General features: G+C 34.0%; 14 protein-coding genes across 20 annotated transcripts; 4 read left to right on the top strand and 10 right to left on the bottom strand.

Annotated features, from left to right (window-relative positions):
* Positions 1–2,663: 2,663 nt before the first annotated feature.
* Positions 2,664–3,107, bottom strand: LOC133302075 (14 kDa proline-rich protein DC2.15-like). The gene has a single exon (XM_061501798.1). The coding sequence runs from the start codon at positions 3,105–3,107 to the stop codon at positions 2,664–2,666; it is 444 nt and encodes a 147-aa protein (XP_061357782.1).
* A 4,053-nt stretch (positions 3,108–7,160) lies between these two features.
* LOC133302074 (14 kDa proline-rich protein DC2.15-like) lies at positions 7,161–7,628 on the top strand. Its single transcript, XM_061501797.1, has one exon. It carries the CDS (start codon positions 7,161–7,163, stop codon positions 7,626–7,628), a length of 468 nt encoding a protein of 155 aa, XP_061357781.1.
* Positions 7,629–11,157: 3,529 nt separating this feature from the next.
* LOC133302157 (L-lactate dehydrogenase A-like) lies at positions 11,158–13,192 on the bottom strand. The gene is made up of 2 exons (XM_061501907.1): positions 12,584–13,192; positions 11,158–11,601 (listed from the first exon to the last, which is right to left on the bottom strand). The coding sequence occupies exons 1-2, from the start codon at positions 13,190–13,192 to the stop codon at positions 11,158–11,160; spliced, it is 1,053 nt and encodes a 350-aa protein (XP_061357891.1).
* A 19,319-nt stretch (positions 13,193–32,511) lies between these two features.
* LOC133302106 (autophagy-related protein 8f-like) lies at positions 32,512–36,165 on the bottom strand. 3 transcript variants are annotated; one of them, XM_061501844.1, is made up of 6 exons: positions 36,051–36,165; positions 35,533–35,574; positions 35,377–35,432; positions 34,161–34,213; positions 32,879–32,997; positions 32,512–32,768 (listed from the first exon to the last, which is right to left on the bottom strand). In XM_061501844.1, exons 2-6 carry the CDS (start codon positions 35,567–35,569, stop codon positions 32,650–32,652), a joined length of 384 nt encoding a protein of 127 aa, XP_061357828.1. In that variant the 5' UTR covers positions 35,570–35,574; positions 36,051–36,165; the 3' UTR covers positions 32,512–32,649. The 3 variants fall into 3 exon arrangements, with proteins under 3 accessions (XP_061357828.1, XP_061357829.1, XP_061357830.1); XM_061501845.1 differs by having other exon boundaries at positions 35,533–35,571; positions 36,051–36,152; XM_061501846.1 differs by lacking the exon at positions 36,051–36,165 and adding an exon at positions 35,901–35,995.
* Positions 36,166–43,990: 7,825 nt separating this feature from the next.
* Positions 43,991–49,917, bottom strand: LOC133302096 (vesicle-associated protein 1-2-like). 4 transcript variants are annotated; one of them, XM_061501825.1, is made up of 9 exons: positions 49,647–49,917; positions 49,447–49,517; positions 49,167–49,248; positions 48,909–49,024; positions 48,636–48,800; positions 48,484–48,534; positions 47,380–47,457; positions 44,759–44,869; positions 43,991–44,210 (listed from the first exon to the last, which is right to left on the bottom strand). In XM_061501825.1, exons 1-8 carry the CDS (start codon positions 49,696–49,698, stop codon positions 44,759–44,761), a joined length of 726 nt encoding a protein of 241 aa, XP_061357809.1. In that variant the 5' UTR covers positions 49,699–49,917; the 3' UTR covers positions 43,991–44,210. The 4 variants fall into 4 exon arrangements, with proteins under 4 accessions (XP_061357809.1, XP_061357808.1, XP_061357810.1 ...); XM_061501824.1 differs by having other exon boundaries at positions 44,781–44,869; XM_061501826.1 differs by lacking the exons at positions 43,991–44,210; positions 48,484–48,534 and having other exon boundaries at positions 44,218–44,869; positions 47,380–47,450; positions 48,608–48,800.
* Positions 49,918–53,295: 3,378 nt separating this feature from the next.
* LOC133302073 (phosphatidylinositol/phosphatidylcholine transfer protein SFH11) lies at positions 53,296–58,710 on the bottom strand. Its single transcript, XM_061501795.1, has 10 exons — positions 58,343–58,710; positions 58,166–58,265; positions 55,732–55,998; positions 55,406–55,483; positions 54,697–54,798; positions 54,525–54,574; positions 54,250–54,374; positions 53,574–53,719; positions 53,438–53,479; positions 53,296–53,352 (listed from the first exon to the last, which is right to left on the bottom strand). Exons 1-10 carry the CDS (start codon positions 58,708–58,710, stop codon positions 53,296–53,298), a joined length of 1,335 nt encoding a protein of 444 aa, XP_061357779.1.
* A 17,957-nt stretch (positions 58,711–76,667) lies between these two features.
* On the bottom strand, positions 76,668–78,336 carry LOC133302114 (probable aspartyl protease At4g16563). The gene has a single exon (XM_061501854.1). The coding sequence runs from the start codon at positions 78,216–78,218 to the stop codon at positions 76,797–76,799; it is 1,422 nt and encodes a 473-aa protein (XP_061357838.1). The 5' UTR covers positions 78,219–78,336; the 3' UTR covers positions 76,668–76,796.
* An 8,615-nt stretch (positions 78,337–86,951) lies between these two features.
* Positions 86,952–95,244, bottom strand: LOC133302147 (bifunctional adenosine 5'-phosphosulfate phosphorylase/adenylylsulfatase HINT4). Its single transcript, XM_061501897.1, has 6 exons — positions 95,014–95,244; positions 94,873–94,919; positions 94,461–94,537; positions 94,294–94,360; positions 87,975–88,052; positions 86,952–87,883 (listed from the first exon to the last, which is right to left on the bottom strand). The coding sequence occupies exons 1-6, from the start codon at positions 95,095–95,097 to the stop codon at positions 87,802–87,804; spliced, it is 435 nt and encodes a 144-aa protein (XP_061357881.1). The 5' UTR covers positions 95,098–95,244; the 3' UTR covers positions 86,952–87,801.
* A 1,939-nt stretch (positions 95,245–97,183) lies between these two features.
* LOC133302112 (chaperone protein dnaJ 13) lies at positions 97,184–108,299 on the bottom strand. The gene is made up of 13 exons (XM_061501852.1): positions 107,960–108,299; positions 107,598–107,884; positions 107,033–107,230; positions 106,826–106,940; positions 105,977–106,063; positions 105,617–105,705; positions 104,181–104,265; positions 101,747–101,800; positions 101,217–101,297; positions 100,193–100,270; positions 99,002–99,241; positions 97,697–97,804; positions 97,184–97,603 (listed from the first exon to the last, which is right to left on the bottom strand). The coding sequence occupies exons 1-13, from the start codon at positions 108,101–108,103 to the stop codon at positions 97,547–97,549; spliced, it is 1,623 nt and encodes a 540-aa protein (XP_061357836.1). The 5' UTR covers positions 108,104–108,299; the 3' UTR covers positions 97,184–97,546.
* Positions 108,300–112,098: 3,799 nt separating this feature from the next.
* LOC133302072 (uncharacterized) lies at positions 112,099–115,105 on the bottom strand. Its single transcript, XM_061501794.1, has 2 exons — positions 113,272–115,105; positions 112,099–113,189 (listed from the first exon to the last, which is right to left on the bottom strand). The coding sequence occupies exons 1-2, from the start codon at positions 115,103–115,105 to the stop codon at positions 112,099–112,101; spliced, it is 2,925 nt and encodes a 974-aa protein (XP_061357778.1).
* Positions 115,106–118,218: 3,113 nt separating this feature from the next.
* Positions 118,219–121,675, top strand: LOC133302122 (14-3-3-like protein D). Of its 2 annotated transcripts, none has more exons than XM_061501866.1 (7): positions 118,219–118,387; positions 118,882–119,188; positions 119,286–119,373; positions 120,338–120,447; positions 120,533–120,681; positions 121,185–121,237; positions 121,324–121,675. In XM_061501866.1, exons 1-7 carry the CDS (start codon positions 118,315–118,317, stop codon positions 121,324–121,326), a joined length of 783 nt encoding a protein of 260 aa, XP_061357850.1. In that variant the 5' UTR covers positions 118,219–118,314; the 3' UTR covers positions 121,327–121,675. The 2 variants fall into 2 exon arrangements, with proteins under 2 accessions (XP_061357850.1, XP_061357849.1); XM_061501865.1 differs by having other exon boundaries at positions 118,221–118,387; positions 121,182–121,237.
* A 1,014-nt stretch (positions 121,676–122,689) lies between these two features.
* Positions 122,690–127,139, top strand: LOC133302121 (bifunctional riboflavin kinase/FMN phosphatase-like). Its single transcript, XM_061501864.1, has 10 exons — positions 122,690–123,071; positions 123,184–123,373; positions 123,732–123,862; positions 124,238–124,307; positions 124,647–124,712; positions 125,560–125,711; positions 125,804–125,881; positions 126,157–126,296; positions 126,567–126,659; positions 126,886–127,139. Exons 1-10 carry the CDS (start codon positions 122,981–122,983, stop codon positions 126,976–126,978), a joined length of 1,104 nt encoding a protein of 367 aa, XP_061357848.1. The 5' UTR covers positions 122,690–122,980; the 3' UTR covers positions 126,979–127,139.
* A 4,178-nt stretch (positions 127,140–131,317) lies between these two features.
* LOC133302070 (uncharacterized) lies at positions 131,318–131,728 on the top strand. The gene has a single exon (XM_061501793.1). It carries the CDS (start codon positions 131,318–131,320, stop codon positions 131,726–131,728), a length of 411 nt encoding a protein of 136 aa, XP_061357777.1.
* Positions 131,729–132,688: 960 nt separating this feature from the next.
* On the bottom strand, positions 132,689–135,885 carry LOC133302069 (inactive TPR repeat-containing thioredoxin TTL3-like). The gene is made up of 8 exons (XM_061501792.1): positions 135,532–135,885; positions 135,188–135,450; positions 134,303–134,498; positions 134,028–134,212; positions 133,617–133,950; positions 133,315–133,516; positions 132,926–133,032; positions 132,689–132,844 (listed from the first exon to the last, which is right to left on the bottom strand). Exons 1-8 carry the CDS (start codon positions 135,883–135,885, stop codon positions 132,689–132,691), a joined length of 1,797 nt encoding a protein of 598 aa, XP_061357776.1.
* Positions 135,886–144,179: the final 8,294 nt, after the last annotated feature.

Here is a 144,179-nt window from a genome sequence, read left to right as displayed (position 1 = left end):
TTCCCCCATATCCCATCACTTGGTAAAATCCTAAGCTTCAAGCATGCACTAACAAAACAATTGATCAAACCCAATAACTTATATGTGATTAAATGATTCTTTCTCTTCTCAAATTACCTGCATGCACATATTAATGGCAAAACAGTCTGTTTTCTAATATATCTTTGGTTGAAATATTTTGTAATTGAGCTGGATCGAACGATAATCTACTTTAGGTGGGTAACAATATTTTTCATTAATTGGTACCCACCTAATGAAAAACCCACAAATCAATTAAACTGATTAAATCGTTTTAAACTTTCATCAAGACATCAGAGTTCTTTCCGAACAAACACCATGAGCTGCAGCATTGATGGAGAGAAAACCATTGTCATGATCACTGGCGGACCCACGTTGGGTCACATGTCCGCAAGAGCGGACATGTGATTTTGGATTTTAATTTTTTTTTTAGTTATGTAAGTTATTATTTGTCTCTTGGTTCAATATTTATAGTAGGAATCAATATCATTTTAAGTCCCTAACAAAAAATATGATCTCCATTTTAGTCCCTTATCAAAAATTAGTCTCGAGGAGGTCCCTAAAAAATTAAAAGTGGATCAATTTAATTAAAATTGTGGTCCCTCATAAATTCAAAAAAGACCTACATTAGTCTCAAAAAGACTAAAATATGTCCACTTTAAATTTCATAGGGACCAGGTGACTCTTTTTTTTTATAATGGACTAAAGTGGGGACCGAATTTTTTGTTAGCGACCAAAAATGATATTTATTCTTATATTAGTTAGCAACGTAGCAACGTAGCAACGTACAGAGATGATTAAAACAACGTAGCAACACAAATTGATTAGAGAGAAAACTTATTCTTCCTCCCCCGTCACTTACCCATTCTCATGATTTCTTCATCCTTTGTTATGGAAACAACTAGATTATGAGCGGGTTCAAGCGTTAATTTAAACTTTTTTTACAAAAAAAAATTCGGGGGAACCCCGCCACTAAATGTGCAGACATAGAAAAAATTTCCTGGGTCCGCCACTGGCCATGATTAGAAACATTCCTAGTAAACATCCCAATAATTATGGTACTATAGTTGCAAATTCAAACTATATTTATGAGAGACGAAACTTCAACTTAAGTAACATTATTCACACTCACATATATAAAAGGGAAAATTGTTTATCCCTTTAAATGACACAACTTATATCCTTTCACTCTCACAAAGAGGTGGGACCCACACCTTTATTTTTTTTGTCAACACTCTCTCCTCCTTATCTATCTCTTTCTTTCTCTTAAAATAACACAACTTTATATCCTTTAAAATGATACACATTTTTTCCTATATAAAATATACCAAACGCGTTTATCTTAAAAAGTTTTGCGTAATAAAAAAAAACTGATTCGGGCACTTGAGACCAAAGTTATAGCCTTCCGAAGTTTTATGATAAAATATCTCAAATTTTGAAAAAATTGTCACCAAAATTCCTTTCGATGAGATGTTATTGCGTAGATCTACAAAAATTATGTGAAATCAATTTTTTTTACCTAATTTGGATACTCAAGTCAAAAGTTATGGTCCTCTGAAATTCTACGATCGGTTAAGTTGTTAAATTTTTTATACCACGTGTCAGCATAAATAGTTTCCAAATTTTTTTTTTCGGGTGGGTTGGTTTCCAAAAAAAAAATTATAGTGAAAGAAATAATATTTGATAAATTAATTTGATTTATTTATCTATTCCATAGAATGAACCATTAGATCAGGAATACAAATTGATAAAAAAAGAAATTATTTTTTTAATTGACACTATTTATTTATTAAATAAATACCACGTAAGTTTACCGAAAAAAAATATCACATAACATGTGTTTTTAAAATTATATATACATTATTTATTGAGGAAGATTATATTTATAACATTTTACAACCAAATTTTAACTATTGATTTTCACTAATATGATGGTTATAATTTATTGGAAATTAATAATTAATTAATAAGTATGACATAATAAATTATAATCGTCAGATTGACAGAAATCAATCATTAAAATTTGGTCGTAAGAGGTTGTAAGTGAAAAGAGGTTGTAAGTATAATACCTCTCTTTTTTTATTTTATTTTTTATTTTTTCCGATAAGAACCCCTCTTATTTATTAAATATATATGTTTTCTCCGTAGAAATAAAATAAATTGTTATAATCATATTTTTTCTCAAAATCTCTTCTTCATCTCAATTTTTTTTTAATATTTTAAGAAATTGGGCTTAACGTCATTATAACCCTAAACGTCTTGATAACCATAATGCATAAGGGAAGATCAAAATAAACTATGTTGTTGATAGAAGTAGAACAAACTAAAACTGTGTTGCATTATTGAACACCTGAATCTCTAGCAAATTAAAAGAAACATAAAATGAGATTCGAAAGTTTTGTATTTGATTCATTTCTCAAGTTACAAAAAAATAAAAATAAAAATAAAAGAACACTCAATAGTTCATCAACCTTTGGTTTCCTTACAGTTTATTACGTAAATAAACATGTAAAGAAGATGATGAACACTTAATCATCCATGCATGTATGCAAGAATGACATACACTCACTTGAATGAAAAAAGAAGCCGAAAGACAGTGCAAGAGCAAGGGCGAATAATTAAGCAAATTAAAAGATACGAAATCCTTAATTGTCAGGCAGACATAGAAAATCGCTTGGGGCTTTCTTTGAACAAAAATTGAAAAGGAAGGTAAATGAGATTGGAATGTTAATATTAATGCCACAAACATTTGCTTTAAGGGCAGTGCAGAGACAAACTGCAGCATCAAAAGAAGCTAGTCCTTCGAAGAAAGAGCAGCAAGGTGTCTTTTGCGCTCCCGTTGAGAAGTTAAACTTCCCATCTAGCACACTCGAACATACTCCTAGTTTAAGTGAGTCACGAGGGCACGATGAAACTGAAGGATCGGGTTTTGGTGGTTTTGGGGGATTTGGTTTATGCGGGCTCGGGGGCTTGGGCTTATGCAGGCTTGGGGGTTTCGGGGGACACTTCACGCATGCAGAGACATGTGCGAAGAAGAGAATATTGAGTAAGAGGAAAATGGCAAGCGAAGAACTAGTTTTCGGAGCCATCTCAAATCAATCCTATGTATGTTAGTATGTATGTTTCCTTCTTTGTTTAATTAATTTGAATCGCAAGTAGCACTGCTATTAAACTTTTTGGTGTAAAGTACTACTAGTTAACTAGCAGGGCATAAAAGAAACGAGTGTCGGTGAAGATGAGAATTGTTTGTGTGAATGGTGGCTTTTATAGTGCTCGTGATGTTGTGGGGTTGATGAATTGTAAGAATTTACGTGAAGAGTTAGCCTAAAAAGTAGAAAGGGTCTTAGACTCTTAGCTATATTAAGGCAAAGAATTAACCATGTTTTTTTAATTTGAAAATTTTAGTGGGCATTAGGGCATAGCAAACGATGATCCTGCGACTCAATCCCTTCTCCGATTTCACGGTAAGATAAATTGAATCCACATGCAGAGAATTATTCAAAGTGTTACTAATTGCGGTAAGAAACTAGCCAGATCCTATAAGTGGAAATTAAAATTATGCAAGATACGTGTTACCTAATAATTTGTCCCAAAGTCCAACCCAAACCCAAGTCCAGCAATACGTAATTAGAAATCTTTGGTAATTCTTTAGAAAATCGCAATGATATTAAGAAGTTGCCCACTTATTTTACCATCTACGCACTAATATATTAATGTTGATAAAATTTAATTTATTCTTATGTACCATGCATTCATTATTGGGATAGGTTATTGTGCCTACTCTTATTTTACCTACTTTTGCCTACCCCTTTCGTTACCGTTCGATTACCATCTCATCCAATGATCCATATTTGTGATATAAAATAAACCTTTTTTTTTCCTTTCTTTCTTCTCACTTTCTCCCATACCCTTTCTCTCTCCTCCCCTTTCTCTCTTCCTCTGCCATATACCTATTTTTTTCCTTTATCGTTAATCTCTGCTCAGGTGAACGGCGCAGAAGCATTTGAAATCAATTACCACAGCATTTGAAATCATCGTCAATATACATTAGTCTCTGTTTTTATTATTGTAATATAAATTTTCTCCTTCTGAATCAGTTTCTATCAAATTACCAGTGTCAATGGATTGAAAAATCACAACAAGTTTTTAGATCTGAAGAACAACATAAATTTTATAAATTAATAAGATTGAATCGATGACTAACAAAGAAGTTTTAATGTGATTCAAAAGATCTGTGCAGAGTTGGAAAAGATTCAAAATAAATAAAAAAATTAAAGAATAAAAAAATTGATATTGGAAAAATCTGGAAAGAGGGTTAATTGGTGCCATTCCAGCAATTATGTTGATACGGATAGCCAATTAATTATTAGAAATTAAGAGTATCTATCATGTGGAAGAACAGATCGACATATTGAAGCAGAGACAAGGAGGATTCTGTGAACAGATCGACCTAGTGGCACCACCGCTTTGAATCACATCAAAACTTCTTTGTTAGTCATCGATTCAATCGTATTAATTTATAAGGATTAAAAATATCATTAGAATCGAACAGTTTGTCAGGAGATTGAGGTCCACGACGGCAGAAGGGAAAAAAATTAGGTATATGGCAGAGGAAGAGAGAAAGGGGAGGAGAGAGAAAAGGTATGGAAGAAAGTGAGAAGAAGAAAAAAGGGAAAAAAAAGGTTTATTTTATATCACAAATATGGATCGTTGGATGAGATGGTAATCGAACGGTAATGAAAGAGGTAGGCAAAAGTAGGTAAAATAGGAGTAGGCACAATAACCTATCCCTTCATTATTTGTATAGTTGAGTAATTTTTTTAACTATTGTATTGATTGTCACTACAAAAAAATGTATGATTAGTGGAAGTTTTTTTACTGTAGGTCAAGAAAATCTCCATTAAATAATTTAAGGTTTTAAACCTCCACAATTTGACATTACGTTTTGTTATTTTAAATTGCTTGAAAATATATAATATATCACCCCTTCCTAAAATAATAATAATAATAATAATAATAAGACATTGTAGACTTTCTGTACCAGCATTGCAAGTTGTGGAGCAGTGGCGGATCCAGAAAAATTTCTTTATGTCCGCACATTTAGTGGCAGGGGTTCGGGAAAATTTAAAAAAAAAAAAATTAAAAAATGTTGGCTTCTACAATATTCACTTTTTTTTACAGGACGTTAGTTTATAGGCTAATTACGATAGATGTAATTTTTTATTTAAAATTTAAATTTAAATTCTTTGGTATTAATTAAACACATTTTTTAAAAAACAAATTTTTTCTCTATTAATTTATAATTTTTATTATTTTTTTAAATTGGATATACATATATATTTAAATATTTTATGTTGTTTACCAAAAAAGCTTTTATGTTAAATATATTTTCAAAAAAAATTTGTACGCTTTTTTTTCTTCTATTTTTGTATTTCTTTTAAGTTACAATTTAAATTTATTTTCTCTTAAAGTATAAATATGTCATTTCTTTTAAATATGTCAAAAAAATAATTTTTATTGTCTGCAGTATAAGCCCAATACGACGTCGTTTTGGACGGAAATCATGGTGTTTTTATAATTTTAATTTATTTCAGGGTTATAATAGTCTTTCTATTTATAATTTTTTAGAATTCAATACCAAAACGACGTCATTTTGGGAATAAATGCAAATAATTTATCTGTTGTAACTGCAGAAATATTTTTTCCTAAATTTAAATTTAATATAAAATTGTAGATTAAACGATAAAATATCTAAATTTATAAAAATATATGTATAGTTAATAAAAATTAATTTAATATTTAAAAGAAATGACATATTTATACTTTAAAAGAAAATAAATTTAAATTGTAACTTAAAAGAAATACAAAAAAAGCGTACAAGTATTTTTTTGAAAATATATTTAACACAAAAGCTTTTTTGGTAAACAACATAAAATTTTTAAATATATATGTATAACCATTTTAAAAAAAATAATAAAAATTATAAATTAATAGAGAAAAAATTTGTTTTTTAAAAAATGTGTTTAATTAATACCAAAGAATTTAAATTTAAATTTTAAATAAAAAATTACATCTATCATAATTAGCCTGGAACTAACGTCCTGTAAAAAAAATGAATATTGCAGAAGCCAACGTTTTTTTTTAAAAAAATTTTCAAAATTTTTTCGAATCCCTGCCACTAAATGTGCGGACATAAAAAAAAATTTTTGGATCCGCCACTGCCCCACAACCTGCAATGCTGGTACAGAAAGTCTACAATGTCTTATTATTATTATTATTATTTTAGGAAGGGGTGATATATTATATATTTTCAAGCAATTTAAAATAACAAAACGTAATGTCAAATTGTGGAGGTTTAAAACCTTAAATTATTTAATGGAGATTTTCTTGACCTACACTAAAAAAATTCCACTAATCATCCATTTTTTTGTAGTGACAATCAATACAATAGTTAAAAAAATTACTCAACTATACAAATAATGAATGCATGGTACATAAGAATAAATTAAATTTTATCAACATTAATATATTAGTGCGTAGATGGTAAAATAAGTGGGCAACTTCTTAATATCATTGCGATTTTCTAAAGAATTACCAAAGATTTTTAATTACGTATTGCTGGACTTGGGTTTGGGTTGGGCTTTGGGACAAATTATTAGGTAACACGTATCTTGCATAATTTTAATTTCCACTTATAGGATCTGGCTAGTTTCTTACCGCAATTAGTAACACTTTGAATAATTCTCTGCATGTGGATTCAATCTTACCGTGAAATCGGAGAAGGGATTGAGTCGCAGGATCATCGTTTGCTATGCCCTAATGCCCACTAAAATTTTCAAATTAAAAAAACATGGTTAATTCTTTGCCTTAATATAGCTAAGAGTCTAAGACCCTTTCTACTTTTTAGGCTAACTCTTCACGTAAATTCTTACAATTCATCAACCCCACAACATCACGAGCACTATAAAAGCCACCATTCACACAAACAATTCTCATCTTCACCGACACTCGTTTCTTTTATGCCCTGCTAGTTAACTAGTAGTACTTTACACCAAAAAGTTTAATAGCAGTGCTACTTGCGATTCAAATTAATTAAACGAAGAAGGAAACATACATATTAACATATATAGGATTGATTTGAGATGGCTCCGAAAACTAGTTCTTCGCTTGCCATTTTCCTCTTACTCAATATTCTCTTCTTTGCACATGTCTCTGCACGCGTGAAGTGTCCCCCGAAACCACCAAGCCCGCATAAGCCCAAGCCCCCGAGTCCACATAAACCAAAGCCCCCGAGCCCGCATAAACCAAATCCCCCAAAACCACCAAAACCCGATCCTTCAGTTTCATCGTGCCCTCGTGACTCACTTAAACTAGGAGTATGTTCGAGTGTGCTAGATGGAAAGTTTAACTTCTCAACGGGAGCGCAAAAGACACCTTGCTGCTCTTTCTTCGAAGGACTAGCTTCTTTTGACGCTGCAGTCTGCCTCTGCACTGCCCTTAAAGCAAACGTTTGTGGCATTAATATCAACATTCCAGTCTCATTTACCTTCCTTTTCAATTTTTGCTCAAAGAAAGCCCCAAGCGATTTCCTATGTCTGCCTGACAATTAAGGATTTCGTATCTTTTAATTTGCTTAATTATTCGCTCTTGCTCTTGCACGGTCTTTCGGCTTCTTTTATCATTCAAGTGAGTGTATGTCATTCTTGCGTACATGCATGGATGATTAAGTGTTCGTCATCCCTTCCCTTCTTTACATGTTTATTTACGTAATAAACTGTAAGGAAACCAATGGTTGATGAACTATTGAGTGTTCTTTTATTTTTATTTTTATTTTTTTGTAACTTGAGAAATGAATCAAATAAAAAACTTTCCAATCTCAATCTATGTTTCCTTTAATTTGCTAGAGATTCAGGTGTTCACTAATGTAAGGCAGTTTTAGATTGTTCTACTTCTATCGACAGCATAGTTTATTTTGACCTTCCCTCGGGCATATGAAATGGATCAAGTCTTAGGAATTGAAAGAGTAATCTTTGTACACAATATTATATCCTTATGCTTGCAAATGTGCAAAGAGATTATTTCCTGGATTTAAACATGTGTCCTTCCACTTCTCCAAGCTCGCCCTTTTTATATTACTTCTATTTAAATAAATTTAATTGAAGTTGTTCAATCCCCATTAACCAGTACCGTTAATGACTAGTTGATCAGATGTATTAACATTGATTCAAAGGTTTGGTAATTTTCGAGGTTCAAGCTATCTGAGTACTTCAACACATGCATTATGGTTATCAGGACGTTTAGGGCTATAATGACGTTAAGCTCAATTTTTCAAAATATTTTAAAAAAAAATTGTGATGAAAAAGAGTTTTTGAGAAAAAAATATGGTTGATAATATAATTTATTTTATTTCCACTGAGAGAACATATATATTTAATAAATAAGAGGGGTGTTTACTGGAAAAAAATAAGAAATAAAATAAAAAGAGGGACATTATATTTACAATCTCTTTTCGCTTACAACATCTTATAACCAAATCTTAATCATTGATTTTTTTCAATCAAACGGTTATAATTTATTAAGTCATACTTATTAATTAATTATTAATTCTCAATAAATTATAATTATCGTATTGGTGAAAATCAACAGTTAAAAATTGATTGTAAAATGTTGTAAATATAATCTTTCTCAATAAATAATGTATACATAATTTTAATAACACATTTTATGTGGTTTTTTTTTCCGGTAAACTTATGTGGTATTTATTTAATAAATAAATAGTGACAATTTTAAAAATATTTCTTATTTTTATAAATTTCTATTCCTGATCTAATGGTTCATTCTATGGAACAGATAAATAAATCGATTTAATTTATCAAATATTATTTCTTGGACAATAAAACTATTTTTGGAAACCAACCCACCCGAAAAAAATTTGTTGGAACGCTTGATCTCCATGATCCTGTTTACACTATATATAATATGGGATTTGCATCTATTATGTCACATGACACACAAAAATTTTCTACACGTATAACATTTTGTGGCGCCCGCACTTTAAAAACAAAAAAAAAATTAAAAAAATTAACGCACGAAAAACAAATTTCTATAACATTACACAATCACTTTTCCTACAACGTAACTCTTATAAAACCCATATAATATTTACCCATTTGTTGAAAATTTGAATACACTTATTCAAACATGAAGCACGTGCTGATATGATGATCATGCTGCAGCTGCAACTAAGTGATTCAGTTTCCTGTTTTATGTCACGTGTTCTTTGTGTATCAGCTTATATAAGTTAGTTAGCAGTTCCGGATATCTAGGGACTTAGTTATTTTCTGTTATGTAACTACTTAGCCTTGAAGCTTCACATAGCTTCATGGGCCCAGTTTTATGGGCTTTCTTTTCTCCTTAGCTGAGCTGTATAAATTGGTGCTAGTTGCATCAGTGTATTTTTCAAGAATCATTTTTACCGAAATTAAGAAAGTTAAGAACACTTTCTAAAGCTTTATGCGTGATTACCGCAGGATCTCGTTGATCAGCTATATATCAGACATCCAATACAAATGTAATCACCGTTTGATCGATAAGATTAATTGATGCCAACAAAATGAATAATACTTAATGCTTAAAGATACAGTGTCACACATATACATTCTATTTGATTTGTTACAAATATATGGCTTGTAATGTTGCTGAATCTGGCCATACGGAAAAAGGTCAGGCCTTGACAAAAGACAAGTATACAAACATAATTAAAAAAATAGTAAAGGAAATCAATAATTGAGCTTGCACACACAAATTAATAAGATTCAAACATCTTCAGATCACAAGTGCTACAGTAGCACCAAAAATTTATTCTCTATTTTGGTGGCGTCACTGGCGTGTCTGAATATATACCATCTTCCGAAACTCAACAAGACAGTTTTTCTGACCTTCTATCACCCAATTTAAGTTTTGTATTTTTTGTGTTTTTATTTATGGTCAATGTGTAATTTTAGTTTTTCAATATTTTTTTACGCGAACTTAATATTTATCTATTTTATTTATATAATCAAGTTCTTCCGTTAATTTCTCTCTACCTAATATATATCCCTAATTTACTCAAATAATTAGGGATTCAGCTAGGATGGATGTAGGATGATAAATGATTTGAACTGTTCCAACTCTCGAAATTTGATGAAACTAGAAAAATTAATTATATGTAAGAAGCAAGGTTAAAATTTCGAAAAGGGAAAATTTTTGGATTTATTTTATTTTGAGTGAATTCTGATGTCTTGATGAAAGTTTAAAACGGTTTAATCAGTTAAATTGATTTGTGGGTTTTTCATTAGGTGGGTACCAATTAATGAAAAATACTGTTACCGGATCTAGATCCTCTAATGTAAAAATTCACATGACCATGTAATGTGGGGAATCATAACCATACAAAGGTGGATCAATGGTAAAAAAGAAGGAGAGAGAAAAAATAATAAAATAGGTAGTTACGAAATTATAACCGTTGATTTACCTTTGTATGGCTGTGATCTTTCTACATGACCATATCATGTTTTTTTGGCACATTAGAGAATCCATTCACCTAAAGTAGATTACCGATCGATCCAGCTCAATTGCAAAATATTTCAACCAAAGATATATTAGAAAACACATTGTTTTCCCATTAACATGTGCATATGCAAGTAATTAGAGAAGAGAAAGAATCATTTAATCACGTATTAAGTTATTGGGTTTGAATTGTTTTGTTAGTGCCATGCTTGAAGCTTATAATTAGGACTTTGCCAAGTGATGGGATCTGGGGAAAAATAACAGTTTAAATATATTCCTTATCTATGAAGTAATTGGAGGGAATTCAGTCCACTAATGTTTCAACGGATGGCGCTAATCAATTAGTTATTGGCAACTCAAGCTTGACCTAAAAATAAAATAAATTTGACATATTTTTTATTCAAAAAAATTCACATAACATTTAACCAATAACAAATAATATGTTAAATAAAAATGCAATTATGATCATAAATAAACTTGGCCAAACAGTATCTTGAAAAAATAAAATAAAAAATAAAAAGCAGACAATAACCGGCCATTGATATAGAATAGTATCTACGTGACTTCATGATAAGGTGGTTGAAAGAAAATTCAAATAGCCAACTGATTCTGGACCTCAAGGATGGTGGTGGCGGAGTCCCTGAGCCTTTGCGTCTCCTCTTCTGTCAAGTGCACATTGGTTACACCCAAAACCCCTCCTCTTCCAAGCTGTGCTGGCAAGCTAAGGAACACTTCTCCACCATCGATCTCATAAAGACCCTTTGCGAGTACCGAGACTGGGTGGATCTTCCTTTGGTCCCTTAGAATGGTTCGTGCCAAGTTTGCCACCGAGTATCCTATCGCCCAAGAAGTGTACCCTTTCAAATTTATCACTTCATAAGCACTCTCTATAACCTCTTTGTGTATGTTCTCCAGCATTTCTTTCTCATACGCAATTTGCTGTTTCTCCAGAAAACTTAGCACCGGTACACCCCCAACACTTATGCTAGACCACAGCGCCACCGAGCTGTCACCGTGCTCCCCCACTATAAAAGCCTGCAATTACAAAATCACCCTCATTCATTACAAAACAAACACGCCCGCGGGCGCGCACACATATATATATACGGGGAGGGATCATTTGACTCAAGAGTAAGACTTAAAAATCTTACTCTTCATCGCAGCCGTTGATTTCCGTTCATCTAGCGCTTATAATTAATTGTTATAATTTATTAAATGATAACCATTAGATAAACGAAAATCAACGGTTGCAATGAAGAGTAAGACTTTTAAATCTTACTCTGGAGTCAAAAGAACCCTCCCCTATATATATATATACATATATAATATATATGTGTGTGTGGACCAGTGTTTTTCATATAAAAAGGGATAATTTTATTTTTTACATATGTATAGAAATATATGGGGCTCATACTTTTTTTTTTTTGTTCTCTTCACATGCTCCCACATGTGACCTACATATTTATACTTTTATGTGTATATAGGAGATAAATTATCTTCTATAATATGAAAATATTAATCTCTATGCATATAGGATTAAAGATTTTTCATGAGTGAAAGATATTATTTTCATACGACATGATATATCTTTAACCCATATATATGGGTAAATATTTCTACAGCCACTTTAGATAAGGTTATCTACAACTACCCAAAAACTACATCGTTTTGATTAATGAATGGTGTTTCTATAATTTTAGATGAATCAATGAAAGGTGTTTATGTAATTATTTTTATTTTTTTTATCATATACATTTTACTGAAACACTCTTATTATTTCACTTAAAAATTACAGAAACATCATTCGTTAAACAATAAATATATATATATATATATATATATATATATATATATATATATATAATATGAGAAAAATATTTTTTTCCTAAGAAAAAATTTCTTCACCTAACTCATATTTTCATGTGAATGTGATAAATTTTGTGCACAATAAAAGTACAAAAATTAAACCTACTATAAAAATGAGTTAAGGTATGGTATGAATGAAGGGAAAAAGGACCTGCACATCCTGAGCGTTGACGTCAAGATGATCAGCAATGAGGAAACGGAAACGTGAGGAATCCAAGTTAGTGCCGGAGCCAATGACGCGATTGGAGGGAAACCCTGAGAGCTTCCAAGCAACGTAAGTGAGCACGTCAACGGGATTCGAAACGATAAGAAGAACACAACGTGGGGAGTAACGAACCAAAGGTGGTATGATTTTCTGAAACAGAGTCACGTTCCTCTGCAGCAGGTTCAGCCTGGACTCGCCGCTGCTCTGGCGGACCCCAGCAGTGACAATGCAGAGGTCTGACCCCTCCGTGACTGAATAGTCGGTCGAGGCGTTGATCTTCGTGCGAGGGAGGAAGGCGGCGGCGTGCTGCAGGTCCAGCATCTCGCCGCGTAGTTTGTCGGGAATGGCGTCGACAAGGACAAGCTCGTCGGTGACGTCTTGAGTGAGAATGGTTTGGGCAATGGCCATTCCAACGTTGCCTGCCCCAACAACTGAGATCTTGTTGTGGCGCTTTGTGGGAGAAGGAGGGGCAGCGTGGAGGATGGACTTGAAGAAAGCTTGGGTTAGGTCTAAGCCATCTGGCCCCAGTGACGAACCTGAAGTGCTCTTGTGCATTTTTTTTTTTACTTCTTTGAGAACAAAGATGAATGGAATGGATTATTTGTTGCCCTTATGAGGTTCAGGGAAGCGTATTTATAATAACGTGGAGGATCGAGGAGATCAATAAACAACGGTGAAACTTGGGTAAAGGTAAATGGTTTGGGACTTTCTGTGGGAAGAAAGGTAGGGCTTTTCAACAGTCAATCCTCTGGTTTCTTGATTCAAGAGGTGGGTGAGATTTTGCGTCATTTTTCCCGCCCATTCCACTTTTTTTTGTTTTTTGTTTTGTCGCCGGTGACTGCCAAATTTTCTTGCTAGAATAAGTTGCACCCTTCCGTGGGGGAAAAGTTACGGCGGCTTATTAAGTTTCAATAGTTTCTTGAAGGAAATTGGCTAACTTGATGGGTTGCAAAAGGAAAATAACGTGTCGGCGAGGTGTCATTTCGCGACCATTCAATAACGTGCACTTATACTTTTTATAAGCTTATTACTTCTAAACTTTCTTGCCATAATAAGTTGTACCAATTTTTTATGTGTAATGATAATGTAATTATAATCATAAGGGACGTTGAATGAGATAATTATAATTTTTTAATAATTACGAAAAATTAAATATTAATAAAACATTGTTTAGATTTTAATTATAATTCCTTTTTGTCTCATTTCAACTATAGGAAATTAGGAATAGTTTATGGTCAAAAATGACTTCCGGAGACTAAATGGTCGTCGTATCAGACGAGACGAGCACCCAATGGAAACTTCTACGACGCGAAACGGAGACAGTGTACATGACGGATGATTTACGATGCTTACTTTTTGCCTTCTTTCTCTTCTTTTTCTTTTGTTCCTACGTCCTGTTAGAGAAACAACAAACATATAGACAATAGACAGAGGTAAAATTAACTCAGATTAGCAATTTCTGGGAGGATCTAAAAGCACAAATTCAAAACTGGATTATTCATGCACTTATTAATATTTGTTAATTTAAAAATAATAATAATAAACAAAATTAACTATCAGTTCAGAGTAGGGGTGACACTGGGCTGGGCCGGGCCGGCCTACAGGGGTCTACGGCTCGGCCAGGTCAAACCTAGTATATTTCGTAAAATAGGTCGGGTTTGGGCCTTGAAAAAGCTTGTTTAATAAAAAATGTCGTAGGCTCATTTTTACAAGGCATGGCCTATAAGTCTACAGGGCGGCCTATATTGTACTATTTATTTTAAATAAAATAAAATAGAATAAGTATGACTTGAAGAAAAAACAAAAGATATAAATTTAATTAATTGTAATTATTTATAACTTAATTATATTCGATTATATTTTAATAGAAATCTGACGTTATTTCTTATGTAGGAGGAATCAACATCTCAGTACGTTAGATTGTGTATATGAATATATTAAAAGGTTTTTGGGAGATATTATACTTACTACAAACATCATGATGTGTTTGTTAGATTCATGTAGTTATTTTAATTTACATAGTATGGATTAGTTTGTTGGATCTGATGAAATATATGTTATTTAGTTTAAGCATTTTGCTTTTGAAATTGACTTAAATGCATATTGTATGAGTTTTATTGTGATTCATGATTCTGTTTGGACGTTGAAATTATGATTTTTGGTATAGCAACATAATTTGAATATTTTATAAAGTTGATTCATGATTCTGCTGCTTGAAAGTTAAAAATTAACAAGTTAACGGGCTAGGCCGGGCCATTTATTTTTTTATAAACGGGTCAAGCCAGGCTAACAGTTAGACTCGTACTAGACTTGGTCCAGACCAAATTAAATTTTTTTGAAGTAGGCTTGAACTTTTCGGGTTTAGACTTTTCACCCCTAGTTCAGAGTGATGGCATATAAATCAAGTTTGCAGTTTGCCAGTAGGTATATATTTGGGCCTATCCTATTTAACTGGAATTTCTTTCAAGAGCTGAACCCAATATTTTGTGAAGCTAGTACGGTTCAATTTATCGAGTGCAAATGGTCTTATTTGGCCCAATATGATTTTTGGGATATACCAAAATTTAAAATCAAAATTAGTTCATCTAGTAGAATACACTGGGTTTAAGAAAACATTCTCTTTTTACATAAAGGTGAAAAACAATCGGTTTGAAATTTGAACTGTGACTTAAAACAATTGAATTGGAGCGTGATCCTATACTCTATAATGGGAGCCCAGACGAAGCTTGACAGAGTTCAACTACAAGTGTCTCATATATATCTATTTCGCCTTTCTTTGTAAAAGGGTCCCTTCCTATAACTACACTACAACTATATTCAATTTCACTCTGCAAACTGCCATTAAAATGTACACAATTCTAAATATACTTTAGTTGAGAAAATTATAAGAGTAAATGTACATTTTCGTCCTCCAAAAGATATTTATGAGATCACATTGTTCATTGTTCTGTGGATATACCGAATTGGTCCTTCATAAATAAACTTTACATTGAATTGGTCATTTAATGTCCGTTTTTGTTATCACATAGATCTTCAAAATGATATTAAATTGTCATTAAAGAACTTATGATATTGATTATCAGTGAAGTACCAATTTGGTCATGTTGATAGCCCATGTAACGCGTGTATATATTTGGAGGACATTACTCAAATAATAATCATCGATGAAGGTGATATTGAATAAGAATTGCCCAACAGTCGGGGGTGAAGTTTTTTAGTTCTTTTGTACTTGTGCTGATTTTTCTTAATTCTTTTCAGATTAACAAAACACTCGAGCCCACTAGTCCAGTGTCGACATTGACTTCAGTGATTGCAAAAACTCTTAAGTAATATGTTGTTATTGTTAAGATGAAGCAAGGATCCGTTTGCAGCAGAAGATTAAAAAAAGTGTTTTTTTTTTTTGTTTTTTTTTTTTTTTGAAATTGCTCAGTCTTTACTCTTCATATTCTTTCTGTTTTACATGTCACATTAACAGGGATTTTTGCTACATATCTTCGGGTTGTTCTTTCTTGTTTGATGTTGGACAAGCACATAAGCCGTCTGGTCATAGTTGTCCACACTTGGCCACAGCCACTGTTGTTAAGCTGTACAGGGTCTATTTTTCATTAAGACTGTGTCCTGTGTACGTAGGATATAGGGTCCCATGGAACATCTGTGTGTGTTCATGGAACATTCAGCTGTTTGGCTGGTCCACGACTCTAATTTATGTCTGCTAGAAATCTAGGCCTGAAGTGATCCGAGAAGGTTGTTGATTTATGGCTGTCTCTTGTTGTATTTAAAGAGGATTAGTAATTTCTTCCACTTAGTAAAAAAATATCTACTCTTGGCTGTGATTTTTCCTTTATCATTTGAGGATATACTAGTGTGGACTTCATTGGTATTCCTAAAACAGGGGTTATTGGGTAGTTTTTAATCCATTTGCGTTTTGCTTTTTTTCATGTCGTTTTACGTTTGTTAATTAAACGCTGCAGTTTTGCTTATTCATATATACAAAACTGATATCCTTTATTTTTACACAACTCGCATTCTACCTAATTTGTTTTCTCTCTCTCCGTTTTCTCTCTCGTTCAAAAGCGCTCTGAAACCCTATCATAGGGCTTGCTGATTTCATCAAGAAATCATCCCCTCTGTTGGTTAATCTTGTGATTACCTGTGTGCTTCTCTTTCTCCTTGTGTGCACCTCTGTTTTCTTGGTCTCTTTTGCAGGATCGATTGAAGCTCAAGATAGTGCTGAGGTGTTGGCACTGTCATGTGTCTCTCATGAGGAGGAATGGGTGATGGATTCTGGCTGCACCTTCCACATGACACCTAGGAAAGATTACCTTTGCGGCTATAAACCCCTAGAAGGTGGTAAGGTCCTCATGGGTAATGACCATACCTGTGAAGTGCCTGGTGTAGGGGCTGTAAAACTTAAATTGGGTGATGGTTCTCTCAAAATCCTAAAGAATGTTAGGCATGTTCCGAACCTTAGGAGAAGTCTAATATCTCTTGGGATGTTAGATACTGTTGGTTTCTCCTTCAATAGTCAAGGAGGGTACCTTAAGGTACTTAAGGGTTCCCTTGTGTCCTTAAAGGGAAAGCTAGTAGATGGTTTGTACATTTTGGAGGGTGAGGCAGTTACACAAGCCTCATGTGTGGCTTCAAAGAGCCATGATGAGTCCTTCCTTTGGCATAAAAGGTTAGGACATATCAGCAACCAAGGGTTGCAAAAGTTATGTAATCAAGGATTACTTTCTTTAAAAAAATTTAAAGATCTTATTTTTTGTGAAAACTGTGTTCTAGGAAAATCACATAGATTACCCTTTAACACAGCAAGTAGCATGGCTGAAAGTATTCTTGAATACATACACTCTGATTTGTGGGGCTCTCCAAATGTGCCAAATTCTCTTTCTGGCTCTCATTATTTTCTGTCCATGGTTGACTCTTATTCGAGAAGGGTGTGGACCATGTTCCTTAAGCAAAAGGATCAAGCCTTTGAAAGCTTTAAGGAATGGAAAAATCTGGTTGAAAACAAGTCTGGGAAGAGGGTTAAGGTATTGAGAACTGATAATGGCCTGGAATTCTGTAGTAATCAATTTAATGATTATTGCAAATGTAATGGGATTACAAGGCACATAACATGTGCTAACACACCACAACAAAATGGTGTGGCTGAGAGGATGAGTAGGTCAATATTGAATAAGGTCAGATGTATGTTGCCGAATCTGGCCTAAATAAATCATTTTGGGCAGAAGTTGTTTCAACAGCCTGTTATGTAATTAATAGGTCACCAGCTGCTGCCCTACATTTTAAAACTCGTACGGAGCTGTGGTCAAATAAACCTCCTAGCCTAAATCACTTAAAGCCTTTTGGTTGTCTTGCTTATGTGCACTCTAAGCAAGATAAACTGAGTCCTAGGGCCCTTAAAGCAATCTTTATAGGATACCCTATGGGTGTAAAAGGCTACAAAGTTTGGCTAATTGCTGAAAGGAAATGCATTGTTAGTAGAGATGTCATCTTTGATGAGGTGACTTTCTACAAAGATATTTCAAAGGAGAAAAGTGTAATGCAATCTCCAGATAAAGTTAGGCTGGAGGTGGAGAGATCTGACCTTGCTAGGCAGATCCCTGATCAGCTAGATCCTTTGGAGGATCAAACTGATGATGATGAGCATGAGGGGGATGCTCATCAACCCTCAGATGTCCAAGAAGGGACACCACCTGCAGATGATCATGAGGATTCTAATCTCTCTGATTATCTGTTGTCTAGAGACAGAACTAGGAGGGTCATTTGACCCCCTAGTAGGTTTGCCCATGCTGATATAATAGCTTTTGCCTTGCAGGTTGCTAGTGAGGTGGATGAAGAAGAACCATCTTCATTTAAAGAGGCCATGGAGATGAGCACAAGAGACCAGTGGCTCAAAGCAATGAAGGAGGAAATGGCATCTTTGGAAAAGAACCAGACCTGGGTTCTTGTGGACAAACCAAAGAGTAAAAAGGTAATTGGTTGCAGGTGGGTATTTAGAAAAAAGCCTGTTGTCCCTGGTTTAGAGGAGGCCAGGTACAAGGCTAGAGTTGTAGCTAAAGGCTACTCTCAAGTAGAGGGTATAGACTATAATGAAATCTTTTCTCCGGTTGTTAAGCACATATCAATTAGGATTATATTGTCTGTTGTTGCTATGTTTGATTTAGAACTAGAACAACTAGATGTTAAAACTGCCTTTTTGCATGGAAATTTGGATGAACTAATTTTTATGGAACAACCTGAAGGTTTCATAAAGAAAGGTTCTGAAAATAAAGTCTGTTTGCTTAAGAAATCTTTATATGGTCTTAAGCAATCTCCTAGACAAAGGTATAGGAGATTTGATGACTTTGTAATATCACATGGATTTATTAGAAGTAAATATGATCACTGTGTATATTACAAAGCTGTCAATGATGACTGTTATGTGTACTTGCTCATATATGTTGATGATATGTTGATAGCTTCTAGGAACATAAAAGAAATTTGTAAAATTAAAGAGATGTTAAAGGGGGAGTTTGATATGAAACTCCTAGGTCCAGCCAAGAGAATTCTAGGCATGGATATTCATAGGGAAAGGAAGGATAAGTCATTATCCCTTTCACAGTCCCACTATGTAAAGAAAATTATAAAATTCTTCTCTTTGGAATTGGCCAGATGTGTTAATGTTCCTTTGGGTGCACATTTCAAGTTGAAATCTGTTGTTGATAACTTGTCTGTTGAAGAAGCTAAATATATGAGCAAAGTTCCTTATTCTAATGCAATAGGTAGCTTGATGTATGCCATGATAGGGACTAGGCCTGACATTGCATATGGTGTGAGTGTGGTCAGTAGGTTCATGAGTAAACCAAATAGAGATCATTGGAATGCTGTCAAATGGTTATTTAGATACTTGAATGGTACTTCTGATTTTTGTTTGCATTACTCTGCAAATAACTCTAATGAATTTGTTGTTAAGGGTTATTGTGATGCAGATTATGCTGCAGACTTGGACAAGAGGAGGTCTCTCACTGGTTATGTCTTTACGGTTGGAGGTAATGTTGTAAGCTGGAAATCCAACTTGCAACACATTGTAGCACTCTCAACTACAGAATCTGAATATATTGCTTTAACCGAGGCTGTCAAAGAGGCTCTCTGGCTCAAGGGCATCACTTCTGAGTTGGGTTTTGGTAAGGCTCAACTTGAGGTAATGTGTGACTCTCAAAGTGCCATTCACCTATCTAAAAATAATGCATATCATGAAAGGACCAAGCATATAGATGTTAGGTTGCATTTTGAGATGTTGTATCTAATGATCTTGTTAAAATTGAAAAGATTTCCACTGAAGTGAATCCTGCTGACATATTTACGAAGACTGTTCCATGTAGCAAATTTAGGGAAGCTCTAGATTTGTTACATATTGGTAGCTAGTTGCATCTGTAGGCATGCATGACATTGGGTTAAGATCCCAAACCACTTTACTCTTGCATTATTTCGTGGTTTTAGGAATAAGGTGGAGTTTGTGGACTTCGTTGGTATTCCTAAAACAGGGGCTATTGGGTAGTTTTTAATCCATTTGCGTTTTGCTCTTTTTCATGTCGTTTTACGTTTGTTAATTAAACGCTGCAGTTTTGCTTATTCATATATACAAAACTGATATCCTTTATTTTTACACAACTCGCATTCTACCTAATTTGTTTTCTCTCTCTCCGTTTTCTCTCTCGTTCAAAAGCGCTCTGAAACCCTATCATAGGGCTTGCTGATTTCATCAAGAAATCATCCCCTATGTTGGTTAATCTTGTGATTACCTGTGTGATTCTCTTTCTCCTTGTGTGCACCTCTGTTTTCTTGGTCTCTTTTGCAGGATCGATTGAAGCTCAAGATCGGGAGCGGCTGGGTTGTTCGCTGGGGACTTGGTGGCTTTGATCCAAGATCGAAGAAGCTTACTGGTTCAACTGGTGCATGGGTATCTGACACATTGTGTGATATTACATGCAAGTGTGTGTTTCTTTTTCGTTCTTGTATTCTGATGCATGTTTAGATCTCTTAGGTGCTGTTCTTTAGAGTGTTGCTTTTGATTCTGAGTTGTAGATGCTTTATGTTCTTTGCACATTGTATTGGGGTTCTGATTTAATGCAAGCTGATAAAGGGAATTTTAGCCCTTTGTCCTTGATGTAGGAAACTTGTTAATAACAAGTTTCTGAACAAGTAAAAATCATTGTGCCTCCTGTAATTTTTCTTCTGTTAACTTGTATCTCCACGATTAAATTCACAACAACTAGGTTAAAAGTTCTTGTGTTAATTCTTGATCTCTCTCAACTTTATTTTAGTTGTGTTGGGGCATGACCTTTAAATCTTTTGCCTGTAACACTCTCTGCTACCTCTTGCATATACTTGAACACGTGAACACACCACTCTCTTTCTAGTTTCTTCACTGTATACTAATACAGTGAATGGTTGAATATCTTATAGAATGCTTGTATATTTATTATGTATTAAGTTTGGAGAAGGAATGGACTGAGCAGAGGAGTGGCGTGACTGCATAATGTATAATATTGGATTGGATATTTGGATGTACACTATTACAGCACATAAGAGATGTGTTCTTTTGTTTCCCGCATCAATTAATTTAATTGGAAAATAACTAACTCTTGGACAGTAAACTGAAATTGGGGATAAACTTTAACTACCAACATGGAAGAGTTGGCAAGTCTACCATGTCTTGCATTCTTCTTTTCATAAATTTATTGCATACTTATCACTTGAGTCAATTTTTTATGGATAATTAAGGAGAAACAGAGTATTCTGACATTTCACCATGGCATTGCATGTGCCTCGATATCTCATGTTTCAGCCTGCGAATTTTGACGATAGTAAAGAACTCCAACGTTGCCATACATCATCCAGAAGGCAAAAACTAACTCGGAGCGAGCCTCCTTTGAAAAGTAAACATTGTATTATTATTATTATTATTATTATTGTGAATAAAGGATGCAGTCAGGGCTTTTCATTGTGAATGGGTGGTTTCCGGTGGGGTTGCGCATAATCCATCTCGACTATGACCTCTGCAGTGTCACTGGCGTTAGGAACCTCTGTTTCTTCAACATGGTGCCGAGCAGGTCCCAGCATTGACCGGGTATGCCTCCTCTGATCCTACACAAGCACATGTCTCATCGCTTTCTGTCCTTCGATTAAGAATTCTCAAGCAACAAACATGTATCCCACCATATTATTACATCACCCCATATGCTATGCAAATTACTAGTGGCTCTACCAACTTACTGGTACATGTTATTAGTTTTTAATTATATTTTCATAAATTTAAAAAATGTAATAAAATGATCTTAAACCGTAAAATTAAGAGAGAAATATTTAATATGGTCCAGGCTCATATGTGATTCATTGGTCCAAGCTAATGAAAAATGGATATTTTCTAATTTGTTTATGTGGAGGAGAAAGAAATTTTATTTTATTTTTCCTAGTAGGTGTGTCAGGATTACTATAAATAAAGAGGGGCAAATAATTATATCAAAATCAAAATCATCCCATAAAAATTTATTTGTATTACATTACCTTTTCTGCAGTAAAGGATGGCGAATCCGCTTGAAAAGATTTTCCTGCATACCACCACCGTCACTTATTATTTTTATTACAACAAAGGGAAATTCTGGGGTGCTAACGTCCAGTGCAATAGTGGAATGATCATAAAACTTCTAATAAATTTTACATATAACTACAAGTATTCTGAGAAAGAAGTTAATAAAATGTCCTGCAATCGCTTGCACTTGCAAAATATATATATATATATATATATATATATATATATATATATATATAGAGGGGTAGGATCATTTGACACTGGTGTCAAATTTGAAGTTTGACACTTTATCTGAGAGCCGTTAGATCAAAAAAGATCAATGACTCTGATTTGTAAGCATGTGACACCGTTTATCTTTTTTGATCTAACGGCTCTCACATGAGGTGTCAAACTTTAAATTTGACACCGGTGTCAAAAGATCATACCTCATATATATATATATATATGTGTGTGTCTTTGTGTACGGGGAGGAAGAAATAATTGTCTTCTTAAAGGACGGTTATTTTAATTAAAATTAATATATATTTTTTAAAATTTAAATTAAAAAATAATTCACTCACTTTCTCCTTCATAATTTCCGGTGTGTATCTTTTTCTATAACTTAAAAAATATTTTTATATCATCTAAAATGACAAACATCAAACTCATATATAAAAAGAGAGAGAGCATAAGTTGTGTCATAAATAATACTTTCTGCCATAAACACAATAAGATATGAGAGAGAATGTTTTGGTGGAATGAGAAAGAATAAATTGAGGATAGAGAATTTTTTTTGCCATATATATATATATATATATATATATATTTATATATATATATACGAGTGAGGATATTCTAACTACCAAAAATTCTTATTACTAACTTACTACCTATCACATCATCATTGGATCAAAGAGAGAGAATGTTAAAAAGTTTTTGAAGAGTCTAATGGTGATTAGATAGGTAGTAAGTTGATTGTGAAAAATTTTGGTAGTGAGAATATCTCTCCTCTATATATATATATATATATATATATATATATATATATATATATATATAATGGTTTACATTTCTACAGCTGTTGTACGTGCAGCAATCAAATACTTGTCATATGCAACTTGCGGAACAGAATCATAGCAACGATAACCCTTTTGTAAATTAGAGTAACCAACAAAAATGCATTTAGAAGCACACGGATCAAGTTTATTTCTCAGATTTTTAGGAACATGAACAAATATCGTACAACCAAATATACGAGGCTCAAGATTAGAGACATGAGGAAGAGAGAAAAAAGATTCAAGTTTTTGAAGAGGAGTTTGAAAATCAAGTGGACTAGATGGTGTACGATTGATATATGGAGATACCACCTGGAGTTGAACAACGACAGGAGAACCAAGTATGCAAATTAAAAAAGATGAAAACATTAAATGTGGAGAATCATAACCATACATCTGTCGTTCGAAAAATGATTTTACCATATATATGATTTTACTCCTATAAGGTACAGTACATCAGATTTTATTGGCTAAAATAACAAAGGCAAAGGGCAAAATTATAGGAGTAAACTGATCTCAACAATAAATGGACCAGGGTAAATTGCACTTTGATTTCTCTATTTTTGTGTGTGTGTAAACCGAAAGTCCACTTCATTAGAATCAGGTAATATACAGAAACTTTTGAACAATCAACGGCGGAAAACCGTGGAATTTTTATTTGTCTTTTGTGTGAGCTCGTGACGATGCTCCTCCCATGCATATGCTAACAAATAAAGGAAGGTGGAGGTGAGAGTGTATGTGTTTGGGTGGTGAGGGAGAGGGTAGGAGAAGAGATTCTAGAAAATTAATCACCTGAAGCTGCCCCAACGATCATTTCCTTCAAAGTTGATACACTGCTACCACTCTCACAATTATTGTTTATATCATTATTTGCGACTTCCTGTAGCTGCACTTGATTCTCCTCTAGCGTGTAATCCTTCACACTTGATGCAGTTAATGTCTCCAACAGTTTTACCTTGTCTAATTCCTGCAGATAATAAAAATATTTAGTTTCTATTAATAATTTAAAATGCTTCACATGGTGAACAATATATTTTGTCCCGTACGGAGAACCAAGGCAATGTACGGAGGAAGCTTGTAGCTAGCATATACAAAATGGAACGATTGGTATTTGAAATCCAACCTGGTGAAAATGATAGTTTGCAGTGTCTATTTTAGAAAGAGTAGGAGGACGGGTGGTGCATGCATGCAAAGAAACACAAAGGACGAGGAGCAGAAGAGGAGCAAGAGAAGTCATGCTTATGAGATGAGCTTGGTGGCTCCAAATTTACAGAGCAAAAGTGGGGTTTGTATGAGTTCATAGGGTCAGGTTTCACGTATATGTAATGGTTGAACAGCAGGTGCATTAAATGCAGGCCTTGTATGGGATGGAGGACGTTCTTTAAGAGAACATGCAGGTGTTTGGGAGATGAACCTTGTAAACGAAATTGAAGATATGAAGGGTCCACATTTGTCCCCCAATCCCCGTTTACCCCTCACTTTTAATCACCAGGACACCCCATTGGACAACCCTGCCGCAAATTAAGTGTATTATAACTGAACTAATATAGCTAGTCCAATACGATTTTGAGCAAATTAATAAGCCAGAGGTTAATGAGCAACAAACCTTTAGAAATCTTATCTGTCCTGAAAATTGCATTTACTTGCTTCTTATATGCTAGATTTCTAGGACAAGACTTTTCCGTGAGATGGAATGGAGTATGGTGGATGCTAGTCAAGTGAAATATGATGGTCATATAGAAAAGAAGACCACAAAACTGTCAAAGACAAATGATACAAATATGCTTTGAACTGGATACATTTCTGCATAATGATATCAATTAGTTTGTTAGTTTTTTTTTTTTTGGATCTGTTAGTTCGAGCAGCATGACTATCACCGCATAGATTGCAATTAGATCTCTCCCTTAGACCAAGGTGAAATGCAGTTAGCGTTGTAAACAGAAAAAATAAAAAAGAGGGAGTAAAAGACCGGAGTGGATTCTGTCGTGTGAAAAAGTTGTCACGTTGTTAAACCAACATTCCACCCTATATATAGATGTGTAACTGATCCCAGCTCTCCATAACAACAGGGAAAAGTAATTGCTACAAGTTCAATTTCTCTTCCTTACGTAATTTCAATTAGAATTAATTGATTGTAAGGGTATGTAAAGAACATTCGACCCGTATAATTGCGCGATTGCCGTATGAATTGAAAACTGCAACATATGAGACCTACAAAGGAGTGGGAGGTGGGGACGAGGGTTTTTGGGGACAATGGAACATGGCTTAACCGTCACTTTGAACTCTCTTCCCAACAAGGGAGCAAGCCACGTGGCACCCATGTGCCATCCGCGGAAGCGCATTGCCACAATAGCTATTGCTTCTCAAAGTTCACAACTATATATGCTCGAGCTTGAGAAAGAAAGTGTTGTAAATAGTGTAATCTCATATTGTATAATATAGGAGATGACTATGATGTAAACTCCTTTGTAATCTCTACTCAATATATTATATAATAGTATCTCCTTTGTGGAGTTGAGAATCTTAAAGGTGTACGTATGAGTTGGGAGATCAGGTTTTCACTTAAATAAATTAGACCGGTACAAAACATTTAAATATGATCGGGTCTGTTAACTTTATATAAATTCAAATTATAAGTATGATTTGACTTTAATTTAAAAAATAAAGGCATGGTCTCAACTTATTAGGCATTTAATAATTAAAAAGTAATTAAAATAATATATTATTTTATTATTTAAAATTATTAAAATAATAATTTTATCTATTTTATACTTAAAATAAATAATATGTTATAAGTCAGTTTATAGGTTAGGCCTTGTAGAAAATAATCTATGAACCGCTTTGTAAATATGATAAACACCTATAATCAAATGCCAGAGAGGAAAGTTAAAAGGGTAAAAACCCTGGTCAAAGAACCCAACAACTCGTCAAGTTCATTTACGGCAATCGAACTTGCAACTTGTCGAGAGTTGAACACTACAATTGTCACCTCATCAACTTGTGATGATAGTGAACCAATTATGATATTTATTACATATTATTATTTGAACCAGTAATTTATTTACCCAATATTCTCATTAAGTCAATTATTTATCCGGGTTTAATAATACTTAATAATATTATTATTTCCTTTTTTTTTCTCTTGTACTTATGAAATATAAAATCCCATAGTACATTACAAATCTGCCCCCATTCTGAAATATACTAACTCAATTCCCTACTACATGCCTTTTCTTATTAAGTGATAGAGAAATATAAAATTGTTAATGAGTAATATCTACTTTTAAAACTCAAAAAGTTCTTGTGGGGAGGACATGTTAGAAAAATAAAAATAAAAATATTTGAGTATCCAAAAAAAAGAAAATTATTGACCACCTTCCCTTGATAGCTTAAACTTTTAGATTAAATTGATTCTTTATATTAATCATGTTTTGTCACCGTGGCAGATCTTGTCTAGTGCCAGGCAACGGAGACGAATGATTGCTAGGCTAGTATTGCTGTCCGTGGCGGCGGCCTATGCAGAAGAAGAGACTATGGTGCAAGACTGCAGCAAAGAGAGAGCGTGAGACAAACGAAGGAGGTGAAGTAGCTTGAAGGTCTTTTCCCTTTTAAGTCACAAACCCAACGTTTTGGATAATAATTTCTTTTAAAGAACACAACTATATATTTTGAGGCATCAGGTCAGTTTTTTTTTTTTTTTTTTTTTAATTATTTGGTACAAATCAATGAACATCCCTGTAACTACTACTACATAGCATCAATGTGCAATCAAAATGAACATTCTATTAGAGTAGCATTAATTTGTTAGGATCCTGATTGTAACTATCACGGTTTGTTACCTTGTATATTAAAATAGATTAGCTTGATTTATGCTTTCTGTTCCTTAGTTTTAGCTGATTTCCTGATGTAAATAGATTAGCTTGATTTATGCTTTCTGTTCCTTAAGTTTAGCTGATTTCCTGATGTAAATAGATTAGCTTGATTTATGCTTTCTGTTCCTTAAGTTTAGCTGATTTCCTGATGTAACCAATTGTAAATCTTGGTCTATATAATAGACCCAATTTGATATATCATCTAGCTGCGAATGACAGCAACTTCTGTTATGGTATCAAGAGCTTGACGATCAACAAGCCTTCATTTTTTTTTTTTTTCATCATGACTTCCGCACCTAAAACCTTCAAGGTTTCTGATTCTAAGTCACCCTTTTACCTGCACCCATCCGACAATCCTGGTGCTGTTCTCACCACGGTCATCCTCCGTGGACAATCCAATTATGAAAATTGGGCTGCTCATACTTCTCTGCCTTCGGTTCCTTCTGAGCCGTCATCAGCATCCATCTCCATGGCAGATTTTACACCAGAAGTTCTACAACATCTCATGTCCTTGGCTGTCTCTTCTGCCCCTCCAGTTGATAAACTTACGGGTAAAATTTTACACCCATCTTGGATCATCGACAGTGGTGCATCCCAACACATGACGGGCACACTCTCCTATCTATCCAATGTGCATTCTATTTCTCCTTGTTCTGTGGGACTGCCGAATGGAGTTCATGATATTGCTACGCAATGTGGCAGCATTAATTTGGGCTCTTCTCTTCATCTCTCCAATGTTCTTTATGTCCCTTCGTTGGCTTGTAATTTGATTTCTGTATCTCAGCTTCTGCGCCAGTCTTGCTTGGCATTGTTTGTTAATTCTGTTTGTTTGATACAGGACCTAAAGCAGAAGAGGACGATTGGAACGGGTGTTGAACGAGAAGGGGTGTATATATTGTGTGCATCATCAGCTTCTGCTCATGTTGCCAGTACGTCAGATTCTGCAGCACTATGGCATCGTCGTCTAGGACATCCATCTTCCCGTTATTTATCTTTGTTACCTTTTATTTCCAATGCAAACAATTTGGCTCCTTGTGACGTTTGTTGTAAAGCCAAACAACCACGAAGTCCTTTTCCTATTAATAATAAACGTTGTTTACATCCTTTTGATTTACTTCACTGTGATATATGGGGGCCATATCATATGGCATCTACAACTGGTGCCCGCTATTTTTTAACTGTAGTCGATGATTTTAGTAGACATGTTTGGATTTTTTTGATGCGCAATAAAACTGAAACTTCCACATGTTTACTTCGGTTTCTCCACTTGGTTCGCACCCAATATGATGCATCTGTTAAGCGAATTCAGAGTGATAATGGGACTGAATTTTTGTCATCTGTAGTCCAAGAGGCTCTCTCATCCTACGGTATTCATCATCAATTATCATGCACTTACACCCCACAGCAAAATGGACGCGTTGAACGTCGTCATCGTCACATCCTCAACGTGGCTCGTGCTTTGCGTTTTGATGGTCACTTACCTATATCTCTTTGGGGAGAATGCATCTTGACCGCTGCTCACCTCATCAACAGGACACCGACTCCACTCCTTGGTGGTCAGTGTCCCTATGAAGTTTTGCATGGCACTCCACCAAAGTATGATCACTTACGGGTCTTTGGGAGTTTATGTTACACTACTGTTTTACCCAAACCACATGACAAGTTCGCTCCTCGCTCCCGTAAGTGTGTGTTTGTTGGCTACCCTTTCAACAAAAAAGGATGGAAGGTCATGGATATCTCCACTCATGAAATATTTGTTTCTCGTGATGTTTTATTTCATGAAACTATTTTTCCATTGGCTGCAACTTCATCTGCACCTTCTGTCCATGTACCGTCACCACAAGCTGTCTTCACCGATTATGATGTGGCACCTGTTACTGCTATTGATACTCCCACAGCGGAGCTTGATGACAGGGGGAGTTCGTCCTCCCCAGTTCCGGGTTCTATTACTTCATCCACGGATGTCCCTGGTTCACCGGTTCCGTTGACAGAACCCAACACTGCATCTGTGGCAGATATTCGTGAACAGCGTGCCAGACGTCCCCCATCTCATTTAAAGGATTATGTATGCAACACAATGACTACACCCTTTCCTCGTCTCTCCACTTCTCCAATCGACTCAGGTATTCAATATTCCATTGATCATTATGTTTCTAATGCATTATTTTCTTCGCACCATCAGATTTTTCTTGCCGCCGTGGATAGTAACCTGGAACCCAAATCATTTAAAGAGGCTATGCAATATCCTCATTGGCAGAAAGCCATGCAAGCCGAAATTGATGCATTGGAAGCCAATCATACTTGGCAAATTCAACCTCTCCCTTCTGGTAAGAAAGCTATTCCATGTAAGTGGGTGTACCGCATCAAGTACAATTCTGATGGAACCATTGAACGCTATAAAGCGCGTCTGGTTATTGCTGGGAACAATCAGATCGAAGGAGAAGATTACACTGAGACTTTTGCACCGGTGGCTAAAATGACAAGTGTGCGTACATTTTTATCTGTAGCTGTAGCTCGAAAATGGAGCATTTTTCAGCTGGATGTTCAAAATGCCTTTCTCCATGGCGATTTGGATGAAGAAGTCTTTATGCGTTTTCCTCCCGGTTTCTCCCAAACCAAGTCTGGTCACGCCTGTAAGCTTCAACGTTCACTTTATGGTCTCAAGCAATCCCCACGAAATTGGTTTGCTAAGCTTCGTAGTTCTCTCCTCAGTTTCGGCTTTGTTCAGTCTCGTGCTGATTATACGTTGTTCACTTACTCGACTGGTTCCCATTATGTTGCTATACTTGTCTATGTAGATGATATTTTGTTGGCAGGTAGTGATCCTTCTCTCTGTGACCGTGTCAAAGCTCATTTACAAACCTGGTTTAAAATCAAAGATCTTGGTCCCCTCAAGTATTTTCTTGGCATTGAATTTGCTCGAAGCAAGACCGGTTTGTTTCTTACTCAACGCAAATTTGCTTTGGATATTCTTAAGGAATGTGGACTTCAAAGTTGTAAACCGGTTGCTTATCCTATGGATCCCAATCACAAGCTTGCTCTTGCTGAAGGACCTCCGTTTGATGATCCTAAACGTTATAGACGTATTGTTGGCCGTCTTGTATATCTCACGATTACACGACCAGAACTTAGTTATGCAGTTCACACACTTTCTCAGTTTTTGCAGCATCCTATGCAGATACATTACGATGCGGCTATTCGTGTTCTTCGGTACATTAAGTCCAATCCTGGCCAAGGACTCCTTCTTCGATCTGACAGTGATCTTCTTCTTCGTGCCTATTGTGATTCGGATTGGGCTAGTTGTCCCTTGACTCGAAAATCAGTCACTGGTTATTTTGTTACTCTTGGACATTCTCCTATTTCTTGGAAAACCAAGAAGCAAAACACAATATCCCGCTCCTCTGCTGAAGCTGAATACCGTGCCATGGCAGCTGCGACTTCTGAGCTTATTTGGTTAAAGTCTTTTCTCAGCTCTCTTGATATTCCTCATGCAGCCCCTATGCAACTGTTTTGTGACAGTCAGTCTGCTATTCATATTGCTTCTAATCCAGTGTTCCATGAGCGTACCAAGCATATCGAGTTAGATTGCCATTTTGTTCGGGACTATCTTCTCAGCAAGACTATTTCTACTCAACATATCCCCACTAGTTCTCAACCCGCAGATATTATGACCAAAGCACTTGGATCCAAACAATTCGATTTTTTGACTTCCAAGTTGGGCATCTCCTCCCTCCATGCTCCACCTTGAGGGGGAGTATTAGAGTAGCATTAATTTGTTAGGATCCTGATTGTAACTATCACGGTTTGTTACCTTGTATATTAAAATAGATTAGCTTGATTTATGCTTTCTGTTCCTTAGTTTTAGCTGATTTCCTGATGTAAATAGATTAGCTTGATTTATGCTTTCTGTTCCTTAAGTTTAGCTGATTTCCTGATGTAAATAGATTAGCTTGATTTATGCTTTCTGTTCCTTAAGTTTAGCTGATTTCCTGATGTAACCAATTGTAAATCTTGGTCTATATAATAGACCCAATTTTATATATCATTCAGCTGCGAATGACAGCAACTTCTGTTATGGTATCAAGAGCTTGACGATCAACAAGCCTTCATTTTTTTTTTTTTTCATCATGACTTCCGCACCTAAAACCTTCAAGGTTTCTGATTCTAAGTCACCCTTTTACCTGCACCCATCCGACAATCCTGGTGCTGTTCTCACCACGGTCATCCTCCGTGGACAATCCAATTATGAAAATTGGGCTAAGCTTCTAAAAAATGCTCTCCGAGCCAAAAATAAACTTGGTTTTATTGATGGCACTATTGTTGCTCCTACTGATACAACATCGGACGAAGCTTATGCATGGGTTCTTTGTAACTCCATGATCAATAGTTGGCTGCATAATACTATTGATCCCCAACTTCAACCTTTTATCAAGTGTTTTGAAACTGCAAAAGGTCTCTGGGATGATCTCAGCGAGCGTTTCTCTGTTGCAAATGTCCCACGTGTCTTCCACTTGAAGGCTACACTTTCCTCCATCAGACAGAATGGTACTTCTTTTATAGATTATTATACCAAGCTTCGTTCTATTTGGGATGAACTGGAGTCTAATCGATCCCTCACAGCTTGTTCCACTGGTGCTGACTGTGCTTTTTCTAAATCTGTTACTACTGAGGATGACAACAATCGTATTTATCAGTTCCTTATGGGTCTGGATCACACTACTTATGGTAGTCTTATTACCCAAATCCTCAATACCACTCCACTCCCAAGTATCAATCGGGTGTTCTCTATGGTAGCTCAAGAGGAAACGCACAAGGCATTGGTCCGATCTCAGGATTCTCCTTCTGATGCAATGGGATATGCAACGCCTGGTACTGTCTCCAAAGAACTAGGAGATTCTTCCAAACCTAAAGTCACATGCACTTACTGTGGCAAACCTTATCATGACATAACAAGATGTTATCAGCTGATTGGTTACCCAGATCGCCCCACTCCTGGACGCAGCCCTCCTCCTGGACGAAGCCGTGGTCGTGGTCGTTCATCCACTGCACGATCTCACCCACAATCTGCTCGGGCTGCTCATACTTCTCTGCCTTCGGTTCCTTCTGCGCCGTCATCAGCATCCATCTCCATGGCAGATTTTACACCAGAAGTTCTACAACATCTCATGTCCTTGGCTGTCTCTTCTGCCCCTCCAGTTGATAAACTTACGGGTAAGATTTTACACCCATCTTGGATCATCGACAGTGGTGCATCCCAACACATGACGGGCACACTCTCCTATCTATCCAATGTGCATTCTATTTCTCCTTGAGGATATACTAGTGTGGACTTCATTGGTATTTCTCCAAGATATGCATGATGAATAACCGAGAGAAGAGTTGAAAGACAGAATGAGGCAACTTTTAACATTAATGAGGTTCTCGGAATTTATATATAACTGTACATATCATTGAGAGTCAGGTTATTAATATTAGTAATATTCCGAATTTATGAGACAAACCAATGAGAACGGATCATACAGTGTAAATTTATAATGGCTCCTGAATGTGGGAAGTGAGATCCCCAAAGGTGTTCTCGCCACTGTATGTAACATACAGAAATCCATCTTCATCCTTCTTCTCATCATATATGGCAGACATAATTGCTCCTGAAGAAAGTGAATAATCAAGTGAGATGCTGAGGCCATTCTACATTACAAGAAGTCTAGAATCTAGATATTAAAAAAAGTGAAGGAGCATATAATTTGCCAAAGTTCACCTGTAGGAGGAAGTACGTTGTCCACAAAAATAAATATTGCCTTTTCTGCACTTAATTTAATCCTTTTGCGAATAACGTACACAAACTGTCCAACGGTGAGGTCAGCAGGGACAAGGTACCTGCAATGTTTTCATTCAGTTTGATACCATAAAACAGTACATACGGCTGTGAACCACGTACCACATTCATTGGAAATTTTATACGTCTACTGGCACAAAGCCATTTCACAATGGCTAATGGCATAATATAAACATAATATCAGTTCAACCTTGAAATCTAGCAGTAGTTATTAACTACCAAAAGAAAATACACAGCCATTATCACCAAGCTTTCAGAAATAAAAAACCAATTCAAATGCTGTTTACCCAATAAAATTTATACGTCATCTCACAAAATGAAGCTACTGATATGATACCAGCAAATCTTTGCAGCATTGCCAAATTAGCATGTCAATTTGATCAATTCAGTACATCATTCAATAAATTCATACAAAGTGATTTGATCAATCTGGCCATTGAATAATGAATATGTATTACATTGAAATTATATCCCATATTTTAGAATAGTTAAACACAAAAAGAGGCAGAGGTAGGCCGAAGCTTACTTGGGGGAAAGTAGTAAAACAAGATTTAATGGAGTGGGATATAGATTGGCGGACAGTATGTCTTAGAACGGAATGGAGAAAAGCTATAAGTATGGTGGAGGGTTAGACCCGCTGTTATTCCTATGTTCCAGATGGTCCCTTTTTAGTCATTTTCCCCTTCATTTCCCCCACTTATTCTTGTCCCTTTCTTTTTTACTTTTATTTATTTATATATACATATATTGTTATTTTATTTTATCTTATTTTATATTTTTATTTTATTTGTTTATTTTTATTTATTTATTTATTGCTTTTTTACTTTTTTCCTTTTTTTATTTTTTTTAACTTTTTTTTTTCAACCGTTTTGTATTTTTCATGTGGGTTCATCTACCACCGACCCCAATTAATTTGGGATAAAGGTGTTGTTGATGTTGATGTTGATTTTAGAATAGTTAAACAAACATAAAAATACGACCAAATGTTTGAAAAGTATATTCTGCATTAATTCTAATACAACCGAATGGAGTAGAAAACAAACTCAAATTTATGTGAGATTTTATAAGAATGACATGCACATTCGTCAATTCAATGGTATTTAAAATTATTCATCGGTGTAAGCTTGATTTTGAACTACATACATTGGCATTGAAATAAAATGACAATTTCCACATTAGAAGGAGAGTATTCAGAGAATCTTACTTCTTCTTGTCAATACTTGGGATGTCACTTCTTTCAGCCTTCTCCACAATTACCTTCAAGCATATGCAGAGAAAATTTAGCACAAAAATTAGAGATGAATCAATGATGTACGCTTCTGAGTATCATAGTTGTGGCAGGCAGAAGGCAGAATTTAAAATGCCATAACCTTGACTAATATAGTATATTATGTGTATTTACCTGATAAATTAAATATTTACCTGATAAATTAAAACTAACTTATAAATGAAATTGAAAACAAGATGATGTGACTATGATATTAACATCAGAGTAAAACAAGGGAAGACAATGCAGACTCCTTGGCATGTATAATCATGACTAAGAATAACTAGTACAAAGCAGCAAATATAAAGTTTGTGGGCATAAGATGCTTTCGTTACGGGATCCAACCTTTGAGAAAGTCCATAAATGTATAGTTTCATAAGTAAATCATCTATCCTTCCTTAAGTTGAATTCATTGTATAATTCAATAGACTCGATAACAAGTCATTTAACCTCCAATACAGAATATTTCCAAATAAAGATGATTTATACATGTAGAGACCAAAATTGTTTTTTATTTTTTTTTTAAATGTCCAAAAGTGCATTACAATTTTGCATACAATAGAATTACAGACCGTTTTTATGAGGAACATAACTATGTGTACAGAGACATTAGACTCCAATAAGGGAAAGTAAGGGGACCAGGAACACCTATTAAAAAAAAAAAAAAAAAAAAAGTGAAATAAGGACGCTAACAGCAAGCATGTATAATGAGATGACCAGCAAACTAAGAACAGAAAATTGCCTAATTAAATTACTTTCATCTAACAGAGCATAGTGAACACATCTAATCAAATTAGCAGATATTGAACATGCATTGATCAATGTTAAAGAAATTCCTATTCAAGAAAAGCTGTTAATGAAGATCAAGGATCACCAATCCTATCAAGGCCTTGCACCAAGGTCAAGTGCTAGTCAGTTATATATGCTGCCACCACATGACGGGAAGGAGACAAAAGACAAATTGAAATATTTCAAACAGAAGAATACATTTATATTTAATAAACAAGCTTTCACCATAACACATAAAAACTGAGAAACAGATTAACGAACAACTCTGATTCTTCCACAAATGTGTACTTCACCATCACCATAGATTGCATCAGTAGTAGATAGTTGCAAAGGGGAAAAAAAATAAATAACTACTAGTTCTCACCGGGATCCGGTCTGGGTATTTCTCCCTAATCCTAGCTGCTTCAGCTCTTCTCTTCTCTGGAGACAAAATAATTATTTGTATGTTTCTCAGCTTACCACACACCCAATATAACAAGTAACTGGAAGAAGGGGGGAAAAAATAAAATAAAGTACATACCAAGATCATGCTCTTGTTTGAAGTAGCTCTTTGCCATTCCTACTGAAAGTAGCATTAACAAAAATCAATTAAGAGTAAAATGAAATATGCATTGTGTGGCAAAGGAAAATTAATTCCCCAATCATTCAAAGAATCAAAATCAATTATTATATCCAAAAAATAATAATAAATAAAAGAAACGAAGAGGCTTCATTAAATGACAAAACACCCAAATTAAGCAACACGAAGCTGCAAGCAAATAATTACAGATAGGTAAACATAAACAACAAGCAGATGGGGGGATAAAGGGGAAAACTCATCCGAAAACAAAATCTTATGTATGAAGTATATAGGAACCCCCAAGTTTCAAAAGGATCATCATCGCCTACCGTGCACGAGCAACGGAATTTACGAAAGAGGAAAAGCAAAAAAAATTGACCAAATTTCTTAAATAATATTCGTCAAACAGCTGAGAAATATATTATGGAAACCAAAAACATAGAACTTCGATTTTGACAAAGTTATCGACGGAAGGAAACCTCGTGAAGATGATGAAGACAACCAAACAAGAGAAGTAACGCCGTTGATCACAACTCCAAGAAGCCCGTGGATTGCTTCAAGATAACTAAAATATGGCGGCTTTGCTTGCTTTTATTATTTATATTTTGACAATGGGTTTCAATTTTATCACGTAATTTTCTCATACGGGCACATATTTATTAAAAAAATAAAAAAAATACATGCAGTTAAATCAAAGTGTTATTTATAGGAAAAAATAATTTTTTCATAATATAAGAAAATATTTTTCTTTTTACAATTAATAAACTCACAATTTAACTTCTTAATGCACAAATGCTGATATTTACTTCGTATTTAGTGATTTTTTATATAAATAAAAATCGAACACATAACATAATTTAATATATTCAAACCTCTTATTACTAGAATAATCTCAGTGCTTTCTTGTCTAGTGATTCTAATTTCTTTTTTTTTTTCTTTTTTTCTTTTTTTGTCTCTGCTAATTTTTTTAGCAAAAATAAAATATTAGGGAGAGAAAAAGTTACTAAAAACAATTACACTTGTTTTCCACAAAAAAAAAAATTATACTTAATAATAAATAAAAGTACAATAACGTAATATACTTTTTGATACAAATTTACATACAATGTATTAATGCCTTTGGATCTTGTTAATTATATTTAATTCCTATACGAATAGTTTTAAAAGAAAAATTAATTTTCAAATAACTAAATAAAATGCATTTACTCTTCGTTTAATTAAAATATACTATAATTTTAATTAATTAAAATTTGAAATAATAGAAGGACCCTTGTGCATCATCAAAGGTTGAAAGCGAAAGGGGCAAAAGATCCAGAAGCACATGAGTATATTCTATTGGAAATACGATCCTTATTAACCTTAAACGGTTGAGGTAGCGAACCATATAGGCCGAATGAGTAAGCAGGGGCTGGGTTTGTTATAATCTGACGTGGATATATATCGAACAGTAACAAAAATGTCGCAAATTTTAAAAAAAAAAAAATTGTTTAAATATCGTATAAACAGTAAAAAATTTCAAAATATCACACGTGCTAATTTGCTACAACATGTAACGAATTTTATTTATAAATGTGATATATTTATTGTGGCCACCTAAATCACTAATTAGGTAATCAAAATATTAGTTTACTTTAAACAAAAAATAAGACATATAATGGTCTCTACCAAATTCACTACAGGGAGTAACGAATTTTTGTTTGGAGAAAGAGAAAAAATAAATTAAAAATACAACAATAAATAGAGAGAAAATAAGTTGTACAATGAAGAGAAAGAAATGAAGTTTTAAAATATGTGAATAATCTTGAAGCAATTTTCTTTATTATTTTGAAATATTTTCTGAAAAGAAAACTAAACAGCTAGAATGGGTTAATGATTTTCATTTTCATAAAATGAGTTGAATTAAATTTTTATATTTTGATGGATAAATAATTCGTATTACTTTCTAATTATCTTTAAATTTAATTAAATTCTATAATATTTTTGACTTCTTTTTTCTTTAATTAATTTACGCTGTCAAACTCTTTTGTATATACTGCCATTTACTAATATTTTAACAAATCATTATATGTCATTACATTATTATTTAAGTGACTAAGGGGTGTATTGGATTAGGATTTTAAAAGATTTTTTTGAGCTAAAAAATCTTATAAATTTTAAAAGACTATTTAGAATTGGAGATACTTTAAAGACTTTTTTAAAAGACTTTTTTTACAATCAAGATTTCATAAGATTAGATTTTAAAGGATTTTAATAGAATTTATAAGATTTCAAAGGACAATATGGATTTATAAGATTTTAAAAAATCATATGAATTTTTAACAAACATTCAAAATTACAAGAGTCAATAAATAAAGGAAAATGTTATACTTACAACCTATTTTTGTTTACAATTTGTACAACCATTCGTCAATCAACGGTTATCATTCATTGCAAATGAAATATTAATTAATGAGTTTGATCTGCGAAAATAATAACCATTGATTAACAGAAATCAACGGTTAAGATATGATTGTAAAAGGTTGTAAACAAAAATATGTTGTAAGTATAATCTTTCCCGTAAAAAATAACAAAGAAATGCAATGAAATTAATAAAATAAAATAAAACCTAATATAATTTTCTCAATCAGTAAAATATAATATAATTTTTAACAAACATTCAAAATTACTAAACAACAGCTTTTCACATATCTAATGGGTTGAAAATTATCTTCTTCATTTGGTATCAGAGCTATGCATATATGATTATAAGACCCAATTTTTTTTAATTATAAAAATAATTCTAAATTTGCATATAGAACCTAAAGTTCATAATAAAATTTTGTTTGAAATTTCTTGCAATTGATCTTGAAAACCTTGGGGTTTTTGTTTTACGTGATGATAGTTTTCTAACCATATATCATATGCATATTTTCATTGAATATTTTAAGAAATTTTCGAATCTGAAATTTTTGGGTTTAATTACATGAAAGTTTAAAAAATTTCTCAAGTTTTTTTCAATCGATACATTGAAACCTATTGACACAAAAGTTGTTTGAAATCGTTTCCTACAGTGAAGGAATTTTGTTCATAAATGTATTGTTACGAAATATAAGGTTCATATTATGAAAGTTTCAATCTTTCTTTAAATTGATATTGTTTCATTGTTCAACATCAACAACACATTTATCCCAAATTAATTGGGGTCGGTGGTAGATGTACCTAAATGAAAGATACAAAAAGGTTGAAAAAAGAAACATAAAAGTAAAAATAAAAATAAATAAATAGAATAATAATATATATATATATATATAAATATAAAAGTAAAAGTAAAAAAGAAAGGGAAAAGAAGGGAAAAAGAACTAAAAATGGACCATCTGGAACATAGGAATAACAACGGGTCTAACCCTCCACTATGCTTATATTGTTTCATTGTTGTAAAACGAAAATTGGTTTGAGGATTTTCGTTTCCCTGTTATTTTTTCACTGTTTTATGTTATTTTTAATACAAAAATCACACGTTTTGTGCCAAGAAAAATCACGACCCATAGCTTAAAAAATTACTTTTAAAACCTCCAAAATTTCTCCAAAATGGCTCAAAAATATGTTATTTTTTAGATAGATTATATTAAAATCTCGTTGGTTTGTTGCTTCTGGGTTGTTTTGTGATGAAAATCGCTCAAAAATATATATTTTTTAGTTTTGATAAAGCTCTCATGGCAGAACTCAATTTCGAATAGTCAACCTGCCAAAGGAAGAAGAAAACACTGAAATAGAAGAATCTCAAGAAATCTTAGGGGTTAGAGTGAGATTGTGAGAGAGACATCTTATTTATATTTTTCACTAAAAAGTCTCATGAAGTCCACACCAATAGAAAATTCATTAAAATCGTCGGATTTTTGAATACCACGAGACTGTGACTCCATTGTTTAAAATCCTGATTGAATACCAACAAATTTACACGGATTCTAAAATAATCTTTTAAAATCCTAATGGAATAATACCACGTGACTTTTTTTCAATCCATTAAAATCCTTTGAAATCTCAATCCAATACATCCCTAAAATAATAAAATAAATTAAATAATAAAATCATTGAATATTAGTAAAAGTTTAATAAGACTCGCTAACAATGTATGTTATTTTTCCAGTATAGCATAACTATTTCTAACTTCTCTACCAGTCTATACTCGATATAAAAAAAAAAAACAATTTGTTACCAATTTGTTATTTTTCCAGTATAGCATAACTATTTCAACCACATTCTCTCTCTTGATTGTACAATTTCTTTTCTCTCTCTTGGCTGTTTTGCAATATAATGGAAATAGTGCCTAGATTGCCACATTTTTTATAATTTTTTACCAATTTGTTATGCGAATAGTATTTTTTTTACATACTGTCACGCGTTGAAATTCGTTATGACTGGTAGCAAATTTAGTAGTCAATGATTTCGTGACACGCGACACATTTTAACAAGAAAAGTTGACCTGACGAAGTTCGCTATCAGGGATAGCGAACTTGGTGTGCTATGATTCACAATCTCGTTATCCGATCAGAATTAATGTACCAATCACAATCAAAAAAATAAATCGAATGAAAAATGCTATTTAATCGATATATAATCATAATTAATATATCAATCATCAATCATAACTAGTGTATTTCGTTAGACCGATAACAATATGTATAAAATAATAATCTATCGAATAATAATGTTCCACTTCGAATTCATTAGACCGATAACAAGTATTTGGTTAGAGTTCAGAATTCGACGATAGGTATTGAAGGTATGTCAAACTTAATACTAAGTGAATATCTTAGCGCCACGTGGTATAAAACAGAGTTGGCTTTTTGACTTTTTTGTTTTTTATTAATTAATTAATAATTATTTTATCTTTTATTAAAAATTATCTATCAATCTGCTTTTTTTAATCGATTAATTTAAAAATTTAATCGATTTAATAATTAAAATTAACAAAAATCATTAACTTAAAAATTTAATTAATTAAATATTTATCGTAATCGATTAAATCTTCAACAAATTCCATTGCAATTGCAGGTGCTTGTGACTCTAAAAAGTGCAAATAAACTAGTAACAGATAAGATAAACAGCTCTATCATTTTAAGGCTTTTAGATAAATAATAATTGTTTTTCAGTTGGTGCAACCGCACGCGGGCTCTGGTTGGTTGGTCCGCAATATTTTTTACACTAAAGAATTATTCACTATTCTTTATTCTGTTTCGTATTGTTAGTATTATTAAATCTGTTCCTAAAGCATCCACGAGCCGGGCCCACCAACCGACCCTAAGGAATGCGGATGAGACACTTCTCCAAATACACTGTGTCCTCTATAATTCCCTTTTCAATCGGCTGCTTGGTTGTAATTGTAAAAATAAAGAAAATAGTAAGATTTAATCGATTAAATCTTCAAGTTAATGATTTTTATTAGTTTTAATTATTTAATTGATTAAATATTTAAATTAATCGATTAAAGAAGGACAGATTGATAAATAACTTTTAATAAGAGACAAAATAATTATTAATTAATTAATAAAGAGCAAAAAGGTAAAAAAAAAACCAAGCAGAGAGCTGGTGGAGAAGATGCAATTTCTTGCGGAAGGATTTTTAAGTATGGAATAGGATACTATAATAATTAATTAATGTTATTATCAATATTATTATGAATTAATTTTACTGTTAAATTAATTATATTAATTCAACGGTTATATTTATTTACATCTTTGTATAGATATGATTCTTCATATTTAATGTGAAAGTATTAAATATGAAAAATCATAACCATACATAAAAATAAATTTAAAATATTAAATAGGAGAAAGTATAATTATACAAAGATAAAAATAAATATAATCATTAGATAAATTTAATTGATTTAACGATAAAATTAATTAATAATAATATTAATAATAACCTTATTGATTGTTACAATATTTTTTCGCTTTATGTATTGAGTTACTTTTTTCGAAATAAAAATTGCTTGGTGAAGGGGTTAACGTTAGCCCAAGAACCAGGTAGTATAAAATAAGAAGTCACCTCACGTACGACAGCAATAGGCAATAGCGATTAGCGATACCTATTTTTGTTTTCAGATCCAAAGAGTGTGGAGTCTCGCTACCGAGATAATGGGTTTAATTAGAAGCAGCTTTTCGTTCATAATAGGCACTGCTTTAGGAGTGTACGTGGCTCAGAACTACAAAGTCCCCAACATTAAGATGATCACCTCCACCGCCGTAGCAATGGCCAACACCATCGAACAAGCTTACAGGAAGCCCAAGAAGAATGACGATTGACGATGATTCTTAGTCCCCCCTCTAAATCCCTCTTCCTGTTCCCTTCACTTTTCTTTATTTTTGTCTTGTTATGCGGGTGTCACATCCTTGCTTGGCGCTCTGTGTATCTCTGTTTATTGTGCTTCTTAATAGAGAATTTTTGCACTTTTAATTTAGTACGAGAAACGCCTTTGAATTTATAAATATTAATCTGCTTTCCCCCCAAAAAAATGTAACTCTTATTGCACATTCAATTTGAGCCAACGATTGAATTCTTCAGAAACCACCACCTATTATAATCGTTATTAGGGTTTAACCGCATGATGCGATATCAAACCCTTTTTCTGTTGCAATTATTCGTATTTTTTTGTAATTGGAACGAACTGATCGTTGTATTTATTCACGAGTATATTTGGCTCACCAAATTAAGGCAAAGAAAATACGGTTAATAGCATCTTTGTTTGACAATGACACCCCTTCCCCTAAAACTCTGATTGGCTTCTTGTCATGTGGATCCAATACTATTTTTTAATCCAAAATCTCAAGATTTTAAGTTTATGGGTTCGTTTATTTATATCCACCTCGTATAGCCTATTACCAATAAAAGTGTAACACCACATTTTAGATCCAGTTTGTTATCACTAACTTACGGGTAAAAAATTTCTTTTAAAAACCCTAGCTTTATGCTTTCCTTGATTATTAACATACATATTCAACATGCGTAATTGTAACATCTAATCATTGCGAAATTAATTAATAAAGGCTTAATATCATGTGTCAAGTAGCTATTAAAACTGCATCAACTCGCTATAGCGAGCTATCCCTTCCTCGTCGAGCTAATTAAATTTGAACCCGAGAGCATCTCAACTGCAGAGGCTTGCTCGCTTGAACAGCTCAACATCACACTTGAAAATCTCAATAATTTTCCCTTCTAGTGTGCTCCCCTTCAATCAAGTATCTAGACCCAAAGTACTTAATCCGCTCTAGCCAATCATCAGGCTAGCTGGAATCCAATCCAATTCTAATATTACTGTCAGACAAGTTCAGAAGGAGCCCATGACTGAAGACTACTACTAATGGGCCATATTGAACCAACCACACTAAATGAATCCAATACCATATATTTATCCAAAATCTTAAAGTATTGAGTTTATGACTCTATTCACCTATATATGTTGTACTTACTCAATTACGAACTAATGTGCAACTATATCACACCTAAAATCCCAATACTTTTGTTATCAAAAAAAAAAAAAAAATCCCAATACTTTTCAACACATGTGGAATCTGATAATTCAGCTGAAAATATGATTGTTGGCTGTGTTTGAAATAATTTTTTTATATAATTTATTTAGTTTATAAATAAAATTATTTTTTAAAAAGGAAAATTAAGAATATATTTAATTTTAAAGTCCTTTTGATTTAGAGGTCAATCAATATAGATTTTCTTCCATTAAATTAAATATAAATTGATTTGATTTTTATTTTGGTTTAAATTGATATATTTATCCTTATTAATAAAATTAAATTAAATTATTGATATACAATTGATTAATTAATTTTTGTCATATTTCAGACATAAAAGGTTTATTTGTTTACGATGTTTAAAGAAAAAATAATTCAAAATATTTAAAAAAATTGTAATAATAAAATAAGTTTTTTTTAAAAATAAATTAAATAAAAATTGTTGCTTTTTCCAATATTTAAAAACAATAACTTCTAAAATAAATTCAGAGAAAGTATTTCACCTATTACAGAACCCAAAGCTATCCGCGATTTCATTTAAATACCTTTATTCTTGTTTTGTTTTTTTTTTTGGTACAATATATACCTTTATTCTTTTCACATATCATAAAACGATATATTTTGAAATTTCAGAAAATAACTTTATCTCATGAAAAGAAATATCAAACCAAACTTTAATGTTTTTAAGGTGTAAATAAATTATCTATATTCACTTCCAAAACAACATTAATTTGAGTTGAAAAATATAAAAATTATAATAATAAAAAAGACTATTATAATCCTAAAATAAATTATAATTATAAAATACCTTGATTTTTATCTCAAAATAAACGTCTGGGCACAATGTAAATAAATTATCTACATTGACTACAGAAAAAGCGAACCCATCATAAAAACACATTCTTTTCCATAGAACAATCGACCAAAATTATATGGCTCTTCTACATATATCAAGCTAAAAATTTCAAGAGTAACCTTAGTTTTTCCTTAAAAAAATAACCACTTAAAAAAAGTTAAGACTTTTTCTCTATATCTTGCTAGAATCCCCGCGTTCCATAGGTACGAGACTAATATTCATTGAGGATAATGAAGCCACTCATCACAGAAGCCTCTCTGCTTGTATACCTCCTGTGGATAAAATAGATCCTTTTAGGTAAATATTATCTTCCGCTGATCGTCTTCAATAATAATTCCTAAAAATTGCTGAAATACCCTAAACTGCAAAAATAGTGCAATACCGTACAAATACCTATAATCTGATGACCAATGACGAACTTATATTCGCCTTTTAATAATGGTAACAACTACTAGGTAATATTCTTCACATGAACAGGAAAATCAGACACTCTAAATATGCACGTTACTAGTGGTCATTGTTGATATTTCCAGATAGTCACTAGATGAACCACACAAAAGAACAAATATCCCTTAAGTTACAAAAAGAATGCATGTTATCTAAAGCATGAGTCAGTTCCCAGCAATCTGATTTCCAAGCTACCGTAAACCCACACTTTCAACTAGTGTTTCTAAGTCCGAAATGTTATCTCCCCCCCTCCCAAAAAAAAACACCTGCCGAATTAATCTTTTTTGCGTTTCGTCATCATTTCTAGAATAGTCAGGAACAATAAGGAAACTAAGATAAAAAAGCATGGTGAAAGATCGAATCTCGAAAATACTTAGGTCTTCTTCATGAGATACCCCATAATTATGCCGAGTAAACCAATCAATATGACAAAGACAATCGAAACACCCCCACGACTTTTGCTGCTTTCACGTCTCAGCAGGTCCTGCACGTAATAAGATCATCGGAAGTAAGTGTTTCCACCAATTCAAAAGTAACATTCAAAAGTAACATCAATACAAATAGATCATAACAAATTATGTTGTCATCTGTACTTTCTGAAACGAACTTTGAGAGAACCTCACTCCAAAAGCTAGCTCAAGAGGTAGAAAAGCTCAAAGTCCATATAAACCCCACACATTAATCACCCATACAACTAATGTGGGACTCCAAGTCCCATAACTTTGGAGTAGGATTGTAACATTTTCAATTATTTTATTTTTTAAATAAAGAGAGATTGTAATCAAATGCACGACTAAAAAGGATTTTCAATATATGCTCTAGACTTCTAATGTAGAATAGCCTTAGCCTATCGCCTGACTGGATAATTCACTTTCTTCAGGACCAACTACGTCTGCCCTAAGTGTTTCCACCAGTTCAAAAGTAACATTCGAAAGCAGCAACAGTAATACAAATAGATCCTACCCAATTCTTCTGTCATCGTGTACTTTTCAATTAAAAAAAAAAAGATTTTCGATATATGCACGACTAAAAACCACTAAGACGATTTTTGACTTGTTTCAACTTTCAAATTCAACATAAACGGGCAAGAAAGCAATTGACAGGAAAATAAGCTTTCTTAAGAGATCGTTCCAGAGGCAAAAATGCACAAATTGAACAGAAACGTAGGTTAAAGATGTAAATTATGGAATTAATATGAAATCATATGAAGCAAAAATAACCAAGATGTCCTGCACAAATGTTCCTGCCATCAGTTTCCCAGTGCTAAGCAATTGAAACTCATTACTCACAAACAATACACAGCATATCAAGAAAAGGGAAAGATTGTTGATTAAACACCCTAAAAATATTTTAAGGAAGAAAATAAAAGCAAGAATTCTATTCAAGTAAAGACCACCTCCTAAAGTTACTTTGACATCAACATCAACAACACTTTTATCCCAAATTAATTAGAGTTGGTGGCAGATGAACCCAAATGAAAGGTACTAAAAGAGTGATAAAAAAAGATAAATTTAAAATCTTAAAAATATATATAACATTATCCATTAAAAAATAGAAATAAACAATTACAAGGAAAAATAAAGTAAAATAAAGTGAAAATAAAGATACATAAGAGAACAAAAAAGAATAAGAAAGTAAAAATAAAAAATAAGAAAAAAATAGAGGGATAAAATCTAAAATAAAATAAAATAAATAAAGAAAAATAAAATACATAAATAAATAAATAAGAAAGATTGAGAGGAAGAAAAGAAGGAAAGAAATTAAAACAAAAACAAAAATAAAATAAAAGGGGAGGAAAAGAAAGAAAGAAAGAGATATAATTGGGAAAAGGACTAAGAGATCATATGGAACATACGAAGAAAAACGGGTATAACCTTCCCCAATGTTAATAGCTTTCCTCCAATCTATCCTAAGACACATCGTCTGCCAATCTATATCTCACTCCATTAAGTCTTATTTTCATACCTTCCCCCAAATAAGTTTCAATCGACCTCTTCCTCTCTTGGTAACAAGCTTTTGTTTTTATGGAAGCATCTAGGGATCTTCCTATTACGTGCCCAAACCACCTCAATCTATGTTCTCTCATCTTTTCAACCGCCAATACTACTCTTACCTTCATCAAATATCTTCATTTCTTATCTTATTCATCCTCGTATGACTATACATCCACCTTAACATCCTTATTTTCGCTACTCCCATTTTATGCTCATGTTGTCTATGTGCTTGCCAACATTCAACTCTATATAACATTGTATGCCTTATTGTTACTCTATAGAATTTTCCTTTTAACCTAAGGAAAATTTTGCGGTCACACAAAAACCTTGATGCACTACGCCGTTTCATTCACACTGCTCTGATTCTATGATTTATATCTTCATCAATCTCTAAACCTTAAAGTTACCTTGATGAACCTGTTAAATACTTCCACAGTTCCACATCCCAATCAGAGCATCATGTGTTTTTACTTTTAAGTTCAAGTTAGGTTTCCACAGAAATTGTCAGAATGGGTATTGATGACATATGATGACAGGCCGGATATTGAGATGATAGAACACATAATATCCTAGGTAAAATACTAAAATAGTGCCACAATCACATAAAATTGTATTGTAGTAAGCAAAAAACAAGGGAGAAGGGGGTCGGGGAGATAAAACCAGAAATTCTCATCGAATTATATTATATGAAAATCTAATACGTTGAAAAAGGGGAAGAAGTAAGTCCTTTTTAAGAAAATCAACACATCCACCAGGCTCAGTTACGAACCAGTGGCCAATCCTTCAAAATATTTATGACGTTCCTATTATTTCTGGTGCTTTCCTTCAGTTTTAGAACAATACTACCCACTTGAGGAAGGGTAATAGTCCTGATCAAGAGAGTTCATATTTCAGATTTAATTAACCTCGCCACTCCTCATTCAGGAAAAAACAGAGCAATAAAGACCAGTCAGATGGGGAGATAAAAGTTATCTATAATATATATTTTGTAAATCCTCACCAGTTCCTGACGAAGCTTGTTGCTTTGTTGAATTGCATTATTCTTTTCTTCTGCCAGCCTTGAGATAAGAACTTTTGCCTGCAACAAAGTAGCTAGAATCAAAATAAAGTCGCCACACAAAAAAACCCAAGAAGTTAAGAGGATTTAAAAAAATTTACATCCCGTGAACTAAATATAGAAGAAACTCGTTTTTTTTTTTTTTTGTCTTGCTAATCCAAGATTGATAGGTCATACAACATGATGTGTTGGTACTTGAAAATATGAACTTATCCCTTAGCTATGAAATTATTAGACCACAAGGAAATTTTGGTTGAAATCATTTAATAGCATTCTTTAGAATCTGAAGCAGAACACCGCAACCCACAAAAGTTGCATGCATCCTAAAGCTATATGAAATGAGTCTAAAAACACCTGAAATATATCACTTTTAATTCCAGAAAGTTATTTCCTATAAGCCATCTTTTTACACAAATAATCTACATTATATGAGTATGTAATTATGTATATGCATTCAATGTCATTCATTGATATAACACGATATGATTTCTAGATGTCTACAACAAAAAAAGTAGTGAATACCTACATAAAGGGAAAAAACAACTGAAAAGAAATCAAAACAATCATTTAATAACAATGACAGGGCAAGAATTCTCTAAGCCTCAAAGTCATTATCATTAGTAACTACTCTTGTTAAAACCACAATTTTCAAATGCTGGTATCCAAACACTTCAGCACACAACTCAGCTATGAAATTTTCTTCCAATCAATTTGCTTGGATGAGACTGTTTCTTAACAACTCAATTGTGTATATCTACATCACCAGCTTAGCACATAATACATAACACAGCCCAGAACTCCCAACTTTATAACCAGGGCCAAGAGAGAAAGACAGAGAGAATATCACCCAGTCAAATAAAGTTGCAAATTGACCAAGTGATACATGTATAAACAAGAAAGTTCAATTCTCTTTAACATTCTTTCCTGAAAAATCGATACATGTAAGCAACAACTAATGTGTTAATTAAAACAGCAGCCATCCACAAATCAAAATGCATGCTGACAAACAACAAATACACTATAAAAAAAAAAGTCGCTTTCCTCTACCTCAGCAGATTTTTCTGGAGCCACTTGTGGTTCAGTAAATGCTCTTGTTACCTGCAATACCCAAAGGGAAAGGTATCCCAGTTGATATCACTGGATTTTTTATAAAGAAGAAAGAAAGGTCCACCCAAACCAGGAACAAGATAAGAACTCACTGTCGTGGAGTCAGCACCGTTGGCATTCCCATTTTCGGAAACAGAGCCTCTAGGTGATGACCCTTCCTCAGAGCCTTCTAGGACTGGTGAAGGTGGTTGAGGTGGAGAGACATACACCACTCTCAATTTGCACTCCTCAACCACGTGCCCTGCTTCCTTGTTGAACTGAAAAATCCCAATGGCAGATGTCTTGTCATTTCACCCAATGTAAAGATTAAGAAATTAAAAAGAATCAAAGGAAGTTGTAATGGCAATTAGCATGATGTATTATACCATTTCTGCAGTGATATCCTTTGGGCTGACTCCATCATTTGTTTTGACGCTCTGAAGAAGAAACTTATCCTTGCATTGCATGTCAGGTGGAGCTTCCTTTTGCGCTTGCATAGTTACTGGGGAAAAAAAAAAAAAAAAGACCAAATGTCAAGAAGCCATTGATTGACGAAAAATGACAACTTAGATTAAGAATAAAAGTTGGGGAAAGGCAGAGGGAGAAAGTAATATGCATTCAGATTATTCTATTCGCATTAGTACCTGTAACATCACATGTGGATCGTGGCAAGACAATTCCAGTGTTTGGACGAACACAATACTTCTTGGGATTGGTAGTTTTCACCTGGGAAAAAAATCAAATACAAATTTAAACATGCAAATCTCGCAAGAGCTAACCAAGACTGATATTGGTATTAGGGTAAATTATCAGATCTTATAAGTTTGGCAAAATAAAAGTCACAACCAAATCATACTCCAAAACCAAAAGAAAATAAAAAATAAGAAGCACTCTGAAACGAGAAGTGGTGAAATGAAACGTAACCTTGAAAGCTACATAGCTATCGGTCTTATTTGACAATTGAAGAGAACATGAGATCTGCTTCTTCAGCTCAACTGAAATAAGGAAACAAGAGTGCCAAATCCAAATCAAACACACAACAAACCCTAGAAGAAGACAACGAGATCCACGGGAAAAGAAGAGCATAAAAGAAGGAAAGAAAAATAAAGGGGGGGAGAACGCACAGAAGAACTTAAGTTCGACAGGTTCGATGCTGAGAAGCTCCCCAGTGCTCATCTCGGATCAATGGGTCTCGATAGTAGAAGCGCGATCTGCAGAATCTGCGTAGAGAAATCGAGATTGTGCAGAGAATTTGGCTCCGACAACAGCAAAGATGGACGGAGAGATCGACGAGGGGGAGAAGGGAATTGAAATGCAAATGTGATTATGACAAACAATAAAGGGATTCTTATTCAATTTCCTTTTTTATTCTATTTTCTCTGTGGTGGAGAGAATGTGGCCATTTCCAAGTGCGTTCAAACTTAAATTACCAAAAAAAAAACATTAAAAGATTCTAACATGCCCAAAAATAAAATCATTACATTAATATCAATTAAAAAGAACAGAGTTAAATTGATAATAATTAAAAATTTACCATTTTAACATTAAATGAATATTAATTAATTATGATTGATATTAATTAGAAATAATATTTATTGTCTCAAATCCTTATCTCTCTTTGTTTCTATATTTTTTTTCAATTCTCAATATCCTTATCTCTCTTTCCCTCTCTTCTAATTTTCTAAATTCCTAATATCGTCCACAACAACCTAATTGTGTGTGTCTCCCGAGGAGGGAGAAATAATAAGAGGCTTTCGCCAACATAAGTTGATAACTACTATATTCACTGTCATACTCTCATGGCATTTACGAAGCTGCCAACCCTGGGAGCATATTTAGTGCTCCTCAATCACATAATATTGTTGGGTGAAAGTAGAGACGGAAACTGAGCTGGCCGACCCGTCCCGTTCCATTCCGTCGTTAACTCATCAAAAAATGAATCAATCTATTTCATTTTGTTTTTGAAAGTGGGCTAAAAAATTTAGTCTGCCCCGCTCCGTTTGATGAGTTGGGTGGGTTAGCCTACCAGCCCAAGCCTATTTTACACTAACCCACCTCGACCCGCCTATGTCTGTCAAAAAATAAGTCCGTCCTGTCTCATTTTTTAAGATGAGTTGAAAAACTTAACTTGCCGTGCTCAGTTTAGCGGATGGGACGAATTAGACCGCCGAGCCAAGTCTGTTTTGTCATCTACAGGTGAAAGAGTGATAAAGAGGAAAAAAAAAAACTGATGAGAAAAAAAAAATTAAATATTTTTTAAATCAGATGTTAAATTTTTAATTGAATGACGACGGTGATGTGATCCAGATGCACTATAAATTTTTTTCCAACCCTGCAGGAGTAGGGCTCACCGGTTACACAATCAATCGTAGTTCATACTGAATCCCTCACGCATCATTACGGATCTCTAAACTTACCTACTTCTCATTAATATGTCATTATTGCCCTTTTACTCAGAACGAAAAACTACACTGTAAACGATGGACATTCTTTTGCAAAATATAAGTAAAAAGTAAGAAATGAAAGATTTTATTAATATGTTTTTAAGATACATATTAACAAATAAGAATAAATTTTTTATTATTATTTATTTTAAAAAAAAGTTAAATTTTTTTAAATTTTTAACATATTTAATAATTAATCATTTTATTTTTATTTTAAACTCCTGAACTTATCTTTTAAAAACACATGTTAACAAAATACTTAAAAAAAATTATACATTCAAAATACCAAAGAATTTTATTACTAGCTTACCAAAAAAAAAAGAGAATTTTATTACTAGCTCTTTTAAGTAATTAGGATCATTTAAAAAAAATATTAAATGCTCCTTAACTAATATTTTCTAAGATAATCGTTAATTACTAGAATTTATGTCTAAATATTTTTAAAATAACTTTTTATTTTATAAAATATTATTCTAGTTCTACTAATCGACAGTGAAGACGAATTATTTTATAAAAGTAGTCGAGAGTGATGACAAACTATTTTATCTAAAATAAGTGTTACTAACGTGGGAAAGGTTATAGTTACTATTTTTTTTTCTTACTATTTGTTACTACCAAATCTTAACCGTTGATTTCCGTCAATCTAATGGTTATAATTTTTTGGATCACACTTATTAATTAATTATTAATTCTAATAAATTACAACCGTTAGAATGACGGAAATCAACGGTTAAGATTTGGTAGTAACAAGTAGTAAGAAAAAAGGTAGTAAGTATAATCTCTCCCTACTAATGTTATAGAAAAATGGTCTCATATGAGAGAAAGAAAGTAAAATTAGAGAGAAAATTATGAAGTAATTGAAGGAAAAATAAGAGAATGTACTCCGAAAGATGTCATTATTCATTAGTATGATAATACCCATTTATATAGTGTTACAACAATGAAAGGTAATTAAACTAGTATTAAACAATCATAAAATGAGGGATAAATGCCAACAATTACAATCATAAATTGGGGGGATAAACGTCAAAAGTTTTCGGAATTTTAATTACTGTTCACGATACAAAAAGTCATCCATTTTATAACACTCCCTCTTGAACGATGATATACTATGAATATACCTCATTAAAACCTTACAAAGAAAATATACACTGAGATAAAATCTTAGCAAAGGAAAAAAAGTAATTAGTATACAATCTTTGTTATACATTAACTTAGACGGTCTTATTAAAAACATTTTCAAGAAAAAATTCAGTGGGATGAAAATTTAGTAAAGGAAAAAAGAGTACGGTGCATATAACTCACCTTCAGTTAAGCCATATATAGCTACCGCTAAAACTAGGGGTGATAAACGAACCAGGGGCCTTTGGCTCGGCTCGGAAAGACCTGAGCTTATATGCCTAAAATTTATTGTTGGAACCAGGCTTGAATATGTATAAAAGTTCGTTTAATAAAAAGGCCTCAAGCTTCAATTTAAAAGCTCGGCCTTAGAGCCTCTCAGGCTTAGTATATTAATTTTTATTTTTATTTTATATTTTTTATACTACTTGTAATAGTCATCTCTCTCCTCAATCCATTTCATCCTATTTTATTGGTTAAACAGACTTTTTGAATGATTTTATTTTATATTATATTGTTTGGATGTACATTGAATTTATGAATATTTATGGAATTATTAGTGCTGTTGACTGTACATCCTGTTTAGATAAACTTTTTATTATCTTTTTTTTTTAACAGGCTAACAGGTTAAATCATGCTTTCATTTTTTATAAATAAGTCAGGCCACAGGCCAATAATTATATTATAACAGTTAACAGGCTTGATTAGGCTGACACATTTAAACACAAGCTGATCAGGCTAATACATTTAAATACAAGTTGATCAGGCTTTTAAGATCAAAACTCGATTCGGCTCGATCCGTTAACACCCCTAGGCTGAAACTAAAGAAGTGGAATAATAACTACAATTTTCCATAATGTCTATTGCAATTATATCCATACCTTGTTAAAACCTTGCTAGTAAAACCGGCCAAGTAAAAAGAATACATGACATGTGTTACCAAACATTATAGAAACTGCCTCATTAATATATAACTCTTGAGTTAAAAATTTAAAATTGATATCAAAGTAATTTGTATAATTTAAAAAAGGAAATATGAAAAAACTTGAGTTAATGTTTAATGGTACACGTATTTAACATGCCTATATTTGTCGTAAATATATACATATGGCAGATGTCTGTACAACCACTATGATAGAATCTGCCAGAGTCTGCTGAACTTTCATCTAATAATAGAAGGGGAAAATAAAAGGAAAAACAGACGGTCATGTCATTTCCCATTGCTGGAGGAAAGACATTGTATATGCTGTGCAAGTTCTTGCAAGGCCTGGAAGAGAAAAGGAAAGGAAAAACAGACGGTCATTTCACATTGCTGGAATGGAAGAAAGATTCATAAATGTTGTTGAGCTCACCATCTTGGTGTCCTGAAGTGCATCTTCCAGTGTCTTGATTTTCTGCTATATGTGTATGAATATCAGCAAAATAACCGCTAATCATTTTGGATTGCCTTGGTTTAACATTAGAGGAATCATCATATGAAAAACTTACATTCTTGGTGTCTCCAAGAGCAGCTTCAAGCCCATTAATTTTTTGCAATGCTAACCTACATGCTGAGTCTGTTTCCGCATATGCAGTCTCCTCAAGTGCCAGACTCAAGCCACTTTTGTTTTGCATATCAACCTGCATTTCATCATGTTAAGCAAGGGGACCCATATAATTATAGGTAAGAAAAAGGTGAATAATTTCAAACCTTTTTGGGCACCAAGAAATTTTCCGAAGCCACATCACCATTTTCATGTTTACCATCGATCTCTTCTCTCAAGGAAATTGCCTGCATAATTAACGAGATATCATATTAGACAATAATATAAAACTATTAAAAAGACTCTCACGTAACACCTTAAGGTATTGTGTTGAAGTGATTTTTTATATGGTATCAGAATTTCAGCGATCATAATGTCACGAGTTCGATCCTCACCGCTCCTTACTCATGGAATTAAATAAGCATAAAAAAAAAAAAAATTGAACTATGTAATATCCACTTTTCAAGCCCTCTTACTTGAGTGAGTGTGTTAGAGAATAATATAAAATTATTAAAAAGGCCTTCACTCAATACCTTAAAATTTTGGATTGGAGTGGCTCTTTATAGATCTCTTCTCAATTGTTTCAAGATGACAATTGAAAATACCAACACTAGTTGGGTCCAAAAGTTAAAAGATGTCATTGGCAGTATTGCCTACCTGAATCATTTCTAACAATTCTGGGTTTTTCCAGGGCCCTCGATCACTCATTAGGCAACCTCCAAAATCAGAACATGTGCAGTTACCACCCAGAAAAGTTGGCATATTACTGTAAAATCAGACAATTAAATCCAGGAGCTTCATTAAGTACAGAACCTCATACACACGTTCACTTGTAAGTAGTAAAAAAATTCATCAACAAGGTATCAAGTTGTTACTATGATAAAATCATGGCTAAACTAAGCAGAAGTCACGTTACCTTGGATCAATAGCCTCAAGCAGCACATTGAGATAATTAGAACCCAACACCTGAAACAGCAAACTTGCAGGTTCAACATAAATACGAGGTCGAGAGTAATACAAACAGAATATAGTATGTGCAACCTCATTGTATCTGAAAATGAATAATATGGAATTTAAATGATCCATACTTGAATTTTTGCTACTGTGCGTACATCTAGGAATGTCTTCACTGCTTTCCACAGCATCCTAAACCCAGATCCGGCATTAATAATAAAGAGCTGATTTAGAGTCTGCAAGAAAATTAATGAATATTAACTAACTGCACACTAATGCTCATAAACCGAACATTTAGCAAACTATTTTGAGTACAAATTCCTGCATGTCTTCCTACCAAGAGTAATCAATAAGTTCAACCTTGCATCAGAAAAAGAATATCAATATCTCGAGGGGAGATAAAGAAAAACATGTAGGCAAACTGTAAATAGTGATAGGAATTTATCCAAAACAAAACAAGGATTAGTTAATATCGGGGACTGTTTGTTACAAAAACTGAAAAATTCTCAGGTTTGCAACCTCTACTTCTCTATTTTGCACCATTAGTGTACCATAAATTTTGAATGAAAACCAGAAACTGTTTTGGTAGAAATAAATACCTTTTTTTATTATTGAAACATAAGAAATGTTATATTTACAAACTATACTATATATTAGGTGTAGTACATAGCGTAGTTTTTAAAAATTTGTAAAAAAAAAAATTGTAAACTCCCCTTAAAACATTGTTATAAACCTGAAAACTATTCCGTTGTCTTATCAGTAGATAAACTGATTTCCAGGTTCACACATTTATCACAAGCATTTATAAATCATCTGCTTATGAGCTACATTCTAAAAAAATACCTCAGGATAGTAACTGCTATCGATCCTCTGAATTTCCGTAAAGAGGTACCTTGCGGGCTTTGAGAAATTAGACATTCCCTGGAAGAATACAACCAAATAATCGTTCAGCATTCGGAGAACCATATAGATAAGGACCGTGAGAAAATGAAGTGTATCTAGATAGGTTTCATTTTGGATATTGTTTGCTTGAAAGATAAAAGCCACTTTCCTCTTATGTAAGAATTTGTGATTCCCAAGTCCCCTATAGGAAGAATTCTGAAACAGTTGAACAGGAAAATGGCAAGCTCTAATAAAAAGGTAAAAATATATAGAAAAAATCTGCTTACTACTCCGTTGACATCCAAGATACTTGTAGTGGATGCTATGTGCCTTTTAGCTGCCAGAGAACATGCAGGGTATCTTACTCCTAGTGTTTTCTCTTGTTCTGATACATGATACTTGATAAACCTCTCAAGTGTGGTTACTTGCATCAGTTTGTCAAGGTCTACCATCCCAATTCTCTCAATATATACAGGTCTGCCATCTCTATCAACTCCGTGGTATCCATGAGGATAGCATTTCTTCACTTCTGTGTACTCCGTAAATTTGAACTCCTGATTAAGTACCAAAATGTGAATCCCATAAACAAATCAAATTCAACAGTAGTCAGTAGCATCATAATTGAACTGAATTTTAGCATGAAGACAGACGGTTAAAAGAACTTGATGATTTTAAACAAAATTTACAACAATTAGTCAAGAGGTGAAGAAATTCTAAATTCAATCTTGAGGAATTGACACCAAGTTCGCATCGCTAAATTACCAATCCATCGCAACATAGCAACCAGAGCCCACGAGTTAGCAGAGTATGTTCTCAAAGAGGCACGTCAATATAATGGCTCTTTAAGCAAGGTCACAAAGAGCCACCTAAATATAATGGTTCTTTGAGAACTTGAATTAAATATGGGTTTTCGTTTTATCTTTTAACATAACACAACAAACTTTCCTACCCTCACAATATTTTGTGGGGTCCACACTTTTTAAAACAAAAAAATAAATAAAAAATTATGGCACGCAAAACGAATCTCTATAACATTACACAATCACTTTTCCTACCACATAACAATCATAAAACCCATTAAATATCTGGCATGTTATTTAGTCAAAACATGTTTCTTAAATAGTTTTTTTTTTTTGTCATGGCCTAGCTTAGACCTTTTTAAAAGTCTAACCTAACAGGAAAGTCTATTTAGATAATAATTTGGCATTAAGGTAGATAATGCCAACAAGCCTACTTCTAGACAAGCTAAACAATAGACTAAGCATTTTAAATAGATCATTATATATACTTTTAAATATACTAGCGGACTAGCAGGTTAAGCTTTTTAAATATACCAAGTATATAATATGAATATTGAAAAATTATATATATATATATATATATATATATATATATATATATATATATATATATGGTTTAATTTTCTTACCAAACTGGAGATAACTTATTTGTGGTTATTTCAAAATAATATCATTTTAGATTTGGAGAAAAAATATGTTTATAATTTTAATTTATTTTGGATTATATTAATTTTTATCGTTATATTTTTTTCAAACTAAAAAAGATGTCCTTTTGGTGATAGAAATTAACTTTATGCCATACAACAAAAGATATATATAGAGAGAGGATATTCTTACACTAGTGTAAAAATAAAAAGTGCTACACCAAATCTTGATCATTGATATTGATTTACTTGTATCTAACGACTCAAATATCTAATAAATAAGAACTATTTGATATAAATAGTAAATAGGATCAATAAACAAGATTAACAGTGTAACTTACACCGGTATAAAATGATCATGCCTTATATATATATATATAATATGAGAGAGATCGTTTGACTCCAAAGTAAAAATTTTTAAGTATTACTCCCTATCCTAACCATTCATTTCCATCCATATTATAATTTAAGAAGTTATATTAATTAATTAATTATTAATTATACTATAAATGACAACCATTGATTTTCGTTCAACAACGGCTGAGATGGAGAGTAAGACTTACAAGTCTTATTTTGGAGTCAAAAGAATCTTTCCCATATATATATAGGGCCATAATACTTTAAAAAAGTATTTTATTCAGATTATATATATATAATCTGAATAAAATACATTTTTAAAGTATTGAATCATGACCTATTTATCTAAGAGTAAATATCATTTTTAGTCCTCAGCAAATTTCACGATGCCCGCTTTAGTCCCTAGCAAATAAAAAGGTTATTCGTGGTCCCTAAGAAATTCAAAATGGATCCATTTAGTTGAAATCGTGGTCTCTCATAAATTCAGAAAAGACCCACATTAGTCCATCAAAATAACTAAAATGGATCCACTTTGAATTTCTTAGGGACCACAAATAGCTTTTTTATTTGCTGAGAATTAAAACGGGTATCGTAAAATTTGCTGAGCACCAGGATATTTACTCTTTAACTAAATAGAACTTTGAGGAGAAAAAAAAACTTAGCTTAGCCGTTTTATTGAAAAAGCTAGGCCAAGCTAAGTCATAAGCTCTAATAGATTGTGTGACCTATTTCCACCCTTATGTGCTATGTTAATAACCACTCTAATATATTAATAATATGTTAATAATCACTCTATGCCATCCAGACATCACAGAAAGAATTATTAAAATTATATCGACAATGCAGCATGTAACGACCAAATAGAGTTATCAATTTCACATTTAAAAATTAATATATCTTAAGAGTTTCAGGTTGTTCACCTTTGCAAGCGTGTCTACTTGAAAATCCTCGCGCCATTTCAGATAGTGCTGAAACATATCTTTGGATTTTGACATGTCAAAATCCCTCATTCGCAGAAACCTAACATCAAAGGCGATGCAGGTTAGAAAACCAACTGTGCAAACTTGCCTTAGAATAATAGCAGGAGACATAGATACCTTAGAAGAGTATGATAATCATTATGCTTAGGCGATAAGAGACCTTCAACAAAAAGCATTTTGCGGAAAGACTCGACAATTTGTTCATCTCTTGGATCAGGAGCTCCTTCTAGAATCACTTTCAGGCTTTTACTCCTCCTAAGTTTCATGAGCGGGTAAGACAACAGTGATTTGAAGGATGAAGAAGCTTTTTTCCCTTCTGGCGAAGGGAGATGCCAATGCGTTTCAATCGGGGGATGAATAGATTTTTTCCTACCACCACCAGAATCAAACCTCAATCTCTGAAAACTTGAAAATGATTCATCTTTTCCATCACTTCTTGCTATAGCAATATCCTTGTACTCTGCCTTGGCCTTCGGACTTTTCATTTGTAAGGAGAATATGATATAATACTGAAAATGTGCATTGATACAAAACTATTGAATATGGCTTTGCCTTGAAAACTCTATTAGCAGACAATTTTTCCCACGATATTTTTTATAATAGTCGAAACTCAGGAATCAAAATCAACACTTGAAATCTTATACCTCACATAAATGAAAAACGTATTTGCTCACCATATTATTGATAATAGAATTTTCACAACTAGCTTAAAAAAAAATTATAAACCTAAGGGTGGCCAAAGAAAATTATCAAATTCAAAATAATAATAATCTTATGCGAACCATGTGTCAGGGTGGATGGATGAACAAAAAGTGAGAACAGCAGAATTAAAAATTAAAATGCATGCGTAAAATTTGGTTCAGAATTTAAGTGTGGACTAAGGAGAAAATGAAAAAAATTCTGAAATAGTAGAAATAGGAAGAAACACGAAAAAAAACCACTACTTACGAGAAGGAAGTCAGGTATGAATAAGAATGAAGATCAGGAGAAGAGTAACTATTGATTACGAAGCACAATTGCTGGGAAAGGATCGAATTGGAATGGCCTGTGTTCCAAGAAACCGCTAAAACAAAGAAAAGAAGTTCAGCATCCGATTCGAATTTGTGTTTTACACTTACACTGCCTTGCTTTTTTTGGGTATACCATCGGCCCGTCTAATCTCCCTATTCGGGCTTTTCCTTATCCTAACACTGGTTTGTAATGTTTGGGCTCACAGCCCGATTAGAATGCAAGATACAAAGATTTTGGGCCTTATGGAAATAGTTTTTTTTATTTTGAAAGAAACAAAATCTAGCAGACCTTATTTGAAATTTTGAAAAAAACATAAGCAAAATATGAATCAAGATACATACTGAGAAGTTGAAGACAAACAGGTGATTTGAAATTCAAAACAACTATGATAACGTTTTTATTCTTCGCAGACAAAATGTGGTCCTTGTTTTGTTTGTTTGGGACTTTTGGGACACTGTAGTGGTTCATTTCCTTAGTCCCACCAAAGCACCAACTCTGAAATGGAATTGCAGATGTATATACACCATGGACTCATGGAGTACACACAGACAATGAAGAAATGAAAGCCATGCCTTCTTGCAATATATTCTTTGGAGGAAAATTAGTTAACTGGAAAAAAATAAAAATAAACCGCTATTTTTTTGGCCAAAATAGTTAATGTTATTTATGATGGATTTGGTGTTTATCCTTATAAAAAATATAAAATTGTCATTTTAAATGAAAAAAAAAAATATACAATAAAAATTACATTTGGAGAAAGTGATTAATTTTTTAATTTAAATTATAAATAAAAAAATTAATTTTAACTAAAAAATTGTCCTTCAATATATATTTTTAAATTAAATATTAATTAAAGATATATAACCAGCGGAACTCTGCTCGTCTTGGTCTGTTTTTGTGTGGGGACCACAAGCAAGAAGGGGAGTGGACCCCACGTTGGAATAATAGAAGCACACGTGTGGAGAGTAAGGACGGTAAAGCTAGCTGTATCCAGAGTTGGAGGCAGTTTGTCGGGATCTGACCACTTTCTACTGATTACTCATGCTTGACGTCATTTATAAATGAATATACATTACATTTATACATTTTCTAGTATTTAATTAGTGTACGTTTGTTTTTCATTATTTCCAAAAAAAAAAAATACTATTTTATAAGTTTCTTTTAAAAGTAATAATGAATTGTTTTAAAAATTTACATTTTAGTGTTATCTCTGATAATTTATTTAAGAAAGTATGTGCGTCCATGAGTATAAGAATTCATCAAAAAAATATTAAACAAAACTATATGCATTTAATACCTGTTTAAGAAAATCATTAAAAGTATCATTCTTGTTTATCAAAAAAAAAGTATTATTTTTAAGAATATGAAATTATTAATGAAAACCAAAGATTGTTTCTGTCAGGCGTGCATTGTGTGGTGTGCCACAACGTCACCGTACCCATTAAAGAAGCACACATTTTTTTTCACACATTCAACTAGTCCAGATCAAGCATTCGATTATTAAACAGAGAAGGATTAGATTTTTGGAATAGTGACCATTGTGTCACTGTTCATAAATTTTTTTATCTAAATATCACGTGAACATTGTTATTTTTCAATCTGTCACGGGGCAAGTTCGCTTCTGACACAAACGACCTCAGTTTGCTGATGTGTCAGCTTCCTGGTGGTGTCAGAGTTCGCTTCTGACACTGGCGACCTCGGTTCCAACAATATTTTAACCAAGTTCGCCTATATGGTAGGCGAACTTTATTTTTTTTGAATTTTTTTTTTAAATTTAATACTTGTTATCCACTAGAAATGTGACACGTCATCAAATCGAGGTCGCTTGTGTCAGAAGCGAACTTGCCCCGTGGCAGATTAGAAAATAACACTGTTCGCGTGGCATTTAGGTAAAAAAGTTGATAAACAGTGGCATTTTGGTCAATATCCCTAGATTTTTTTAGATTAAATAAGTTCTATACAATCTTACTTACTTGATACGTAGCATCGATATCCACACGTGATATGATATATTATGTTAATTTTAAAAAATAATAGATTTTGATATATTTGAACATGTTTTGATATTAAATAATATTCTTAATTTATATAATATATATTGTATTTAATATTCAATAATTTAACAAAAAAAATTAAATTAAATTTATAATACCCATCAATTTTGTAAAGAAATATAAGATATCTCAAATATTTATATTAAACTCAATAAAATGGTAATTGTAAGTCAACGAATCTAATAGTTGGAACTAAAAACGCAACGCAATGCAACCTTTGAACCATGTTTTCAGTTTCTATAACGCGTGTTGGAGTGTCGGAAATGTAAGAAATTTTTATAATAATTGTGGGCTTCAATCAATTGTAGTTTTTTTGTTTTAATAAAAACAGGCTAAGTCATGATCCATAAAGGGATGCAGTATAAAGCTTATTTAATTAATGATCCTTTTATTTGGGCTTGGATATCTGTAAACTGATTAGTGTGGATAATAGTGTAGACCTAACCCATAGGCCCATGATGGGAAGGGGACTAGGGTTAATAAGTTTGGCTAGATCCCTTCTGCATTCACAACGTGTTAGAAAATCGTTACTCCACAACTCGCCCCATCGACGGTTGTGATCAGGGAGTGGTGTGAATTGCAGAGGAAGATCCTGGTCTTTCCATTGCAGGAGCTAGAGGAAATAAGAAGTCTTCAAGAAATCAAGAAGCATGTCTTCAACAAGTAAGCCTAAATCTTTTGGTGTTCTAATATCATATAATCCTATTTTATGAAATTTCTTACATTTGGTATCAGAGCCTAAATTATATGATTTACGACCCAATTATTTGCTGTTGGACATGATTGCATATTTTGGGATTTCTTGCCCTCATCTGTTCTTGAATATTTAATTTTTAAATTGATATTTATTTTATTTTATTTTGAAGAAATTAAACTCAATGATTTTGGGGGATTTTATAGATCCAATTTTAAATCCCTAATTTTTTACATTATAAGCATAAAACTTCGATGCTTGCTTTCATGGTTACGGAGCATTTGAAATAGATGCGATGTTAGTTGCAGAGAATTCCGAAACATATTTTATTGGACCATTCGAACAGACATGGAGTTTGTATATAATATATTTTTATTGATATACCGTAATGAGAACAACATATTTTTTGGTCTTTGATTGAGAGCTTAACACCTGTCACAGAATCCGACCCAAAATTGTTCAAAGTAAGGTCTGTTTGGTGTGATGTATACTATACATTATGACATTTTCAGTTGTTTGGTGTGACCATCGTATAGTATAAGCTTATACAGCATGACCCTTTTATACATCAAAATAATGTATAACTTAATTCGACCTAGGAGTGGTGGATTAGACATGATAAGATATTAATGTATTAATATTACTTACAAGTACAATTCTCAATAACTAATATATCATTTCAATATTTATATATTAAAAAAATTATTTAATATATTAATTTTTAAAATATTTGAGGATATAATATTATACAATATCATACCAAATGCTGGATAGTATTAAAATTTAATCAGGTCTTATACAATCAGGTCTTATACTATCAAGTTTTATCCTATACTATACACCAAACACGTCCTAAATGAGTCTCAAGCTTTGAACAATGTGCATTAAATCATTTTATTAGAGATTATTAATTTGAGCATTTCAGAAATAGTGGTTTTATTAAAGAAATGTGATAATTTGCAATATATTTGAAAAATCAGCAGCTTGGTCAATATGCTCAAACAGCTTTTGTTTATTGCTCTAATAAGCTAGAGGATAAAATCAAACAAAGGCGTTGAATGATAATTATGGTTCCATGCTTTTGTGGTATTTAAAATATATAATATTGTTGATGTAATGTGTGTTCTAAACAAATTTTATTATAACACAAAATAAATAAATAAATAAATAAGTTATGATATTATTTCTGTTGGCACCTTGTTGATATAATATTGTGAAGAGTTATTTATTATTCCTCCCTGAGAAAAAATTTTATGGAAGCCTTTTTTATTTATATTGGGAGCTGAGATAGTTAATTAGATATATACATCAAAATTTAGAAATTTATTGAATAATGCATATGATATTTATGTGTTTACATTTAGACAAATTTTTTATTATCAATATTTGATTTGATAGAGGTATGTTGAATTTTATATCATATTTCATTATTTATTTTTTGAATATATTTTCAAGAAAAATATGATGTAAAAATTACTTTGCTATATTTTTCATCATATGATGATGTGACATGGATGTGGTTATAATATAGTGTTGATTATTCTCAGCTTACAATGCTTGCTCTAATATCCTGTTTATTAAGGTGCATGCTTCCGCTTGAATTGATTAAATACAAAATTTGTTTGGGAATGATTTTGGTTATTTCATGCAATTTCCTGTCCAAATGGGATAATTGTGTGTTATAACTGTAAATTTGTTTGGGATGATGTTAATGGAGGTACATTGGTCTAGGTGATCTGTCTGCCCAAAGGGGGACACATCTCTGAAGCCAGTGTATGCTCATTTAATAAATTTTCTTTGAGGTTGTAGATGAAGTTATTGGATGTGTATTGGGCTAGAGATCTATCTGGGCAAAGGGGATAGATTTTCGAACCCAATGTAGTGCTCATTGATTAACTCATCTGAGGTTCTGACTTTGGTTTAGACCTTGGTTTGTGCATTCTGCCCAAAAGGGGATGTACTATTATGTTGGCCTTGTTATGACAACCTGTTGTGCTAAATGATTAATTCATCATGAGCAACTTTTTCTTAAGGTTGTAGATGAAGTTATTGGAGGCTCATTGGTCTAGGAACCTATCTGCCCAAAGGGGATAGATTTTCAAACTCAGTGTTGTGCTCATTGATTAACTCATCTGAGGTTCTAGCCTTGGTTTAACCTTGGTTAGTGCATTCTGCCCAAAGGGGAATGTACTATTATGTTGGCCTCATTATAATATCTGGACTAAATTGAATATGTTTGATTCATTTTGAAATTAATATTTTGAAATATTTATTTTAATTTTTTATATACATTAATATTTATTTGGAAGTATTTGCTATCATTCGTATCTAATTTTATGATCTCTTATTCATGCTTAATTATGTAATAAATATTTATGTTCTTTTTTCAAAATTTAAATTAATGAAAAATTGTTACATATTATTGTGATTATAATGTTAGTATTTACTCTCCCAATTTTAGCGTAGATTTTATGTGCTTTGTCAATTAAGTTTGATTAGTGAGTTAAGATATATAATTGCTGATATTGAGGATTGAAATTTATGATATAAATTATAATTTAGTTAATGCAATATGAATTTTAAAAAACATATGTTATAAGATTTTTTATATTATTTGGGCAAGATTATTCAGAACATTAGTTGTGTATTATTAGAGTTCTTTATTGATAAAAATGATTGTTTACAATTATCTGCCAGAAGTTTATTATATGCTAATTATTTCGTTAATATTACTTCACTATCCATAATTAATATAATTGCATTTATGTAATAAACATACTTTTGATATGAATGATAACAATGCCATAATTGAATTGTGATTAATGGAGATGAGATCTAGATTTTTATTTTATTTTTTATGAATTTTGATCTTGATAGGGCATTGTGTGTTAACCTATAATTAATGTAGAGAACATACTTGACGTATTTTTAGTGGGAGAGATATGATTGATTTTGTGTGATCTTAAAATTATTATTAAATCAGTGGGAGATAATTGCTTAGTTTTTAATGTCAAGATATGAGTTTATTTTGAAATGAATTTTTTATAAGGCCTCCTTGAAAAGGATTTTGAATTCTGTATCTTTCTTTTTTTAATCAACATGGATTTTATTTTACATTAATGGTGATTTGATGAGGTAGTGACTTTCTTGAGCTACGACGAAAATAATTTATGTTAGTATATTTACCACAAGGTGAGTGGGAGAAAATTTCTTTTTCTTGTATTGTATATTGTTAAGAATATTGACTGACTCTCTAACCAAAGAATTTAAGCCCATGATAAATACATGTGAAGAATATGGGCATTGTGAATTCCTTTGATTTAGTTGATTAGTGGGAGTTTGAATCATTTATAATTTTACGCTGTTGAGCCATTTATTTTGGATTTAATTGATGTTTGGTTGACAGATAAATTATTTTGGAGCCATTGATAATGCTTTGAGTTTTATTATTGTATATATTGAGTACATGTATTTATGTTTATCAATTGTGAGGTATTTTGGAACTCAGTGTCGTTGGAACCACCATGCCTATGGTTGACACTATATTGGAGTTTGAGGCATTATTTTTGAACTCAGTGTTGTTAGGACCACAATGCCTGTGGTTGACACTATATTAGAGTTTGAGGCATGATTTTGGAACTCAGTGTCGTTAGAACCATCATGTCTGTGGTTGACACTATATGAAAGTTTGAGACATAATGGTGTTGTTAGGACTACAGGGCCCGTAGTCAACACCATATTTGATTATATGATGGTTTTTTGATAAACCATGAAATTTCTCTGGATTTAAGGCATTTGAGAGAAATTTGAGGACTGACAGAGAAAATAGCAGTTTGGTTGTTGTTGGATCATATTGGCATGTTATTTTCTTGCTACACTCTACACTAATGACTAGTTGACGGAGTTAAGTAACATTTGTGATCATGGAAGTTCTTATATCGGTAAGGGTATAATCATCGCCTGATTCATAGAAGGTCATATAATCGGTCCGGTTGAAGCAACGGACCGACCATGCGTCAGAACCGATGTCACCCGGTTCGACCCGGCCGGTTTTCATAAAAAACCGGTTACCCAACCCGGTCCAAAAAAAAAAAAATTCCAATTTTTTTTTTCAAAAAAAATCATAATGGACATATTTGATTATTTTTTTGCTTATTGACTTACATAAGTTATGTACCTACAACACTAATATTATCTCAATTATGAACTATGTAGAAAATTTTGAATTAATTTATAGTTAGACATGTCACTTTCTGAACCTAAAGCCTCGTTTCACGATCATTATATTTTTGTTTGATCTTTTATTGGATAATAATATGTGCTTTATTATTTTTTATATTAAAATATTTGAATTTTTTATCATTTATTTTTAAATATTTGAGTATGTTTATAATTTTTTAATATAAATTATATAATTACATATAATTACCGGGTCATGCGATTGAACCAGTGACTCGGCGAGCCAATTTTAATAATATTGTATTAAAGACATTTTAAATACTTTCAAAGACTCGTGGAAATATTATCTTATATCCAATATTAGGAATATAATTTTCTCAAAATAGTTTATAATGTTTCTAAAAGTGGCCAGAATCAACCAATTATAAATATATTTCCAAAATATCATATCTTAAACTACCTTTTATAAAAGCCCGATTTCCAAAAATAAGAAAAAACAACTCATTTTAAAATCTAATACGGTAACTCAAAAGTTTAAGCTTCCAATTCAACTCATCTTAAACTAGTGTTTTAGGAATTTATATTATTCTCCAATACATTCATTCACACAAGAGTTATTGGAGCTTGAAGTATGAATATTAAATCGAATCAATCTTTAATTTATCTTGTATTTTACTTAATTCACTAGAAAGTGGAGCTAAGGAGGATTTGACTGTTATTGAATCTCTAACATCGTGTAAATAATTATTGGGTAAAAGATTTTTCCAATCAACTGAGATAAATTATCTTCGGTGAGTTCAAAATGATACCATTTTGAAACGGAAATCAAAATATTTTTGTAATTCTAATATATTACAGAGTTATGTTAGTCTTTATCATTTTAATTTTTTAATCTTATAACTCAAAATGAAGTTATTTTGAACTCATTGAAGATAATTTCATCTCCAGTTATTATTGGAGAAATACTTTTTCCATAAATAATTCAATCTAAATAATAAATACAAACAAATTAGGAATTTCTCTGTTCGGTTTCGTTGTTGGTAATCCACGTCGGCAAAAGATGCATTTGCAAGCTGATGAAAAAAATTTCAGTGTATCGGAGCACCGAATTCATGATTTTTTTACTAAAAAAGGAAAAAATTATTTTTTTAATAAAAAAGATTATCAAGTTTAGTGGTCCCATACACTAAAATTTTTCTCTTGCAGCCTTGCTCATGGACCCACAACAATCACTGTCAAAAGAAAGCGCCAGAGTTTCTGATTTTTGAGATCAGCTTGTCCAAAATGATAGGGTGTCAGTGAAATCGTATATTACTTTCGGAAGGGAAAGAAATGAAAAGATCAACTTGGTAAACAAGTGCTTAGATTTTTGAATTCTTTTTTTTTTTTTTGGAAATTTATTTTTGAATTCTTTGAACCAGGCATATCCTTTATTCTTACGTGGTGTTTGGTTCAAGATTTTTAAATATTTATTTATGCATTTGAGTTTAACAAAGTATGACATCCACTTTTGATAGAGAGTTTTAAATTATTTGCCGGATTGTTGTATTTGCATAGCTATTGAAAAATGCTTGTAAAATACAAGTTCAACTCATTGTTCTGAAAGACAAGTTGATGATGGTATTCTACCTAAATGGCAAGATGGGCAACTATATGCAGACCAAAATAACACTAGAAGAAGGAGCGAACGACGTGTGCGAAAAGAAGAGGACTGAGAAGCAAAGTGAGAGGTTCATATTGGGATAGGAACGAGTTCGCGAAGATTCTAAAAATATTGAAATGATAGGTCAATGCAGAAGAATCCATTCTAGGAAAGAAGAGAGCAACGAAGAAGGAATAATAATGATAATAATATTGACAAAGAGAAACAGAGTATATATTAATATTAAATATTATATGGAACCGTAGACGAAAGAAGAAGAAGAAAAGTGTATTTAGCGGTTGCGTGTCATCATAACTTGCATACTTTATTGCAGTAGTTATTCTGATTCAAATATATAAGGGTTATTTCGTAATTTTGTCATATTTTTCTATCAAATTTTTTTTTTTTTTTTTTTTTATAACAATCTATCAAAATTTTATCTCAATCCAATATGGACTCAATATATTTAACTCAATTTTATCGGTAAAATTTTGTCCAACCAAATATTTTTTTTTTAATTTTTCTACCTAATTCATTTTTCACCATATTCCTACTAATTCTATTTTCTTAGTAAAAAAAATTTATTCTAAACCAAACACCCCCTAAACACATTAGATGTGTTTTTTTAAGGAAAAAATCTGTTTACAAATTTTTTTGACAAATTTTTACAAATTACACTATTTTCTCCAGGGAGAACATAGTGAAAATAGTGTTCTCCCTAGAAAATATAGTGTAATTTGTAAGAATTTGTAAAAAAAAAAAAATTGTAAACATAACCTTCCTTTTTTTAACGCTATAAGTTGAAATTATTTGTCTATTTTCTGCTTTATTTCTTCTACAAAGCAGACTTGTATTTAAAGAAACGTTACACAAACTCGGGAATTAACTCTCTCTTTTTTCAACAATGAATTGGTTTGGATGTGTTTTTATCCAATAAATTGTTTTTAAAGTTCTTTTTAATTTTACATGTGTTTAGATGTTAATTTATTAAAAAATAAAAGTCATTCATGTCTTGAAAAAAAAAAACTCCAGATGTTTGTTTCATAAGCATTTATTTATTTATATTTTTTTATTACTTATCACCCTTTAGTAATTTTTTATCCAAATCCGTCTTCAACATTATTAGATAATGATGCTAAAATGTCAATTTTAACACGTAAATAATAACAAAAAAATGTAAGTTAACAAAAAAATACATAAAAGTAAGTAAATAAAAAATACAAGTAATTGGTAAAAGAATAAATTAACATGTGCTTTTTGAACTTTTCTCTTAAAAAAAAAAAAAAAACTTACTGTGAGGAACGACGTGGAACTAAACAAGTTGCTGGGGTTGTATGACAATTGCAAATAAAGGGGTGATATTCAATATAAACTAAAATTTGTAGCCCCGGCAGAAATATTAACGTCTTTTTGTGAAAAATAATAATTAAAATGAATTTTGTTACGTTTTAAAGTTCTTAATTTATTTATGAAAAGTAAACATACTTGTTAATGAATGCTCTATTTATATTATTTTATATTTTATTTGTTTCATGCATTTTTGTATTTATTAAAAAATTAAAAATTAAAAATAAAAATAAAACACAAAACTATTAGGATATTGGGTTTGTTTTTTCTGATGTTACTTTAGATAACTTTATCTAATGTTCATCAAAATGACGACGTTTTGGGACAGAAATCATGGTATTTTTGAAATTTTAATTTATTTCAGGGTTATAATAGTCTTTATCATTCTAATTTTTTAATTTTTCAACCTCAAAACAACGTCGTTTCGATGAACATTAGATAAAGTTATTTAAAGTAACATCGGAAACTTTTTTTCCCTAGGATATTAGCATAATGAACAAGTGATGTCTTAAACCATGCAGTGTCATTTTTAATTTAGACCTCATCTACTTGTATATCAGTGATATATTCAAATACAACAATAGACAAACTAAAAACACATATAAATGGCAAACATGAAAGACATATGCGGTTAATGATGTTACACATAACCATTTTATTTGTAAAGGTCATATACAGCCAATAGCTTGTTTAGTTCCACATCAATTCTCACAACAAATATTTTTCATTTTTTTAATTTCAGAGGAAAATTCAAAAAACTCTTATGATTTATTTTTTATTACTTATTCCCATTTATTTATATATATATATATATTAATTACTTACTTTTTCCTATGATTTTTATTATTATTTACAAGGCAAAATAGACAAATTCTTTAAAAAATAATTTATAATTTTTTTTAAGTTCATTCAAAGGAACCCTTATTAAGTTATGTAACATTTTAAATATATAATAATAAATAAAATATAAAATATCTTAAATATTTATAAAAGTAATAATTAGATTCCTTAGATTTTTATAAACGTAATGATTAAGATTCCTTAGATTTTTATAAAAGTAATGATTAGATTCCTTATATATTTATAAACGTAATGATTAAGATTCCTTAGATGTTTACAAAGGTAATGATTAGATTCCTTAGAATTTTATAAAAAATAATGATTATATTCTTTTTTTCATAATCTATATACCCCCCCCCCCCCCCTCTTAGAAACTTAAGAAGAAGAATAGAGAGAAAGATAAAGAGAGAGAGGAGGAAAGAAAGAGGAAAAAAAAGAAAAAAGAAGGTAATATTAGGAGTAAGCAACTCATTCTCTTCTTTACTTGTAAAGTTAATTTTTAGATATTTTAGAAAACTATGTTGGTTCTGCTTTTATCTGTCATGTTGAAAGTTGGTATTTTAAAGTTATTTCTTTAAAAGTTGTGAATATGCTGTTACTCTGTCAAAATTATTTTATGAATTCTTTCTACTTTGTTACTTTACTTTCTATATTTGGCTTTGTGAAAATAATCTTGAATCAAGATTATATAAATTAAAGAATTTCTCTGGTATCAAATGAATACTAATGGAATATGTGATCTTTTACTGAATGATTCTGATGTGACTGAATCAAAAGGGGATCAGAATAGTTATAAGGTAAGGGACGCCTTATCATAGCTTGAGTTCCGCCATACAGAACCTTTCACATATAGAACCCACGGAATTTGGGCGCTCCAGAATTGAACATTAGTCATTTCAGTTAAAGATTACACGTTCCTATATATGTTTGTATCTAGAACCCACAAAGTTTGGGTAGAACCCAAAGGCTTGGGTAGAACCCACAAAGGCTTGGGTATAGCTAAATGAATAACCCACAAAGGTCTCGGCTTACATTATCACTAAAGTGGCTGGATTGGTTATAGTTCGAAAATCTCAATATTACTGAGATTTATCTCACGTGGGTTTGTTTATATGCTAACATTTTCAGAGTAAACAAGCCAATATGTGTATCTTTGGAGTAAGATAAAGCACTATGGTTAAAGACTTTGAAGACTATACAGAGTTCAATGGAGCAATTAATAGAAAACAAAAATGTTTCTTTTCAGTTTAGATTATGATGTATTTCTTATGTAATAGTGAACTTGACTTCTGTATAATTATATTTTAAGGGTATTTTGTCATATGCCTTATTTCATATTCGCTGCATTAGATTTCATTATAATTTTGGTTCTCTTATTTAAAATAAGATTTAAGAATTAATGTGATATCCTCTATCCTAGTAAGTTGTAGAGGATGTTACAAGTTATATATCAATTTACATTTAAAATTTTGACATATGTTACAAGTCTCATATTGGTTGTATAGGCTATTAATGTGAGGTTTATAAGGCCTTGGACACTCTCACCCTTTGAATTAGCTTTTGATGTGGTAACCTCAAGGTTCGTAACAATTGGTGCTTTCATTGAGAGTTCCGATCATGAAAAGGGCTACATATAGGTTGAATTAAGGTATTATATCTCAAAAGGGTGTTGTACTGAATACTGATAGGTGAGTAAAGCCGCCAAAAAGGAAAAAGGCTACCACCGGATCAGTTTCGATGGAGTGAAAGCCGTCGTGGACGTCAGTCCTTAAAGGGGGTGGCAATGTTATGAGTCCCACATTGATTTTCTGAACAACTATTGTATGGTTTATAAGACCTTGGGCCCTTTAAGCTAGCTTTTACAGTGGTGACCTCAGGGTTCGTAACATCAGTGCTTTCTTTGATAGTTGAAGCCATGGACATGACTTGATTAAGGTGTCATATCTCCCAAAGAAATGTTGTATTGAATACCAATATTATTAAATTTGACCCGAGCATCAACTCATTTTGGGTACTTGGTCACTGGTCAAACGGATTAACCCGGATATATATATATAAATATATACATAAATACGACATAATGTAATTTTATACACCACGACATTTTATATTTTATACATTTTAAAATTATAATTTTTAAAGAATAGAAAAAATAACAGAGTGGTTTTTGTTTGCCCCTGTCATAACTCTCAATGACAAAATGTTAACGAGATAACCCTATTGGTTACTTCTTGTGCCACAGATCGTGATTCGTGTGCCTTTGCTATAAGAGAATCACAACCGTCGATATCACTTCCCATCAACGGCCACACTTTTCCCTTCTTATTTCATCTTCCCCAAAAATTTCACATTTCTTGCTTTTTCTTTTCCTTCACTTTCTCGAGAAACAAACCCTTTATCTTTCCTTTTAGTTTTCTCCGATCGACATGGTTCGTACCAAGCAGCTCACGAGTCCTTCGGAGGCAAGGCACCAAGGAAGCAGCTTGCGACGAAGGCTCTGGCGATCGGAGGAGTGAAGAAGCCTCACTGTTTCTGTCCAGGAACGGTGGCGCACCAGTTAACAAGACTAGGCGGGTCAACGAGACCCAGAAAAATTCGGGCAGGTCATACGGGTCTTTAGGGGCTGACTGCATGCCCGGTCCTTATGGTGACCCTAACTGTGTCACCGAAACCCGAGTCGACTCGGGTTTAATTATACTGTTGAATATTAATAGGTGAGGGAAACTGTCAAAAAGAAAAAAGGCTACCACCGGGTTAGTGTTGATAGAGTGAAAGTCGTCGTGGACGTCAGACCTTAAAAGGGGTTTAGGTCTCACATTAGTTGTATGAGAAACTGTTGTAGGATTTATAAGGCCTTAGGGCCTTTGTGTTAGTTTTTGGTATGGTAACCTTAAGGTCCGTAATATTGGTGTTTTCATTTAGAGTTGAGGTCATATAAATGGTTACCTATAAGCTGAATTAAGGTGTCATACCTCATAAAGGGGTGTTGTACTGAATATTAATATCTGAGTGAAGTCGCCAAAAGAGAAAAGGTTACCATTGGGTCAGTGTTGATAGAGTGAAAGACACCAGAGACATTGACTCTTAAAGGGGATGATAATGTTACAAATTCCATATTGATTGTATAGTTAATTAATGTAAGATTTATAAAACATTGGACACTCTTTCCCTTTAAATTAATTTTTAGAGTAAATACTCTTTTTGGTCCTCAGAAAATTTCACGAGGCCTATTTTAGTCCCTAGCAAATAAAGAAGTCCATCGTGGTCCCTAAAAAAATTTAAATTGGACCCATTTTAGTCATTTTGAGGACTAATATGGCTCTTTTTTGAATTTGTGAGGGACCACGATTTCAACTAAATGGATCCTTTTGAATTTTTGAAGAACCACGATGAGCTTTTTTATTTACTAGGGACTAAAACAGGTGTTGTGAAATTTTTTGAAGATCAAAAAGAGTATTTACTCTAATTTTTAAGATAATGACCTCAAGGTCCATAAGAAAATGATATTATGTTGATGTGGTTTTATCACTCACAAACGAAGAAAATGCCATCCATACTAATCAATTTAATTCGTATTAATTTTCTTTATATGGCAGAATCAGGCAGATACCCATCATTGCCACAAGTTGAGCAGAACGAAGCATGTAATGCAATTTTTGATTACTTCCCAAAAAAAAGTGTAGATGTCGATGTGGTAGGAGTCGTCCCGTCACAGAAAATTTATTCGTTTTCAGATTTCTCTGGCAATTGGCAACGAAACAAAACCCACATTTATTCATTACTTGGCCGGTGGAACACGTTACCCATCCGATTACAAATCAACGCTGTACCTGATAGCATGCCAGGAAGAGTCCATGAACGATGACATCAAGTCTTAACCACTATAAGAATCTTCTATGTCAATTACAATAATGAATAATCATAACAGCTATGAAATGTCCAAACTCCCAGCTCTTCACAAACGACATGGCCCAAACTTCGAAATCTTTGCTTTTGTTGGATGGTCTACGTCGCTCTTTCGCCGAACTTTATATTCATTAGTGTTCGTCAACTTCAGAGTCAATTTTCTTTCGCTCCATCACTTGCTATATGATTAATCCATCAATTACATCACTAATTATTAGTTGAGCTTCTTTTTTCTCATATCACCTTATGAGATAATATCTCTCATAAGTCATATCATAGACATAACAAGTGATAAAGCCTATTATTTACAAAAAAAAAAAAAAAAGTGATAAAGCCTATTGCTTGTTAAAAAAAAAAAAGATAATACAAATTTCGACACCTCAAAACATGATAAAGCAATTTTCAACAACATGAAAGAATAACTTTCCTTATTATTTTAGATAGAATCACAACTTTCTTATTATTTATTGTGATCATTATTATTGGGCTTGTTTTAACTTATTTTGATAGTTGGTTATTCATATTAAAACTGGCAAAAAAAATTAAGATATTGCATTTTTAATAAATAATTACGAATAAGTTAATGTTTCAAAACTATTTACGAATCTATTGCACTTATTCAGGCTCAAATTAGGCGTGACTATTCACGCTTAAATTAGACGTGAATCGTCTAGTGTTGACACATGACACAAAAAGTTAATAGTTTAATCGTAAAACTTCATAAGACCATAACTTTTGACTCGGGTATTTAAATCAGGTAATTCTTTTTTTGATTCCACATAACTTTTCGAGATCTACGCAATGACATCTTATTTGATATATTTTATCTCTCACAAACAAAGTTCAAATTTGCAATAATGGTAGTATAAAGATGACACCAAAGTAGATTAGTCCATATAAAGTTTAGAAAAGTGTGTGATACAAAACAAAGGCTGAGTCTTTATGGCTGGATTCGTTGGAAGCTTATGAATGGTTTTCAAAAATAAAATTTTTCTTCCTTAAAGATTTAGAATATTTATTTAATTATTTCCTTTATTAATACAGATCTTTCAAATTGGTTTTTGAGTTTAAATTACAAATCAAATCTTTATTTTGTTTTCCTTATTAGTAATAATTTTTTAATTTAAATCACAAACCAAATCTTTATTTTTTTTTATATTAAAAATTAATGTTTTTGATTTTTTAGTTTAAATGATAAATCAAATCGTTGTTATTTTTTTATATTAAATCACAAACGCAGAACTCAGAGGCTTATGGTTTAAACGCTATTATAATATCATTATTGCAAATTTAAATTGTTTTTGTGAGAGATAAAATATGTCAAATGAGATGTCATTGCGTAGATCTCGAAAAGTTTTGTGGAATCAAAAAAAATTACCTGATTGGGATACTTAAGTCAAAAGTTATGGTTTTTCAAAGTTTTACGGTTTGTAAGTTGACTTTTTTGTGCCACGTGCCAACACCAGACGAGTCACACCCAAATTAGGCGTGACTATTCACATCCAAATTTGGCGTGAATGCCTCGGGAGTCACGCCTAATTTGGGTGTGAATGAGTGTAACAGATCCGTAAATAGTTTCGAAACAGCTATGTATTCGTAATTATTTATTAAAATAGTGATATTTTAAATTTTCTGCTATTAAGACTACAACATTGATAATGACATTTTTAATAAGGGAAATTATCCTTTGACACATCAAAATAAAGTTTGGTACCTCGTCTGAAAGTCGTTAATTTTGCTCTAATCTAAGAACTTTAATTTGTAAACATGTGACATCATTAATCTGCCTGGATCTAACAGCTCTTAGATAAGATGTCAAAGGATCCTATCTCTTTTAATAATTGATATACATAAAATTCAAATTAATGAAGTTTATTCATACATTATATATACAGTCCTTGAGATCTTACTATGGTTAATTTTTCTTTCAGTATATGGTTACCGTCAATTTTATATGTTTATATTATCATTTCCCACCATTTCAAATTTAAAGAAAGAGAAAATTTAAACTAACTGTTATGCCAAAAAAATAAAAAATAAGAATAGCTAAGTGATATAAAGGGGATCAATCGTTATCAGATCCCTCGTTTGGAAAAATAATTCTGTAATTCCTATCTGATTCTCTGGATACTATTTTTATTTATTAAATTAAAAACATGAAATATTTTTTGTTATTAAATGTAAAATATATTTTTTATATGATTACTTTTTTATTAAATATTAAAAAATGATTTTAGGGTAGAATATAGAAAATCCCTTGCAATAATGTACCTCCCGACATAGTCCGAAACTTGACTTGTGGATGGCTTCAAACAAGAGTCAAAAAAATTCTACTAGAGTAAAACGTGACATAAAAAATGTAATATAAATATAGAACACAATTTCAAAAACAAAAATTAAATAAAGATATTGTTGTTTCTGATATTTTAAGAGATACTTTTATTTTCTACGCACGTATAAAAATATGTAAGATTCATATTAAAAATTATAAAAGCAGAAAAGAATGAAAAAGATAATATAAATTTTTTACGCACACATTTTTATGCATGCGTGATAAATAAAATTATCTCTACAAAAGAAATTAAACGCTTATATAAAATAAGGGAGAACTCAAAATCTGTAACCAGTTCATACTTCACTTTTGGCCTTCGTATATGCAACTTAATTACGAAAGTACAAGGAATGTTAAACATTTACAGAAAGAATAAGCGAAGCAAAAAAGAAGTGCAATGTTACACCGCGGAATTCTCCACAGTAAATTACGCGCATATACATGTATACATATGGACTTGGAGAACGGAGCCCCCACCCAAACCCGCTGCTTATTTTCTATTTACAGTAGACCCGACCCGTGCCCGAAAGGGAAGTAATTCAGTGCAACTGTGCACAGTAGACACACTAGTTTTTCTCATGGTGGAGGCTATCCCAAAGCGACGAGCATTGCCTTCTAGCGAAGCCCACGCGCTGGTTTTCCAAGTCATACAAAACCTCAAATCCTTGCTGTTGATAATTCCCAAGCGTGGCCCAGGGTCCACCACTTAAATCAGCTTCATCACCACCGTTCATCAGCATCATGCATCCCACTTTCCTCTTCCTTCTCCCTCCATCACCAACGTCTAAAAACTCGTAGAAGTAATTCTTCCTAGGCAGCACCACATTCGAATAATTCCCCACAAAATGCAACGTCACCGTGGGTATTACCTCCACCGCACCATCCAAATAATAACACGGCCCGAGACCCGTTTTGACCTCAACCTCACTCGCGCGCTTGTTAACTCGCCCGACTCGGCGGTCGAACTCAGCAACCACCGAGTTATACAAACTCGCTGGCAACATCGTGAACGTGGTGCCCGAATCAACAACCATGCCGCCGTCTCCCCTCCCGTTCACCCTGCTCAGCATCTCCGGCGCCGGAATAGTTTGCTTCCCGACGGAAATTCCGACGAGCCCCACGCAGTAGAAATAGGGGTGCTTCGGGTTCGGAAGCATGGACGTGTACGCAAACGCAGCCGGTTCACCGCCGCCGCCGCCGTAGCTGCCGAGAATGAGTGGACTCGGTCGTCGAACTCGTTCTTCGTCGAAAGAGTGAGAAACCAAACAATACGAAAAGCGATTACCCAGTTGGGGATTGAAGGTAGCGAGTTGAGCTGGGAGAGACAATAAGCCACGGCCGAAGCCGGCGACGCCGGTGGGTTCGGCGAGGGCGGTGTGGGAGCAACCGAAGGTGAAATTTTTGAGAAGAAGAGAAGAAGAAACGGAAAGGGTATCACGAAAGAGGCGCGCGATGAAGCTTCCATCGGCGTAAGCGTAGTAAAAGGGAGGACAAGAGAAAGAAGAACAATCAGAGGTTTCGATGGAATCCAAGGGACAACGTGCGATTGCACAAAGATCACGGGATGACATGGAAGCGTGAGCTGAGGAACATGCATGGGATTGGCACGAAACGGTGTGGGCTTTTGTTATGTTTGGGGGTTTTGTTGTTTTGGGTTTACCTTCGCAGAGAATGCACTCGAATGGAGCGCATGGGAACCACACGAGATCACTGCCTGTGTCCATGTAGAGGGTTATGGTTTGTGAAGGGTGCGAGCCTATGTTGAAGGAGAGGGTGTAGTCACTTCCTGGTGAAAGTGGCAGAGAGACTTCTTGTCCTTTCGTTTTGCTGTGGAAGCGTGCTGCTGAACGAGTGGAGGTGGATTTGAGAAGGTTGTGGGTACTGTTGAATTGGGTTTTGGAAAATGAGTGTGTTAGTGGCAAAAGAATCATTTGAGATGAGTGTGAAATGTAGAGCATGAAGCAGAGCAGAAACAGGGGAGAAGCCATTAAGGGGATAAGAACAGAGGACGAGGTTTTGAATTATGTGAGAGCCAGAAAAGTGAGGAAGGAAGGACAGAGAGTTTATAGAGCGAGAGGAGAGTATGAGTCAGGGTACCGAGTTGCTCTTGGTGGGCGCATAGGACAATGTTATCGTCTTTTGTTTAAGTAATATTAATGGTGTCGAGTCTAATCAAGCTGCTTAAAGAAGCTCATAGTCATTTCAATTTCATGTTCTAACAAATTAATGGTTTCCTATTAATCCTATTCTTATCCCTGAAATTGGGTGCTACACTTGGTTTTGGCAAAGTATGTAGCAATCCAATAGCCCACTTTTGTTATTTTCTTTAATTTTGTATTTTGTAATTTCTTTAGGGCGTTTGGTTGAGGAGAAATTTTTTGAATAATAGGGAAATGTAATTAATAGGAAAATGGTTAGAAAATGAATTTGGTAGGAAAATGTTAAAAAAATTTGGTTGGAAAAAAATTTACTGAGAAAATTAGATAAATTTTATAAAGTCTATGTTTGATTTAAGATAAAATATAGATGGAAAAATAAGTTGCTATTACAAAAATATCCCCGTTTTTAAATTTTTTTGAATCACCTACCCTTTACCTTTACGAAAATAAGTAGCAATTAGCAAAAGTTGAGGGTATGTTGGTCATCTAATTTTTCACCCATTTCTTCGTTTAGGTAGACAACCTTCAATACCACATATGAATTGGGAATCTGTTGCCTTTCATTTGGGTTCAATAGACGTGCAAAGTGGATGGCTGGGAGAGTGATTTCGCTAGCCAAATATTGCAAACTCTTCAACCAAGCATGGTCAACGAAGAATCCCACTTCTCCAATGCCTATCTATCTCATCAGATAGTTCCAACCAAACGCCCCCTTAGTAATTTTTGTATTATTAAAAAATAAGGATTGTTATAAATTATGTGGAAATGAACTTTTGTTAACTAGTCATACGAAGAACAAAGTATTTCAAATTTCACTCTTGTAATTTCTTTTTCTTTATTTTTTCCTTAATTCTCTCCTTAATTTTTTTATTTTTATCTGCTATCTCCGTTTTCTTTCTGTTTCCCCCCCTATATCTAGCAAAATTTCTGCTACAAAAAGTATGAGAACCTGCTTTCTCATAACTTGTTACTGCGACTTTAGCTTCTTTTGCTTCTTGTCTACCTTATTCCCTTGGTTTGTTGGCGACGGCTAGGAAAAGAAATCATGTAATTGGACTCCTTCCTAATCTTAATACCTAAGTTTCGGTAAAGAATCCTAAATTGCAAAAATCCAATGATTTACGCAGGCTGGCTAAATTTTATGATTGACTAACAAATAAAAATCATATGCTTTCATAGAAAGAAATTTAAAATGCACGGAAAGCATATTGTAGTCACGGTAAAATTAAGGACAGTGAGAAAATTAGCGCCTTTTCTACATCTTAAAGTAAAAAGTGTAATCGATACCTCACAGTTTTCTAACAAATATGAAAAATTTCATTTTCACCCATTTTCAAAATAAATAACTTGAAATGTTTTTTAATTTAATATTTAACTATTATTTTTATTATAATTTTATTTCATAATATCATCATTATATAAAATAAAATTTAGAAAAAGTAAATATCTATATATTTATGAGATCACAAGTGGTCTAAGTGATATATTTTTGTAATCACAATGAGTGTAGTGAAAATTTAAAATCACAGGGAGTTAAATATTAAATTATTTAAGCACAATGGGTCTGAGGACAAGTTTATAGTGGGTGAAAGTGATAAATTATAAAATCGCAACGGGTGAAAGTGAAAATATTTCTAAAAAAATTATAGTTTTATTAGTGTTAGGGGTGCTCGCGGACTGGATTAAATCAGTTTTAAAGCAAAAATTATTTGGTTTGAGTTTTTTTTTAAATCCGATCAATTTTATTAGTTTTGGATTAGATTGATTTTTGATTTTTTGAAAAGCTTAAAATTTCGGCGATATAAATCACTAGCTACGTAAAAAATGAAGCCATGTAAAATTACAAATGACTGAAAAATTCAAATTTTCAAACTAAAATTCATGAAGAGTTAAAATAGAATACGATCCTCCCCAGTACCATCTTTGGGAGGAGTTTAAAGCCTTAATCCTGGACCCGCCCTGAATCAGACTAGTCGCAAAACGATGAACCGATTGGAATATTTTCAAAAAAAAAAAAAGAGTAATAGATAATAAAAAACTAAAATAAGGTAGTTTGTTGTCATAACATCCAATATTCCAAGCAATGTCATAAAAATCGGACCGACCCGGCCGAGTCGACCCGAAAACCGGTGAACTGGTCATGTAACCGGTTCGATTTTCATATTGGACCGGCCATATTACAGAACCGGTGCGACCCGGTCGGTTTTTGTAAAAAATCGGTGACCCGGGTCGGTCTATAAAAAAAAGCTAATTTATTTTCATAAATTAATGTCTTCTCTTTTTTACTCTCAAACACAAATGATTTGTTTTCTTTTGAAATATTTGAGTGATTTGTAGCTTATTAACTTACATAGATTATGTACCTACAACACTAATATTATCTTGATTATGCAATATGCAGAGAATTTTGATTTGATTTATAGTTAGAGATATCGTTTACTGAACCTGAAACACTAGTATCACAAATATTATATGTTTGATTAATCTTTTGTTGGACAATGATGTGTAATTTATTATTTTCATATTAAAATAATTGAAATTGATATATTTTTTTTACAAGTATTTAAGTATATTTATAGTTTTTTTAATATAAATTATAGATTTTCATATACTTACCGGGTCATGCGGTTGAATCAGTAACCCAACGACCCAGTACCTCGACCGGGTCAATAAACGGGCCGGATTTAATAACATTGATTCCAAGTCTACAAAAAACATGAAGATTCTAATAGCTTGTTTAGATCCTCTCTTTTTTAAACCAGAAACCATTTATAAGCTAAAGTTAAAAAATAAAATTTAAAAAAAAGTTAAAAATTGTTTGGTAATAACATAAAATTTTTAGCTTAAAAATTACTTAAAAGCACATATTTCAAGAAAAATTATTTCTCTTTCGTTCTTTATAGCTCTTTATTTAAAAAAGAGAGCATACAATTCAAGAAAAGAAGATAAGAGCTTTAAAAAAAGCTCCTCTTATAAGCTTTTAACTTTTAACTTTTTTCTTTATTATAAATTTTTTTTTTTCATTATAAGAGGTTTTCTTAAAGCCTGTTTGACCTAGCTTATGCTTATAAGTAGCTTATAGTTTAAAAAAGATAAGATCCAAACAGGCACTAAGTCAATCTTTCTCTTCCATACTTCAGTCTTTCAACTTGATCAATGCTCACTTGTGGCCTTCAAAACAACCAGCAAGACAGAAATTTTCATAAAAATAAGAGATTAAAAAGGGTTCAAACAACAATAAATTTAAAATAAATACATGAATAATTAGATTAAAAAACAACAACTTACACCATCAACTTTTAATCAAAATTCGCATTACTAAGAGTTACTGAATTATGAAAAAAATGCATTGGTGGAATTTTAAAAAATAATAAATACATATTATATTAGATCGATTTTCATCAACCAAACAAAAAATTGTTACAATCAAATTAAAATATGCGAGATTTTTTTTGGTTTTTGATTTTTCACATTTTTGATTAATTTGATTATTAGTTTTTTAGTTCGGTCATGGTGGTTTGGATGGTTGATGAACACCACTAACTTTAATAAAAGTAAAATTTTAATTTTAATTTTAATTGTTATTTATATTAATTTTACACTGTTTTTATTTTATTTACATTTTGGATGATAAAAATAAAATAATAAAAATATGCATTCTAATACCTATCTTTCTAAGTTATTTTTCTAAACTGAAAGAAGTGAAAAGAAAAAGTAAGATAATACTGACTCATTCTTTCAAGAATGTTATCTAAATTTTTTGACTATCTAGCATATTTTATGATATCAGATTTTTTTTTAAAATTGTATTGGTGATGAAGGTGGGTCGTAGTCCTATTCTCGTAGATAATGGAAGGCTTCTATCAACGAGTTTTATTAATTTGGAGAAAAATAAAAAAAGACGACAAAAACAAAAGGCAGAAAAAAAAAAACGTGGCAAAAGAAATCAGCGTCAATGTTGAATGCAAACCAATACGTCTGAGACGCCTACCAAGCAGAAAAAGCTGTCAAAGTAAAGTAGCTTTCAAGTCAATCTAGATCAACAATTTAGACGTATTAACCTAATGACGTACACTTTATTAGTCAAAATTTCTTTTTCTTGGTGACTAATTTTTCTTTGAATGACTGTATGATACGACAGTTTATTTCTAGCTAAGATTTAAAAAACAAAATTGTAGTTACTATGTAAGAAAGCGATTACAATTTAAATAACAAGTATATATAATTATTATTTGTTTATATTTTTCTACCTAATTTAAATGATAATGATATTTTAAAAAAATCGTGACCAGATAAAAAAATTTCATTTGTATAATAATAAAACAATAAAGAGAATACAAAATTGACCTTTATCATTTTTAAATTCAAATAATTATTAGTTAGTTCAAATGTTTATTCAATAAATGATAAATCATAAGATGACAATTAATATGTCTAGTTGTCTAAATCATTTTTTTTCCTTCATTTCCCATTATATTACGTTCACAACTTTTCTCCACCTTTTCTCCCCTTCTTGACTTCACTTCTGGTACTTTCTATTGTCGGTAATTTGTTTTAGAAAACGAGCTTACAATAATTAACAGAATAAATTTTATTTGGATGTATAAATAATGGTAAAAATATGATTTGCAAATAATTTTCTTTTATGTAACCAAAAATAATAATTCTCTCTTCATTTGTTTAAATAAATACTCCTTAGTTCTTTTTTTTTTTCCCTTGTTAGAATACACTTAGCAAGAGTGAAAGAGTAAAGATGAGGAGAATGGTAAGAAATTAGTTGACAAAAAATATAATATATCAAACGATGAAGCTAATCATTGAAAGTGCTGCATCATTCACAATAATTAAAAGTTATAATTCAAAAACAAATCTAATATTATACATACTAAAGCCCTCGATTAAGAGATGCTGTCCAGATAATACCGCTTCCTCGCCGCGGGGCTGCAAAGCTCAAGTCACTTTCATATTAGTGGATGATATCTGTTTGGGTCGGTCTTACCAATTATTTGTCTCTAAACATGCAAAATAATATATAGTTTCTGAAATTCCTTATGCCTTGGTTTTGGTTCCACTGAAGTTAGGTGAATTAAGAGTTGCATTCTTTCCTTTCTTTAAAGTTGGATTTGGTATTCACATTAATGATATCTTTATTCTTTGTGATTATTTATAGGGTCAACAAAGTAACATAAGCACAAGATTGGCTGCTTAGGCTAAACAAAGTGAGAAGACAGAAAGTCATCTATTGAGTATTGACTCTCTACCTAATGGATGGTACACCAATCCTATGAAGAAGTATGTATTGTCTAGTATAGGAATAAGGATCTTGTGCAACTAATAAGTATAGGAATTATAAATTATAACGCTTCCACCAAAAAAGAAATAGAACTAAATTCGGCGATGTAGGTGAGTATAAGGACAATTCAAAAGCTATTGAGAATTAATTATTATGTAGGCCAATCTCGCAAAATCCAACTCATCTAGTCGCTTGGAAGTTTTTTAAGTAATACCAACATTAAATATCTTGGCCAATTCCATTTTGCCTTGCTGGCTTCATTCTTTTGTTAGCAGATAAAATATACTAAGCCCGAATGCAAGACTTTTAACTAGATTTCAGATTGTGGATTATCTTTATTCTCGGTTCTTCTCAACCACGGAATTTAATAATTTCCGTCCTTTTTCTTAAAATGTTTCTACAATTTCTGTTTTACAGCTGTTCGCATGCACATTATTTTCGAATTCATGCTAGATAAAATGATTGTTGATGCTCTCTTTCCTGTGATTGTTGCTGCTTATAAGATTTTGGTGCAGAAAGTTTGCCTCATTGTCTATGCAAAATATCTTCCTAAATGTTTCTGGGCATCTGGCAAAGCATTGATTAGGGGACCTGCATTCAATTCTCCCAAGATTTACCCATGAAGTATTCTTAGCTACCAAGTCCTAAATTCTTTCCTTAAAAGTACGACTCCTATAGACCCGATAATTTATCTTCTTCTTTTTTACCTATTTTCAATATATAATAAATTCACGTGTAGGATCTACAATTTGGCACATCCAATCTACAATGATTTTCATTGTGTATCTCTTTTTCATTTAAAATGACACAATTTTATGCCCGCACAAACACCAAACCCGTAAAAAATGTACAAATATAAGATGTTATATGTGTAAATGTGTCCGGCAATGCTAATCAAAATTTTCATGCCAACAGGCCTATTAAATAGTTGACTTGACATTAATGATTTAATGGTAGATATACAAGAGTTATAATGTATGTACTCTTCTATTCATGAGGTGGTCACTAAAAGGACCTTACTTAAATGACTCTGAACAAATTCGACACATCAACTACTACATTTACATGTACTTGACTGTCTCTGCAACTGTGTCCCAATGTTTTCCCACCGGCGACAAATATGCTATGCAAAACAATTTTGAACTCAATACATTTTACTCTTTCTTAAATGTCGAAGTTCCTTATATAAGACTGCTAGCTATACCGGGCATCTAAATTCTCAAATTCCATTAATCTGGGTGCTATGCACGCGATTTTGAATCACGCAGACTACAAACTCAAGTCTTCAAAGAAAGCCGAAAAAAGTTTCCAATGCTAGCGTTAGCATAATACGGTAGTCACCACCACAGCATCCTGCAGTTCCAACTCAGGCAGTTAGGGCATGTTTGGTGCGACGTATAAGACCTGATAGTATAAGCTTATACTATACATTATGATAATCTCAGTTGTTTGGAGTGACTATTGTATTGTATAAGCTTATACATCATACCCCCTTAATACATCAAAATGATATATAACTTAATCAGGTCTACAAGGGTGGGATGACACCTGATAAAGAATTAATGTATAAGGCTAATCACATACCATATTTTTTTTACCCATTACAACCCTTCTTCTCCTTTCTTCCCCATAGCTGCTACTACCCTAACCTCAAACGAGCTCGCCAGAAGCTCCTCGAATGCACCGGCATATTCTTCCTCGACGGCGACATCAACGACGCCGCACTCCTCCGAAAGCTCTTCGACGTGGTGCTGTTCACCCACGTGATGCACCTCACGGCGCAGGCTGGGGTCCGCTACACTATGCAGAATCGGCGAACCCTCATCTCGCCATTGTTTGGGCTTCCACGAGCTCCGTTTACAGTCTCAATTTGAAGGCTTGTCAACATAATGGAGAAGCTTCTGAAAACCAAGGCAAAGAATAGGTGCTTCCTATGCCGAGAAATGGAGATGTTAAGTTCACCCATGCCAATATTAGTTTGGTTCACAAGGACCTTAGGTACAGATCTACCACTAATTTGGAGATAGGGCTCAAGAAATTTGTAAAGTTGTACCTTGAATTTTATTGTGGGTCTAACATGAGTATAGGTTTGAAGTTTGTTACAATTGCAGGTGTACAGTTGTATTAGGTATTAGGGAATAACTAGGCAATAGGCATCACTGTCCCTCTTTTTTTCTTCTTTGTAATTTTGCTTCATTTTCATAATCAATTGTATGCCTTTTAGGTTATTCATTGTACATTCTTCAATTGTGACTTTGAGAGTTCGAGTTGATGTTACTTTTTGTGCAAGCATTTTTTATTTTCTTGTATGTTGCCAGTTCAAAACATTTGCATCCTAAAGTGTTCCTTTGCCTGTTACTATTATCATTTAGGGATGAATTGTCTGATTCAATTGGTGACATTGGTGGAACTTTCAATGTAAATGTCAATAGTAAATAACTTAGTAAGCTTCTGTCATTCAGAATGCTGTTTGGTTTTAGAGAGTCACTTGGTTTTTTCACATATTTATGTTATTTGGTGGCACCGACTTTGGGATGATGACTAAGTAATTAACGAATGATCATTGTTATGCAATGGTTCTTGAACAAAGCTAAAATGATAAATATGTATTTGATCATGTATAACAGTATAGTCATGTGGGTTGCAAGATATTCAAGGACAATTAATTTGATTAAAATGCTTTTTAGAAATTTGCATATTTCTTTCAGATTTCCTGGGAGTTTGGTCTTGTTATGAATGATCAAGAGTGGCTAAATCTGCATACCAGCTAAGGTTGGTAAGAAGGAAAAGAACCCTCAACTTTGGAGGATCTTGGTACCATATCTTTGTCTAGTATAATATTATTAAGCTGTTTGGAACTAATGGCTTGTTAAAATTAAGACTATTGTTATGTTTGTTCAGCAAATGGTAGCATTACCACATGATGCCATGCTTCGTTGACAGCTATAGCAAGAGGTCTGATTGTTAAATCTTCATTCTTGTCAGTTTAGGTGACTCGTTTGGTGCTCAAAAGATAAAGAAATACCAAATGTAATCATGAATTAATAAATTTTTTGGACACTGATTGATAGAGTTTTATAAAAATTAATATTTGGAGAAATTATATAAATTCTTTATTAAAGGGTATTTTTGTCAAAATTATTTATTTTTATCCAATCTAGTATTATACATTGCATTACCAAACACTGGATAGTAGTATCTTACACAATACATTATCTTATACAATATCAAGCCAAACACTGTATAGTATTAAAATTTAATCAGGTCTTATACTATCAGGCCTTATACTATCAGGGCTTATACTATCAGGTCTTATCCTATACATCACACCAAACAAGCCCTTATGCTGAATATACGTCATTAGAGCTTTTGTTACTGTTCTGGACCAGCCAGTTGAGCCTGTTTGGGCTTCCCCTAGGCCCAGTCCATTGATTCACCACAGGACAAATGGTCCCATTACACCTGATTTTCCCTCACTCCCACTCACGCATGGCCCTCACACTCACAAGTGATGAGCTATGCAGCCTCACACATCAATTGAGTCTGCAGAGCTGAAAATATTTATGGCATCACACTTCCCATGCTAGGGAATCTTCCCCCATGCTATATATATATATATATATATATATATATATATATATGCTCACTCCTCGAAACAGTCATCTTCTTCACCATTGCTCAACATATTGTTACTTTGCCAAAACCTCTCCTCATCATCCATAATCGAATCCTTCACCTTCCCCTCGATTATCAGCTTGTGTGAGATCTTCACGATGACCTCCACTGAGCTATAATTCATACTATTGACTCATTTTGTCACTGTTACATTGATATACTTCACCCTTCAAGGGATACATCATCCTTCCTTAACAAGTTCAGTTACTATATATAGCAGTTGCCAATTTACCATTCTTATTAGTTGTTGTACATATGAAGGTCACGTAAGATATCATATCATGCATCATAATTTACAGATCCAAAGGGATAACTTTAACTACAAACTTTGCTCATCAGAAAATTGGAGAGGAAAGTTTGAATGAGATTCAATATATCTACCATCTTACTTGAAAGATGAAAAGCCAACATCAAGTTAATTTATTCTTTTGAGTGAACTGTTGGCTAAGGCTTAATCTGTTTCAGAAACTTCTCCGCTTCAATGAAACCAAGTGGTCCGAAAGAAAGGTATTTTATACATCTCCATCTGCTTAAGCTCATGAAGTGGCAAGTTTAAGTATCCAGGCAGCATACATGACAAGCTTAAGCATAGAGTAACCAGAAAGATGAATAGTTACCTGGGAGTATATGGTAACGCCAAACAATGGAGGTGTAGGTGGTCAACAGAGTTCAGTGGAGGCTGATGAAAGCCAAATCTGTCAAAAAGAATCACATGGTCATGTTTGGTTTGAGTACAACAATTAACTTCAGGTCAAATCAACCTCCTGCTTTAAACCAATGTTCTAGTTCTCTGTATTCTATTCTTGTTCTTGTTTTTCTGGTCACAGTATCAAATTCTTGTTCAAGAAGTTCACACAATTTGTTTGTTGTTAGTAATCCAGGTTTCACAAGCATATTCAAAGCTCAAAATCTTAAGAAAAAATTACAATGTGATTGATGTATAAAGGTATGTCAAATTACAAAAAATGGATATTCAAACCTACATAGACACTTTACTTTTCAACTCAACTTTCATCCGTAGTTACCTAGAATGTTAAATATAAAACCGTTATGCAGAGTCTCCAGTCTCGTGTCTTCGGATGTGTTCCCTTCATCCATGTCCATAAACAAAATCGGATTAATTAGAGCCTAGAGCCCTTAAGTATGTCTTCCTTGGTTATGATCCCAACAAGAAAGGATACAAATGTTACCATCCTCCAAGTCGTAAATTCTTTGTCTCTATGGATGTTAGCTTTCATGAATCTGAATCCTACTTTAAAAACCCTCAGCTTCAGGGGGAGAACAGTATAAAAGCTTCATCCATTTTCTTTGAGTCTGAGTCTCCCTTTCTGTTACATACATCTCTTACCCAAGTTGAGAAGGAAGACTTAGTTGTTGAGACTGAAAATTCATCTGATTCCTCATGTGACATGCCTCCTATTGATCAACAGAGAGTACGCAAAGCTGGGACACCCGAACTAGTGTATCAAAGGAAGAAACAACCCACACTGCTCCATCAGCAACTGCAATCGCCCGAACCGTTGGTATGTACTAAATGCACTACTTCTTTTATTCCTGAGCCTGATATTAATTCTGATGACTTACCCATTGCTGGGAGGAAAGGAAAAAAGTCTTGTACCCAACACCCTATTTCTCATTTTGTCTCCTAAGAATCTCTCTATGCAGCATAGAAGTTTTATTATAGCACTTGACTCCATTTCAATCCCGAAATCAGTACATGAAGCATTAAAGGATGATAATTGGGTTCAAGCCATGCATAACGAGATGAATGCGTTGGGGAAGGCCAAATGGAAAAATGACAGTAGGGTGCAGATGGGTGTATACTCCGAAGTATAATTCTAATGGGACTCTCTTGAGAGATATAAAGCTCGACTGATAGCCAAGGGAAACACACAAACTTATGGTATTGATTATGAAGAAACATTTGCTCCAGTGGCCAAAATGAACACTGTAAGAGTTTTATTGTCTCTTGCTGCTCATTTTAATTGGGATTTGAAACAATTTGATGTGAAAAATGTCTTCCTCAATGGTGAATTAGAAGAAGAGGTTTACATGGAGATCCCACCAAGATTTAACTCTACAAATGGAGATAATAAAGTTTGCGGATTGAAGAAGGCGTTGTATGGCTTGAAGCAATCCCCGCGCGCTTGGTTTGGAAGATTTACCAAAGTTATGCTTTCATTGGGATACAAGCAAAGTCAAGGAGATCATACACTTTTCTTTAAACATTCTCAGGAGATAAAACCGCTATCCTTCTAGTTTATGTTGATGCTATGATTATAACAGGGGATGATATATGTGAGAAATGTGATCTGAAAAAAAGACTTACAGCTGAATTTGAAGTTAAAGATCTTAGAAACCTGAGATATTTTTTTGGGATAGAAGTTGCCCATTCAAAATAAGGTATTTTTATTTGTTAACGGAAGTATGTTCTTGACCTCTTTAAAGAAGCAAAAAAACTCAGGTGTAAACCCTCTAATACTCTGATTGAGCAGAATCACAGGCTATGAAGTGAAAATGATAGGATCTGACAAATTAATCAGAGAAATAAACGCAGCAACACAAGACTTTTGGCCCAGAAGAACTGGATTTTCTGTATATTAATCAAAGGAAACAATACAATAACAAGGTTGTTTATGACAGAATGATAAATGCAGAATTAAAATAAGAACATCAACTAATTCTAGAGGCTGGTTCAGTGCAATTAAAGAGGCACTGATCTCTCCCAAGAACTCCCAATTTTCCAGCCTCCTCTCCTCTTTTTTCTCCATCTATTTATACTAAGCATTATTATTCTTCACATGTGACTCACCTCATTGCCTCTAACAAAATTTCCCTTCTAGAATATTCCCCCTCTAACTGCCTTGGTGACTCAGCATGAGTGCCTTGAGTGATTGATTCTCTACAATTCATTCTAGAATGTTCCTTAAGATATGGTATCCTAACAATACTTCCCCCCTAAACACTCACCTTGTCCTCAAGGTGAGGTGCAGTCCTCAAAAATAAAAAATAAAAAATAAAATAAAATAAAACAAAAAATTCCACCGGGATCCCATTGCTTGAATTGCAAGGACCTCCTTATGTATGAGGATGCATAAGAACTTTCACTTGATGATGCACAACAACTTCCACCCGGGTCCCATTGTATCTCTTTAACTTCCAAATTTTGAGCCAATGCATTTGAACCACAAACTTCTGACACTTCAATGTTTTGTGCAAGTCCTCGAGGAATAGGAAGAAAGTTAAGAATACCCGTATGGCAGAATTCACGGATATGCAACTTGCAAGGATAAAATATTGTACCTTGTGCAAATGGGCTTATGGGCTGCCAAGCCCAATTCGCACAACAAACAGAGACAAAAATACCATTATTTTTAGATTGAACTGGGCACATCTGAACCTTAATCAGATCCAATTTCATTTCCGCTTCGTGCTGCAATTTTCTCACGCAATTATAGCATGCCAACTCCTCGCCAAAGCTTGAATCTGGCGGCTCCGGTAACGGTGGAGGTTGCGCCACCTCCTCCGGCGGCTGTAGGATCTCTGGTACCCCTGTAACCCTTGCCAACAACTCCACCCTTTGCGGACCTCCTTCCTCTTCGTCAATCTCCAGCAAGTTCAATTGGGGGGTTTTGCAACTACATTCAGGGTTCCATTACTCTTCACCGTCTTCATCGTTGACAATCCGTAAGCTGAGCTGCGCGATCTTGAAACGGCGAGAAAGGTTCCATCGTTCCTCACCCTTGAAGCAAACCCCTCCCTTCATACGATCTTGAAGTTCTGTTTGGGTGAATCTTCGATTTTCAACCCTAGAGTTTTGGCTTCCCACACTTCCAGAAAATTGATTCCCGTCTTCTACGTTAAGATTTTGGACGAAACGCATCTTACCCTCTGAAGCATTTTGGTGGGTACGCGCGTCACTGAGGTTGCTATGGTGACTTAAGTGAGTCACTTGACCTGCAGAAGCTGAGCCTTGATTGTTTCGAATGGGCTGGGCTGTTCGATTAAGTCCACTCCACCCAACCCCAAACCCATCTTGGACCCCAGCCTCATTTCTCATTTCCAACACACGCATCGCCTTCGTCATCTTCTCCGTCAAGCTAGCTGGTTTCTGCAACAGCTCCGTTGGATGGCTTTCTACAACGTCCACACCATGGCCTCGAGGAAGCTCTAGCTTAGGAGTTAGCCAATCAACGAGGTGAATGTCTGTGTTGATACTCTCTTCTGGTTTCGATGATTTCGACCTTCTTCTGCAAGAAGGACGGTGACGGTATCTTCTCCTGCTTCGCAAAAGCTGCTCGATCTCATCTAATTTTTGTTCGGTTCCGCGAAAACGCTCTTCCGTTTGTTCCTCACTCCTCCTAATCATCTCTTCTATGATCTCCAAACGAACTTCCATGGCACGCATCAACCCGTTCAAAGCACCCTTAGGATCGGAGTGCTCTGATACCAATTGATAGGATCTGACAAATTAATCAGAGAAATAAACGCAGCAACACAAGACTTTTGGCCCAGAAGAACTGGATTTTCTGTATATTAATCAAAGGAAACAATACAATAACAAGGTTGTTTATGACAGAATGATAAATGTAGAATTAAAATAAGAACATCAACTAATTCTAGAGGTTGGTTCAGTGCAATTAAAGAGGCACTGATCTCTCCCAAGAACTCCCAATTTTCCAGCCTCCTCTCCTCTTTTTTCTCCATCTATTTATACTAAGCATTATTATTCTTCACATGTGACTCACCTCATTGCCTCTAACAAAATTTCCCTTCTAGAATATTCCCCCTCAATCTGCCTTGGTGACTCAGCATGAGTGCCTTGAGTGATTGATTCTCTACAATTCATTCTAGAATGTTCCTTAAGATATGGTATCCTAACAGAAAATGAGAGCCCTCCAGTTGAAAAAGGACAATATCAACGAATAGTAGGAAGATTGATATATCTAGCTCATACTAGATCTGATCTAACTCATGCAGTTAGTATTGTTAGTCAATTCATGCATGATCCGAGGGAGAAACACCTGCGAGCTGTGGACAGGATTCTCCAATACCTGAAAGGCACACCAAGCAAAGGACTACTGTTCCAGAAAGGAAGAAACCTATCCTTAGAAGTTTTATACAGACGCTGATTATGTTGGATCTGTGACTGACCGACGGTCTACTTTGGGCTATTGTATGTTTCTCTGTGAAAATCTAATAACATGGAGAAGTAAAAACGAAAATGTGGTTGCTAGATCTAGTACATAAGCAAAATTTCAGGTCATGGCTCAAGGTATCTGTGAGTTATTGTGGCTGAAAATCATTCTCGATGATCTTGAGGTGAGATATGAAGGGTCTATGAAGTTACTCTATGATAACAAGTCAGCTATCTGTATAGCCCACAATCCAGTCCAACACAATCGAACCAAACATATTGAGATTGATCGCCACTTCATCAAAAAGAAACTAGATAGTGGACTGATCACTATTCCATATATTCTTTCTGGTCGTCAATTGGCTGATGTCTTAACTAAGGGTCTTCCTACTGATAGGATTCAAGAGCTTACTAGCAAGCTGAGAATGATAAATATTCATTCCTCAGCTTGAGGGGAAGTGTTGTAAATATTAAAATTATTTATTTATTATTTGTATTAACTAGAATACTCTAGAAGTGTATTTGGGCTTAGCCCATAAAGTCTTTTAGCTCAAGAGTGCAAGGTTTAACTTGGGTTCCTCTTGGAATGCAAAATGGAGATACCCACAATCTTTGCTAAAACCTGATCGATCAATTGTCTTGGATCCAAATAAAAGATTGGAGTGATTGACGACATTACGGAGAAGTGAATCATCCATGACCTTCTTTGTTGAACCTGAAACAGAGGTGCTTATAGCACCTAACACAGGGTTGTTCATAGCCCCAAAAGCTGGTGTGCCTAATGAATCAAATGGTGGCAGAATTGAAAGATCAATTTCCGTTCGAATGGCCTTCAACAATTCTCTTGGTTCAAGTGGTTCTGAGTGATTAACATTCAAGGATGATGGAGTGTCGGTAGTTTGATTTCCCGATTGTTGATTCAGAAGCTCCCTTGTGCGTGCATCCATGGCTAACACAGTGGTGTGGAGTTGCTCATTTGAGCCACAAGAAGAGAAATCTGGTTTTGTTAAACATCAAACTTGGTTTCCAAGCGTTGCATTTGAGCTGCGAATCATCCAACCTTTGCTCAACATGTAACTGAAACGATTTAAATACGCATCTTGAAGATGGTGGCTTGTTCAAGATGAAAGCACCAATGTTAGAGCTGAGCTCTAAAGGAGGAGGAAATTCTCAAGATTAAGGGACTTAACAGAGAGAAAAAAATAAAGAGAAGGAAGGACACAATCAATTCAAGTTTCGTTATTCATTCCATTTCTATGCTTTACATGTTTATTTATACACACAACGCTACTACATTTTCGTAACGATCATGTAACTCCTCTAGTAACAAACTCTAACTTCCTAACAGGACCCATATTAGTTTTGCTATAACCGTAAGAAAAACATAACACCAGACAGCATATTCAACAAATGGAAGAAATTACCAGTCAAGTGGTTATGCACTAGTAAAATTTTATTAAAAATATATCTACATGTTACCAAGTTTTATGAATACAGACAATCACAGTCAATATTGTATTGAAGCAAAAAACAGTGCATCAATAATCAACATCACCTTTATCTCAAACAATTAGGTCGCAGAGATTATGTTAAAATAATAATAATAATAACAATATAAGAGCAGTTTGGGTTTCGCCCGTGTAAATCAGAATGCTCAGCAATTATAGCATTATAGGTATGAATCCAATAATGCAAATTATAGCAGCAACTGCAGTTGAAATCAGCATCGCAGATCAATCTACCAGTACAAACTTGACAAGGAGAAAATAATAAGCATTGCACTTTAAATAACCCAATACCTGTACTGCTTGGACTGAGGTGCATCTCTAATTGTTAACATTCTCCCCACCTCTAACATGTGACTCACTGGATGATAAAGTAGGCAATCATGAAACTGGACCAGGCAAATTTGAACATATACATAAATCTAAAACTATGAAGTAGCTAAAGCTATCAGTTTCTATACCCAAAGAATAGTCTTCAGTTTTTCTCTGAAGATCTTTAACAGTAGGAATGTGCTCGACAGGAACTACTAAGTAATGCCTAAAAGTTGTCAGGTTCAAATTGGTAACCTCAATAAATGTCAAAATAGAAACAAGGAAAACAAGTGAAAAGATAGTTAATCAGGAAACTAAGGAGATAAACTCCTCAACACACAATCAGAAAATGTAAAGAAACAAAAGCTGACAAAGAAATCTACAGCAGCCAAAAATATTTGGAAGAGTAATCAAATTTCAGATTTCACAAAAATTAAATTGTAAATTATGATATTGATACAGAAATCTCTCGGCCTTAAAAGGCTATATAAATTAGCAATTCATTGAAGTGGTAGCATTTTTTATTAAGATCAAATGAGTCAAATCATGGATTGTGAGTACCTGAGAGCAGATGGATTAATGTCCCGAAAAGCAACAACCTTATCATCCTGCATTTTCCGATTCCGAAACTGAATCAGAAAGTGAACAAAACTCAAAAAAGAAGATAAAGAGAGAGAGAGAGAGAGAGAGAGAGAGACAAACAGAGTAAAGAAGAGTATCGGAGCTGGATTTCGTCGCTATTTCACAGAAAACACACGATGCTATCGATCCTCTTGCTCCCGCCATTTTTTTGCCCTAACACTGCCTATCGCATCGCATTGGTTGGAACTTCCGAATTCCAAATTCCAATGGCATTTTGCTGTAACAATTATGCCACGTGTCATATCCGCCATGTGGAGTGTTGTTCAGAAAAATTGTGCATTTGTTTTCAAAATAAAATGGTTTGACTTTAAAGACACAAAAAATAAATTAAAAGGGAAGAGTAATGACACAAATTGTGTCATTTTGGAGCAAAGTTTCTGTGTTGCGGGAGCAGAAATAATTCGGTGAGAAAGAAAGAAAAGATTGAGGAGTGAAGAGAGAGAATTTTTTTTTTAATCTAAACGTTAATTTTTTAATGAAAGAACCATGGTAGTTTGGACCACGCTAAAAAATTCCGTCATTTAGACACAAAGATATTTGATCTATACGTTTATTTTTATTTTTTTATGTATATGAAATGATATGGTTTATGTCATAAAAAACCATGCACAGTTTTCCCATAAATTAAATATATGTTTTCACAGATTAAAAGTAGACAAAATACCATGATAAAAGTGAGTATTTTTCTGTGAATCTGTGATTTACAATTTAAAACTTTTATTTTATTTTGGGATAAAGTATGTATTAGACAAAGAATACAAGTATTTCTAGTACCAAAAAAAAAAAGAATACAAGTATAACATTTTTATCATTTTTCCCATTAATATTGATTATTTCAAGTAGTTAAAAATTACACATTCTAAGTTTCTAACCTTTTATCTTTTGACTGTTCATCCATTTTAATTTTTATCATTCATTTGTTTGATCTTTAAATATTTAATAATTCATTCTTTTTTTAAACATTTTTTTGTGTTATTAATGTCAAATACGGCATTATGTTTATTTTTTCTGTTCCCGTCGAAATATTTTCTGGAATTCAAGAGGGTGATTTCAATTTAACTTTAATAAATGGGGAATGATCTGTTTACAAATTTCTTTTTACAAATTACACTATGTACTCCCGGAACAACATAGTGTAACCTAGTGTTCTCCCGGAAGAATATAGTGTAATTTGTAAGAGTTTGTAAACAAAAAGTTTGTAAATATAACTCTTCCCTTAATAAATTAATATAGCACCAGTAACTTATGAATCAAGGACGCGAATTTGAAAGTAACTAACAGGTCACTCTCAACTCAAACTTTTTATCAATGTCTCAAGGTATCAACCATAAGCTAAAAATGCACCCAAGACACAACCTAAAAAGCAGTCTTCTTGAGACCATGGAACCAGACTTCTGCAGTTTTGAGACCATGCCACACTTCGGAGTTCTTAGGATGCAGTCTAAAGGTGTCTTGTCTTTATTTATTTTTTTCTGTTCTGGTTTCTTTTGGGCTGATACCCTCCCTATGTACCCAAAAACAAAAACAAAATAAAAAAAAAAAAACAAGAAAAAAAAAACATAAATCATAATAGTTAAATATTTAGAGGAAGAAATTATATTTATAACTTATTTTTTTATAACATTTTATTCTTAGATTAAAATTAAATTAATAGTTACAAAATAATATCAAAGATAAAAAAATAATTGAAAATATATAATCTATTCTCAAATGATATAAATAAGCACGTATCAGATGCAGCCTCCATTTTAGTGATAGAACCAAAGTTTCTACATAATATTAAAGTAAAAAATTATTTAATAAATTTGATTGTAATCCGTTATTAGTAAAAAAGATTACACTATTATCCAATTTTGTTTTAACATCTTTAAAAATTTAAATGTAGTATCTAAGAAGACATACTTTAAAGGGAATTATTTTTCTCATGTTACATAAACAAAATATTATCTCTTACACTCACATTTCTCAAATGGGTCCCACAAGATTTTTTCTTTCTCACCTTTAACTTTTTTTTCTCTCATACTTTTTGTTTGAGCATGAGATAATACTTCTCTTATACAACATAAGAGAAGTATTACCCTACTTTAAATTATGTGATAGGATGCGATAGTAAAAATTTACGCGGACAACATTGAATCCTTATTTAATTGCCATTCGTGAGTCAGTTGGAGGTTGCATGAGACAGCCATCAAGATTGACTTTATATTAGTATAAACACATCTTAGGGAAGTCAAAACATCAAATGGAACTCCTACGGCTACTGCCCCAAGAGCGACCTTATGATTAGGCAAAGAATCAACAATAAAAGGAGGATGACAAATAAAAATTAGGATGGGCCAGCAGCGCAGTAGCTTGGCAAACCACTATATTCACATCCTAAAATGCCCTTATTTCATACATTTTTAGGGTGTAATACAAGATGATAAAATAAAAAAATTAAAAAGAAAAAAAAGTGAAGTTACCATTGACCCAAAAATCGTAAAAGGTACCTCTTCTAATTCCATCTAACAGGATAAAATGCTGCACCTCGAGCATGTAAACCAGGCAAAACTGCTAGAGGTAACAATGATATTGATGTGTATAATAATAATCTTTATATCCTGTGGGTGCCCTGGGGTATCAGTAATTCTTCATAATCACCAACCCAAACCTGCTTCAAATTTTGAATTAGCCCATGTATCAACCGGATACAAGAGATTATAACAACAAAAGATTAAACGATAACAACAGCAACTGCTAATACCTTGTGTTGATTGCCAGCATAAGCGTACTCTACATACAACTGTTTAGGTTCTCCCGGACATGGATCACAAAAACCCATGATGCCTGATTTTTTAACACCTTCATGAAGCTGCATCAACAAATAGGACATTAATTATTTAAAAATAAAAAACGGCAGTCTCAAATTGTAAACCATGTGGATTCCGAAGACGTATGGCAAATCACAAGATGGATTCAACAGTATAATATTAATTTATGCCAAATCTTAGCTATACAAGTTGCACGAAAAAGACGACAACATAAACTTTTACCAGGTAATCATAATCAATTAAATACGATTTTGCTTAATCAGTAAAGGCTCAAAATTCAATATTTAATGCATAAATTAGTTGCTTCTTTCGGCTTACATATTGATACAAATCTTGGAAGAATCTCACCCCAAAAGCTAGCCCGTAAGGTAAAAGTGCCCAAAAACCATATAAACCCCACACCAGACCCTTATATTTCCGATGTGGGACTCAAGTCCCATACCTGGCAATTGGATCATAACATCCCACTATGCTCTGCAACCCTGGCATCCAAGCGGTCTTGCTTTGCGATAATCTTTTACTAGCCCTAGGCGAACACTGCAATACCAACATCACCAGCCGCGCCACTTGATTGCAACTGGAAAACATAGTGGAAGGCTCTAATACCAATTGATACGAACCTTGGAAAAGTCTCATCCCAAAAACTAGCTCATGAGATAAGAGAGCTCAAAGTTCATGTAAACTTCACACCAGACCCTTATGTTTATGATGTGAGACTCAAGTTTGATACCTTACAATTGGATCGTAAAACATGAAAATGAATTCTCTCGAGAGAAACCTCTCGTGCGTTTTGGCTGCTTCCCTGAGCTACAAGCGAATGTTACAAGGCTGACTACTCCTCCAAGATTTCAGAGTAATTTAAGTAATCGCATTGAGCAACAAAAACATATATGTGTACCTAACCATGTCCTTGGACCCTGAATCTCTTTTGATGTAAAACTCAAGGTTCAGAAATTTGGTTTCATTCCAAGAAATTAAACAGAAAAATATCACCCTAACTATAAGTTTCTATTACTTGTCTCCAATCATTCTCTCAAAATCTTAATTTTAAGTTTTTAACCCATCATGCCTGATCAAAGGAGTGTGCTGCATTTTCTTATCCTGTATTTACTGCAATATTATTATTCATGTGGACAAGTAGGCCCAAAAAAATGTTAAAAAATTGTAAAACTTCATAACTAACAAATGTCTATAATACTTTGTGAGAACATGCATTGGGAAAAAGAAAATGAACATACCTTGAGTAGGCCAGAGTCATTAACTAGAAAATTCAGAGGTATTGTAACATCAATGACTTCTGAAGTTGATTCAAAACTTGTTTCACTTGATGAATTCAAGTTGTTCAAAATTATTTGATTTCCATACAGCGCTCTCATAATAACCAGTCCACCTGTTTCTAATTGCCTGTTTCTTTTCCTATTTGCCACATTTTGTTGTAATTTCTGAGCTTTCTCTGCGGCAGCCCTTGCTTCTTGAACCTGCACAAATATTTGCCTCAGTGGGGGAGAGCGGGGTATTATTCAATGGAATTTACCAAAAGAGCAGAGGTTGGGGCATGTCTCCCCCTCAGATGATGTCATTTCTAGAGGTGGAACTATATTATGTACTGGCATTCATCGCAGAGGAAATAAAGGAGACAAATGTTTCCTTTCAAATTCAAAATGCATAGAAACAAACTAATCTTCATGAGTCATGACTCTTGAACTGATTCTGTATCTGAACATTCGACAATCACTATTGAAAACTCCAAGGAGGCATTTGGTGAAATTGAATCCTAATTCCCCAGGTATATTGGAATACTGTAAGATATTTCGATATGAAATATATGCGAACTCAAGGTCCTGTATTTGTATGATAATTGATAATTACAAAGGATTCTCAAATCTAAAAAATGCATTGAACTAGTGATTGGCAGCACATACAATTTTTATCCAACTATAATCTTCTTAGTTGGAGTATACTTGGGTATTTAACACAGCAAGTACCATGGATTCCCTGTTATATGACAAGCATTGGATAATAGAGAAATCTTGGACTGAAAATATATATGACTCCACATAACAAACAAATTGATAAAATCACAAAGAATTCTCTTAGAAATTCCAAATGAATGGTTAAACAAAACAATCTTCTGACTTTCAAACTGATCAGTATATCCATTGGCTGGAACTTAGACTTTTTTTATTTTTTCTTTATTAATTTATTTATTTTGGGAGGGCTGATAAAATCACAAGGTGTGTTATCACTGCCGGGCATTGACAAGAAGCACATCTGAAATTGTTAAAGAGATATGATCAAAGCTATCACACAGCAAAAAAATTTAAGATATTTGACATGAGGGTAATAGTTGCAAATAAGAAACAACAATGATACACAAGAAAAATAGAAGCCAATGCCCCTACTCCTTTAGGCAAATTAATCACCCGTACCTGAACAGAAGTTTTTCCTTCCTTCTCTAGAGCCTTTTGCTTATTCCTTCTAAGGTAATACGGTTTAATAAAAAATTTCTGCAAACCCACAACACAAATATTAGAAGAACAGATGACGGAAATACCACCAAACTGTTCAATAAACCAAAGAACCACCTCTTCCATATTAGCTGAAAAATAAGTAGTTATCTTATTTCTTCCTATAATGTTTATGCACCAGAAATATTGGGTAATAAAAAAGTGATAAATGGTGATCAAGATCTCTGTAACTAATGCTACAGCTATGAAAAGTTTCAGGAAGCATTTTCTTTATATTTTCAAAAAATTTGTCCTGCCTATCCACATGCTCAGCAAGTGGATGTTTAAGTACAAGTCAGAATATAATTATACAGAAAATATCACCCAAAGGAAATACAGCTTTCAAGACTATGCTTTTCCCATATTGCAGTTTTTATGTATGGACATACAGTAACTAGGCAGACAATATAAAAGTAGCAGAAAAAATATTTGATAACTTTGTGAACTGCAAAAAGACACTCATAGTATAGAGAGGGAAATTTATTGGCGTGTACTACAATTAGCTATGTTCTTTGGTGATGACGGTAGAGCACATGATTTTATTCCCAACTAGCACTCCTGCAACTGTTGTACTATTATTTTTTAATTTTTACTTGTTTTTCAAAACTAAACTGTACATATACCATTCTTTACAACCAATTAACTGCTGTCATAAATGTGGTGTTAATTACGTTAAGAACAGTTATTTCATATTTTCATTACAGAACTAAGTATAATGATAGCTAATTTGGAATCACACTCCTCAGCATAAGGCACAAGTACAGGATGCAAATGAGCTAGAATTATTCAGAGACCGAAACAAATTATTTTCCTCTTAACTGACATATTAACAATAAACTGAGTGTAGATATTTATAGGCCTTCACAAAAATAAACAGGCAGAGAGCACTGAGATACTTAAAACTGCTCAAAAAGTTGGTTATCAATGTAAAGTTGATTGAATTCACCTTCAGAACAAAGTAAACAGATGCTGGAACAACGAATGCTCCAGTAGCAAACACAGGGTTCAAATGCCTCGTCAGCAAAATCTGCAATAATTAATAACAGGTTACAAACTCAAGTAAGTGAAACAAGCAAATTTAAATTGCTATATCATCTGCAGTTTTTTATAATAGATATATCATCATAATAGTTTGTCAGCAAGTACAAGCTGTCTCAGGTTAATTACAATACCAAAGTTCACAAAGGCATCTATCACATTAGAAGATTCAAGATCAAAGCCAAGAAGGGATAGTTTTATCCAGATATGTGTTCTTATTTCTATAGGCTATATCTGCTCTCAAGAAAAACTTTATCATAATAAATTGCTTGTCCAAGAAGGCATACTATCCAGGTAGGTCTTCACAGCATCTTAACAATCAACAAGAACATACACTCACAAACCATCTTACATAAAATATTTAAATAAAGGTCAAAGCCCAAAATGTTGTCTATTATCTATCAGGCTAAACATGTAAAGAACAAAGACTGTCCTTACAGGAATAATTAACTTCTGACCCCCACGATAGAGCTCAAATTTCCAGAAAATACCCTGAAAAGGTTAAAGAATGTAAGACAGCATATATAAATAAATAATGAACAAGGAAAAAAAAAAAGAGCAGCATCTTTCATTGTTCTTCAAATTGCTAGCAAATTACAAGGAATCTTTAAGTGAGGATAATACAAGATTACATAATGGAATCTTCTAAAAACAATTCTTTCCACTGGAAGAACTGGAAACCAAGGAACCATTAATGTGACAAAATAAAAATATAATATATAAACATTGGGGAAAATAATTTTTTGGACCATTTCAAATACCTTATAAGTTATAACCAAATAACTTGTTTGGATAATTGAAAATAAGGAAATTGACATGCCACATCAATATCAATATGTGGAATTTTCGAAATCCCACCGGTGTGTCTTTGCTCTTTCTTTTGTACTAGAGGAAAAAAGCTAGGATTTTCCAACCTCTATAGCTTCTCAACCTTCCATGACTTCTCCCACATCAAATCTGTTATAGGTATGCAGATCTCACCTTTAACACCTTTGATTTTGTTGATTTTTTTCTGAACCTTACAATTTTCGATTTAGTTAAATCTCTACATCTTCATCTACCCAAAAATTATTGGTTTTTGGATTTTCTCCTTAGCTTTTTGTTTGGAAGCTGCTGCATTAAAGTTGTATGGTGCAATTCCTTGTGCGAGGCTCTCGGGGATTTCGATTTATGGAGCTGCTGGACGTTTCTTGGAGAGAGTTAGAAATTTTAGAGGGTTCTTGGCTTTCTGTTCCAGCATTATTTAGCCACTGGGTAGAGAGGTGCAAGGGAGAGGGAAACATCTAGGGTAAGTTCTCCATTCCATTTTTCCATTTTTCCTCTCCCAGAATATACAGAATATGGTTCCCATTTCACTGCAGGATGAGCATGTTTTTAATGTCTTTTAGCTGCCCTGATTTAGCGCTTCAGTTTCATTCTTTTAGCTGATGCAAGGTTATAGTGATGAAAATGGAAAATAAAAATTCTGGTACAACCGTGCTAGTTTTTTTTTTTAGTTCAGTGTTAGTGATCCTTGGTGTTTTGTGTGTAGACAGTTTTTGGGCAGGTTCAAATGCAGGTTTGGGGTTGCTAGGTAGAGGCTTGAAAGTTTCTCTTCAAATAGTTCTGGTCTCTGTTTGAATACATGGGTTTTGCTTGTAGTGAATTTAGCTATTCAGTACACTATTGCACTTCATCATTCAACACTTTGTACTCACTCAAGACCCGACCTCATAAGCTCAAGCTCACATGTAATTTTTTTGTCCTTCCTTTGTCTTGTTTGGCGATAGATATCTAAAGTTGGCTTGAATCTCATCTTTCATTTTTCTTTTATGAGTCTTGAATAAATTGTTCCATTTATACAAGATAAATATGAGGAAACGAGAACAAGCAGCTAAAAGTGGAATCATTTCCCATTTAATGCAATTTATTACATCAAATTCTCCCTTGAAACAATATGCCTTGCCTCTGCTATCTGACATGACATGGCTCATGCATCTCACAATTCAAGGGAGCAATTAAGGGCTTATGGTGGCTTGGATGTCTGTTTGAACCTTCTTGAGGATGAGCTTTGGCCTGTGACAGCACAAAGTATGTGTTTTGGATGCAACTTTTGAAAAAGCAAAAGTCAGGGGAAAAAAGCTAAAAAGAAGATTTTTTTTTAAGCCAAGATTTTTGGCTTTTGAAAAAGCCAAAATACTACTTTTAGATAATGATCCAAACGCAAAATAACTTTAGCTTTTGAAAAAAGCAATTTATAATTTACTAAAAAAAGGAATATGTAAAAAAGTCCTTTATTTGAAGCCCATCCAAATGGGCCCTAAATTTTATTGCTGTTTGCTTAGTGCACAACAATGACAATAGGAAGATTAAACAAGCATTGCTGAAAAAGGATGCAATTCAGAAGCTTGTGAAGTTATTCCGGTGCTGTCCAGAGAGGCATTTTGTACCCATATTGGAGCCATTCTTGAAAATCATCCTTTACAGGATTTTAGATCCTTCGTCTTTATTTGTTAAATTAATTATTTGATAAACTACGCCTGCATGGATAGGTTATAAACAAAGGGTTGCAGCACCAAAGTCCCTTTTCCTCTTGTGAAGTTGAATGGGCGTAGGATGGACAAATATTTTACTTGTGTTAGTTAAATTAATGGATTGCAGAGAAAGAACTAGATTCTACCAAAATGCTTATGAGCAACAAATGATATAAAGTCAGATATTTATGCTAGTGTTGAAAACATTTTATACATATCTGCACCTAATACAAGCTTTCATCCTACACCTAAACCACCTTATTTAATCAAAAACAAAAAGATACAAACTATAAACATCAGTAATAAAAATATTTTCTTTTTTCTACCAAAAAGAAATTTGTTTTCTTTAACTGCATTACCTGAATTCCTATTGTATACAACCAGCGCACAGTGCTGAATTTGGATATCTTCCTCCCACCACCAACTTCAATCTCAAGGGAAGAACTACCAAATTAAATGAGCATACAAATTCAAACTCACTGTCAATCAGAAACTAAAATATATGGTGGTTAACTATGCTAATGATCATGCAAAATCAGTATTAGTAGTCACAAAAGATTGAGATTCAACTAAAATTAGCATTATAAAGCCGCAGTTTAAGACAAAGAGTATTAAAAAAATCAGTTTCACATTAAGTGATTCAAAACAATAGTAAAAAAGCAATAGAGCCAGTGCTTTAAAAAATCCAACTGTAAGAGGTCTACACTTGGTCCCAAGTCCTAACCTTCTCCCCCTTTCAAATTAATTATAATCAAGAAGAGAATTTATTTCTTCTTTGGGCATGCGATGGGACGCCACTATTTATACTTTTGCAGTTTGCACAAAAAAAAACACAGGCCTCCCGCACAGAAGACAAAAAAAGAAATGCTGCATAGAATGTCACTATAGGGCTGAGCAACCTCTTGTTTATTCAGTGCTAAGGAGAACTGAAATATGCATCTATTAAGGACTAAATCCCAAGTCAATCTAAGCAAGAAAGCCACAATATAGCATCACTAGAATGACCAAGCCTTTCTCGCAGGGTGAGGTTGGATAGATGGATCAACCAACACCATTGAGCCCTATCAAAAACCAATTTTCAACAAAAATATTAGGTTTGAGGTCTTTTTAATGGTTTCGCCTAAAGTTTTCTTCAGTCTTCCTCTACACCTTTTAAATTTAAATAGTATCAATAAGTTGTAACATCCTACGACCTAAATATTTGTGTTTGTTACACACTAAAACAAGAATTTATCAGAACACATATTTTCATTTGGCAGTGGCATTCAAACATGAATCTACAGCCAAGCCTTACAATTAAATTACTCCCATCTGAAACATAGCTAATACATTTTCTCTTCCAATCTGTAATAGATGAAATAAGTCCGCACCCATATTCCAAAAAAGAAAAGAAAAGAAAGGCATGCTAGTTTCATGTGATACAAGAAAATGGCTTTGCAAATTTGATATATAAGCTATGAAACTAAAATTAATTATCATATAATTCATTGTGAATAAATGACAATAAATTCTTTTTATCTTTGAGAAAATATTCATAAAGACAAAGAGAAGCTAACAATGGAAATAATCAAATAGAAAGTTTGGTTTTTAGCCATGATCAGAATGTACAAATGTGTAGGTTATGAAATACTACCAAAACCTTTGCTAACAATGTCATATAACACTGCAAGCATTTAGCAATCAAAATCAAAGTATGATAGCATGAGATGCTTTTCTATATAAATAAATAAATAAATAAACAGAAGCCGGATAATGACACCCAAGCTAAATTTACACCCAATCAGATTTTGCATACCTCCCAACTCTTCCCGTGATGCAGCCAAGTGATTTAGAAGAAAAGCGATGAGTATAATGAACTGCTGTCTCAAAAGAACTTGTGCCAAACTAAAGGAGTTGAGAAGGAGTTAATTTAGTATTGGAAAAGATGAAAATCTTCAATCGTTTTATAAAAATTAGCAAAATCTAACTAAGACAATGTTTAAAAGATGGAAGCATGTGAGTCTGTGACCTATGATTTATTTATTTTTCTTTTTTCTTTTTTTTGTGGGGGAGAAGAGGAGTTAGAATGATGGATTATACCGGTAAATTTTTTTATATATAAGGTAATAAAATTTTCAGCCCAAATGACTTCATTATACAGAAGACACGTAAGTACCTTGACTTCTCCAGATGCAGATCTTTTCTCATCTTTCTTTTGCCACCCCACAGCTATAGATGATTGTGGTCCCAAGGTAAGCTGTATCTGTAACACAGTTGAGAAGGGAAAGATCACAGATAGAAGATATTCCAAAACTGTTTCATAATTCTCTATGCAATAAAAAGTCCAATTCATCAATTTTATGCTTTAATATGGTCAATAGTTAAATAGCCAATTTTGATGTGATTTGGTTAATTATGGCCAAATTCTAGCATAACTCTACATTTTAAGGGATTTGGGTATCTGAAAAGTAATGAAAATTCTTGTTGATATTCATCTATTTCAAGTTCAAAAAATATGTCCTTGCCAGTTGGAACTTGGAAATGACAGACAGAACATTCCTTTGTTCCCTTGAGCTTTGCAAAATTAAATGATGATAGATTAGTTGCTTATAATATGTAGATCTTGCTTTTCTGAATGAATGTCAGATATAGTGACTGATTATCTTAATATCAACAAATCTCACGGCTAATTAAAAGTAACTGATTTCTTAGTTATTGTTGAGATATATAGTCCCACATTGGTTGTATGTGCAACTAATGTGGAGTTTATAAGGCCTTGGGCACTCCCACTCTTTGAGCTAGCTTTTGGGGTGGTGTATCCCAAGGTTCTTTACAGTTATCATTATGTATATCTTATTTTATTACATGACTAGCACATCCATACAACATGTCCGCGCCATGCTATGCACAATTACTCATCTTGGTTCCCCGTTATATGATCTACTACATCCCAAGTTTGTATGCATTAGCACTGGTTATCAAGTCATTCAAGAGAAAGAATGATTCGAGGTAGAGAGTAGCATACATGTCCACTTGCTGTTTCTGACAGTTGGCGGGTCCATAAATTAGAAAGATTCAAGGAACCATCTCTCAAAGACATTGCTACGCCCATTGTTGCCGCTGAGTGTGATGATAGAGCACTGGAATATGACGATCGAGAAACATATAAAGCATCATTAAACCTGGCATAAGAACACTGTTCAAATTGATTTACATAAAGCAAATTACCCACCGAGATGTTTGCACCCCAATTAGTGCACGTAAACCAGCTGAAGCCACAAATTCTATTGACGAGACTTCTGACATTTCATGCCTAAATAAAGCAGTAGCAGCTCCACCACCTTCCTTTCCATCAACTGCTAAATTGCCACTAATTGTAACAGCATTACGCTTTGATAACTGAGACTGAATTTCGCTTGTCATAGCCATTCTGATACTCAGAAACATATACATGAAGAGTCAGATGAAATAATAAAGATGAGCAACTGATATTTCACTGTCAGGAAGGTGTTTGTATAAATAGAGTTAAGAATATAAGGCGTGATATCTTCTTGTGGATTTCCATTTTTGAGCAAGGTCTAGGGAAGTCCAATGAAGGGTCAAACCCATTGTGATATAAGAACTGAACATGTGACCTCCAGATCACATGGCAACAACACTAACAGTTGTGCAAAAGGCTCTCCTTCTTCAGCAATATACAATTAAAAAAAATAAAAAAAATAAAATTATTTATTTTATTTTCAAATTGACACTCAGGGGGACAGAAATAAGAGAAAAACCAATGAACAGAGCAATACCCTCTGAAGAGGCCATGACCATTTAGACAGTGTGGCAAAGACATATTGACCAGAATTGTACCAGAGGATCGAAAATGTGACGCCATTTTTTCCCGTTCCTTCATCCTCTTCAGTCTCTCCAGCTCTGCCTTGATCTCTTCAGCTTTATCCAGCCTTGGACCAAGTTCCAAACCAGAGGTCAACCCTTCCATGCCATAGATATCATATATTTGCCTTTTATTTGGATCTGACAAAATCTCATACGCTTCACATATGCGTTGAAAGTTCTCCGTTGCAATATCTTTCATCTGATTGAAGAAACCAAAACAAGTTAATAAATCGCAAACAAGAAGGAAACAGCACAGAGAGAGAATGAGGCATACATGAGGAGCTTGGTATTTATCAGGGTGATAGACTTGTGCCCATTGACGATAAGCTCTGCGGATTTCTTCATCGGAAGCTTCCGGGGACAAATTCAAGAGTGCGTAGAGTTCTCTGTTATCTTGTGCTTCATTATGTTCCTCCATTGGCGGTGCCCACTGAAGGAAATTTTGGAACCCAAGAGGTTAGGGTTTTGCAGGGAATGGAAAGGAAAGGGTTTAAGGGGTTTTTTGCTTACGTCACCAAATTGGTCCAAATCAAACATCAATCGGCAAAGTGCAAACTACAAAAATCTCCACTCTCTTCCTTGCAGCGTCAACGTGTTAGAAAAGAAAATGAGTAGAAAATAAAATTATAAATGAAATGACAAAATTGCCTGTGCATCGCAGGAAAGGATGGAAGAAGAAGAGAAGACCCAAAATTATGCTTTTCTCTATCTTGGGGTTGTTATAGTCCATTTAAGCCCAAGGATGGCTTGGGCTTAAGATATTCGCTGCTAGTTGCCACAAAAAAAATATGGGATAAGAAGTCATGCAGAAAAATTAGGCCATGTTTATTCAGTAAGAAAAATCATAATGGAATTGAAAACTAATTAATTTGTACTATATTAAATTCTAAACTTTAGATTTTAAATATTACCTTGTTAAGTAACAATGGTAAATGTTAAAGTTATTATTTTTATATTTTATTTATTTATTATGTTTACCACTTTCGTATTTTAAAAATAACTATCATTAATATACTTTGGCATCCATTATCAATTTATCATCGTTAAGAATGTAAATAAGTCATACTTCAGTCTAATATTTTAAGTAAATTTTGTTATTCCGAAGCAAAGTAAATTATAAACTTAATTGACTTAATTTATTTTTAAAAAAGTAAAAGATTTGATATGCCTGCATGCTAGCTGCTTGAGCATGTAAATTTTATTAAGCCTTCGAATTTTTAAGCCAGCTTTTTATGTCCTAAAAAATAAATAAAATTAACTGTAATATTATTTTTTTTATTTACAAGTTTACTGCCAATTTGATGTACTCTTGGAAACGATAGTACAATATCCACGGATGAGTGCTTTTACTTAAATTTTAGTAAAACATATTCCTATTTTTTCATCCTTTTCTTTTTTGTATAAAAGCTGAAAGAACAAACTAAAGAGCTCTAATTACACGGGGCCAAGCAACACCCCTAAAATCATTCCCCAAAAACCCCAAACAACCTTGGGGAGGGTTCTCTAACAGAACAGTTTCCCAATTCAACGAGTGGGAATACCCAGCAAGCCAGTCCGCAACACTGTTGCCCTCTCTGAAAGTGTGCTCAAAGTGAATCTGCCACTCCAACTCCTTCATCTTGCTTATCTTCTTGACTAGACCTGCATGAGGATGGCTTGACCCACACCCATTGCTAATCATATCCAGGGATACTCGGGAATCACTCTCAATAATCACCCTTCTGTAGCCATTATCCCAGGTAATCTGCATCCCCAATCGTATACCCCATAATTCCGCTTGAACAGAACTCCCAGCCCCCAGGTTCTTAGCAAAACCCAATAGCCAATGACCAGCCTCATCCCTTAGAATTCCTCCACACCCACTCTTTCGATTCCCCTCCATAGTAGACCCATCAGTGTTCAGTTTGATCCAACCCACTGGCGGAGGAGACCAGTGAACAAGAGTCTCCACACGGTGACCATGCTGTAAACCAGAAACTGTATACAGCTTTTTTGCATCTAGAAAATTCGATAAAAAAGTACGAATTGATCTAGCAATGTCATCTATACTATTGTTTGTATGTTCAAAAACAAAACTATTTCTATCCCTCCAAATAAACCAACAAATAATTCCAAATAAAGTGCTATCCTCTAAACCTCCCAATAAGCTAAGTTTGGGGGTAATGTTAGATACCAGCCAAGAGCGAAGAGGCAAGCTATTGAAAGTATCCCAGTTTCCACTGCTAATAAATTTCCTCCATAGTGCCTGAGACCATAGACAATCTCGCATCACATGAATGCAACTTTCCGGGTGAGATCTGCACTTGGGGCAAGTACTTACATCAGTCATATGTCTCTGGTATCTTTTTTGGTTCGTGAGCAAACTTTCCCCAAGCAATAACCAAAGGAAAGTCTTGATTCTAGGTGGTCCATCCCATTGCCAAACTGAATTCCATTGTGGGTGTGCCTGGGGGTTCTCATCTACACACAGATTACCAAAGGCCATTTTAATCGAGAATTTTCCATCAGGAGAGGCTTCCCATATCACCTTGTCCACACCATCACCCGGTTGAGGTGGACATATGCCTGCCATGCAATTTAGAGCTTCTGTGGTTATGAAATTCCTGAATTCTTGCCATTTCCATTCGCCACTCTGATCTACCATTTGAGCAACCACTACATCCTGGGATTCTAAGGGTATAGTTTGAGTAGTGTGGTCTTGTAATGGTCCAATACTCAACCATTTATCCCTCCAAAACAGACTATCAGCACCATTGCCTAACAAATTTTTTGACCCTTCGCAAACTTGGGGCCAAACCCGAGTCAGACCCAGCCAAAGATTAGAGCAGGTGCTCCTCTTTTTGATCATAGGCATATGGCTATCTTCCACTTTGTACTTATTTCTCAGAACCTGTGACCAAAGCTCATTTCTATGCGTGAGAATTCCATGCCCAATTTTCATGAGGCATGCTTTGTTGGTTAATCTAAGACTTCTGATCCCAAGTCCACCCTCCTCTTTTGTCTTACAAACAGTACTCCAAGGAACCGCATGAGCCTTCTTGGTTTCTTGATTAGAACCCCACACGAAACCCCTCATTTTTTCCCACCTCATCACACGTACCAAGAGGAAGCAGGGATGTTTGCATGGAATAGGTGGGTAGTGCAGCCAGAACGGACTTAGTGAGGACAATCCTGCCTGCCAAAGAAAGTGATTTAGCCTTCCACGCACTCAGTTTCCTGTTGGTCTTATCAATGATGTACCTAAAAGTACTCTTATTGACTCTCTTATGAAGGATCGGAATCCCTAGATATTTTCCCAAGTCAGCAGTAGGGGTGAACTGCAAGGTTTGACACAACTCTTCTCTCTTAACATGATTCACATTTCTAGAGAAGAAACACCTCGTCTTGCTATTGCTGATTTATTGCCCAGAAGCCTTACAAAAATGGCTCAAAATATTCGAGACCAGACTAGCTTGATTTGCAGAAGCTTCTGTAAATAAAAGGAGGTCATCTGCAAAAAAATAGATGTGAGATAGGTGGCCCTTTCTTTCCCATTTTAATCGGTCTCCATTGCTTCTGATTCATAGCAGCATTGATGAGTTGCCCAAGTCTCTCTATACACAATACAAAGAGGTATGGGGAGAGAGGATCTCCTTGTCTGATGCCTCTAGATGGTATGAAATCCTCTGTTTGGGCTCCATTCCACAGCAGGTTCATGGACGATGATCTAACGCAAGCCATGATAAGATCCACCATGGAAGTAGGTAGGCCAGCTACTTGGAGTGTTTCCTTGAGGAATTCCCAACTAACTCTGTCATACGCTTTTTCCAGGTCAACCTTAATTGCCATCCTGCCCTTCTGTCCTTTTTTGACCCTCATGGAGTGAAAGATCTCCTGACTAATCACTATATTATCCGAAGCATGACGGCCTTGAATAAAGCTACACTGATTTGGCATAATTAGCTCCCTCATGAGATGCTTCAGCCGCGAAGCAATAATCTTTGTAACCACCTTATAAATGACGTTGCATAAACTAATAGGCCGGAACTGACTTATAGCTTCCGGGCTCTCAGATTTGGGTATCAAGCAAATTAACGTTTGGTTAATTCCCGCAACTTTCGTAGGTTATCTGAAAATATCCTTTATGAACTGAACCACTGAATTGCTCACTGTTTCCCATTGGGACTGAAGGAAGACAGCATGTAAGCCATCCACCCCTGGGGCTTTGAAAGGATGCATGCCAAACACAGTGTTTTTAATTTCAGAGAAAGTGGGGGCAACATCAAAGTTCCTCCAAGAAAAATCATCCAGAACCGGGAACATACCCCAATACACAGGTGTGGCAGATTCTGGGCCTCTTCAGAATACAGGTTCTTAAAGTAACTGATGGCTAGGGCCTTTAGTTCCTCCGGATCCTCCACCCAAGTCCCTACATCATTTTTCCAAAGCTGTCACCTTATTTCTCCTGGTTCGGGCAACCGTGGCCGAATGAAAGAAACGCGAGTTCCTATCCCCAAAAGCCAACCAATTGCATCTTGAACGTTGGAACCAGGTCAGCTCTTCTTGGATAAAAATAGAGTTCAAATCCTGCCAAATTTCCCTATGCAGCCTGTCAAGAGTTTCACTTGGACCCCTACAGAGTTGCTCCTCGATCCCTTTCAGCCTTCGTTGTAGGTGATACTTCTTTCTCTGATCTCTCTTAAAACAATTCTGGTGCCACAAAGATGCTTCCTGCTGAAATTTGGTTTTTGCAGGGACCCAAGCAGAATTATTTTGCCAACAATCCTTCACAACTCCTCCAAACCTTTCATCTGTCAACCAAGCAGCAAGGAACCGAAATGGTTTTTGGCCCCTAGCTATATCAGCAGAAGAATCATCTCGAATAAGAATGGGCCTGTGATCTGATCCATTAAACAAGAGGTGCATAATGGATCTATTAGGGAACTCCAAATGCCAAGCTTCATTCACTACCAACCTGTCAATTCTTTCTTGGAGGCCTCCCCTTTTCCACGTAAATTTAGGACCAGAGAAACCCACATCAAGGAGGCTGCAGTCACTGAGGCAAGAGGAGAATTCATCAGCATTCCCTGCACAAAAGCCTGAACCTCCCTGTTTTTCCCCTTCTTCGAGCAAGACATTAAAATCTCCCATAACAGCCCATTTGTCTACACCTACCGAATTAAGTCTCTTAAGATTGTCCCATAAAGTTCTTCTTTCAATCCTCTGGGGACTCCCATAGACAAAAGTAAAGTACTCTTCCTTGCCAGCACCTAGCCAAGTCAGCTTGGAATGAACAAATTGGTGATTTTCCTCCAAAATGCTAATAGTAGTGGTGTTTTTATTCCATAGAAGCCAAATGCCTCCGGAGAATCCCTCAGCTTCCCTTCTGAAAGAGTCATCAAAGCCCAACTTCCTAACAATACTGTCAGCTCTCTTACCACTAATTCTAGTTTCTAGTAAAGCTAGAACTTGAATTTTATTTTGATAGACTAAATCCTTAATAAGAGAAGAGAATCCCTTTTTCCCTGCTCCTCTACAGTTCCAAGTGCACACAATCATCAAAAGGAAATGATTGCAGTCTAGGATCAACCCACATGCCCAACTAACCTGCAACATGTGGTCTTCTCTCTCCATCAACATTGGTTATATCGTCCAAAGCCATGGCCACTCTGCCCTCTGAGTGCATAGCTTTCCCTCTCCCACTCTCATCAACAGCAGCTCTAGACAACTCTGGACTTGGATTAACTTCGGGTCCTGGGTCCACCTGCACTTGAACACTGCCTCCTGGCCCCACAAACAAGTCCTTCTTTGGCATAGAAACAACCTCCTGAGACTTCCATTTACTGTTAGCTCTACTGACAAGGATTGCTTCCCTAACCGGAGACTGGAGTGACAACCCCTTAGAATGATCACCAGAAGTTGATGGGGAGTATAACTGTTTCTCTGGAGTCAAAACAGCATTAACGGGCACCTGAATTGGGCTATTCTTCTCCAAACCACCCTTTCTCCTTCTAGCATCAGAGTTCCTTCTTGATTGTCCAGACTCGGCAACAACTTTGGCATTTGTCCTTCGGGTCTCCTTTGCCCCTTCCTCCCCCAGTGATTCAAATCGAGATCCAGATCCCTTGTTTTTCTGTCCCTGCCCATCATGAGCACCTCTGGTATTTCCTTTACCTCCACTTTGCTCCTTGTTTTTAGGAGATGCAGCTGCCCTCTTATTATTGCGTCTCTGCACAGTCATCCAAGTGCCAAACCTGTCTTCCTCTTGGCTCTTGGCCACCTCGCCAGCAATTGGGCTTTCACCATGACAATGTTCAGGTTGGGCTCCATGTGGGTTCTCCCCTGTATTCACCTCAACTTGCTTGTTGATCACAGGATTAAGCGAGCAAACATCCTTCCGATGGCCGTATTGCCCACAAAGGAAACAGATGAGATGCAATCCTCCGTATCCTATGTATAATTGTCGTTGCCCGATCCTAAATTTGGATAACAAACTCTTGCTTAAATTAACTTCAACGCAGATCCGGGCAAATCTACCTCTATCAGTCACCTCTTCGTGACTCCCTAGACCCCCTGTCCTCAGAGAGCTTTCATCAATGCGTAGGGTTCGTCCCACCATATTCCTCATTCTCCAAAGGTCCTTGAAAGTGTAGAATTCCCGCGGCACACCTGGAATACGAATCCATACCGCCAGTTTCCTGACCTTTTCATCATGTGGATCAAAATTTGGCCTCCATCGTTGGACAATGAGATAGTGGTCAGCCACTATCCAAGGTCCCTGTTGCTGAATGAAGAGGTAATCTTGAGTCTTCTCAAATTCCACCAAGTAGTGGTCATTTTCCAGGTCCAGGACCTTGTACTCACCTTCGAGATTCCATAGCCTGTGTATGCGGTTCCAGAGGAACTTCGCTCCAAGGCGTTTTCCCATAAGCTTCCCTATCAGAGCATTTCGCCATCGTTTACACTGTTCAAGTTTTTCCAATACGTCAAACTGAAAGTAGGGGTTCAAGGGGTCATCCTCCCCTGTTTGCTCGTATGCCTTCATGGCTTCTTTCTCCTCCTCCTCATCCCGTCGGCACTGGGCCAGCCAGTCCTCATCTTCGTTCCCCTGAGCTCCGTCCCACACACCATTCACCTGAATCAGCTTGTCTTTGTATGAGATCAGTCCGCGGGGGTCCCTGCGAGCTGCTTCTCCCATCATCTCCATGCCATCGGTCTCAGGGTGTGAACCCCCTTCACCCGCTTCGGTCTCCATTGCGCCCACAATCGGAGATCCTTCGAGCATTTCCTGATCCACCAGAACTAACCCCTTGGCCTTCTTCGATTCTCTGGTAATACTTCTGTCCCCGTCCGTGGTGGGGGGTCTTCCCCCTTTTTCCACCATGAAAAGATCGTCAAAACCTAGCAGAGATGCAAAAAGAAAAATCACGCGCCCACACATCTTTTCTAACTATACATATTCACTGATAATTTTATGATGAGTGTAGGTTGATTGAAAATAATATTTTAACCAATGAGTTCAACCTTTTGTGAAGTCCAACTCTCTATGAAACTACCCTTCCGCTATGTATAATGAGAATGATTTTAATTTGTAAACTTTAAATAAGTGTAATGATTTTAATGCAAGATTTATTTGTAAACAAACATTGGAAGTGTTCCTGTTCTAGAGAAAATGGAAAATTTTATTTTGTTACTGTCTGAAGCACTTCATTTGGGTTTGTTTTTCTTTTCTCTTCTGATTTATTGAGAAGGCCTCTTTGCTCTGAAATCATGAGCAGAAAATTAAACTAAATTGCCTTTTGACTGTTGTTTCTATCTATCTCCATTTTGCCAATTATTTTTCTTGTGAGTGACTCAAGTATGTTTATGTACCTTTTAGTTTTCCTTGGTACTATTCATATATGTACTTTTGCTTCTATTACGATTTAACGCCAAAGTGTATGTATGCATTATATATTAGGATTAATGATGGCGATGTTCATCATAACATAAAAGTCAACTTGTTTGAGTATAATTATTTAATTCTAAAAATAATTATGGTTTTTAATAAAATATGAGGATGGGTGATATCAAGAGGTATACAATTTATTTATTTATTTATTTATTTAGATTTTTCCATCATTTCATTGATTATTTGACTAATTCGTTTTAAGTTAAATTCGCAAAACTATAAGGATGTCAACATTTTCATTACCAAACCCGGAATTCAAATATGAAATTACTTATTAAACTAAAACAATCTCTTATGAGTTGATTGACGTAGTAGGTGGTTGCTTTTTTATTTTTGCTTCTACATTATTATTACTTTATTGATGATATAATTATTTAACTCTAAAAGATAAAAATTCGTTTGTTTTGTTCTGACATGTTTTTCTTAATTGTTGGGAGGAGCATGAGAATAGGGGATGGGCATAATATGGGCATCGGGAAAAGGCAAATATTTGGGATTGTGAAAAAAAGCCCAGTACAGATCATCTTGTATAAACTGGTTATATTTAATTTCCTTATAAAGCCCAAAACAAGTTGAAGCCCAAATCCTCTAAATTTTGTCGTGGAATTAACAAGTTTATGATTTATTTATTTATTTATTTTGTTAGAGTATGTCAAGGAGTTCTTTCATGCTGTTGTAAGTTGTTGCATGATTGTAATGGTATATGCCTCTATCAATTGTCTATATATAATCCTAATGGTATAATCTCTATCATTCTAGAACACCCCCATGACGTAGTTATCAACACTCTTATAAATATTCTTTATATTTGTTAGGTTTTAAAAATCGTATTGTTATATCGTATGGTATGCGCTCAGAGATACCTTAGAGATAGATATCCAGATTGACTTATAGCCAATACTTCAATCACTGCGCACAAGCGATAGGCTTATAGCCAAGACGTAGGTGTGTGTACAGTATTGGCAGCAATAGTAAAATAGGTCAAAAGTGTGTACCTGAAGTCTTTAACCTCTTATTTATAAGGGTTACCTCTTGAGTTTGTGTAGATCTTCCAATTGTAGTAGGATTCAACTTTCTTTTTGTTGGAATAGAGATTCTATCCTTAGCAGCCTTACTATTTTATATTATTAGGATAATTAGATAATTATCCTTGAAGGGATCCTTAGGTAGGTGGTTAGGATATGAAAATATTCCATATCAATATTCATAAGGGAAATGTATCTATTATGTAATATGATGAAAGCTTGTTTTCCTACACAAACAAACAGACGTGGGGTCCATAATTTTTTATTTTTTCTTTCCTCAACTCATTTTCTTTCTTTTCTTTTATGTTTGTACATGACCAAATAGTGTTTTTCATGTAACATTATACATGTAGAATCCTATTCATAATCATTTCAACGAACAAACAGTTATTGCTGACTTGCTTGGCGTCCTGTCACGTTTCTTCCTTTGTTTTTAGCTTTTGAAAATTTCATTCTTCAAACAAAATAAATCTTTCATGTTAAACAAACAAAAGAATAATAGTTGTTTGGTTAAAATTTTTAGAGATGATTCTATATAAATCAAGTTCTAATGTAATAAGGGTACGATATTTTCACTTCAAGACTTTTTATCTCAGCACTAATTTTCATTTGTGACAATTGTAATTTATTTAAATTAATAATTATTTAATAAATATACCACAATAAATTACAGTTGTCATATGAACAAAAAGTAACTGTTGAAATAAGAGTAAGACTTCATCATTTTACTCAAAAGATCCTTCCTCGTATAATAATTATAAAAATTAAACTGGCAAAATATTTATATGACTTAATAGGTTTAAGTCGCGAAGTAATGAACCGATTTAAATATCTCTAATTAAATGAGTGTTAAAATAGATAAGGTAATAATTAAACAAATTATATAACACATATTTATAAGCTTAATAACAAATAATTAAGATATTATATAATTTAATATCTTAATTCAAATAACTAAAAACTAAATATTTTTATTCAAATATTCCTTGAGGCAACAAGAAAAAATAAAAATATTCCTTGAGGCAACAAGAAATTTTTTCTTTATCAATACAAGTGCAAAGAGAATAAAATAGTTAGATGCTAAAAAAAGAAAAAGAATAAAAGAGTTGTTGGTAACAAATACAATACATCCATTTTTCACTGAAAATAGAGGGTCTTGGAAATAAAGACAAGCCACCACTACAATGAGAAAGCATCATCCGTATATGGAAAGACAGCAACACCCACCTCAGCATAAAGACAAAAATACAAGTTTCAAGCGCACATCACTTCACCCAAAGACAAATATTCAAATCAATTTACAATTTATTTATAAAAAAAATGAGTAAGAAAAAAAAAAACACAAAATTTTGATTGGTAATTGATTACGACAAAACATGTTGCAATTGGTCTGAAGATGTTACCGAAGATTTGATGTACCACGTGGAGATCGGTGAGTGGTTAGAAATCCAGTTAGTCTATGCTGTCGCGCATGTAAGCACTTCCGCGGATTCCTCGTCGAGCATCAGAAGGACCAAAAAGTCAAATAAGGAAAAAGCAAGGGCATACTTGACATTTCACTCCTCCACTCTTTTTCTATGAGCAGAAAAACGCAGAAGAGAGAGAGAGTGAGGGAGGGGGAGAGAGAAAGAGAGTTTTTGCAATTCGTGAACCCTAATTTTGAACAGATCGGCGATGGCTTCCTCTAAGGATCGCGAGAACTTTGTCTACATCGCCAAACTCGCCGAGCAGGCGGAGAGATACGAAGGTTAGGGCTTCTTCCTTTGTGTCTGAGGCTCACACTTGCTCATCGATATGCTCTATGCTAGATTTTGCTAATACCTGCTTATACGATGGCTTCTTTCAACTTATTTTTAGTAAATTTTCGTCCTTTTCTTCGATTTTATATCATTTTTAGCGTAAAATTTAAATTTTTGTTGTTGCCAAATTTGGTTTACTATCTACTGTTTACTGCATACTGTCAGGTTGGTTGCAAAGAGGCTAGAGAAAAGGGAATTGATTAGGGTTAGGGACCCCTAAAAGTAATATATAGTTTCCTATTTTTTGTTCTTCAGTTTTTTTTTTTAATTTTAATTTTCTGATTATTTTTTTTTTTTGGTACTGCATGTTCAAGTTGTGGCATGATACTTAAGAGTACTGGAGTGTTTTCGTTGATCAAAGTATATTCTTATTCTTCCTGTGATCTTAGCATATATGAAGCTTGATTCATGATGTTTTTAATCTTGCTTCTATTTGTGACAGAGATGGTGGATTCAATGAAGAACGTTGCAAATCTAGATGTTGAACTGACAGTTGAAGAGCGAAATCTGCTTTCTGTTGGTTATAAGAATGTGATTGGTGCTCGCAGGGCTTCGTGGAGGATCTTGTCTTCCATAGAGCAAAAGGAAGAAACAAAAGGAAATGAGGTAAATGCGAAAAGGATTAAGGAGTATAGGCTTAAGGTTGAAGCAGAGCTTTCAGACATCTGTAATGATGTTATGAGAGTGATCGATGAACACCTTATACCTTCAGCTACAGCTGGTGAATCAACTGTGTTTTATTATAAGATGTGAGCATTCATGTCTCATTCTCCACTGCAGTTTTTGGTGTTATATTTTTTGTTTTGCACAAGTGGATTGTGGGATGTTCAAATATTCTGCTTGCAGGAAAGGAGATTATTATCGTTATCTTGCAGAATTCAAGGCAGGCAATGAGAAGAAGGAGGCTTCTGATCAGTCAATGAAGGCATATGAGGTGCAAATTATATTATTATATATTGTTTTTGCAGTTTGTATGATATTTGCACCTGGTTCTACGGTTCTTTCTATAGATAATTGTTTGCTGAGTTTATTAAAAATTTGCACTGCCTGTTAGCTATTGATCTAAGAGGATTCTTTTGCTGTTCATTTCTGGTTTTAGCAGTCATAATAGGCTTATGGTTTGTTTTTGGTCTTGTATTGAGTTCTTTTTTTTACTTTTCCTAAAACTTCTATATTGTTAACATTTGACACTTAATGGCTTTGATTTGAGTAAAATTATATAATATTTTAAGTGATTTCTACACTACTAGTGATTGAAGAATCCAACAGAAAGAGTGGGTTTCTTCATCCTCAGCATATTATATTTTTTACGTAAATTATTGTTGTTTCTTGGTGTCTTTAGGTGTCTTTTATTGATTTTTGGGGAGAAGTTTGAACTCCTCTCAACTTTAACTATGTTGAACCAAAAAAATGGTTATTTGGAATATGCCATCAGGATTTGGTGAATTTGGGCATTCTTTGTGTCGAGGCATATTAAGTTTGCATTAAACCATTGGTACTTGAGTCCTGCTGGATTGTTTGCCTCCTTTCTCTCCTATTAATTTCCTTCCTGTAGTCTCTTTAGTTAATTGGGCACAGTTGATTACTGGAATTGCAGAACTTTGTTTCATTACCTCGAGCAACTGTAATGTCTGTTGATGATACTGCCAATTGTTGTTATATATTTGATGTGATCAAGTTTGTAGTGTTTGGAAAAAAGAATTTGTAATTGTTCCTTTCCTTGAATCTATTTTTTCATTTCTATTCAGTTTTGTCTGTTCTATTGTATGCTTTTGGTTTATTTTCTTCTGGCATAACAATGTACTTTTTGAAAGATTTGTTACCCAAATGAGTTCTCTCTTCAGAATGCTTTTTCCTTTTATATCCTACCTAACACTAGTATGGTTTGTTCATTGTAGTCTGCTACTACTGCAGCAGAGGCTGAATTACCCCCAACACATCCCATCCGATTGGGTCTGGCTTTAAATTTCTCGGTTTTCTATTATGAGATCTTGAATTCCCCAGAAAGGTGTGGGTTTGATTTCTATCCTGAAATGTGATTATAGATTGGTGTTCTGTGTTTAATGTGGGAGATTGTATTTTCCTTTTATCAGAGCATGTCATCTTGCAAAGCAAGCTTTTGATGAAGCTATTTCAGAGCTTGACACCTTGAATGAGGAGTCATACAAAGATAGCACCTTGATCATGCAACTTCTCAGGGACAACCTGACCTTATGGACTTCTGACATCCCAGAAGATGGAGGTACTTATTACTAGAAGACTTAAGTAAACTTTGGTTTATTATTTTTGTAGTTTTTATTTTGGGGAAAAAATATTTCAATGGGTCCATTAAGATGTGTATTAAGAGTTAGGGATAGTTCCAGAGGATGTCACAAGGGCAACTTGTCATGTACAATTAGGCTAATAACTTCTGGGTTTGAAGTTGTAGTAATTCTTAGCTAGGCACGATCTACCATAGGCATTCAAAGCATTGCTTGATATGACTAAGGTCATTGAATCTATGATAGAAATTCACCTATCTTTAATATGCTTTTAAACGTGTCAAATAATGATTTGGGTGCCTAAGAGATGACCTGGTAGACCATGTCTATCTAAGAATTTCTCGACACTGATATTTAAAAAATGTAACTAGTAGTATAATTTGTGAAGTCACTAATTTTGTTTGGCCATCATGATCATTATTTCCTTTTTGGTGCTTCTTTCTTTAAATGTTTACTGCATTTTTCTCGCCTGTTGTAACAGAAGATGCCCAGAAAGCAAATGGCACTGCCAAGCTTGGTGGAGTCGAGGATGCTGAGGTGAGTAATTTTTTTGTACTTGGTAGCTATAATTTTATTTCTGTTTGATTGCTTTATTTTATTCATCTCATTACTTTTTTTTGCAGTGAGGCTGATGGCTGGTGGCAACTTCCGTAGGATTTGATGCATGTGTTTGGGAATGATGCGTGAGGGCTGATTACTTGTCTGTGTATTAGCTAGAGATAGGGTTCCATTGTTTCCTCTTTCTCCTTGTTTCCTGTTGATTGGCCATACTTCCCAATAGGGGGAAAAGAAACTCCATTTGTGCTATAATATGTGTGTGGTGTCTGGAAAGGGCCTATTTCATTCCTAAGCTTTTCCTCCTGTCTGTGGGGGATTGATTGATGAGGATTGCTTATGGTGTATTTCCTGTTCCAATGAAATGCTGCAACTTTGTGGAGATGCTGCAATAGTGAAAGATTGTTTCTTCGATAATCATTTTATTTTGACTTCCATTGGTTACCAATACTGTTGCCGCAAATTGTGGAAGCAAGAAAATATTAGGGCTAGTGAGGTAAACTGGGAAAGTGATGTGGCTGTGCTCTGAGCACTTGATGTTATGATCATGAATAAGCCTTCTTTTGGAATACAGGAAAATATAACCTCTGCTCCGATTTTTAGTCCATAGTGAGCCAGTCAATGTGTTTTGATTAGTTTATTTTATGTTGAAAATATCTTATAATTTATAAAGTTTATTAATAGAGTTTTTTTGAAAAAGTGGACTATTCTCTTAAGCTTAATCAAACTAAAAGATGCTATTTGTTTCCTAGTTAGGATGAGATGATTCTCCTGACCATAATTTGTATGCGTATAGCAACTATTTTTGAAACTGAATGCCAAGAGATTATTTTGAAGTTGGTACAATGAAAGTAGTGATTGGAAATTAGTTGGAAGTGCCGTGACGGGTGAACTATTTGTAATTTTTGAGTACTTGCGTAATTGGCTTGAGTTTAGCATAATTAAACTAAAGATTTAATGTTTTTCTAGAAAATAATTTTATTTTTTATACACATAAAAATATATAGGTATGTGTGGGGCAATGTAAGGAGAAAAAAAATTGGATTTCATATACTTATATATATCCGGTTCTGTATCTTGAAATTTTTTATTTTTTTTTTATTTTAGGATCTGACTTTGTATCTTATGTAAATATATTTGCTGCAAGTTTTTTCATCAGTAGTGACAGAAGAAATGAAGAACCCTATATATATATATATATATATATATATATAAAAGAGATAAAATCCCTTAAACTAACACTAATTGAGCTACCGTTATATCACCTAATATTATTTATTCTATATCATTTATTAATGTTATTTTAAGTAGAGCACCTACTACAGCACTGAAAAATATGTTCCATTTAAGGGAGTGTACGGGAATATCCACAGCATCAAGCTGGTGATGCTATCAACTCTCACTGAGAATTTATGCTTTGATGTGATGGACAAGACTGAGTATGATAAGAGGCAGCAAACTGTAGTTTTAATACCATAGATTAATCCATTTTGTATCAAGATTGCGTTAGTTACTGTTCATTTGTGTGCATGTTTCTTTACAATATCAAGGAACCAGAATCAAACGATTTGTGAATTATTCATAGAATAAAATAGAATGGAATGCCTTTGAAGTTGGATAACCATAAACACACAGCTTTTATGCTTTATGTAGTATTTATAGGATTGCCACTAACCTACCTCACATTGTTTTCACCAATTATATAGACTTAACTTTAGGGCTGCCATGAGCTGCAGCTGTGAGTTCAAAGGTTGCAATAAAGAAGCCAAGGTTTTAGCTGTCATTTTTGACTTAGATGGCACACTTTTGGATACTGGTATTCTTCCCTACCCATGTTGTTTGTTCTCTTCAACCATGGTATTGGTTAAACTTTTCTTCTTTTGGGTTCTCCCTAAACGTTGCATTTGTGTTGAATGATTGGTGTACAGAAAGGGCAACAAGGGGCGTATTGAATAAATTCTTTGCAAAGTATGGGAAAGAATTGGACAGGGAGAAGGAGGAGAAGAAGAGGTTGGGGATGACACAGAAGGAGTCTGCAGCTGTATACGTTAAGGACTATGAACTCCCATTGACACCTGAACAATTTATCAAAGAAATCACGCCTTTCTACAGAGAAAGGTAACACTCCTAAGCATAATGATGCAACATAAAGCTATGAGTTTGAACTGATATGACAATATCTTCTATGGAATGTAAGGTTGAATATGGTTAAAAACTGCTTGCTTCAGTAAGTGAATCATGTTGGTATTTTTTATACATGAAACACTACATTGTTAGGTTGTTGAATATTTTGTTAATAGTGAATAGTAAGAAACATGATTTATTTTATTTTCTGAATCTGTTTTCCAAAGCCAATACACACATTTTGAAGTGGTTTTACAATTTTCAATAAGTCAAAGCTGTAGGAAACTCTTGTATTTTAATTATTAATATACACATTTACTGATTCTTATTTTTGAATCATGAATTGGTTTAGGTGGGCAGAAGCCAAACCATTACCTGGTGCTAATCGACTTGTCAAACATCTCCTGAAAAATGGAGTGCCAATGGCTCTTGCTTCAAACTCCATGCGAGAATACATAGATGCAAAAATTTCTCATCATAAAGGTTGTTTTCTGTTTACTGGGGTAGTAGTTTTTAATCATTTTATTTCTATTTTTATGTCTTTCAATTTCAAGGAGCATTACAAGTTAGCTTGTCATTCTAGTTATTACATCTGAATTGATTACTAAGAAGTTAAATTATATGTAGACACACAAGTATCTGTTTCTCAAGTAACCTCTGCCAAAGATAACTACATAGCTTCTTCTTCTTCTTCTTTAAGGATCTGCTTAAGAAAGGCTCCCTGCAATTATCCACCATTTTTTATTTCTTCTTTTTATACTTTCTTTTGGATCATGAATACCTTTTGCTTTGCCCCATTGAAATTCAATTTCCAGCTTAAACTTTATATTGGATGCTTATTATAACTGGTTTTCGTAGGTTGGAAAGAAAGCTTTTCTGTAATTCTAGGAAGTGACCAGGTTAAATCTGGGAAGCCTTCTCCATTTTTGTAAGATTCTCCACTTTGACCTCTCACATGTCTTTTAGGAAACATATGAAACATTTAATAGAAAGTGGATCTAGTGGCTATGAACAACTGTAACATTTTTCGAGTAGCAAATAAAGTCTCCCCCATCCTGAGTTTTAGCAGAAGTTATCATGACTAAAAGTAAATAATATATTACAATTGTCTCAATGCGCGCAATCACATTACATAACTTTCCCCTATAATCCAGATCTCCCAACATTTTCTCAGTTTTCCATCTTCTGTTTAGTTGAAATGTTCACTTTTGAGTCAATTATACTCTTCCAATTTTATCACAGTGGTGAGATAGTCTAGTTGTTGCAGATTTGAAGAAGCTGCCAAGAAAATCGGTGTATATGCAGTTAACTGCCTGGTAATTGAGGATTCCATGTAAGTCTTCCAGAGTTTCTGCAATTGTATGTTCATTGACTATTGTACTTTTTCTTGTTCTTACAGTCAATTGGCTTGGAGTACTTCATGGCCTTAGCATAACAAACTGGCAGTAAATATTATATCCTAATCTTAACCAAGGATGGTCTAGTATATCTGGGGTCAGATTCTGTGTACCATCTAAAGTTGGCAAGAGGATTCAAATCAGAGAATAATCCCTGATGAAAATGCCACTGTACCACCAGTGATGAAGCCTAAAATGGAAGTATTCCTCCCACCAACCTTTTGGCCATATTCAATTATAGAAGTTTAAACGGATATGTGTGGATGGCTGTTGAGTGAAAAAGGTGTGAAATGTTAAAAGAGTGTATGTGACTCTTGGCAATTGGATGAACCTCTTTCTGCAGAAATAAACGATATAAATGAAATCGAATTTTTATTTTTGCAATCCTCCTATTAAGAGTCATTTTGTTAGGTTATTGAAATCACCTACATTTATTCAAACAACCTTAGCCTAAGAAGAGGAAATATTGCCTATGAATTCTGAACTGCAGCATTATTTTCAAAAAATCTCATTATGCATGACCTGTCTAGTACTTTGATGAATTTTAAAACGGTATAAGTGGTTCTTGAGATATCTGTATATGTTGAGCAGAGTTAGTTTACTACTAGATATTCATCTTTGGATACTGAGATCACTTTCACTGCTTTCATTCACCATTTGGATATATCACAGCATCTACTGCCAAGTATTTTTATGCACCTTTGGTGCAGCCTTTCGGATTTCTTTCATGCAATAATCATATTTGCTACTATATAATTTATGTTCGGCAATGTACTTTAACAGGGTTGGTGTCAAGGCAGCCATTGCTGCAAAAATGAAGGTAGTGGCTGTCCCATCTCGTAGGGAAGCTGATTGTAATGGGATAGCAAATGTTGTGCTTCATTCACTTCTAGAGTTTCAACCTGAGCTATGGGGTCTTCCACCTTTTGATGACTGTAATGCATTTATTAGTTCTTAAGCATGTTGATTGATTTCTATGAATACTGTGTTCTCTGATAAGAGTAATCTTTGAAACTAATATTGGCAGGGGTAGATAACGCATTGCCTATTGAGCCAATTCATCTAAGTGGTTTGTATGTTGCCGGATCTCTACAAGAAACCACAGGTTTGTGAAACTTCAACTTTCTCAGTTCATAAAACTGGTAACATGAACAATAAGCTTGAGCTTCAGTGTTCTTAGTTTGATGCTGTTATGACATTGGAAATTTGGAATAACAAGTAATCTCCAAATAACATACTCTTCAAACTGAATAGGAATGTGATTGATCTTACATATTCAAAGCAGCTGACAGAACCACTGATCCCTTCAAATTTAGTATTTTTTTATTTTTTTTTATAATGGAGTTTATCAATCTGATAGAATTTAATTCCTTAATTCAGATAATGCAACACTTGCACTTCCTGATCAAGTTGTTGGGATTTTCTTCGGTTGGGCCAAGGTTGTTGATACGGATAGGAACTTTAAGATATTGGTTAGCATTAAACTGGATCATTTCTCCCATGTTGCCAACAAAAAAATAGTGAGTTGTCAATTATAAAACTCCACAATTTCTTTTTTCAGTACAATTTCTGGTTGGTTCCTTTTAAGTACTCTTGCGTTATTGTGTCTCATCCAAATTCTTATTAGTACAGACACATAACACATTTATCCTGCAACATATTTTTATTCTGATAGTTTGGAAAAGTACAGTTTTTCTACTATCATAAGCATATTTATAGGCTAATAATCAGCCTCTTGGTTTGATCCTTTCCTTGATTCTCTGATGATGCATTATATCCTCATTTTGCAGCATGTTTACCTTATTAATGCAAACAGTGACCATAAATCTGAGCAGCAGATGCAAATCCATCTTGTTGGCTACGTAAGAGCGTGGGATAACAAGGTAATGATGATCTTTTGATGGAATAATCTAACTAGGAGGCTTTTTTTTGGCAAGTAATTAAGAGCTCATGATGAGGAATAAAGATGCATAAAACATTATTATTCATATCTTAGGGAAATTTTATAATCATTTGCAAAATTTTATCTACTGCCCCTTCAGCCTTCTCTTTCTAATCTATCTTATTTGTACCCCTAATCTAAAAGTCAAAATTTGTGTCCATGAACAGGAACTCACGTCCACGGAATTGGAGAAACTCGAAGAATACAAGTCTATTGCGAGAGCTTCACTGGATTTGCCATCATTCACTTGTTTTTCATAGAAAATCTTCACATGAATGACCTTTTAGTTGGAGAAGATTGGAGTTGCAGATTTCATAATAATGAAATTCTTTGTATGAAGTAAGATATGCATGAAATCATTTATTGGGAAATGCTTGTAATGATTAATAAATTATATATTACCAAAAAATTACAAATGATAATATAGCAATCAATTGCTTTTCTTCATCATTCATGTATTGGGAAGAAAGTGAGATGTTAGTATAAGCATATTTGAATGTAACATATATTTGCAAAAAACATTTTGGACCACCAATTTTTATAGTTTTTACATACGAACTTCTCATTTATAGTCATTCTAGTACACCTTTTAAAGATGAAAACAAAAATATCACGGATAGATCTTGTTTTGGCCGACTCACTCTACAAGCCTATCAGTTGGGTTCATTCTTAAAGCTTACATCTAAAATCTTCTAAAGGGCACCTATGGCAAGCCATAGAAGCTTATCACTGGAATATTACCCTTTCCCTGCACTGCTACCTCTAGTGAGCAGTATGTCTTGTCTCCTTGACAAGATAAGGTTTGGTAAGACAGCTCATGGGATTGACCCATTTTTGGGGGGCTTCCACTTTGGAAAGGGCTCTCCTCTCTAAATACTCCCCTCACACATGGAGGGGGGATCCTCTCTTCTACTTTCTATCTATGTTGTTACTCTGCCCCTTGGAAGAGCCATCTTTGCATACACACACACACACCTCTTTATGCACACCACTGGAAGTCTCTCCAGTGTTTTGGTCTCTACTATTGTTACTATGATCACCCCTATATTAACATATTTTACTCTCCATAGAACACATCTATGTACCACCAAGGTACAGATCTTTTATGTAATTTTTACATAAATTTCATCCAATAATTACTAATTCCAATTTTTAAGGATGTATCAAACTGACAATTAGGGTCTATGACACGGATAAGGTTAATGTAAAAAATTTCACAATATATAAGTGGTTTTAAAATTGACTTTGACTAAAAAAAATTTACCGCTTTAATTAAACGAGAATAAAGTTTCTAAAGTTATTTTAGACAAATTTGTCTAATGTTCACCAAACGACGTAATTTTAGGATTGAAAGATTAAAAAAATAGAATGATAAAGACTATTATAATTCTAGAGTAAATTAAAATTATAAATACACCATAATTTCCATCCCAAAATGATATAATTTAAGTGAATATTAGATAAATTTATCTAAAGTAACTTAGAAAAAAACGAACCCTAATTAAATATTAATGCATGTAAATGTATTAGCTCCAAAAATTATGTAGCAGCGGATATGAGAATGGGCTAAATGGGCCTGGATCAGACCCCAACTTCTATTACAGTACTCTTTTTAGATGAAGATCATGTTTTCTCGAGTTTATTTTTCGTAGGTGGGTACTCCGGTAAAACGACCATATTAGCAATATTTTACAAATGTATCCTCAACTCAAAACCTTTTTGAAATGTATAACCAAACTAAGGCAGTTAAACGCGTGAAAATATATGACGAGATCAGTCCCGTCAGATTAGCTAAGGTGATTACATGTCACTGGTCATCACTCTAATGAACCTGCCACCTTAGTTGACGGTAATGGTCTGACATAGTGAGGTCCCACCAGAAAAAAAGTGACAAGACTGGTGTAGGTCTCGCCAGTGAAATTGACGAGATTCGTGTTATGTCCTCCGTGTCCCTCCCCATATCATTTCTTGTCCTCATATCAATAACCATTTCATTATCTCACTCAAAATAAACATTCCATTCCATTCAGGCCATGCCATGCCATTTAATCGATAAAATTGAGTTCTTTCTTTCACTTCCTTGTGCCATTGAAATACACCAAAAGACAGAATGGCAGTTTACAAAAGAAGAAAAAAAAGACCGTCCATAAACACAACATTGTCCATGCCTTTCTTGTAGTAAACAGGATTGTTCATGCCTTTATTCTTTGAGTATAATATATAATCTGCTGTCTTTGTTTTCTGCCTTATTACTCTCTTTTCATTTTTCAATAAATTTTTTCTTTATTAAATATAAAAATAAAAAATATTAAAGAATAAAAAGATAAAATACTATATTTATTTATCTTTTTTTCAAGCCTATTTTACTTCCCTATTTTCATATAAAAAAATCACAATCCTAATTAACAACGAGAGAAGAGAAAAAGAATAAAATTAATTACAATAGTAATCGAGCAGTATGGGAAAAAAAATACAAAAAATAAGTAGATATAATATATATTTTTTCAAAAATAAAATTGTAAAGGTCAAAAATCATCTTATTTAAGTGAGACATATGAAGACACATGTATCTGAGTTTCCAATCTCGGTATTGAGTCCATTCATCTTGCATAATACAATTGACATGTTCAATATCTATAATTAAATAATTGTAATGAAACATTAATTGCTTGTATGTTACCTGATATTTTATGTCGCTATGCTTTTTGTGATAAGGATTTATTGTATTAAAGTTACCATGCCATGGTAAGCCTTTGAGGATTAGCAGTGGATAATCCCTCGTAATCAATTGTGAACAATGTTATTAAAATCGACTCGGTCGATTGAAGTACTGGGTCACTGGTTGAACCGCATGATCCGGTGATTATATATAAATCTATAATTTATATTAAAAAAATTATAAATATATTCAAATAGTTGAAAAAATTAATATAAATTCTAAATATTTTAATATAAAAATTAATAAATTATATATTATTGTCCAATAAAGGATCAAACAAACACATAATGCTTGTTATATTGATGTTTCAGGTTCGGTAAATGACATCTCTAACTATCAAATCAAAATTCTCTGCATAGTGCATAATTGAGATAATATTAAGATTGTAGGTACATAACTTGTGTAAGTCAATAAGTAACAGATCACTCAAATATGTTAATTATGATTTTTTTTTGTGAAAAACTTTTTTTTGAAATTTTTTTTTAAAAAAAAACCCGGGCCGGGTCACCGATTTTTCACCAAAACCGGCCGGGTCGCACCGAGTCGTACGGATCTGATACTTGACCGATCCAATATGATAATCGGACCAGTCAGATGACCGGTTCACTAGGTTCCGGGTCGACCCGGCCGGTCTGGTCTGATTTTCACAACAATGGTTGTGAATGTTGGTCAAAGAAAAGAAAAAAAGGTGCAAATATTTTTATAGCCAAATATTGTCCCAGTTGAAATAAATTGCCCCACTTGAAGTTGAGATCAGACCTGGTGCGTGTTGTGACAGTAAAATAACGTAAAAAGAGGAAGGGGATATATTCTTTTGTTCTCGTCAACTTCACTAGCGAGACCTACACGTTGGAATTGAGCTCACACCAATCTCATCACTTTATGTGACGGGACCTCACTATGTTAGACCAATACCGTCAACCAAGGTGGCAGGTTCATTAGTATGTGTGACGGGACTCCACCACGTCAGAAATGTTAACGGGACAAGTGGCATACGCGTCAACTACCATGACGGGAGTGATGACCACATCTGAGGTGGCATGCAATCACGTTAGCTAATCTGACGGGACTGATCTCGTCATATATTTTGACGCATTTGACTACCTTAGTTTGGTTATACATTTCAAAAATGCTTTGAATTGGAGATAGATTTGTAAAATATTGATAGTATGGTCGTTTTGCCTGGGTACTCCTAATCAATTTAAATGCAACCTTTTTCTTCTGGCAAAAGTTAAAAAATAAATGAAATTACTTAAACTACCCAAATAGAAGTATACTAATCGATATATTGTTCTTAGTTTGGGTAAAATTGTGATCGTTCGCTCACAAAATGATATTGTGATATGGAATGATTCACTATAGCGAATCTTATTAATAAATCCCCTACAAGGCTTATGGACCTATATTTCGGTAAATAAAACAAGTGCTAAATTTCAATCAAAACCAAAAAAATGATACCACTTCGATTTTCAATTACACAAACAAACAAAAACATACTTTACTCACACCCACAAAGTTCACCTAAAGCATTGGTTCTTCAGATTGATTTTATGTCGTCTTGCACATCTTTCTGGCTTGATCACTATTTCTAGATAGTCACACCCACGTCCTACAAAATTAGTGTAATTTTAACTATAACAATACTCTCTGATTTCCACATTGGTTTATGGACAAATGCTTGTTGACAAAGCATTGAAGAGAAGCAAAATAAAAGAAAATGTTGGACGGTACATACAAATGAATTTACTTCGATATCTACCAAGCACAAACGTTGTCCTTAGTTACCTAAGCACCTTAATTAGAACCTATATATACACATACCCTGAAAAGCTCTTCAATCAACTAACATTCCCAAAGCAACAAACAGTTTATCTCTTTCAATGGCAGAAAAGGAAGGAGGTATTGTGAAGAAAGGGCATGAGGAAGGTCTTAAAATGGCTGTTTCTCTGCTCCAAGAGTTTGAGCTTCCAGCAGGGCTTCTCCCTCTTGCTGATGTGATTGAAGTTGGGTTTGTGAAAGCCACAGGCTACATGTGGATCGTGCAGAAGAAGAAGGTGGAGCATCAGTTCAAGTTAATAAGCAAGCTTGTGAGCTATGACAGTGAGATCACAGGAATCATTTCAAAGAAGAAGATCAAGAAGCTCAAGGGTGTGAAAGCTAAAGAGCTCATGCTATGGCCACCTGTGAGTGAGATCAGTGTTGATGACCCACCAACTGGGAAGATTCAGTTCAAGAGTCTTGCTGGTATCACCAAGACTTTCCCAGTTGAGGCCTTTGCTGCAGGACAGTAACATATATCAAGCCAGCACAGATGCTTCATGCTTGGCTTAAAGCAAATAATAATAGCTTCATTTCTCTACTCTATTTCCTGTAATAGGATTTTCTTCAGCTATGTATGGATGATGTTACAATATCTGCAGTTTTTTGCTGATCTATCTTTTAAAGTCTTTCTATGCCAAATAATTGATATGAAAGTAATAAATTCTTAAAGGATTAATTACATTTTATATGTTAAGGTTTTTCTGTGGCTGCTTGTTTTGACTTTTGAAAACTCTACATACCTATCTATCAAAAATAAAGCAAAACTACTGCTCCTTTGTACCAAAAGATGTTATAACATTGGTACTACCAAGTCTACAACTAAATTTGACATTAGTATTTTTCCCTTAGTGTTGGTTTTAGGCCATAATAGCATATTGAGTACACATGCAATTTATCCCTGAAACATATAAGTAAAATGTCTTGCTTAGATATACAGGAGTGACTGATTCAGACCTGCATGTACCACCATTTAATTTGTCCAGTTTTCACAGATTTAGTGAGACGAAAGTATTAACAGGTATTGCATTTAAAACATTAAAGAACTGAATAAGTCAATTACAATATATTTAGGGACCAAATCTATCTGCCTCATGTTCTGCAAACCAAATTGTATGTTTAGTCTAGCATTTTTATTAAGCCTCGTGCAACAAAATAAAAAATATACAGAGAAAAACGATCACTTTTGGGTTTGAAACATGGAAAAATATATACATATATAATTTCAAAATGTTAACTAATATCTATCTCTCTGAATTTTTCCAGCCTAATAAAAGCACTCTGAAAAATTGGTATCCATGTGTGTGTATCACAGGGAAAGCTGAATTCCTAATGTGAACTAAAGAGGGTTTGGCGCATTCTTAGAGTACCTTCTTCAATTGCTATGATTTTAGTTGCATTTGAATGCAAATAATGAGTATGAATTCTAAAATCTAGAGGCTATTACATTTCCTTACTGAGTCCTCTAAGAACTGATGTGTTGGGCGGATCATCTCCTTCACCTTCTCTCCCTTTTTATAAATTTTAAAAGTTGGAACACTTCTTATGCTTTCGGCTTTTGCTATTGCTAGACACTCCTCCACGTCCACCTTCAATTAAATTTTGAAGAAAATTAGACAGATACGACAATTGTTTTAGGAAGTTCATTAAAGCCACTTGACATTGTGTACCTTAATAAATTTAATAGACGGATATCTCACACACAATGTATTTATGAATGGAGATATTTCTTCACATAGTTCATTTGATGCCTCTTTGAAATGAACCACAGAAACACCTGAAAATTCATATTTTCATTAAAAAAATATATGGGGATTAATTTTCTTATTTTACATGAGAATATTTTCTCATGTTACACACACAATACATGAGTGGGATCCACAAAAAAGTGATAAAACACAAATCAAGATGGATCCCACTTTTTTATTATGAGTGTAACATGAGAAAATTTTCTCATGTAAAATGAGAAAACTATTTCACAATATATATACACATAAATGAAGCAAGAAAAATGCTTAGTCAACATTTTAAGATTAAACAAATAAAGTATTGAAATTACCAGCAGAAGCAATTGCAGCTTTAAATTTATCTAATGCAGAGATTTCTTCAACTTCAACTCCAAACTTAGTACCATATACCACTCCACGAGATTCCTCCAATGCTAGTTGAGCCTGACGAAGAGATTCAGCAACTTCATTGTCATTAGGGAGTTCGCGTTTTAAGGCCTGGTAATCTTTAACAACTTCTACCCATCTTTCAAGCTGCAACAAGATTATGCATCTTATAGAACGATGAAGAAATAACTTCAGAGAACAAAACAACAATGAACACACCCACATAACACATTGCAAGTGGGTTCACCTTTGCATTTGACGCAGCCCTGCGGAAAAGGGCTTTGGTGTAATTTGGTTGAATTTTAAGAGCTTGGTTGCAGTCTTGAACAGATTGTTCCCATAGTCCAAGTTTAGACCAACAAATAGCTCTATTGCAATATAGAACATAGTTGGAATTGTCATATTTGAGGCCTTCTCCATAAGCAGAACAAGCTTCACAAAATTTGCCAGAGCTGAAAAGATCATTGCCCCTGGAACGAGATTGTGCCACCATTTTCACAATATTTGCAACCCTAGCAACTTCAACATTACTGTAATCTAACAGGCTAGCCTTTTCTGCTGCTGCGACAGCATTCTCAAACCTGCAACAATCCATCATATGTTTCTCACACATTCACTCAAAAGTTTTATGTATTTGGAGTCTAAGGTGTTTGTTTACCTTCCCAAAGCCATCTCAACCTGCGCGGAGACAAAAAGTACATAAGCTTCACCAACCATACCGAAGAACTTGGTTTGAGAGCAGGCTGAGGGACAACCATCCAACTTTGGAATGTTTGAGAGACAGGATTCAGCATCCTCGAGTTGATGGAGTTTTAAATAAGCTTCAGCTTTACAAGCAACAAGCTGTAATAAGTAGCAGTCAAACAAGTTAGCCAATGGAAAACTACAAAAATTTCACGCTCATTTCATCAGTCAAGAGCAGAATAGCATAACCTGAGGTGAGGAATCTGCCCCAACAGCAATGGCTGCCTCTGATTCCCTAATTGCTCTCTTCCAATCGCCAACCTTTCGCGCATCTTCACATCGGTTCAGATGCTTCTCCAATAACAACAGCTTCTGCTCCTCAGATTGATCCTCCTTCACCCCAGAGAGAGAGAGGTGATGCCTGGAATTCCCAACCTGCCCAAAGCTACACAAAATTCAAAATCTAATAAGTCAACACAAATTCAATGCCTCCAATTCTAAATTCTACAGTCCACAACACAAGACCAATCAAAATGAGAAATTTAAATTTAAAAAACACCAACACATAAAAAAGGGCAACCTAATGGTGACAACACCAACCTTTATGACAAGGTTCTCCTCCACTATAAACACCATGGCATACTAGACAATAAATAACTAAGGAAAACGCAAAGAAAAAGCATAAGCCTATACTAAAATTCATATGACAGATGAACAAAGCAAACAAGAGAATCAAACCATCCATATGATTGACTATTACCGAAAACAAATTAAATTACAAAGATAACATAACATAAAGTCTCCACCGGTATAAGAATAACATTTCTCATATCAAATCTTAATTATTGATTTACTTAAATCGAACGGCCACATTTAATAAATCATAATAGTTAGATAAAAGAGAAATCATTTTCTGACGTTGTTGAAAATTGTTTTTTAATATTGTGAGATATCGAAATCCGTATTATCTTCTTTTTAATTCTTATTTATTTAAGAAGTAGTGGAACCTACCACTTGTTGTGTCTATAGCATGAGAGAAATGTTATCTCATCTGACATGAGAAGAGAGTGACATGAAAAAAGAGAAACCCTAGATAAAAATAAAATAATCAAAATTGAGAGCATTTTAAGTTACCGGAGATAAAGAGAGGAAAGCCTCTTGTGGGCCCTAGCATAAGCAGGATCCAACTTCACAGCCTCAAGGCACTCCCTCGCCGCCTCACCTAACCTCCCCAACGCCGTGAGCGCCGCCGCACGATTACTCCGGTAAGCGGAATTTCCCGGCGACATGGAAACAGCACGATCATACATTGCCAACGCCTCTGTAAAGTTACCACTCCTATACAAATCGTTCCCAACATTCTTCACCTCCTCAGGATCAGAACCACCCATTGCGCGCTTCACCATAACCGATGATACACCCGCACCCACAGAATTCCCACCCAAACCCCGCACTATGCTGCCGCGCCCGTAGTTCACATTCCCCGAACCCAAGACGTCGGTCCGGTTCGGCCCGCGAGAGGGCAAACCGGAACCCGGTTTGAGGATCTTCCCCGTCGGACAAATGTTCCCGCTCGGAAACAAGCTCGGACTGTTCGCTCCGACAGAGTGGTATAACGGAGCTCCGGCGGAGACCGATCTCCGGTGACCGGGCTTTTTATCGCTAGTCGTCGCAGCGAGCTCGCCGGAGTGGTTGGTAGGCATTCTGTCACTGGGGAGTTTGGGAGCAGCGGCGGCATTAACGGTGGAACCCAGATCGAGTTGTTTGGAATCGGGCTTGTTGTGGTCGCGACACAGGGAATCGAAGCCCGTTTGTTGCATTGTGTTGGACATTATTCACTTAGTGTGTGTCTGTTTTGGTTAATATAGGAAATTGGAAAATAAAGCAATAACAAAAACTAGTTATTATTATTAAGTGACGCGAATCTCTGTGTGTTTGTGCGTGCGTGCGTGTGTGTGATCGTAGGTTTGTTCTGGTTTGGTTTTGAGTTTAAAAGAAGAGAAACAATGCTCAAGCTTAGTTTTTCTCTTTCATGGTGAAGGTTTTTTTCTTCGTTATGTTTTTCTCTTACCTCCCCCTCCTTAAACTTGATGAGATGATGCTTACGCGTAACGGCTAGCATTACTAGTTTCTACTACATCCATTTGATAACCTCTACTACATTGAAATAAACATGTAACATACAAGAAGTACAATGGGCCTAGATCAGGCCCAACCCACACATGGCCCACGTCTGGCGTCATGACTTTCTCATGGCCCACTCTGCTTGAAATAATTTTCTATCATTATATTTATTAAAAAAAAAAAAAATACACTTGAGATCGTAGAATATTTAAGCCTCGAAATGAAAACTCAAGGGGTTTATTGAATGGGACAGGATCCGTTTACAAGTTTTTTTTGCAATTACACTAATGTAGGATCGGTCGTACACTGTGTGATTAATGTAGGACCGATCCTACGTAATATAGTTTGTAAGAGTTTGTAAACAAAAAAATTTGTAAATATAACATGTCCCTTACTAAATTGCTTAGAATAAATAATGTCATGCCTAGGACCGATTGTCCTTTAATTTTCTCATCCTAGTATTTTATATTAATTCGTCATAAGCGTCATCAATTCAATACCTGTACTACATTAAATTACATACTTTATTAGCCGTATAAATTAGCAATGATAATCTCAAATTGTTATGTTTTTTTTTTTTTTTCAAATATTTCAAGTCGGTTTATTATTTTGTAACTAATCCGATTCGGGGCGGGTCCAGGATTAAAGCTTTAAACCTCTCCCAAAGGTGGTACTGGAAAGATTCGAACACATGCTCTCATCCCCACCTGCTTAGCTCTCATGCGCCAACTGAGCTACCACTATTCGATACTTACAACGTAAATTTTGTTGCTAAGGGAACAAATCAACAAAAACTTTTTTTATATATAAAAGAAAATGACCGAAATAATGTCATTTCAAAATCATATCAATCCAACTTTTCTGCATAAAGATATAAGGAATATTAAACATGTCTTCAATTGAGAAGACAAACCACTACTCACGACAGTAAATTTTAAAACGTGCCAAGAAGTGGTTGCAAATATAATAACATAAGAATTCACATAATTAAAAACAAAAGGAGGGAAATTACCTTCTACTTTGAACATCGCAAAGTGAATAGCAATTGACATTGTTAATAATGACCTAGTGAAATAGATCTGCACTCTAAAGCACTTTTTTTGTCACAAATGGTTTATTCCACGTAAACAGTAAGTTTGGGAGAAGAGACATATCTCATGAACATCATCACTCTTGTCTGGTTTTATGGACAAAATGGTCGATGATCCTTGATCAGAAATAAGCCCAAAGAAATTATATATATATATATATATATATATATATATATATATATATATATATATAAAAAGTAGAATTATTTGATATCTGTGTCAAACTAAAAAGTTTGATACCAAATTCAACCATTGATTTCTATCAATCTGACTGTTATAGTTAATTTGTAAGTTTGACACAGATATCAAATAATTCTACTCATATATATATATATATAATCGATAATTGACTCATCGAGATACTAAGTCAATAGAGCATAAGTTTAATCAATAGTCACGAGTCAAACAGTTTGAGTGAAATTTATGTAAAGATACTTAACAAAAATATAATTAGAAATAGGGATTTATAATTATTATGTTTCAAGAAATTGTTTATATTATGTCATAGAGTGATCGAAATCCATGTCTGAAACTTTTGCTTTTTTTGTTTTTTTAAATAACAATAGGGTTCATCTATATTGTCTCTGCAGGAAATTATAAAATCTCTCTGTCAGATGACATACATAAGTCCCATAGAAGTAATGTGATGACATTTAATAACTAACATTTGACTTTTCTTCCTTTAGGTGTTGACTTTGACTTCTAGGAGTGCAATGAAATATTTTACCATAATTTTAAATAATCGGTTCAATCAGAAAACCAACATCGATTGAACTAGATTTATGGCCGATTCACCCACTCTTGTCTCGTTTAGCTGCATGGCCGGATCTGTTTTAATAACAATAATACAAAGTTTGACTATATGAGTGATTATGATTTTGAGCAACGAAAGTTAATACTCCAAGTTAGAAAATCAACAACTTAAGCCAATGTAACAAATTTAAATAAGAATTGAATTCAAATAATTATAAGTGCAAGAAGGGCACGTTAGTGTGGGTGAAGTGGAGACACAGTGCCGGTGGGCATGTGGAGAGAGTGCAGCGTTAGGTGGGGCCATCACATTCCTAAGCATAGCCTCCAACAAAGCAAAAACTGTGGCCCCCACTCCACTCTTCTTAGGTTGGACTTTGGAGTGTGGTGTCAAGCATATTCCAGCAACATGCACTGACATTCTGTTTGGACTTTATTAGAGATAATAAAGTAAAGTTCAATGGACTGGGATGGGAATGGTGTTGTGTATTTTACCAAAACCAGAAACATGACTTCATATGTGTACTTTCTGCTGCCCATAACACACCCCTATTGTTACCTTACTTTTTGTTGCACATCTTTTTTCAATATTTTGCAAACCACCACCAAAGATAACTCCATTTTCTTCTCCAAATTTTGGTTAACTCTTAACAAAGTATGATTGTATTGTTCATTTCATCATTTTATGTAGAATTAGTAAGATGATAGTACAATTCTTAGAACTTTTATATTCTAATGGTATCTCTAGATTAATAATAAAATTCCTTTAAGAAACCGCCTTTTACTATAAATAAAAGGTTTTGGGATACTGAAGTAAAGTTGTTTCCCATTCATATTATGCAAAACCTTATTTGGCCCTATACCAAAGTGTCTATTATGCTCGGAAGTAGGTTTTTCCTTATTTACTTTATGACATTTAATTGTTTTTCGTCTGTATATAAAATATGGGTTTTATAATTCTCATGTTGAAGGATAATTGAAATCTCATGTTGTAGAGATAAAAAGCATGTGGGACCCATGTGTAAGAATAAATTATATGTAGGACCCATGTCAGCACGGAAATCGACGGATGTGTAAGAAAATTATAATTCTCATATTAAATAAGAATTATAAAACTCATAAAATATATTGTCATTCTCAAATAGGTGTCACCATCAGAATAATTAGGGACAGATCTAAAGTTATTGTTCGGGTCCCATAGCTCTTCAAATTGCAAATTTCTTAAAATTTTATTATTTGCTCTTAATACTTAGTGTGTATTTAGTTAGTGTATCGTCATATCGTGTACTATACACAATATTGATCTTTAATAATTATATATAAAACTATGAGGCTTTTAATCCGTTAAATTCTTATGATTTATTTGAAGTTTTGAACTTATACGAAAAAAAAAAATTGATTGTAAGACTTTAGAGAAAAAGACTATTAGATGAAGCCAAAAATTGATTGAAACGTTTTGTATATTTAACAAATAAAAATTTTGATTTTGATTGAAACGTTTTGTATGTGAAATTTATTAATCTCATGTTAAAGGAGATAGTTATCTCATGTCATAGAGATAAATTTGTGGACTCCACTACCTAAAAAAATAAAATAAAATAAAAAAGTGACACAGTTATCGAAAAGTGTATAGGAGAGAAATTATATCTTATATAACATAAGAATAGTTTTTCCTTTGTATATTTACTAACTCTTTAGTAATAGTTTAATGCATCAACTTGAACAAATTTGACTACTTCATTCTCGAGCTTTTGATTTTGGAATGCGAGTGGTCGTGCATGCATGTCAATTTTCAATCTCAACCAAATATAAAAGAAGCTTAAAGTAACAAGTTGCACAATCCATATAATTTCTAGCTACTTCATTTTCATTTCTTTTTGCAGGCAAAGCAGATATATAGTGAATTCAATCTGACATTTTTTGGTTTCCGCGTTGAAATCTGAATAAATTAACATCTTGATATGAGCCATATAATGATTTTATACTACAATATATAAAAGAACAGCTGAGAATTTCTGATCGCCATGGCATTGATGTGAACCAAAATTATTATTTTTTCTGGGTATTGGAGATTTTCTTCCTGGAAAAAAGTCAAAAGTTATTTTTTGAAATAAATTATTTGCTATATATGTACTATTTATAATAAAAAAAAAGTAAAGTTAATTAACTGTGAGACGCGAGTTTATAAACTACGAATCGTTCAAACCAGAAAATATATAATCAATGCTTCAACTTTAGTTGTAACGCTATAATGCATGCTACTACTTGTCTTGTTTAGAATCTTTAGATTCATCATTAGTCAGTATACAGGGAAAAACTCTTTCGTTCAATGGAGAGACAACGTGTGAATGTGTGATGAACGCCGGATAGTGTCAACTAAATAAGATCAATTCCATCCACTGCAACATTTTCAAGCTTTTTTTCTGTAGGTGTATGCTCAGAAATTTTGTACAAAATTAAGTGTATTTTTTGATTAATTTGTTTTTAAAGTGTTTTTCTAACTACCCAAACAAATTTAATGTAGGTATATCATCAGAAACGCGGAAGCGCATCGAACCGACACGACGAGGGAAAAGATTAACCTTCATCGTTTTGATTACCTGGAAGGGCGTAGTTGTGTGACCACGAACAATAGTTGTTCCCTCTATGATCGATCTTCCAGACTATCTCTCGAGGAGGATGAGATGGTTGTGTGGGCAACCGTTCAGATGATGAACGTCTGCCTCTTGGGTTTGTTTCTAATGATCTGTTCACCTTAGAGGCACAAGAGGAGAAAACTGTGAATATATACTTTAGGTCTTAGACATAACTCAACCCTAAGCCTCATGGGCTCAAGTGTCACTGAAGCCCAATAGGACTTTAGTGACCAAAAGAGCATATATCCAACAATCTCCCACTTGCTCTTTAATATACAAACTTGAGTTCGTAAACCCAAGACCATGTAGCCCATAAGCTATCATCATCTGATAATATACCTCATCCCTTGTCTCGAGCTAGCCTGGGGACCTACCATTTGTCATTGATCAAGGCTCCTGACAATCTTCACAAGATTATCTAATTCAGTGCTACTCCACTAAAAACCCGAACGTGAACTCCAAGAATAATGACATTTATAACATTAATATGCATTGCCCCTTTATAGAATGTCTATAATTCATTGATTAGTTTTCTGTAACTCAATCAATTATTTATTCCCTTGACTTTGATAATTTCTCTAATGGATTACATGCACTGGCCAGTGTCTTTAATATCCAAGTACCGAAATATATCAAGGGGACATTTCCTATAAATTCCTTGTTGTTTATCTCATAAATACTGATAATCAAACAATCTCACTCCCAAAACACCGAGTTATTGGCCGTCAAAAGATCGGACCTCACCCGTTGGTAAATCAAAGAATGAAGACTATTTAATTATTTATTTAAAATAAACACAGGATTAAGGGCAATTACATAACTATAGTTATCTGGAAATTTGATTCCTTATGACAGAAAGAACAACCTTAATCAAATCTCTCCTTGATCCCTTCAATGTAAGTATTAACTCACACCAATATTTTATAATGATTCGGACAAAATCATCTCATAAAACATTGCAGCCTAAATAAAGTGCCCAACTTAATTTAATAGCTGTGAACCTATTCATCAATTGTGAGAACTTATGACCATGTCCTCCATGAACGTATCCATATGGTCATATACTCCACAATTGATCCGGACCTTAGAGTTTGTAAATAGTGTGCCATACAAATGAAAAATACCTCATTTATAACATTCAGAAAAATAACAAAGCCATAATGTCTTGCTCGAAAAAGCACAAAATAACGAAGTGAAAAATTAACTCCTAAAGCTATAGCAAATCTGGAATCCTCCCAAGACCCATAGATGTAACATGCCTCTCGAACACACGTTCAGGCAAACTCTTAGTAAAAGGGTCAGCAAGGTTATCATCCGATGCTATCTTGGCAACCACTGTGTCTCCTCTCTCAATGATATCTCGGATCAAGTGGTACTTCCTCTCTATGTGCTTTTGCCTTTTGTGACACCTTGGTTCTTTGCACTGTGCTACTGCCCCACTGTTGTCACAGTAAAGTGTGATGGGACGACTAACACCTGGTATCACCTGAAGGTCCGTTAGGAACTTCTTTAACCATGCGGCTTCCTTTGCAGCCTCTGAAGCAGCTACATACTCAGCCTCTGTGGTAGAGTCAGCCACACATGATTGTTTGACACTCCTCCAACAAATGGCACCGCCATTAAGAGTGAACACATATCCTGAGGTGGACTTTCTTGAGTCAATATCTCCTTGGAAATCTGAGTCCGTATAACCAACGGTTTCAAGACTCCCACTAGAATAGACCAACATATAATCTCTCGTTCTCCGTAGGTACTTGAGTATATGTTTAACCGCTACCCAGTGTTCCTCTCCAGGATTGGATTGGTACCGGCTTACTACTCCCACTGCATAGCAGATATCTGGTCTGGTGCAAAGCATAGCATACATGAGACTACCTACTGCCGAAGCATAAGGTATTCTACCCATGCGTTCTCTCTGCTCAGGAGTTTTAGGAGATTGCTCCTTAGAGAGATGAATACCATGCCTGAAAGGTAAAATTCCCTTCTTGGAATTCTCCATGCTGAACCTGGCAAGTATTTTGTCGATGTAATTAACCTGGGATAATGCCAAAACCCTATTCTTCCGGTCTCGCAAGAGTTTAATACCAAGAATATAATTGGCTTCCCCCAGATCTTTCATATCAAAATGCTTGCTCAGCCAGGTCTTTATGCCTAACAATACCTCTGTATCATTTCCGATAAGGAGTATATCATCCACATAAAGTACCAGAAAAGATACTGCATTACCTTGAATCCTTTTATACACACATGGTTCATCAGGACTTTTCTCAAAACCATAAGACTTAATGGCTTGATCAAACCTGATGTTCCATGATCTGGATGCTTGCTTAAGTCCATAAATGGACCTTTGCAACTTGCATACCATTTCTTCTTGCCCTTTGGCTATAAACCCTTTTGGTTGCTGCATATAGATTTCCTCTTCTAAATTTCCATTTAGAAAAGCAGTTTTGACATCCATTTGCCAAATCTCATAATCAAGATTTGCTGCAACAGATAAGAGAATCCGGATAGACTTGAGCATGGCAACCGGCGAAAAGGTTTCTTCATAATCCACACCTTCTATTTGGGTGTACCCTTTCGCCACCAATCTAGCTTTGAAGGTTTCAACCTTTCCGTCTAATCCTCTCTTTCTCTTGTAAATCCACTTACACCCAATGGGTCTTACCCCTTTTGGTGCATCTACAAGAGACCAAACTGAGTTAGAATACATAGAATCCATTTCACGACTCATAGCCTCAAGCCATTCCTGAGCATCAACATCTTCTAGTGCCTTGTCATAACTAGTGGGATCATCATCATTCTCAATGATGACATCCTGACTCGATTCACCCAAGAAGAGATATCTTGTTGGTTTACGAATCAGTCTCCCACTACGACTGTGCTGCACTTGTTGCTGAGCATCTACAGGATGATTCAAGTCTGGTGGGTTAACAATTTGAGGAGGACCCTCATTTATTTCTGGATAAACCATTTCATGATTTTGTTCTTCTACAAGTGGTAACTCCACTTGTTGATTATCATGCTGAACTTCTGGTTCTGTCTCTGGTTCCTGCGTATGTTCAACTACAGGCATATTTTCCCCTCTTTGAACAAATACAGGAATAAAAGCTGGAACCCCTTGAGGTTGAGGCGAAACTTGATCCGAGTCTAGCTCATCAAGTATAACCGTACTCCTCGGCTTGTGATTTTCCATATAGTCCTCCTCTAAGAAAGTCGCATGTGTACTCACTAAAACCTTCTTTTCTTTCGGACTATAAAATAACCAGCCTCTGGTTCCTTTAGGATAGCCTATAAACATGCACACTTCTGTACGAGAGTCCATCTTATTTGGCTTCTGTTGTAAGACATGTGTCGGAGCGCCCCAAATCCGAATATGGTTCAAGCTGGGCTTACACCCTTTCCATAATTCTATTGGAGTCTTTAGAACAGATTTTGATGGAGCCAAGTTCAAAAGGTACATAGCAGTTTCTAAGGCATATCCCCAGAATGAATCAGGCAAAGGTGAATAACTGAGCATCGATCTTG

Source organism: Gastrolobium bilobum, unplaced genomic scaffold (assembly GCF_033153095.1).
Source record: "Gastrolobium bilobum isolate Gb01-03AN ecotype WA unplaced genomic scaffold, APGP_CSIRO_Gbil_v1 utg5726, whole genome shotgun sequence".
Lineage (NCBI taxonomy): Eukaryota > Viridiplantae > Streptophyta > Magnoliopsida > Fabales > Fabaceae > Gastrolobium > Gastrolobium bilobum.
This window is presented reverse-complemented; position numbering and strand designations above follow the sequence as displayed.

Coding starts and splice junctions, on each gene's coding strand:
- LOC133302075 (XM_061501798.1), bottom strand. CDS start 3,107: ATGGCTCCGAAAACTAGTTCTTCGCTTGCCATTTTCCTCTTACTCAAT.
- LOC133302074 (XM_061501797.1), top strand. CDS start 7,161: ATGGCTCCGAAAACTAGTTCTTCGCTTGCCATTTTCCTCTTACTCAAT.
- LOC133302157 (XM_061501907.1), bottom strand. CDS start 13,192: ATGCACAAGAGCACTTCAGGTTCGTCACTGGGGCCAGATGGCTTAGAC. Junction 11,602..12,583: donor TCAACGCTCAGGATGTGCAG/GTCCTTTTTCCC, acceptor TTGTAATTGCAG/GCTTTTATAGTGGGGGAGCA.
- LOC133302106 (XM_061501844.1), bottom strand. CDS start 35,569: ATGGCAAAGAGCTACTTCAAACAAGAGCATGATCTTG. Junction 35,433..35,532: donor CAAACAAGAGCATGATCTTG/GTATGTACTTTA, acceptor TTTTGTCTCCAG/AGAAGAGAAGAGCTGAAGCA. Junction 32,998..34,160: donor CCAAGTATTGACAAGAAGAA/GTAAGATTCTCT, acceptor AAAACATTGCAG/GTACCTTGTCCCTGCTGACC.
- LOC133302096 (XM_061501824.1), bottom strand. CDS start 49,698: ATGAGCACTGGGGAGCTTCTCAGCATCGAACCTGTCGAACTTAAGTTC. Junction 48,535..48,635: donor ACGGTGCTGACTCCACGACA/GTGAGTTCTTAT, acceptor TGGGTATTGCAG/GTAACAAGAGCATTTACTGA. Junction 47,458..48,483: donor CTCCAGAAAAATCTGCTGAG/GTAGAGGAAAGC, acceptor ACTTTGTTGCAG/GCAAAAGTTCTTATCTCAAG.
- LOC133302073 (XM_061501795.1), bottom strand. CDS start 58,710: ATGAAAAGTCCGAAGGCCAAGGCAGAGTACAAGGATATTGCTATAGCA. Junction 54,375..54,524: donor CTTGAGGCTATTGATCCAAG/GTAACGTGACTT, acceptor CTGATTTTACAG/TAATATGCCAACTTTTCTGG. Junction 53,720..54,249: donor TCAGGTAGGCAATACTGCCA/ATGACATCTTTT, acceptor CCCTTGCTTAAC/ATGATGAAATGCAGGTTGAT.
- LOC133302114 (XM_061501854.1), bottom strand. CDS start 78,218: ATGGCTTCTCCCCTGTTTCTGCTCTGCTTCATGCTCTACATTTCACAC.
- LOC133302147 (XM_061501897.1), bottom strand. CDS start 95,097: ATGGCGGGAGCAAGAGGATCGATAGCATCGTGTGTTTTCTGTGAAATA. Junction 94,538..94,872: donor ATTAATCCATCTGCTCTCAG/GTACTCACAATC, acceptor GACAACTTTTAG/GCATTACTTAGTAGTTCCTG. Junction 94,361..94,460: donor AACTGAAGACTATTCTTTGG/GTATAGAAACTG, acceptor TTTATCATCCAG/TGAGTCACATGTTAGAGGTG.
- LOC133302112 (XM_061501852.1), bottom strand. CDS start 108,103: ATGGAGGAACATAATGAAGCACAAGATAACAGAGAACTCTACGCACTC. Junction 107,231..107,597: donor GGTCATGGCCTCTTCAGAGG/GTATTGCTCTGT, acceptor TCTGAGTATCAG/AATGGCTATGACAAGCGAAA. Junction 101,801..104,180: donor TGTATACAATAGGAATTCAG/GTAATGCAGTTA, acceptor TAACCTTTTCAG/GGTATTTTCTGGAAATTTGA.
- LOC133302072 (XM_061501794.1), bottom strand. CDS start 115,105: ATGTGTGGGCGCGTGATTTTTCTTTTTGCATCTCTGCTAGGTTTTGAC. Junction 113,190..113,271: donor GAGAAGACCACATGTTGCAG/GTTAGTTGGGCA, acceptor GTAGAGGAGCAG/GGAAAAAGGGATTCTCTTCT.
- LOC133302122 (XM_061501865.1), top strand. CDS start 118,315: ATGGCTTCCTCTAAGGATCGCGAGAACTTTGTCTACATCGCCAAACTC. Junction 119,189..119,285: donor ACTGTGTTTTATTATAAGAT/GTGAGCATTCAT, acceptor TTCTGCTTGCAG/GAAAGGAGATTATTATCGTT. Junction 120,448..120,532: donor ATCTTGAATTCCCCAGAAAG/GTGTGGGTTTGA, acceptor TCCTTTTATCAG/AGCATGTCATCTTGCAAAGC.
- LOC133302121 (XM_061501864.1), top strand. CDS start 122,981: ATGAGCTGCAGCTGTGAGTTCAAAGGTTGCAATAAAGAAGCCAAGGTT. Junction 123,374..123,731: donor ACGCCTTTCTACAGAGAAAG/GTAACACTCCTA, acceptor GAATTGGTTTAG/GTGGGCAGAAGCCAAACCAT. Junction 126,297..126,566: donor ATGTTGCCAACAAAAAAATA/GTGAGTTGTCAA, acceptor CTCATTTTGCAG/CATGTTTACCTTATTAATGC.
- LOC133302070 (XM_061501793.1), top strand. CDS start 131,318: ATGGCAGAAAAGGAAGGAGGTATTGTGAAGAAAGGGCATGAGGAAGGT.
- LOC133302069 (XM_061501792.1), bottom strand. CDS start 135,885: ATGTCCAACACAATGCAACAAACGGGCTTCGATTCCCTGTGTCGCGAC. Junction 134,499..135,187: donor CTTTCCTCTCTTTATCTCCG/GTAACTTAAAAT, acceptor AATTTTGTGTAG/CTTTGGGCAGGTTGGGAATT. Junction 134,213..134,302: donor GGGCAGATTCCTCACCTCAG/GTTATGCTATTC, acceptor TACTTATTACAG/CTTGTTGCTTGTAAAGCTGA.